This window comes from Pholcus phalangioides, unplaced genomic scaffold, assembly GCF_987345545.1.
Source record: "Pholcus phalangioides strain wild (caught in Gottingen) unplaced genomic scaffold, Ppha-v1.0 ptg000010l_1, whole genome shotgun sequence".
Taxonomy (NCBI): domain Eukaryota; kingdom Metazoa; phylum Arthropoda; class Arachnida; order Araneae; family Pholcidae; genus Pholcus; species Pholcus phalangioides.
The window spans coordinates 32776722-32920900 of NW_028301603.1; the positions used below are offsets into that span (position 1 = coordinate 32776722).

Below are 144179 nucleotides of genomic sequence, written 5' to 3' on the forward strand. Positions count from 1 at the left end.
ATTATCAAGACGCCTTTGGTCCCTCGCAATTATTTTTTGCACTGGACCCCGCCCTGTTAACTAACAACAGTACGTTTCTACAAATGATTCATCAACCAAGAAAACGTGATCTGATTTCTTGGCGCGTTTGGCGAGATTCCGACTCGGCAAGTTTATAATCCGAGTAATAAGACCTTCCCACCTGAAAGATTAGGACTGCAACCCTAAAACACGAGATATCCGAGGCTCGCGAATAGTTTGGCAACTTGTTTGGAAACAGTCAACGGCAGGATAAATCGTTCGGAATGCGTGCGACCCACAGTGAGTGAGAATGTGCACTGATTGACGCACTGGCGCACGAAATAACGCACTGTTTCTCTGGTGTTGGCAATCAATGCAGGACTGTATACACAGTAAAGAAATATCGTATAATTTGTGATACTTCATGATTCTACCGTCGCGCAGGGACGATATGCAGCGTACGGCCGTGCCTTTCTCCATAGACTCTCTGATGTCAAATCCTCACGGAGTCGCTGGTGGTGGTGGCGGCGTCGGCAGTGGCGTAGGAATCGGAGCTACGCAACTGCCATTCCTCTACAATGGTTACGTTTTCTTGCCGAGGTTCCCGACGAGGTACGCCTACCCGCACGCGGAACAGGCCACCGCCGTGAACATGGGCGCCTTCGGGATGCCTTTCGCCGCCGCAGCTGCTGCCGCTTACGCCGGTATGTTCTACCCTGGGTCCAGGTCACCGGGTTCGGACTCGACAGCTGCTGCGACGCCCCAGGCGTCCGTCAGTCCTTTGAGCCGGTCCAGCTCCGAAGACATTGGTGAGTTTAAGCCTTTTTTGTTATTGACGATTTCAAAATATTATTTAGACATTTGTCGATTCATGTTCAGCAGGTGAGGAAAGTGTTTACGGCCTCTTACCCTCATGGGAAGTCAATATTTTTGTCTTATGTGTCCAATTACTAAACGTTAGCTTTTTTTCCTTGGGTTCCCCCATACCAATTTTGAATGCATCACCCCCTTTGCAGCCCTGTGCAGCTGTAGACTAAATGTTGCACATGCAAGAATCACTCTCTTAAATTTTCTTGTAATGTCCGGCTATAGGTCTACTTGTTGCACATGCCTACACTTTTGTAAGAATAACCCCTTCTTTTTGCTGCCGCTAGCAGTTGCACATGCCTATATACGACTATGACAACGGGGGTATCTTACATTATGCACATACACACCCTTCTGCAAGAATTACCCTCGAATTTCGTAGTCATGTGCAGCTAGGTGTTTCACATGCCTGCACTTTTGCAAGAATCGTCCTCTCGAATTTTAATGTCCTCAGCAGCTATTCGTGTGACACTAAATATGGCTATGACAACGCACACTTTTGCAAGAGTTATCCCTTAGATTTTGTGTCCCCCCTTGCAACGGCCATGCCTACACTTTTGCAAGAATCATCCTCAAATTTTGCTGTCATGTGCAGCTGCGAATGATGCATGCCTAAATACAACCATGACAACAGAAGGTATTATAAATTATGCACCTACACATCTGTAAGAATGACCAATCACATTTTTGTAGCCTTACGCGAGTTGCACATGCGTAAATACTGCCATGACTCCCCACAAATTTTGCTATTCTGTGCAGCCATGCCTAAATACGACCATGATAACATGGGGCATTATACAGTGGGTTCAATTGCATCCATGGAAAAAAATCGAAAGAGTTACTATTAAATGTGCGTATTATGTGCAGAAAAGTATATTTCTTGGCTATAAATCAATGCTGAAATGATGTCACACTGCATTTCGACACATGTTCCACGACTTGATGAAGGATTCTAGTGTCTGCGATATTGGCATGTGGATTATTTTTGTAGCAGTCCGTTTTGATTATCCCCAACAACATAGTTTTCCAAATTGTTTGTTCCATCGCCCCCCAATTCAAGCCAACTCACAGAATCCTATGCTAAGCCCAAAGCTTTTACCGCCCTCTGGACTCTTTCATCGCCCCCAGGGGACGATATTGCCCACTTTGGGAAACTCTACCCAACAAAGTGCAGAGATTGTTGATCTGGAGATCTTCGTGGCCACCGAGTAACAACACTTCTGACGCCCTGAGCATAGAATACTTAAAAAAAAACCCTCCACATCTACAGCTGCGTCGAAAAACAGATTTTGACACGACACAAGAGGCGCCTAATAACCCATTAGGTGCCACTATCCCCATTTGGAATTTTACGTGCTTTAAGTTACAACTTTTTGTGCATATATATAATTTATCCGGCCAAAAATTTCAAAAAAAAAATAAATAAATTGGCAGTTAATGGGTTAAAGTTGGATTCAGTATTTCACTTCCGCAGTAATCGAGGTATCTCCAGAGTATCCAAGGTAGCTAAAAATATCCAAGATAGCCCAAAGTATCTCTTACAAGTATCCTTGACAGCTAAACATACCTACGAAAATATCTAAGATAGCTGAAAGTGTCTCTGAACGTACCCTAGAGAGTTAAAAGTATCTCTATATAGAAAGAAAGAGTATCCTCGATGTAGCTGAAAAGTATCCAAGATAGTTGAAAGTTCCTCTAGAAAGTATTAAGTATTGATAGATAAATATTATTTAAAGTGCATCTGTGAAGCTTTGCGTAGGCTACCTCGAAAAAAACCGAGATAGCTAAAAGTATATTTAACCCATTATATAATATGCCAAATTTTGCATATATACCAAATGGGACCCGACTTGAACGATAGGCTACTTTAAAATTTCGTCAGAGCAGGGCTGGCAACAATGGTTTTTGGGCCTCAACAATCACTTTCTGAACATTTACTTTGGTTACCGTGGTTCCCTAGCAATGCGTTTAAGACGTGATTTATGCCTTTACAATGGTTTGCCATTTCTTCAACGCTGTCAGTATATGTATAATATTTATGCCTTTATAATGGTTTGCCACATTTTCAATACTCCCAGTAATGAGGTTTTTTGAATGACGCCATAATCATCAGCATCACTTTGAGGGTCGGGAAAAGGATGATCCCCATAGAAATCATTGTTAAAATTGCCGATTTTAATGTAGAAATGCGGAAATTCGGTGGGGTTTTCCGCCACATCATTAATTTTAAAAATTTTATTGAATTCTCGATTTTTGAAATATTGAGTTCGTTTAGAGAAATACGAAGCCCAGGAGATTAAATACGAGGCAATTATCCGGACCTACTTTTGCGTTGGATATCCCTGCAATAACATTGATTTAAACTTTTTATTTACATCTTCTCGAGCATGAAAAATAATGTCTCCGCGTATTATCTTTTAATATTCAACTGCATAAATTCATGTAGTTTAGGATGTTTTAAAATTAATTATGGGCCCATAAAGTACATCGAAGAAATTCTACAGTTTTAACTAAGCATTTTTGGAAGCTGAAACAGGCAGATGGGTAACTTGAAGTTCAAGGGGGGGGGGGGGGAATCGAAATACTTAGCACCCTTAAAAAAGGAAAGAAAACATATTCATTTCTACGTTTATTTAAATCTAGATTTGTTTCTTTCATGAGTCGCGCTGGAAGTCGCCATATTGGTTAACTTGGACACGGTTTGCATGTCCCTCAAAGAAAGAGGGAGATATATCACGTGATCCAAAAAAAGCCTCATTGAAGAAAAGCTAGTATTCCATAAAAGGAAAGGGAAACGAAACTGTCCAGCACTATGGACGGAGGCTTTGTTTCTTCATTTCCCGTCACAGTCGAGGCACTGTATGTATATATTTTGTATACATTGTGTATTTAGACCATAGTCTCCCAAACTTTTTGTTCCATCGCCCCCTTCATCAGAAATTTTTTCCTCTCATCGCCTCCAACTCAAGTAAACCCATAAGATCCAATGTTAAATTAATAGGTTCTATCGCCCCCTTGGATCATTCCATTGCCCACCAGGGAAACTTGCCCACTTTGGGAAACACTGATTTAGACCATTCTCAAATCTCTCCCACTTCAACATAACTTCTTCTTCTTCTTCTTTCTTGCCCACAAGTCTTTTCCACACTTCTTTCGAAATCCCAGGCTGCGGTCTCCGGCCCTTATGTGCCACTGGGCGCACGTGCAATTTTTCTCCCTAGTCATTGGATTTAGTCACCCATTTTTGTCAAATGGCTTGTACGTTGCATCGAGTTGATGGCTGTCTTCATGGAGAGAACGACGCGAGTGATTCGATACTTGCGAGCACGGGAAAGCCACCACTATAAATCTTTGCTAACTTTTTCCGACACAACGGAAATTTTCTAAATTATTACATTTAAAAAATGATTTTCCATTCAAGTTCAATGATGTTATGAATTTCCAAAACGACTATCAAAAATATCATCATACATTACCATGTTTTTAACATATTTATCTACCCTCTTGATATTAAGTCAAAATCAAGAACAAGTAACCTTTTATTTACATCATTAATTAGACAATTGGTTTCCTTGTGTCACACATGGAAATGAAGTGCCACCAAATTTACACTGTTGTTGACATCTTTTTTATACTCCGATCAGAAAATGCACTCAAGGATTATAAAAAATTTATTTGTTGATTAATGAAATTTACTTTGATTTTTTATAGTGTACTTTTAGTGCGCAGAGTATAGTGTGTGTGTGTGTGTGTGTGTGTGTGCAATGGTGTGTACTGCACAGAAAGTCTCAATACTTAATTGATATTACAAAATATCAATGTTATTAAACGAATTAAGAAGGGGAAAATCTGGAGACGTTTAAATACAGTCAAACCTCGTTAATGAGTCACTCTTGGGAGAGCAAAAATATGACTTGATAAGCGGAGTGACTCGTTAAACGGAGTAAGCCATAGCTGAGCCAATTCCTGGTTCAGGATAATTGAGACTTCCAAAAAGTGATCCGGTAAGCGGAGTGACGTGTTAACCGGGTGACGCACTAACGAGGTTTGACTGTATATATTGACGTCGATTTTGAACGAGATGTAAAGAAAATATTGAGCGAATTCCAAAATGTCTTGAAAACATCGCGATAGAGAGATTTATCAGTTAAATAATATCCTTATATTGAGATGAGTTTAAGATTAGAATAAAGGCATTTCTATGCAAGATTTGAAAAAAAAAAACAACGTTATAGAGTGATTTATCTTTGTAACGAGTATAATAATTTATAACGATTTACCACTATGAATAATTTTTTCCAATCAGTATGTGTACAGATAACATTTTAAACGATAATGCTGTCTCTGAATCATGTTACTAAATTAAGGAACGTAATTCAGAGAATTATTATTCATTATAATGAACAACTTGATGAATTAATAATGAATGAATAATTTCCAATTCTAACTAATTTGTCTCCGTTACTCTCACCTTCATCGAAAAATGTACGCGCGAGCGGCCATGTTTATTTCCGTAACGCGAACATAACGAGTGGTCTCCGGTTCTCGTTAGCGAACGGTTGCCGTAGCGATGTTGATAACGAAATTCGCTAGTAACGCAGTGAAGAAAAATCAACCTTTTACGATGGCGACGTAAATCTATCCCACAATGCACCGCAAACCCCAAATACGTTTGAAACGCGAGCATAACGACATGAGCGTAATAGACCCCCCCTGGGTTGTGAGCGGTTCCATCTATCTATCAATCCTCATAAGTACCATTCGAGAGGAGTTTCTAGGAAAACAAGCGACAATATAATCGAAAGTAGTTAAGTGAAGAACTTACAGGTTCATGCAATTATGTTCACCATAATAAATTGCTTGAAGCGGGCAGCCTTAATTTTTTAACCTCTATTACTACATTTATTACATTTACCGAATAGGTGAATTGAAATGAATAAAATATATTTTTATAGCATCTATTAATATTATTTTGTCATTAAGAAATATTCGATAAAATTCAATTAATCGGTCGGTTAATCGGATAAAAATTTCTGATTAAATAGTTAAAAAATTTAATCGATTCCTAGAATACACATATATATATATATATAAACATTAGGTAGAGGGGGTTCCACATATATTTGTTAATTATTCGCTCAGGTAATTGATAGTTAGATTCTGTAATTACATATGAACATGCATATGAAAATTATGAGATTATGTAATAAAATGCAGGGAGTTTACTCAGCGTTCTTCAATTTTGGTACTTTACCTCCTGTCATGCCCGCAACTAGATACTTATTCAGCCGTCGCAAGAACGCATTTTGGCGCCCATTAGAAATTTAGAAGAAGCATTTAAAGGGTGCATTCAGCGCCTCCTTCCATCCAACGCCCGGGGCACAAACCCCGCCTGCCCCCCCCCATCCCCCAGTGTGGCCCGGCCTCCTTCGGACATAGTTTATCTCTGCAATTTCCAAATTTCTATGATAAGTAAACCACAACGTATCGAATTCATATTTTATATTTTCTAAAATGATTTCAATTGATTCGATATGACTCAAGCCTACTGATTCTTCTAAAAGAGGATATCAAGAATTATCGGCCAATCAGTCGATATCTTATCAGTAATTTATAAAATCTTCACCAAATTGCTGTTATATAGGATTGAATCGAAATTGGACGAAGCCCAACCAAAAGAACAAGCATGCTTTCGAACTGGATTTAGAACAATTAATCACATCCAAACGATCAGGGAACTCATAGAGAGACGTAAGAAATACGAATTACCATTGTGTAAGGCCTTCGTTGATTTTGAGAAAGCGTTTTACTCTGTATTCCCATCTGCTGTTGTTAAATGTCTAGATGTAATTGGGGTGGAGATGACTTACATCAGTATCATCAAGAAAATATACGACAAAGCAACTGCAACGATTCGTTTGGATAAAGGGAAAGCAAAGATTAAGCTCGGAAAAGGAGTCGGACAGGGTGATACTATCTCACCAAACCTCTTTACCGCTGTTTTAGAAAAAATATTCAGAAAACTGGATTGGGATGAGAAAGGAATTAAAATAAATGGAGAATTTCTCAACCATTTGTATTTCGCCGACGACATTGTTGTTATCAGCAGTAATCCAGATGAACTAGAAGAAATGATACAAGAACTGGAGAAGGCAAGTATTAGGGATAAAGTAGTAGGTGTAGGTCTGCAAGTATTGAGGCGGGCTTGAAAATGAATCTGCAAAAGACTAAAGTTATGTTCAACCCCTTTCCGTTGAAGAGGACAATCTTGCTCAACAATACAGAGATAGAAGAAGTAGAAAGCTATGTATACCTGGGACAAGAAAAATTACCATGGACAACGGAATCATTAATGAAATAAACAGAAGGATCAGGATTGGATGGAGCACTTTTGGCAAAAACTGTGCAATTCTGAAGAGTCACGTGCCATTACGCATGAAAAGAAAAGTTTTTAACCAGTGTGTGCTCCCAGCACTGACTCATGGAGCTGAAACATGGACACTCACAAGCAAGACGATACAAAGGCTACAGACAACACAAAGGAGCATGGGAAGATGTATGCTAGGCATCACAAGAAGAGACAGAAAACGATTCACTTGGATAAGGAACCACACAAAGGTATATGATATCATCGAAAGAATTAAACGTCTAAAATGGAAATGAGCTGGACATTGCACGAAGGCAGGACAACAGATGGACCACAAGTATTCTAGATTGGTACTCCCGTGGTGTTAAACGTCCGAGAAGGTGTCCCCACGCAAGATGGGTCGACGAGATCAGAAAAGTGGTTGTAGTCAACAGGATGACTAAAGCATCAGACAGAGCAAAATGGAAAAATTTAGAGGAGATCTTCATCCAGCAGTGGATTGAAAATGGATGATGATGATTCTCCGAGTAAAGCATAGGCTGTAAATTTTAATTCTTATCCACGTACACTCTCGTACCCAGCAATCACGTACAAACAACAATTTCTTATCTTTCTCACCCTGCTCGTACGAAGCAGCCTCGAATAGTGAAGCTTATGGGAGTCTGTAGACTCGATACGCCCTGAGAAAATGCATCTGTCATTTCAAAAAATGCATTTTTCGATTCATTTCTAATTGCTCACTGATTCATTTCTAATTACTAATTATAAATGAAAGGAAAAAAAAGCAAGCGTCCGAAAAAATAGAAAACGATAAATAATGGGTTAAAGGGTATCTACAGCTAAAAAGTATCTAAATATAGTATATAATTTTAATATATATATGCTAAACATATCTCTAAAAGTGTATAAAGTGGCTAGAAGTATCTCTAAACAGAATCCTTGATTGTCAAACGTATCTGTATCCAAGATGACTGGATAAAAATCTCCAAAAGTATCCCTGTTAGGTTAGAAGTATCTCAGAAATATCCCTAGAAAGTATTCTTGATAGCTGAAAGCTTAAATTATATTTAAAGTGTATCTGAAGCTAAACGTATCTCCAAAGTACTTAAGATAAGTATTTAAAGTGTATCGAGAGAGAGACACAGCTAAAGGTATTTAAAATTTAAAGCTATGTGTACATATTATAAGCTAAACATGTCTAAAAGTGCCTGAGGAAGCTAAAGGCCCGACTTGGAGCCCTGAACACAAAGCAGGCAATAGAGAATTCACCGACTGGGATCAACGAGGCTTGATTTTATAGAAAGCATACATTGCTTGAATTTGAGGCCCCAAAAACAGTGAGGGTAGGGCCCTGTGCAAATGCCACTCTTGTTCATGCAGAAATCGGGGCCCAGGGCTAAAAGCATCTCTCAAGAATTCTTTTAGTCCAGTTCCTTCCAAAGTGGGCGATGGAAGCTACGTGTGTAGCATAGAATCCTGTGTGTTTGCTTCAATTGGGGGGGGGGGGGGCGATCAGAGAAAATAAATTCTGAAGAAGGGGGCGATTGAACAAAAAGTTTTGGAAACTGATTCTATCTATTAGTTTACTAGGAAAATCAATATTTCGCCCCCCTGAGAGCCTGGCCCATATCAGGATCCTTAACCCCGGTCGATTCGTTTAAGCTTTGGTGTCTTTCTTTTGAAGGAACCTCTAGCTGGGTTTTATTATATACTATAGAACTACTATATCTCTTAAAACACTCAAACTCGGTTCTTTTATGAAACCTCGGTTATAACGACGCAATTTCAGTTTCTTTCGTATTGTTATAGCAGAGTTTTGAATGTAGGAGAAATTTATGATAAACATCATCGGAACCCTAGAAGTTCTTTCGTGTTTTTCGTCGGAATTGTGACTTTTATATTTGACGATCGCCTCATTTTAGTGCTGGGGGGTTTCCCAAACTTTTTTTTTTTTGCTTCGGAGAATCCTCTAAGCTTCCCAAATATTGCACCTCAACAGACAAAGCACTATTTATATCGAAATAGTTTTTGAAAATAGTTGCTTCCGAACAGTTTTAAATATTTTGAAGATGTCATGCCACTCCTTCTAGCCTTACTCCCCCAGAAAAATGTGAAATTTATGGCTTCTTGTCTCACAATTTGAATAACCACTGCTCTTTGCTAAAATATCTACCCACTCGTAGCCATTTGTAAGATCAAGAGTGAGCCCTGGACTTGAATATCGTGGCAATCGTGGAAATGAATAAATGTCAAGAAGACACTCTTATTTCAAAACACCAACTCTGGCCATATATCGCAATTTACTGCCATTAATGAGATGGAAACGAAGGAACTGTCTATCGGTGGTTGCCTCAAGCTCATTATATAGGGAAAATATCTTACTATATCCTCCCCTCGCGGAAACGAACCCAGGACCGCAACAGCGCCATTCACGGTGGTAGACGAGCATCTTACCACTCGGACGCAATCTGTCGCATTCTATCGCCCACTTTGGGAAACTGATCTAAAGTGGCAAAGTATAGAAGTATCTAAAGTAGCTGAAAGTATCTCCCCAAGTATATCGGAATAACACAGTTCCTTCTTATTACTGATTACGGTGACAGAGGTCCTTTGACTGTCTGAAGATATGATTTTTCTAGATTTGTTACATTGGGGGTAAGGTGGCTAGATGTCCCGGTTTTTCAAATTCACTGACCCGAAAAAAAGCTTTTCGGGACGCCCGTTCGTCCCGGTTTTACCATGCGGAATCAAAGATCTTATGAAATGGAACTGAATTATGAAATTTCAAACTGTAAGCGTGCTTTCTAATTCAGGGCGGTCTTGGGCAGTGTTCGCCAATACGCATCTGGATGCATGATCCCGCGCATCAAAATTCAAATTTTAATCCTCCAAATTTTGTTGAGGAATGAAAGTACTCCTTCAAAGTTTCAGATACCTACTCTTCAAAATTATATTTTCGAATAATACTGGTCTTATAGGTAAGTAATACCTGTGCTGTTTGGGACAGGGTATATACAGTCAAACCCGGTTAACGCGTCACTCCGCTTACCGGGGTCACATTTTGGAAGTCCCAATTGTCCTCAGGCAGGAATTGGCACAGCTATGTCTTACTCCGCTTACCAAGTCATATTTTTGCTCTACCAAGAGTGGCTCATTAACGAGGTTTGACTGCATACGGTGTTATCAGACCAGAATTTAAGAATTAAATCTTTTTCTAACCTGAGCAGACTAAAATTTATGCACCGTCAAACTACAGTGCTATAATATTGTTTGATGCTGTTGCCGTTGTTAGAAGTACCCGAATATAGACTAGTCCTATACCATAATCTTCTTCGTCATTGCCACTCTTATAGGAGGAGCAGTATGATCCAAAAATATACAGTAGCGTTTCGAAATTGAAATTTTGAGGTTCCGGATAATCATAGGTGCTGGAATTTTACAGAAATTCTTTTCCGAAACCTCTCTGTTTTTCCGCCAATCACGAGTCTTGTTTCATTTTGTCCTACTTTTCTCACGAATGCAAGTATTTTCAGTTGGAAGAGGTTTTGATCTGTAGGCTGGGGTCTCCGGTCCATTCTCAGGTCCCCCTCCCCGCCTTCTACAGCAAAGTTTGTGACGGGAAAAAAATAATATCGGGGCCTTTAGCTCCTATCGATTTTCTTTAACCAAGGTATACGGCGTCTTGGCAGTTGTGTAAAGAATAATTAAGCCGTTGGAATTAAGGGCAAAATATATAGGAAAAAGACCCCCCTACCCCACCTCAGAAAGCTGTTCTCTATCACTTTTCTGATAATCCGAGGTGGTTCCGGTCACCTCGAATTGTCAAGACTCCACTGTGATTGGGAAGAGTAATTTCATTCCTCTCCAAAATTCGATTTGGAGGAGTAAAATTGAATTTTTATGCCTGAATCACGGATCTATATGCGTATTGGCGAACACTGGGAGGAGGAGTTCATTTCAAAGATGGTTCAGCCACTCGTTCAGAAACATACAGCCATTAAAAATTACGTCAAGTCCCACAACGAAACATTAGACGAATTTGAATTTTAAGAGAATGAATTTTTAACATTCCTTCATATTGCCACACAGGGCCGCCATTTCAACTTTTTCTCGGGGGGGGGGGAGGGGAGAGAAGGCAAAGAACATGTACTCATATGTCATATTTGTGTGCGTATTCATGTATGTGTGTACGCGGAGGCAGATTTAACGGTGGGCGCACCGCACGCGCGCCCGGGGCCCCGTCTTCTAAAGGGTCCAGAAAAACACAAACTTCACACTTTTTTCTAATTTAGGGGGGGGGGCCCAATACTTTCTTTTGCGCCCTGGGCCCCGACCGACTTTAATCCGCCACTGTATACACACCATTTCTAGTGTATTTTTATTGATCATTTTTGTCGCGCCAAGGTCGTTTGCTGCACACGAAGGCTAATTTTAGACCGGGACCTACAATTTATTGCCGGTTCCGAACGGCAGGCTTGTTTTTTATACTCATCGAGAGGTTGGTACGCTAACCCCTCGATGGGGGACTCCCTGCGTCAGCAATTTTTTCTGTAATCAGATCGCCGTTTTTGTTGTACCTCTGTGTCAGGAAACCGGGTATCTAACTCGCGATATCCCTAAACGTATTTTTACAGATACAGAAGGGCAAGCGCCCTCCCCACTTGATTTTTCTAAATGACTGGCCCAAATAATTAATATCGTAAAATTAAAAATATGTAATATAATTCTGGAGCATTCTGTCAATTATTAAAGTATGTACGAATCACTTGATGATAATTTAAGATTCAATATACAAATTCAATTGAAAAGGTTTATTGGATTTTTTAAAACTTATATAGAAATGAGCACGTATTTACATTCACTCCTGGCACCGCAATTTACAGATGCTTTCAATAGATGGCGTCATTATACCTTTAAGGGCAGCAATTTGTTTCCCAATAAAAAAGAACAGGATCTTCCCCCCCCCCCTTTTTTTGCAAAACTCTTCTTGGTGCGGGGGGGGGGGGGTCTGAATGTTTTTTAACCTATGAATGCTCGTTTAAAAAAAGCGCTTTTTAATTTGACCATTAAGGAATCAGACATTGAGTATTGTTTCACCCGTTTTGTTAATTTGTAAATGGTAAAAGTAGCCCAAGCTCCATCCTAACGTACACCTTCAGTCCCATTTATATGGGACATCTAACAACCATGATCCCATCTCGATGTTTTACTCGTTTTGGTACTTCTGTGTAGAACGGTGATTCCCAACGTAGGGCCCACGCCCAACAAGGGAGCAATACGAATTTTAAGGAGGGCGATTTGAGTTCTCTTCGAAGGCTTGGACCTTCCAATTTTTAATTTTTGAACGATTTCACTCTCTCTCTCTCTCTCTCTCTTGATGTGACTTTTTTCTTTCGTTCGTTTTTCGCTTTCAGTGGAAGGGGTCTGACTAAGGGTTATTAATGGTTTTGCGTTGCGCGGTAAATTTGTGTCAGTAAGTCCACGGACTTCCTTCCCCGTGCCAATAAAATGAAGAAAAATAAAGGTCACGAACTCCTCAAAAGAGTAACATTCTGTATATAGCAATATATAAAAACAATGAGTTTTACTTATTTTCTCATCCAAGGTCGTGGACCCACCCCGCTGAAGTAGTCTCTTCCAGGATCCTTGATTAAGAAACCACTGCTTTTGACTAAGTAAAAGTAGACAGAAATTGGGGGGCAGAGACCCCTGGGTTTTAAAATTTAAGGAGGCAAATCAAAAAATAAAGGTTCTTACATTTGGACAAAAAAAAAAAACCACGTTGTTATGAAACTATGAAGTGTTTCACCGGAAAGGGGGGAGTGGATATCAGGATTTCAGAGATGCTTTGGTGGGGAATGGCCTAAAAAGGGCTGGGAACCTTTGGTGTAGAAGTAGTGTGAGAATATTTTCGTATTACAGTGTAAGGTTGCAATTTTTACACTGTATTGCCCCCCCCCCCCCAACCAAAATGAGGGTATCGAAAATGTTCCGGTTTTTATTAATGGATCCGATGTTTTTTCCCAATTTTTTTTAATTACGAATTCCGGGATTTTCCCGGTTTCTCAGGATCCTCATCTGGCCACGACTCAGACATGTTTTTTTCTCGGACATAAGGAATAGGATCAAGAGTAACGTAATCTTTTTCCCTTAAGGACATTTACTTGGAGTCCAAAAAAAGCTGAAATTGTGGTGTCCGATGTCTAATAGCCGGCAAAAAAAAGTGACCTATCATGCCCATGAACACAAGCATCGGAACCTGGAGGATGAGCAGTTTGAGCTCCCCATACCCCCAATAATTAATCAATATACATTGCAACGCGCCACTCCTCCTCCTGCATAGGGTCTTGGCACTAGCAACTTCAGACCTTTCAGTGTTTTCTTCATTTCGGCGTTGCTGCTAATGAAAAATGTGCCTTTTTTTTACAAAATTGGTGCCTTTTTTTTATTATTGCAGTCAAAAATTCGAAAAATTTCCGAAGATCACGCGAAGAGCATAGAAATTGATCGCCAAACATGAATATTCAGCCATAATACTAGGTCAGGGAGGTATTCAAATTTTCAGACATCTCAGGTCACATTGAAACTTCCCACGATGTCCGCCGGCCACCAACTCAGTGTTTAGAATTGAGTTAACTGAACTACTAACCAACTGAAAGTGTTTAGAATTGTAAGATGGACTCCAGATTCACAAAGGCTTAATGCAGTGCTCTTCAACCTTCATCGAGTAGCGAAAACTGCATATGACCATCATCAAACACGGAGAGCACCCTTACGGTGGCAAATTTGACGCACGTATCACTACTAAACCACACAAGCGCCTCGTCCACATTCCTCTGCGGAACTTCTGTCGATTTGGTTACATGCTGGTCCGTGTTGTGAACCTGGCGTACAGTTGTTTCTGTGTAATGCTTGTTATTTTGTGTAGGGTTTCCATCTGCCATCAATTTTCCTAACTATGAGTGAAGTGTAATGATCGGAAATTTTACCGTTGTAGAGCCTGTTGCTCTCTGTGGCGAGACTTTACAAGGGCGAGATCGGCTCGCTTCCGCGCCTTGAAAGTGGGAACCACAGAAAACAAACTTCAGTCGACTACCATTGTGGTGATGATGGGGGGTTCAACCAGCAACTCCTAGAGATAGAAGGCCTCTGCAGTGTTTGTCATAAACGTCGTTCAGACTACCTAGCAAGTTTGCCACATTTTGAAACACAACATCCTATTTCGTTTCTTCTTATTTTGGAGTAGAATCTTCCTGATTGGCTCACAAATACCGCATGGTGATTGGATGTGAGGCATAGAAATGAATGACGTTTATGGCAAACAGTGCAGGGGCCTCCTATCTCTAGGAGGTGATGTTTGAATCCGTGCACGCGATGCGAGTCCGTCACTAGACATAAGTATGAATAAAATCTATAATTGTAATCGTTTGGTGCAATATCCGCAGGGAGTTTGATTGAAGCTTTGATGAAGTACTCGCGAGCACGAAATCGGACACGAGCATAGAGCAAGCACTCTTGCTAGTTCGGGGAGAACCATGGTGCTTTCGAGCAACCGGTTGAAGACGGCTGGTTTAGTGCAATGTATAGTCATATCTTGACAGAAGAGCCAAGGTGGGAGGGGAGAGCAATTTCATTTGTCCTGAGAAATCATTTCTTTTACAGTTGAATCCCGTTATAACGAACGTCAAGAGACCGGAAGAATCACTTCGTTATAACGAAATTTCGTTATAAAGGAATTCCAGGTTACCTAGCATTGTTCTTATGCAAACTTATTTGGGGGATTAGGAAAGAGTGTTCGTTAAAACGATATTTTCGCTATAACGGTATTCGTTAAAACGGGATTCGACTAATAATAACAAAAGCCAAAATGTTTTCTTTTGCCGAATTTTGCCAAATGTTTTGAGAAATTACATTTTTTACCAATTCTGACAAAAATTTTCGATCCATCACTTCCCTTGATTATTCTGAAATTACTTTAAATGGTTACTGAAATGAAGGAAACGGATATTTTCTGCATTATATGCCGAGGCGAACGCGGAAAGAAAAGTCATCTGGTTCCCAGCGGGACTCGGACATCTACACCACTGGAGACACGACCCTGCCTTATTTATTCCACGCACTATGGCGTGAGGCGCTGACGTAGAGGCATTAGTAGCGCTTTTCTCTTAACTTCAGAAAATGGGCGCCCCCCCTCCCCCACCAAGGTGGGATGTTAGAGATAGAGATGGTCGTCTCCAGTGGTGTAGGTAGATGGTGGCATGCGCTTACCCAGAATGCAAAAAGGTCTGGGTCCGAGTCTCGGAGGAGACCAGATGACTTTTCTTTCCGAGTTCACCACAAGAAAATATTTATTTCCTTGATATATTGTGCTGGGGGAAAAAAAATAACCGTCTATCTCTGGTTCTGAAATAATTTGTTTTGGTAATTCTGAGTGTGTGTGTATGTTCTCTATACAAATCTACAATTTTAGATCAATCGTCACCATGTTTTGCATATATACCAAATGGGACCCGATTTAAACGGTAGGCTACTTTAAAATTTCATCAGAGCAGGGCAAATGCCCCAAATGAACAAAAAAACCGTAGGGCAACAATGATTTTTGGGCCTCAACAATCACTTTCCGAACGTTTACTTTGGTTACCATGGCTCCCTAGCAGTGCGTTTCAGACGTGTGTATGCGTTTACAACGGTTTGTCACTTCTTTAATTCTGTTAGTATATGTATATGTATAATAGTTTGTGCCTTTACAATGGTTTGTCACTTCTGTAATCCTGTTAGCATATGTATATAGCATGTATTTATGCATATATGTTATGTATATAGCATGTTTATGCCTTTATAATGGTTTGCCACATTTTCAATACTCCCCACTAATGAGGCTTTTTGAATAGACGTCATAATCATCAGCAGCATCGCTTTGAGGGTCAGGAAAAGGGTGATCCTCATAGAAATCAGTGTTAAAATTGCCGATTTTACTGTAGAAATGCAGAAATTTGGTGGGGTTTTCTGTCACATCAATAATTTAAAAAATTGTATTGAATTCTCGATTTTTGAAATATTGAGGTCGCTTAGAGATATACGAAGCCCATGAGATTAAATATGAAGTAATTAGCCGGACCTACTTTCGAGTTAGATATTCATGCAATAACATTGATTTCAACTTTTTATTTATATCTTCTCAAGCATGAAAATGAATGTCTCCGTAATGTCTTAATATTCAACTGCATAAATTCATATAGTTTAGGTTGTTTTAAAATTAATTATATGAGCCCATAAAGTATATCGAAGAAATTCCACAGCTTTAATTAAGCATTTTTGGAAGCTGAAACAGGCAGATGGATAACTTGGAATTCAAAAGGGGGGGGGGGGAGGGAAATCAAAATACCTTGCACACACCGCTTAGAAAAGAAAAACAAAACTATTCATTTCTACGTTTCTTTCATCTAGATTTGTTTCTTTCATAAGTCGCGCAGGAAGTCGCCATATTGGTTAACTTGGATACGGTTTGTATGTCCCTCAAAGAAAGAGGGAGATATATCACGTGATCCACAAAAAAGCCTCGTTGAAGAATCCCAGGCAACGCGCCGGGTATCATAGCTAGTCAATTAAAAAATTACTTCTTTCTCTTTAACTGATTCTCAAGTCATTTTTTTTCTTTCTATCGATGATTCTCAAGTTGTTATTATTTTCTCAAGTTTTATTAAGTTATCTTTCATTGATTCTTGAGTTATTTGTCTCTACCGGGAGAAGTTTCTCGAAGTTACGCGGTTCTGCAATCTCCAATTGTTTCTTCAAGGGTTGGCCAAGGGTGCTCAGATTGTTGCAGATTCACAGAATTGCGTCTCTGGGGCTCTTAATGGTCGGTCCTACACAAAGTATAAGAGATAACGCAATCACAATACTAGTTTTTGTCTTTGAAATCTTGAATGGTGGATCGAGGGTCCTCGCTGAGTGTAGGCTCAGCTGATACAGAGTCTTTATCATATCTATGCCGATTCGAAAACATTAGTGCGTAAGCAAATTACTTTAATATATACGTATGATAGAAAAATACAATGGATCCAGCAAAATCGAGTTAGACGGCGGGGAGGACCAGGCCCCTACCAGGGGCGCCATAGGAATTCCATTCGTCTAAGTGACAGAGATATTCGAATTTAAAAAACGGAGCTAATTCGGGAAAGAGCTGTGTTAAATGCGGGTAAATCGGTTTTCCCGCAATTAACGCTGTTTCTTCCTGTAAAACCCCTTTCTTATTCAAATGTCCCGTATTTTCAACAAAGCAAACTCTCGAATTTGGAATCACGGCCCCGCGAAAATCATCTGGCCGTAAATTGAATAACTGAGCACCTACTTCTTTTTTTGATGCTATAGTCATGTTTGAAAGTCCACGAGACATTACTAATCGAGACTAACTAAAGTGTTGTTATGCAAGAAACATGTCCTGCTGCTGCCCCCTCTCGGATGACTAAACCGCGAAATACGATGTAGGACATTGATTTTACGTGGAATTGAAATGAACCGTGAAATTAGCAAACAAGCGACGATTTCGGAGCCAAATTTAGCTTCTTCTTCTTTTTTTTTTTAATATCAGACATTCACTGTTCAGGAAACAGTCATGGATGTCACCTGTCGCCATTTTAAGGGACAGTCATAAAATCGTCATCATCAACGAAACGCATCGAGAGTGTACATTAAGACCGTCGGAATGGCTGGATCTGATGATTCAGAGATATTGGATAGTACAGTATAAGAAAAAGCATTTTTTATGCCGGGATTACACTATAAAAGTTCATTTATATAAAACTTGAAGAATTCAACCAATAAGCGCATCGGTTACATCAACCAACCGGCTCTTGTTGGTTGTTGTTGTTTTTTTTTCAAGTTCAGTATAAACGATCTTTCATCAAACTTTTATAGTGTAATCCCGGCCTGACATATACTAGCTACTTCTCGACATACGAACACGTTTTCGAAAGTCGGATGCTAGGATTTTCAGGTGACAATTTTATTCTGATGAGAACGGGGACATTTAGCCAGTTATCGCCAGTCAGTGCCTGGAGCATTTATTTGCAAATAATGTGCCGTGACACTTCAAGTTGTAGTGAAATCGGTCAGGTAATAGGTGTAATCCGTGTGTCTATTTTAGGGTGTCACTGATTGCCTCGTGGTCGGACAGGATTATCAACGAGTGCCCCGAGAAGGAACATGACCGTTGCCGAGTGCCCCAAAATGGAAAAGGAATGTCGTCCGACCTCCTTGAAATCAGACAGGATTGTTGTCGAATGCCTGAAGATCAAACAGAATTGCCGCGAATTGCCTCGGGATCGGACAGGATTGTCACCCGAGTGCTTCGAGATCAGGCAGGAATGTCGCGAAGTGCCTCGAGATCAGGCACAAAAAGTGTCTCCGAGTGGCTCGTGATCGGACAGGATTAATTGCCTTGCGATCAGACACAATTGTCTTCGAATGGCTCAGTGATCAGATAGTATTATCAGCGAGAACCCAAAGTTGGACAGGAATGCCACTCAGTGCCTCGAGGTCAGTCAGGAATGCTGCAAAGTGTTTCTAGATAAGACAGGAATGTCGCGAAGTGTCTTGAAATAGGACAGGATTGTCACGGAGTGTTTCGAGATCAGACACGAGTTGCTCGTTATCGGACAGGATTGTTTGCAAGAACCTCGAAATCAGAGAGGATTACCTACGAGAACCACAAGATTGGACAGGATTGTCACTGAGTGCCACGAGATCAGGCATGAGTGGTTCGTTATCGGACAGGATTTAGTCCGAGCACCTCGTCATTGGACCGAATTACATCCTAGAACCTCGAGATCGGCCACGATTGTGGCCAAGTACCTCGAGATTGAACAGAGTTGTTGCCGAACGCCTTGAAAATCAGAAGCAGAATTGCCACTTCTTGCCTTGAAATTAGACAGGATTGCATAACTTGCCTCAAGACGATACAAAGCTGCTGCTGAATTCCTCCTGATTAGACAAAATTGCAACCTAGTGTGGCCGTCTCAAAAAAGTCGGAGACCGCTTACTGTAACACATTTTAGGACCTTTTCGATTGTTCGAAAACGAAATTGTTGTGGGGGGGGGGGGTGATTTGCCAAGTCAAATTGACAATAATACGAATTATCGAAATTATCTTGAACTATTCAAGGGTCCGGGCATTTTTGTGGCCCTTTTCAACATTCTATACAAAATGTATTTTTTAACTATAAAAGTCTGATAAAAGATCTTTTACAAAACTTGAATGCATGAATGAATGAATCGTTATGTGTTCGTGTCTTCAACATGCAACCAGAACGTTCATTCATTCATTCAAACCAAGCACAATTCCGGTATATCGCTCTAGGCAAATTTACCACCGATCGAGTTGTGCCGGAAGTACACGACACCAGAACAGCTCCTCCATGTTGAGAAACATTGTGGCAACGAGGCGCTTCGACATAGGCGCGGATTCAGGACAATGTGTCAGGAAGTACGAACTGTGTATATTCGTGGGAGTCAACCCGTATTTGACGAGACAGTCAAATTTTCTCACACTATTCTGCTCATGGGAGGATCACCCGTCCTCTGGATCGCACCTGAGCAAAGACACACATCTTCAGCTGTGAATGGATTGGAGACAGGCATCTTCAGCAGGGAATGAACCCCGATGCAGATACCTTCAGTTCCTAATGGAGTGAAGGCAGACATTGCCAGCTTCGAATGGAGAGAAGGTTGACATATTCACTTGCGAATAGAGTGGAGGCATGCATCTTCAGCTGCGAATGGAGTGGATGTATGCGTCTTCAGCTGCGAATGGAGTGGATGTATGCGTCTTCAGCTGCGAATGGAGTGGAGGCATCCATCTTTATCTGCGAATAGAGTGGAGGCATGCATCTTCAGCTGCGAATAGAGAGGAGGCAGGCGGATCCAGAGTGATTTTTTCGGTTACTGAATAAGTAAGAAAGGGTGATGTATAGCAGAAGCGACGCGTATTATGTTAGTGGATTGGATCATCCCGTATTTTACGGGACAGGCAAATTTCCCCCCCCCCCCCACGTCATTCGGCTCTTGAGGGACAATGTTTAATCACGCTTGATTCAACACCTCTAATTTTAACACCCAAATGTTAAATAATTCACACAAAAGTAGCCAAGGTGGCCTGAGAATCTAAAAATTCACCAAAAGAAACTGCCAAAATAATTTTGTTCGTGTCGGGTTATTAAACGACTGCATTTCTTCTGTTTTTCATGGACGTATTATTGTATTCTTCTTATTGCATCGATTATTATTCTGATTGGATACCCCGTCTCTCCCAGGATCTTAATTCTTAAGCCTGATAACACACACCGAATGTGTTGTCACACATTACAGATCCATTTCGATTTTACTTCCCCCCCCCCTCATATGTATAAATCGCACGTATATCTCATTTACAGCAGCGCTTATTATGATGGGAATCGCGCGCAAACATCATGGCGTCTCGCATGGACTACCCCCAATAACCAGTGATTATGTAAATATCGTGGATATTATTCATACATCTGATTAAGTAATTTCAGTATTATACGAACCGAGAATAAGAAGGAGGGCTTAAACACTTAGGTCACGTGGTGTGATTACGCTACTGCTGCTACTATAACTACTGGAAATGATTACTTCATTAAACTCTACACACTCACTTACCCTGGCCCCGCGGAAAATGTCACGCGTCGCAAAGCGTCACATATGTCTCGGTGGTGATTTTACAAGGTGTTCCAACAAATACGTATGCCACATACCTGTGTCAATGGCTGGATATGATTTCTTAATCCTCTTCCTTTCGCGTTTTTTTTTGTGAGCTGAATAAAATGGCGTCGCTCGCGTCGTTTAATTTTGTGGCGTTTTGTCTAGATGTGAGAAAGTAGTGTATTTTTTCGGAAGGAAATGAGTGTAAATGTTTGCTTTAGGCAGTGGGGGTGGTTGGGGTGCTTGTTATATGGTAATTCATGTAATATTTAAATCATGTTCTTCTCCATGGGAAAGGATGATAGAATCCGATCGACATGCAAGGAACGGTGCATATACAGTACGTGACATCGGGTGGACGTATTTCGGGGTTTTGTCACAAGTCATTAGAACAGTTTTCGGAAAGTCAATAGATAAGAATTATAATTTCTGAAATTTGTGCGTGAGCTGGATATTTATTACATTCATGTGAAGATTATTGGGGAAAAACGGATATTATATTGAACTCGAAGAGCCCTATGAACCCCAGTGCCTCATCTCTAGATGCGGTTTCGAACCTTTCCGGAGAGTGGGCACATTTGAAATCTGTAGTCCTGAACAGGGCCGGTACTATGGGTAGGAGTGGGGAGGGGGGAACTGCCCCAGGTAGCAAAATTTAGTGGGGGAGGCGGCAGTTTTTAGGTGGAAGCAAAGAACACCAGTATAAAATTATCGAATTTTAAAGTTGTGGGTGCGGTAAAATCCTGTTTATTCCCGGGGCGGCAAAAATTCTAGTCCCGGCCCTGGTCCTGAACACAGGGGAAAACGTGGGGGTTCCACATGATTTCTCAAGGGCTGTACGAAAGAGTTTTTACGTGATTGTACAATCAAAAGGTTTTACAGAGTTGTACAGACAAGACTTTTCACGGGGTTTTATGAGAGATTTTACGAGCACGATAGTTTTATGCGAGTCTTATGGGGTTGCGCAAGTGTTTTTACGGGGTTTGTTACAAGAGTTTTTACGGGGTTTGTTACAAGAGTTTTTTTACGGAGTTGTGCTAGAGGCGTACGTGGGAGGGGGGGGGGAGGGTTCCCCCCTTCCCAAGCCAGTGACAAATTAAAAAAAAAATTAATATCTCGGCAAAAAGTTAATATACCCAAAGAAAAAATACCAAGAAAATGTATACGTTGTTTAAACCAATTTCTGTTAATTTAAGTGCTTCTGGAAGGGTTCTAAGTTAAAATTTCTGAAGAAGCAGAACTTTATGTCCCCCCCCCCAAAGGTCATTCATGCGTAGGCCCCTGGGTTATACGAAGAAAGCGTTTTACGGGGTTGTGCAAACAATAGTTTTACGGGGGTTGTGAAGACAGGAGTTTCCACGGAGTTTTACAAGAGTTTCTACGGGGTTGGTACAATTGTTTCCCCGTGTTTTTTCCATGGGGAAACAATTGTCCAGGGGTATTAAAAACCGTAGAATTCTGTAGGAAAAAAAAAGTTTGTATCGAAAATTTATCAACGGATAAACTAATAAATTGCTATAAATTTTTTTTTAATATAATATATTTGATACAAAATTAGACAAATTTTATTTCCAACAAAAAATAAGCCGCACCGTTTATTTATTTTTTGTCGAATTTGTCTTGATTTCTGGCATTTGCGAATCGCGGGAAATTATAGATAATAAAGATCGAAAAATTTATTACAAATTTCATAACAAAGCGGAAAGTGCGGCTTATCTGTTGAAAAAAAAGCCGCAACACCTTTTACTGATACATTTTCTAAGCCTCTTTTTTTGTGAAATTTATTTTTAAGTACCGGGATGTTTCAGTCACTCGGTTTTCTCCAGTCACTAACGGCCGTATTCACCACCACAGTTTAAACTACGATCACAGGTGAAAGGATTGAAGATCGAAACGGATTGGTCAAATTGAGTATTTTAACCAATCCGTGTCGACCGCTAATCCTTTAACCTGCAAATGTATTTTAAACGATGTAATTAAAATGTAGTCAAATGTAATTCAATGTAGTTAAACAGACCTTACGGCAGTATTCACCGACATGGTTTGAACTGTAGTCACAATTTTTGGATAAGAAATCAACATAGATTGGTTGAAAACCTGAATTTAACCAATATTCATGTCAGTCTCTTATCAAAAAATTGTGACTAAAGTTCAAACCATGTCGGTGAATACTGCCGTAAGAAACGTAAATATGTTCGCGTACGACATTAAATTATAATTACATTATTACACTCAGAAAATGTGATTGTTAAGAAATACAGTAGAAATACAGCGGTTCTCAACCGGTGGTCCTTGAGCACTCTCCAGGGGCTCCGCGGCCGCTCGAGGAAAAAAAAAAAATCAGTAAAATATATAAAAAAATAATTATAAATATTTTTAAATATTAAAAATAAATCAGTAACTTCGATGAATAATTAAGAAGTTGGCCCACGGGGCTCCACCATAGAATTTTTTTACTGAAAAGGGCTCCGCGAGTCAAAAAGGGTTGAGAACCGCTGCAGTAGACCATCGATTATCCGAGTACCCATCAACCGAAAGCGTCCTAGTTCGGCAAATCCACTGCCTTGAGACGGCTATGAAGTGGCTACAACAACAAAAAGAATGTGATGCTGTCCATTTACTGTCTTGAAAACGTTTGCGAGACTCAGCGGCGAAAGAAACGAGTCTCGGCTCCGAAGCGAAAGAAAAATTTTGACATCTCTCTCTCACAAAAGCTGTACAGGCCTACTTTGGCCTACAGTTTAGGAAAAGTCAGAAGTCGAGCTCAGAATGGCTATTTTGGGAACTTGTCAAAATAGTCTCTGTGTTATTTGTAAGGACGTGTGACACAAAATGCTTACAGTTTTGTGTTTATTAACATCACTGTTTCTTTGTTTCATATTGCTCCTATGACACTGGTGCAGTTTTTTTCTTACCGTAAATGATCGGTTATCAGCAAAATCAATTATCCGAACCCCTCAGTTCCCAATTGTTTTCGGATAATCGATGCTCTACTGTAACCATTAAGGATTTTTCGAAGCGCAACGGGTCTGCCATCTAGTGATTTGAACTTTGATAGAGTGTGTATGAGAACGTTATTTCACTCATGATATAATGTAGTCTACGTGGAATCTCGAATATATAATGTAAAATTTCTTGATTAAAATATCAAATTAAATTTTTAAAATCATTGGAGAGAAATTGAACAAATATTGTTATGATTTTTATTTAGGATATTTTTATATATAAATTTATGCTCAATTTATTAACTGTCTGATTGCAGCAGCTTTTGTTGCTTTATGCTTGTTGCGCCATTGGTTTCAGCGATTGCTTAGAGGCATGTTATTGAATACTCTTCTTTGGGGGAAGAGAAAGAGAGTCGTAATTTGAAAAGGCACAGAATTCATTACTACAGAAAAATATCTATAGAAAAACACAAACCCCCCTCAACAAAAATTGATGAAGATTCTTATATGATTGACGAGAATCCAAAATTAATGAAAGCCATGCATAATTACACAAGAAATGAAAATTAATCTCAGAATGATTGAGAAGTAACGTCAGAACTGATGAAAGAAACAAAAAACATTGAAAATTAATGGGATTATATAAATAACTTTATATGGGAAAAGGTGGGTAATAGTACGCACCTGGTGTACACGTCACGTCAGCACAGTGTGAACAGAACTACAGAAGACTCGTAGGTGGAATTTTACATCATACGCATTAACACGTGGTCCCACGTCCCGTCGTAGTAGTGGGCCTTTTTAGATTTTACCCAATCAACTCGTATGACGTGACGTTCACGTCCTTTCGTTACTGAGCCTTTAATTACATTGACGTGTGGACGTCACGCTACGTGGCTATAAAACTGGTATTGGCGACTAAAATTTTCTTTGTAGTTACTAAATTGCAGGCTGAGAGCAGCACAAAATATTTGGAATTTATAACAGCATATCTGCCGACATGAAAGACGCCCTACATTTCGGACCTTTTCCTTCGGGTAAAAACTTTTTTGGCGCATAAAATTTTCTTCTGGCGCCTAGAATACTTCGCGTTTTTTTCCAGCTCTGATGTAAAGTTGTACATATTCCCGTAGCTTCCAACATAGCTGACGAAGAGCACGTGAACATCACGTCACACGAGTTGATTGGGCTAAAGCATACAAAACAAAAATGCATGTAACATACTTCAGTAAATCCAGAAGTAAAGGTGCGAGAAATGGAACTTGTGTGGGGGTAACGTTCGTTATGACAAATGAGTTACGGAGATTTTCTGAAAAAGAATTGGCGAATGCGTACTCTTTCCCCGCCAGCTGGGTAAGAATGCGCAGGGTGGGCGGCTAAGAGTACGCACCCCAAGATTTAACAGTAGTCGCAAACGAATGCCCTCGTACCATGGGCGGAGATACGGGGACCCTCAGCATCAAAGGTGGAGTCGTCTGATCTAATGTATATGTGTATATATGAGAATTGACATCATCATCATCGTCATGCCCCCAGCAATAATGGCCGTGTGCCCCCCCCCTCCCAGATGTTCAAGTCTATCCCCGCCTATGGCTCGTACCTTCGTATATAACTAGAATATTTCTCACAACTCTATACATGTTCCATACAGAGGAGCGTTTATGGTTTTTCCGCCTGTGGGATGCGGGAATTTTGCCGCCCATATCCCATTCTAGTCTAATTTTCTTGACTACTTTTTCCCATAATTCGCCATCACGCACCAAATAACCCGCATGTCTCCCTCCCTGTGCAAGTACATCGGTGTCTCGAAGTCACTCTTTTGGTCACTACCATGCTCACGCGCTCTATAAATCACTGTTGTAGTCATTCACATGCTTGATTTTGATCACTCATATGCTTGCACACGGTCTAGGTCACTATTTTTATTGCACTATTTTTACACGTTCAAACATGCTCTAGGTCATTCTTTTGGTCATTCACATGCTTTTACCCTCCTTAGGTCACTCTTCTAGTCATTCACATGCTTTTACCCTCCTTAGGTCACTCTTCTAGTCATTCACATGTTCGCTCACGCTCTTAGTCACTCTTTTGGACATTCACATGTTCGCTCATGCCCCAAGTCACTCTTTTGTTCTCTCACGTGCTCGCAAACTTTTAGGCCACTCTTTTGGTTACTCACTAACCTAGTTCCTTGCTGTCTGCACAGAAGTGGATTTATTGAGATTTATACAAATTTCGCAACCCTTCTCCTATTCCGCAAACTTTCTTGGCCACCCATTCTTCAAATGTACTGCGCTTCTGAACTTGCCACCCTAGGCTAAGCCTGGCCTGCCAAGCTCCCCACTGTAAATACGCCCCACTGGTTCCATCCAGACTCCAATCTTAATCTTTGAATTGTTCACAGGCTGGGCGAGATGGACTTCTCGTTTGTCCCAAACTTCTTGAGAAAATCCGATTTTTTCATAGAGTATTGGAGGTTTTCCCCAGTGATTTCAGTTTTTTTTGTCCCATTCGCTCGAATATAACCGATACGCTTATTGGTTGCATTTTTCAAGTTTTGTAAAAGATCTTTTATCAAACTCTTATAGTGTAATCCCGGCCTTTAGAATATTTCTCACCACTCTTTACATGCTCCATACAGAGGAGCATTTATGGTTTTGTCGCCTGTGGGTTACGGGAACTGTGCCGCCCTTCTCCCATTCTAGTCTAATTTTCTTGACTACTTTTTCATACAATTTGTCACCCTGTTTTAAAAAATCCGCTTATTCCCCCCGTACAAGCAGACCAGTGTCTCTAAGTCACTCTTTTGGTCACTCCCATGCTAACACACTCCCTAAATCACTGTTTTAGTCATTCATGCGTGATGCTTAGGCCGGTATTACACTATAAGAGTTTGATAAAAGTCCTATTATAAAACTTGAAAAATGCAGCCAATAAGGTCAACTGTTGCATTTTCTAGAATGTAACCAATAATCTTATTGGTTAGATTTTTCAAGTTTTATAAAAAAAAAGATTTTATCAAACTTTTATAGTGTAATACCGGCCTTATGCGGATATCCTTACTCTCTACATTACCATTAAAGTCATCGGTTGCAATTTCTAGAATGTAACCAATATCCTTATTGATTGGATTTTTCAAGTTTTATTGAGGTTCTTTTATAAAACCTTTTTTAGTGTGAATCCTGGTCTTTTAGAAATATAATTGACTTTGATCTTTTTCAGGCCGAGATCACACTATAAAAGTTTCATAAATGTTCATTTATAAAACTTGAAAAAATTCAACCAATAACGTTATTGGTTACATTCGAGCAAATCAATCAATGCCCTTATTGGTTAAATTTTCCATGCAAGAAAACTTGGTTTTTGCGGGGTCCGCAAATTATTTCTCACATTTCCGCCGGTCCGCAGGAATTTTCCAGCTACTTTCACCGGCCGTAAAAAGGTGGAAGATCACTGGACCAGAGCATGTATATACATATAGAGAAGGTTCTTCAACCTTTTTATACAACTGCGGACTGGTGGAATTGTTGAGAAATTTCACGGATCGAAATGGGTTTTCGGACCAGCAGAAAGTAATTAAACCGGAGAAATAATTTGCGGACCGGCGAGAAGTAATTAAATATCAGAAATAATTAGCGGACAGGCAAAATATACATAAAAATAACAGAAATAATTTGAGGACCGGAGGAAATTTGAGAACTAGCAAAATGCATAAATAACAGAAATAATCGTAAATTGAAGAAAGGCAAAAATGAATAAAATAACAAATAATTAGCAGACCGGCAAAAATGCATAAACGGTTCTCGCGGATCGAAATGGATTTGCGGACCAGTAAAACCAATTAAATGGGAGAAATAATTTTCAGACCGGAAAGTAATTAATTATCATAAGTAATTATTAGTGGACCCGCAGAAATGCATAAATAACAGAAATAATTATCGCACCGGGGGAGAAATGCACAAATATCGGAAATAATTAGCGGACCGGCAAAACGTCACCGATTAATGTACGTCACATAAATATCATCGCCATGAGCCCAGTGTACATGCTGTGTTCGGATCCAGCCGAAAGAACATCAGAAAAGTTCTTTACCGATCGAGCCTTGGGCGACCACCGATAGATGGAGTTCATTTCCCACCCAACTCCACTGGTTGGAAATTGCCATATGGCGATGTATGACTGGAGTTGGTGCGCGGAAAAGTAGTATACGCGTGTGTTGACTATTATATTTTGTTTACTAAATTTACAATTTTTATGGAGCGGCTACAGAATTTGACCAAATTCTTTGCTGACCGGCCCGCGGTCGAAGAAAACTGTTACAGAAGACCTGCAAACCATTGTTTTCGCACCTCGGAAAATGCCTGGAAACGTGGTCGGACAGCAACGCTTCTGTAAAGTCAAAAAGCTTAGAATTTCGGTATCCCCGAGGCGGTATCGGCTAGGCCTTCAAACGGCACCGAGTAAAATGACATTTTTCAGGCTCTCGGTAACATTCATGGACCGACCCCAAATTCTTGGATTTATGTGTTTTAGAAATCAACTTTTACTTATTAGAGGAAAATTTATTAATATATTCCTCGGACGGAACAGCCTCTTTTGTACCGGAGACATCGCTAAACATACCCTTAGGATAATGATTGTTCTTCCAACAACCGGATCGCCTCAAGGTGCCATTGGCGAGATCGGAAAAAGGAAATGGGCAGTACGAACAAAAACCACTCTCTTGGTGCGAGTTTTTGCGACGGGCCACCACCTCATTTTTCACCGACGTTAAAAACAGAAGAACAAGAAAAAAAACGACACCCGCGTTGCGTGACGACATCAAATTAAATGGATATGAGGCCCAGATATTGGCTGGATGAGAAAGTTATGGGCGGCACGTACAATAATTTTCTGATGCTTCCATAACAAGAGTGCGCAAAAACCAAAGAAATATCATCGGGGGGTGATGATGGACTGACTGTTGGGTACTGACCAGGTGGAAGACTCTACAACCAGAGGAAAATAAAAATTTGGATTCATCACGCTATTACACACACACACACACATACAAGGGGCAGCGGAAGTGCCACTCAGCGCTTTGTTCTCTGTTGTTGGTTTAACGCCGCATTAGAAGCCATTATAAAGTGAATGGAAATTACCGTCTCTCTCTCTCTCTTCAGAAATGATAATGAGAAGGGACCGTCCGCGTCCGTCGGTGTGATTAGTCGTTAATCGTTTCGTCACGTATTGATTGGTGTCCATCAACCCGTGTCTTCTTTCGTAATGAATATCGAATCGACTTCTGTTTCCTAATCGGAGGTTCGGAAATACCGCTGAACCGCGCATGCGCACCTCGTCCATATATTCCTCTGCGGAATTTCTAACGAATTGGTACATGTTGGAAGGTGTGTGTGTGTGTCGTGGCCCCCACATCCTGAAGCAGGGCCCCTAGGCTGGGATTTTTTTACGGGCCCATCCGAGCAGACTTTGACGGGGCCCCTTTATGATGAATTTATAGCGTGAAAAAACAACAAAAAAAAAAAAGTTTAAAATCACACCGGGTCCCAGGGCTGGAGCCTTGTCAGCTCACCCCTTGTGGGGGGGGGCATGGTGTGTGTGTGTATGTGTCGTGAACCTGACGTGAAGTTTGTTTTCGTGTAAGATTGAATAGTACCAACCGCGCCCCCCCCCTCCTCCCCGCTGCAGGTTGTAGGCCTGTTGCTCTCTGCGGCGAGGCTTCTTAACGGGGAGATCGGCCCGCGTTTTCGATATACCGTACGTGCTCAATCCGTGGTCCAAGAACCAAATGTAGCCGTCGGAGTCATCTGATGTGGCCCGTATCTTCAAACTTAGATTTTTAGAAATGAACCAGTGGCATTACCAGAGGTCATTCATATGGTCCACTGTATATTTCGAGAGTACTTATGCGACTTGCGGTGCAGCTTCAGATCACTTAAGTGGCCCGCGACACGTTTTAATACCAGCGAAGTGAGCCGCGTCGCGGTTCCACATCACTTAATTGATCTGAGCCACATTTTCAGATAATTTCAATGACCCGTGGTATATTTACAGGTAACTTAAATGACTTGTGAAGCAGTTCCAGATCAATCAAGGGACTCGCGGCACAGTTCCAAAGCACTTAAGGGGCCCACTGCACATTTGCAGATCACTTGAGTGAAGTTACGTCGGAGCCATGGGTATTGTGGGAATTTGAAGAACAGGGTCCGAGCACCCGTTGATCGAGAAATTAAAATTCCCTACATGAAACTAGAGATGAGTACCCACAAGTTCAAAACACTTCCGTCGCCCCTACTTGAGTGACCAGCGACACGGCGCTGTTCCAGGTAACTTTGTGGCCCGCGACATGTTTCCATACCATTGAAGTGTCCCGCACTTTCAAAAAGATTAAGCAACCTTGAGGAAGTCCGTTAAATTTAAGAAGAAATGAATAACATGTATGTTACGGTCATGGCCCCCACATCCTGAAGCAGGGCCCCTAGGCTGGGATCTTTTTCGGGGCCTCCTTTATGATGCATTTATAGCGTGAAAAAACAGAAAAAGTGATTAAAATCCTCCCGGGGCCCCAGGGCTGGAATCTTGTCAGCCCACCCCTTGTGTGGGGGGGGGGCATGGTTACGGTCTGTGTACACGAGGTCTCGCATCTTCAGGATTGCCGAGACTTCAGACACTGTCCGGTCCGTAAAGTGAATCAACCAGTTGCTTTGCGACTTCGCGAAGACGCTACGCTTCGGATTTGGGCAGTTTTTTACGACGAAAATCGCAAATCCTAGACGCGTTGCGAGAATCTCTCGTGGGACAGTCTCTCGTACCACACGCTTGGGACTCTTTAAACTCGTCCGTAGTATTATGAGGGGGAAAAGAGGGAAAAACCTTGATTTTTTTTTCCCCCTCGCACTTTCGAACCACGGGATGTTGTGGATAATAACAAAAAAAGATCGAGAGAAAAATTAATTTAAAATTTCATTCAAAAGTTGCGGCTTTTACCTGTTGGGGAAAAATTTCTTTTTGAAAAAAAGAAATCACATCCGCTGCTAATGCATTTCCTAACGCTGTGCTTATTTAGTAATTTTTTGTGAAATTTATTTTTAAACATACGGATGTTTGGGTAAATAAAAGAGAAACGTAAATATGTGTATGTGCATCATTAAATTGTGATTATGCTGCTAGATGTCGAATTTCATTTGATAAATGCTAAATTATATTGCTAAATGCTAAATTCCATTGCTAAATGTTAAACTCCATTACTAAATGCTAAATTCTGTCGCTAAATGTTAAACTCCATTACTAAATGCTAAATTCCGTTGCTAAATGTTAAATTCCATTACTAAATGCTTAATTCCGTTGCTAAATGTTAAATTCTGTTGCTAAATGTTAAATTCTGTAGCTAAATGTTAAACTCCATTACTAAATGATAAATTATATTGCTAAATGTTAAATTCCATTGCTAAATGCTAAATGTCATTGCTAAATGCTAAATGTTAAATTCCATTGCTAAATGCTAAATTCTATTGCTAAATGCTGAATTCTATTGCTAAATGCTAAATTCCATTGCTAAATGCTAAATTCCATTACTAAATGGTAAATTATATTGCTGAATGTTAAACTCCATTGCTAAATGCTAAATGTTAAATTTCATTGCTAAATATTGAATTTTATTGCTAAATGTTAAATTCCATTGCTAAATATTGAATTCTATTGCTAAATGTTAAATTCCATTGCTAAATGTTAAATTCCATTGCTAAATGTTAAATTCCATTGCTAAATGTTAAATTCCATTGCTAAATGCTAAATTCCATTACTAAATGGTAAATTATATTGCTGAATGTTAAACTCCATTGCTAAATGCTAAATGTTAAATTTCATTGCTAAATATTGAATTCTATTGCTAAATGTTAAATTCCATTGCTAAATGTTAAATTCCATTGCTAAATGTTAAATTACAGTTAACTCCCGAGTGCTTCGGGGGATCGTTCGATCGAGAACTCTTTTTCCGAGAGTTCTCGATCGATGCTCGTGTCCCAGCACTTGATCAACGTTCCAATTTAATTTACCTTGTGCAAATTTGCGTTCTGGGATTGAAATCATCCTGATTTCATAAATTCGCATGTCGAACTTGCCGGAGAGGGTGCTCTTCTTTTGATCATGAATACAGGCAGTGCTCGCGACTAGAAAAATGTTGAAGACCTCTGATAATTGGGTCATAAAAGAAAATGTGATTGTTATTGAGAAAACGTGATGGTTTTTTAAGGAAATAATTATACAGTAAAAGCTGTCTTTTTATTACGGAACCTGTATTAAGCGGAAAGGTGTCACCAACGGGAAAAAATCGTGGTCCCGTGATTTTTTAATGCCTAAAAAACCTGGATAAAACGGAACCTGTCTTAGGGCATGAATATAATGCGTCCGTACTTTCGATTCTGGAAACCCGCTTCGTCTCCGATTGGTAAAAATCCCGAATTTCAAGCCGAAAATAATTGAAATTCGGGTTTTTTTTTTAACCAATCGGAGACGACGCTTGTTTCCAGAATCGGAAATACGGACGCACTATGTTCACTCCCCAAACGCGGGAACGGAAAGGAAAAATTGTACCCTTTAAAACAGAAAATTTCACACGAACAATGCGAGTGTTTGGCGACCAAAGGATCATACAAATGTTAAAGTGTGCCACTGAAATATTTTACTCAATCTATGCTTGGAAATGTGAGTTCTGGAAATCTTCTTGGAAGTGTGTAAATTGCATTTTTAATTGGGGGTTGCTGTATTTTAAGAATATATATGGCATCCATATTTTTATGGGCATCTTTATCTCAGCCACCTCGTTGGGCATTTTGCCTGTTGTGGCGTTGTATTTGTATTCTACATCATCCCACCCTTAGATTGGCGAAAACTTGATGCTGAAGTTCTGATAATTGTAGCACCATTTTTCGGAAAATCAGGCTTTTCCACGAAAGAAATCAGTGTGAGGGAAACGTAGGCGATAATGTACAAACTGAACCTGACACGACAGATATTGACACATCTGATTGAAATTAAAGTAATGAAAATGCCGTTATTTTAGACCAGCGGTTCTCAACCGGTGCTCCTTGGAGCCCTTGTGCACTCTCCAGGGGCTCCGCGTAGGAATTTTTTGTACGTAGGAATTTTAAACTGATCTGTCGAAACCTAAATACAGTATTTACGTAATTATAGACCAGTTACTTATTTTATTATTTAAAAATTATTTACCTTCAATTAATTTATTTCAATCACACACGGGATCGTTACATAACTTTACACGCTACAGTGGAACTTCGGTTAACGAGCTTAATTCGTTTCTCCAACGTGCTCGTTATCCGAATAGTTCGTTATTCGAACCGGACTTCCCTATAGGAAATAATGGAAACTCGGATAATTCGTTCCACAATTTATTCATTTACATTTAAATGACTAATAAAAACGGCATTCAATCGAAAATTAAACGCAATAATAATTGTACATAATGTAATAAAATATACATAATGTAAACAACGCCATAAATAAACATGCAAACATACAATACGATAACGTTTACGAATTAACTTACTCTAAACGACGAGAGAGAACTACATCGTTTAGGGCGATTTACAGACTCGCTGTTGTTTGCAAACTTAATCTTTTCGCGTGACTTAATCGCAAACTTAATCTTTTAAAAAGAACCTTATCCAATGACACGTGCTTTCGCCTCTCCTTTTTATGATTTCTGGGAAATGGTAAATTGCAGTGTTCGTTGGAGAGATTGCACATTCCTACAGCTTTATTTGGGTGGTTCTTTTCTACAGAGTTTAGCACAGATTCCCACTTTCTACGCATCTCTTTAATCTCATTTTATGTGGTGAGGGACTTCTCTTTACTTCTCTCCTCCTCCTCAGACGAGATACCGTCCATGAACTCTTGCCTGGTGCGTGCAAAAGAGACATCTACCGTCAACTTCTAGACATCTTTCAACACTATTTCTTGAATGTCATCCTCATGCACCTGCAGTCCATGGGTGTGAGTATATTGCATATTTTGTAAAAGGAAAGGGAAACAAAACTGCCCAGCACTGTGTGGACGGAGGCTTTGTTTACCCGTTTCCCGTCACAGTGGAGGCGCTGTGTATATGTATTTAGACCAGTGATTCCCATCGTGGGCGTTAACGCCCCTTTGGGGGCGATGGAAAGTTCCGGGGGGCAGTAGAAGCTAAGGGTATAACATTGGATCCTATGGGTTAGATTGTGTTGGGGGGGGAGATGGGAGAAAAATATTTCTGAAGAGGGGGGCGATGGGACAAAAAAGGTTGGGAAACTATGGTCTAGACCATGGTCTTCGACAAGTAGTAGCTCTTGTTTATGAGCTAGCCCCAGGGACGTCATTTCAACTTTTCCGAAGGGGACGACGACGAGGGGGTTAACTGAAGTTCCACTGTATATGGCAATTAAACCTTTATTAAGCGGAAACCTGTGTCCAACGGACAAAAAATCTCGGTCCCTTGCAATTCCATTGTAGACAGGTTTTACTGTATTCTCGGGAGGCCGGGATTAAAGTATAAAATTTTGATAAAAGATCTTTTATAAAACTGGAAAAATTCAACCAATAAGCGCATCGGTTACATTTGGGCAAATGCAACCGGTGATTTCACATTGGTTGAATTTTTCGAGTTTTATCAAAGAGCTTTTACAAAACTTTTATAGTGTAATTCCGATCTGAGCTTAATGGTCTCTGCAATATAGTGGTTTAATCTTTCGTGGACGTTCTATCTATGTGAACGTTATTTTACGATCGATATACAGTCGGATCCCGTTTTAACGAATACCGTTATAGCGAAAATCAACGAACACTTTTCTAATCCTCCAGATAAGTTTACATAGGAACAATGCAAAAACCTGGAATTCCGTTATAACGAAATTTCAGTATAACGAAGTGATTTCTTCGGTCTCTTGAAGTTCGTTATAACGGGATTCGACTGTAACCCAGTCTCTACGCGGAATCGAACAAGGTAAAATTTCTCGATAAAAAATATAAACTAATTCTTTGGAGCCATTGAATAGACATTGAGTAAACATTGCCAAATTAAAAATATAAAAAAATTCTGTATATAAATTCAGGCTTTTTTAAAGTCAAAAGAACGCTTTACCTCAGTGCGTTCAGTCGTGAGAATTGAAATTTACTTGCATTTTTCTCTGGTTAATGGCAAGGCCGTCCTAAAAGCATCCCCCCCCCCCGGGCCAAGTGATTCTTCTGAGGCCACACCTTAGAAATTCTCGAAAAATTTAACTACTTCTCATATCTTTCTGAAGCCCCTCTCCTCGTGAGGGCCCATGCGTTAAGACGGCACTGGTTAAGTGGTCGGGGGCTGCAGAGTTTCTGAGTCAAATTGAATCAGGGTTTCTTAACATATGGGCCACAGGAGCATCTGAGTGGCACGTACGGTTCTCGTTTCAAAAATTGATTTGAAATAAAATATATTTAAATGTAGATAAAATAAAGTAAAAAATGTGAGTTTTTTTCACTCTTTAATTCATAGGTCTTCAACCTTTTCCCTGTCGCGCGAGCACTGCCTGTACCCATCATCAAAAGAAGAGCACCCTGACATACGAATGCTTGAAATCAGGACGATTTCGATCCTTGAATGCAATGTGTACAGGGTGTTTAATTGGAATTGTTGAGTAACTGCTCGCGAGCGCGGACACAAGCTTCGAGCACTCTGAGCGGTTCAAGGAGGAGGAGGAGCACCGTGGCGCTCGCGAGCAACGGGTTGAAGATGCCTGCTGTAATTACTGAGTATTCCGATTGCCACCCCTGTATAAAACTTCACCCCCCCCCCACACTGTTAATTTAATTTGACGACATTTACGTTCATTTTACTTTCTCTAAAATTTTCAGTATGGGTGTCAGCCGCTGTGGTGGTCGAGTGGTGATAATGACGGACTCTCATCGCGAGGATCCGGGTTCGAACCCCACCGTCGCCATAGTGGTGGTCGGCTGAAGTTGGTTTCCTGTGGTTCCCAACTTCGAGGCGCAAATGCGAGCCGATCTCCCCATTAAAAAGTCTCGCCACAGAGAGCAACAGGCCTACAACGATTAGTTATTCAATCATTACACTTCACTCGTAGTTAGAAAAACAAACTGGTGACAGATGGCAGCACTACACATAACAAGCATTACACAGAAACAAACTTTACGTCAGGTTTCACTACACGTACACACATATTCCCGCATGTACCAATTCGTTAGAGGTTCCGCAGAGGAATATGAACGAGGTACATGTGTGGTTTAGTATTAGTAGTATGGGTGTCAATACCTGCCGTGTCAGGTTTAGTGTGTACATTGTCGTCTATGTTTATGTAATTCTCAGAACCAGGTCCGTAACTAGGATTATTGTGAGGGTAACACAGGCAACTGCCCCGATTATTTAATGATGGTGCTCTTGTTCCCACACATCTAAAATTTGCCCCCCCCTCCCTCAAATTTTGTTGCCCGAATAATTTTCCCCTTCACTTTCCAGCCCTGCGACCATGGGAAGCAAGCCTAGCGTGCAATTTTGGGAGTCTTGCATATCATTTGGAAATTTAACCTTTACACTGATTTCTAACGTAGAAAAATCCCGCTCTTCCGGAAAAATTCTGTCGCAGTTTCAGGAAGCTACGGCTTTATTACATGTGGCTTATCTACTTGCCAATGTGAGGGTGGGTGAAGTAGAACTCACATTGGCAAGCGAGGATTGCATAAAAAATTGCGATTGAGCACTTTAACATTTTATGCGATCCTCTCGTCTATTGGCCGCCAAACAGTTGAAGTGTTGGTGCAGAAATTTTTTGTTAATTGGGATTTTTCCGTTTAATCCAGATTTTTAATAAGTCTATTTTGGCGTTGAAATTACGGGACCAATATTTTTTTTTCCCCGTTAAAGACGGGGGCAGGGGGGTTCCGCTTAATACAGGTTCCATTAAAGACAGGCTTTACTGTATTACAGTACAATCCGACTGTTATACATAATAGCTGGTTATTATGCATAATCGCCAAGCACCTTGGTAAGTTTGGTAAATTTCCTTAAATTTATCGCATTTTCACCGGTGATTACGCATAGTACCCAAGCGTCGTTGGTAAAAGTGATAAGTATTAAAAAATTATCACTTTTACCGGCATTATTCATAATACCCAAGCGCCGCGTTGGTAAACATGATAAATCGTACTACCTCATATACTATACCTGGCAATTCATACGCGTATTGTACGATTGTATAGGAGTACGATCGTAAAATTTGTTATCGCTATATCGGGGTCAGACTACATTCATCGCACATACTAGACTCACTTGGATTTTTTTTTTTTTCATATTTATCAAACTCGCCAATCACACCAGGGTATAATGGTGGTCCAACTTACCAAGACGATTAGTAAGTGTGCATAATTACCGGTTATTACGTACGGTCATACACACCACAATACAGTCAAATCTCGATAAGTCAAACGTGATGCAGCAACTGACAAAACAATTATCGGAAATTCCGATTTCTCTCAGAGTGGGAAAATGAGAGATTCATTGAAATGGCGCACAGAGGCGCTATTTACGAATATCTTATTGGTTAAACATGTCGAAAAACTGGAAATGGGAGAGATTCAAAAAGATAACTTTTTTTAATTCAATCACATTTAATTATTGAATTACAGAATGTCGAGAAGTGAACTAGAGACGTGCATATACCGTGTATTAAGGAAACGGACGCACGCGTACACGATACTCGGAAAGAATTATAAATAAAGTGTATACAAGATTGTATTTATTGTCAAAAAATGCAGTGATTTTTGATTGTCAATTCTTTCCTGAGAAAGTCATTCACTTTTTGCAGGAGCACAAATGAAAGTGTTAATTCTATTGCCAAATGCTAAATATTTCTGTTGCTAAATGCTAAACAATTATGTTGCTAAATGCTAAACAATTATGTTGCTAAATGCTAAATAATTCTGTTGCTAAATGCTAAATAATTATGTTGCAAAATAATTATGTAGCTAAATGCTAAATAATTCTGTTGCTAAATGCTAAATAATTGTTAATGTTAATGCTCTCAAATATTTATTCTATTGCTAAATAATGAATTATATTGCTAAATAATGAATTATATTGCTAAATAATGAATTATATTGCTAAATAATGAATTATATTGCTAAATAATGAATTCTATTGCTAAATGCTAAATAATTCTATTGCTCAATGCTATATAATTCCATTGCTAAATGCTATATAATTCTATTGCTAAATGCTATATAATTCTATTGCTAAATGCTAAATAATTATGTTGCTAAATACTAAATAATTGTTAATGTTAATGCTCTCAAATATTTATTCTATTGCTAAATAATGAATTCTATTGATAATTAATGAATTCTATTGCTAAATGCTAAATAATTCTATTGCTAAATGCTAAATAATTCTATTGCTAAATGCTAAATAATTCTATTGCTAAATGCTAAATAATTCTATTGCTAAATGCTAAATAATTCTATTGCTAAATGCTAAATAATTCTATTGCTAAATGCTAAATAATTCTATTGCTGTTGCTAATAATCTGTTGCTAAATAAATCTGTTGCTAAATGTCAAATTCTATTGCTAAAAGTCAAATTCTATTGCTATTTTAAACTGTATATTAAATACCATAAACTGCCATCGCCCACCAGGGGGTGATATTGTCCACTTTTTGGAAAACACTTAAAGGAAGAAGACTTCCAGTTGATGGATAATTTCAACAGTGCCAATTAAAATACAGAAAAAAGTTCTGGGGCTGAGTGAAAAACTTCGACTTAAACAGATATTCGAGTTACCGTGAATCGACTCCGTGTATAGTTAGTTAGCCTAACCATAGACCACCTACCTACCTACCTCCTCCACGTACCCTTCCCTACATGGGCTGAAAAGAACAAATAAAGACAGGTGTTTCTTAAATCACAGGGCGTTAACACTTTTGAAGAAACACTCTCTAAATAATAATAACACTGCACATTAAAAAAAAAAATAATAATAATAATAAAATAGTGTGGTTTCATGTTTCGTGTTGAAAGTAAACACCTTCAAAGTGAACGAGCGCCATGTTTGAGAAATTAATCGCGTTTCTTATTCTTCTTAGGTGTTATTACTGTTTGTTTTGTACCTATAAGTGTAGAGAGAGAGAAGCCCTTCCTTATTTCTCGCGCCGTGACGTAGGGGGAGGGGCGCCGTTTTACCTGAGTGTTGACTCTGGATTCGTACGACAAAAGGAATCTATGACAAAAGGGCGGCTTCGGCGGCGGCTTTTATTTGATAATTTCCATCTCTCTCTCTCTTTCTTTGTGACCCCCCGCAGTGTAAACGGTTTTGTTTGCCAAAAAGAAATGGATAAAGTTTCGGCGAAATGTGTTTGTTCTATTTTTATCGCCATTTTCGAAAAAAGGCCTTGCCTTGGCGGTGCCGGTGACGTCGTGTTTAACACAAGGGGCGGGGCCTGGAGTCTGGCACGATAACGCTAAACCATTCGGGAAGTTTCTTTCTTTTTTTTTTTTGCATCCACGCAGACGCCATATTTCTTTGCTGTAAAAGAAACAATATCATAAATATCCTGTCCCGTATTTGATATCGGCCGCTTTCTTTTGTGGATTATGTATGGAGTGTGAGTTGATGATAGCAAATGAGGTAAAGACAAGAACGGTATCAACAATGGGCACTTGTAGCGGGACGCGTTTCAAGTGGCGAGGCGAGTTTCGGTAGAGCTTAAATGATTATACTGTTATTACGTCTTCAAGTGCTGACCGATAAGAGTCTGTCTAGCTCGTTGGAGACACGATGAACCAAATCGTACACGTACACTTGGAAATTCGGCCTACCTGGGACCGGGGATAGGCTCTTGAGCCGTGCGACCCGCGCATATTGCTTTCGTATATGGCCTAATGTAATATTCTAAGTTTTTGGTGTAACAACCAGGCACGGGTGGTCCAAGACGATGTATCGGGAGAAGCGAATGGCTTAAGTACGCTAAGATTGTCCCGTATTTTACGGGACAGGCAATTTTTCCCATTGCCGGCTTTGGGCGCGAGGGGGGGGGGGAAAGAAAGATCGTTCCTATCACGCACCCCTGGATACTTGTCTGAGCGAAGGAAAACATCTTCAGCTGAGGCAGACGTTAAAGCGAAGTCCATGAACATCAGCATACATATAACGCGTATTGCTTATGTGAATTAGAGCTCGACTGTACGTACTTTGGCTATAATGAGCGTTGGAAATAGTATCCCTGAATTTCTTTGCATTTGCATAAGGAAGGGTCAAATATGCTATCTTCCCTAAGACTAGCACCACAAGAATTCAAGGAGACTTTTATATAAATCAATTACTCACGCAACATGGTGCCACAGGAATTGCTCAAGCTAGGTTTCATGGAAAGTCCCCGATGTGCATTTTCTGCAACAAAGATAGTGGCACCACCCAACATCTTATATATCAATGCGAATATTGGGAAACCCAGAGAAAGAAGATAAACTTCACAAGAGCATTAACATTCCAATTACGGCACTGATTAAAAACCAAAAAACAAGAACCCTTCTTTCTGGTATAATGGACTTGGCGGTGCAAAGGTACTTAGGAACAGAGTGAAATGTTCCCGAGAGAGACAAACAGATTGGAAAGTGGTAACCGGGAGCATCGAATTCCTGCTCACGGGTTGTTAATGGTGTTGCCCGAGTTTTGTAAGGTAACCTCGGACCAATGGTGCTCCGGTGATATAGAATGTATATAATTTTAACATGTGGATTGAAAAGTGGTAATCGGGAACACCAAATTCCTGCTCGCGGGTTGTTAATGGTGTTGCCCGAGTTTTGTAAGCTGAATTGTTAATCAATGGTGCTACGGTGATATAGAATGTATATATTTTCAACATGTAATTTTTTTTTTTTTGATTGAGAAAATAAATGCTCCCTCCGGGGAACCCCCGTATGGGGGTCGGAGTAAGTAACTCATAGTTACAGGATTTAGAGAAACTCTGAAAACGAAACAAAAATCCTGAATGACAATATATTTTAGAATTGAAAGAATTCAAATTCATTTTCAAAAGTGATTTCGGGCTAATGAGAGAGAAACAATTTCAGATTTTATGAGAAATAATTTGCGAATTAGTGAAATAAATAATTTTAAGAGTAATTAATGATATTTGACGAAAAAATATTCGCAGAAGGAAAAAAATGCTCAACTAATTATAACATAACATAATTTATTTATCCCCAGTCAATTACGATAATGCTATAGAAATTTAGAGTTTACAATTAAATTACAACAATTTGTTTATTTTAATTATTAATAATAATAAATATAGAAGGGACAGAAAAAGCTGGACAAAAATAAAAATTATAAAATATAAATAGAATCGACACTCGATGCTAACTATCTACACAACCAAATCGAGTTATTGTTTCCATTTAAATTTATTTGTCGAATTACTTACTATTTGATATCAGGTTAAATTGTTTTTCCACTTCATAATATTTGTTTAAATTTCATTTATTGTCTTCCCATTCAATAAATAATTTGTTAATGTGACATTGCTATTGCAGTACTTTACTAACCACAGTTAATGAAACAGACGGAAAGTTGCTTTCACAATCAAAGGAGTTTCGGTGAAAAGTTCGTAATTGGTTGTATAATTTAGTTCAGAATAACTAGTCAAGCGAAATGAATAATTTTTGTGAAGAAGGACCGAGTGAGCACTTCACAAGGCTTGTTGATGTGGGGGAAAAGATTAAAAAGTATGGATAAAGTAGGGGTACTGATAAAAGGAATCTACGACAAAAGGGCGGCTTCGGCGGCGGCTTTTATTTGATAATTTCCATCTCTCTCTCTCTTTTGGAAGACCGAACGGAAGACCCCGACACACGAATGGAAGACCAATGCTGATTAGAAAATCCGGCATTGTGGCTTCAACAAGTTTGGTTATGGAGAACAGGTGTTGAAAAACAAAACAAAATGTATTTATTTATTTATTTATTCACGTCTCAGCAGGCAAGGATGTCCCAATTACAGAGATGGACAAGAGAAGAAAAATACAAATACGCAAATACAACAAACTACGAAAAAAAACCAAAAAAACGCGTGGAACAATAGAAATACATACGGAAAAGCATAATAACATGAATATTCAATACTCACACATAACTTCTAAGAAATTCTCTTTGGGAGAAACAGTAAATATAGCCCCCCTCCTCGTTTGACTCGGAGCCCTGTGGCCACGTTGGGCCTAACCGTTATATGACGCCACCGTGTGAGCCTAAACAACTTGTTGACCCTCAGGATTCATGGATTTTTTTTTTTTTTGGCGTGCAATGTCTGGAACATTGAAGACCCCTGCTTTATTCAGATAAAAATATGCTGGAATTGAAATTTGTTTAAAATTTATATGAAATTAATATGAAAATTTGTTTGTGTGCAAACATAACAAATGAATCGCCAGCTTCCTCCAAATAGATTCGATCCATTCGTTCCGTCAAAAACATGACACTTATATTAGTCGTTGCAACGGAATGCTAACTTTTAAAGCGATGTTATCACGAGCGCAATGCTTCGATAAACAAATCATACTTAGGGTGAGTAAACTTAAATGAGACAAAACTGGGACATCTAGCCAATGCTCGCCAAATGTCACCGATTTTCTTCATACATCACGATTGCAATATTTCGAGTTTGAAACCATTATTAGATCGACGAGATTTTAACGAAATGACACCTCTAGCGAACTACTGCTAATTACAGTGTATCCAAACATCACAATTGTAATATGCCGAGTTGGACACCATGCGTAGGATTTTCGCCAAATACTAATTATCTCTAAATATCGAGTTGTAATATGGTAGGAAGACCAGATTTAAATGAGACGAAACCGAAACATCTAAGCCAATTCTCGACAACACAATCGCCAATTTTCCCCATATACCACTATCGCAACATGTCAAGTTGAAAATCATGCGTGACTAGATTTAAATGAAACGAAGCCGGGACATCTAGTCGATTCTCGCCACCTAATACTAATATTCCCAAATTTTACGTCCAGAAACATTACGTCGTTTACATCAGGCGCGGATCCAGGACGATGTGATGGGGGGGGGGGGGGGAACCAGGGCATCTCCGGTAAAACCAAAATTTATTGATATGTCCAATGTACATGTAGTGCAAGGAAATAAAAAATATATATAATAAAAAATCGAAGAATCAAATTAATCAAGTTAAAACCAAAGTGCAACGGGCACGGATAATAAATAATCATAGAAAGTTGCAAAAAAAAAAAAAAAAATCATATAGCAAAAGGTGCAATCATAAATTTGATTGATCAAGGATTGTATGACGGAAGGGCAGAGCACCCCATTGCGCTCGGGCAGTTCAATACACTCAGTCTAATTCGCTTTTGATCACTGTTGAAGATCTTTTAAAATTTCTCCGGGACTTCATTAATTAGATTTGGGATTCATCCTGCTCCTCGCTCGCAAACAGTGCCACCAGCGCACTGTCAGGGTGAAGACGCGGTGATCTCCTTAACGGCGCTGGTACCGGAGTTACAGGAGCTGGAGGAGACGGATCCCTTATCTTCTCGGGATGGGGGGAATGAACTGCGTAAGTTCGTTTGATCGTCCCGTATTTTACGAGACAGACACATTTCCCATTTTACTGTGCTCTTGGGAGGGATGGTCCTCCCCCTCCCACACCGGAGCGAAGGCAGACATCTTCAGCAACGAATGCAGCCGAGGCAGATATCATCAATTGTGAATGGAGCGAAGGCGGGCATCTGCAGACTTGAATGTAGCGGAGGCGGAAATCTGCAGACTCGAATGTAGCGGAGGCGGAAATCTGCAGACTCGAATGTAGCGAAGGTAGAGATCTTCAGTTGTGTTGCGAATGGAGTCTAGGCCGACATCTTCAGTTGTGAATGAAGCGGATGAAGACATCTTCAGCTGCGAATGGAGTGGAGACAGGCATCTTCAGCTGCGAATGGAGCGGAAGCAGGCATCTTCAGCTGCGAATGAAGTGGAGGCAGGCATCTTCAGCTGCGAATGAAGTGGAGGCAGGCATCTTCAGCTGCGAATGAAGTGGAGGCAGGCATCTTCAGCTGCGAATGAAGTGGAGGCAGGCATCTTCAGCTGCGAATAGATATCGGTCTAGTTTGTACCAGGGCCGTCTTAAGAGCATTATGGGCCCCTGGGCCAAGTGGTTTTTCTGAGGCCCTACGAGGTAAATTCTAGAAAATTTCAACCAAATCTCACTTTGTGAGGCCCCTCTTCTTTTGGCCGCGCCCGGGTGGACCCACGCGTTAAGACGGCACTGGTATTTTTGTGCAGGTGCATCGAAACATCCCGCGACAAAATTTTTCTCATATTACTCAGCTCTTGGAAGGAGGCGATAGCCCCCATCTATATCCACGCTTGGACTACACAAGAATCAGCCGGGACACATCGACGCAGGCGCGTTTTCAAACTACAAGTAGAACGTCTATTCACAATTGAATCCAAAAACAATGTGAAAAAAGAGGCAAAAAATAAAATCTAAACAGCATTTTCTACGCCAATGATTTTTTCGGATAAAACCCCAAACATCACAACAATTTTGTAGCGATTAACAAACAACTTGTTATTCATTTGAATATAATAATCGTTTTTTTATTCAACTACCGAAAATTCATTTACGACGCGCTAAACAAATACGGCATGTAACCAAACTCAACATCTCATGGGAAAAATCTTTACGCATGGTGGCGCTGCTGCTTCGTACGTAGGTTCGAGACCGAACCAAAAAGACCATCAAACGATCATTAAAAATCACTGAGACCAATTTTTACATCCATCTTGGAAAAACAATTGCAAACCTAATCTTCAGGACTCATCTCTCAGTCACTGGTGCGTTCATGGGAGGACGAACAAACACCAGCTAGTAGTCATTGACTATAAGGTTAGTCGTTTCCACTCCCCCATCTCCATAAAAATCGAATTATATCGATTCTGAGAATTACATTTTGGTCTTTGATTATTCATAATCGATCGATTCGATTGATTTTGATCATGGTATCATACACCATTGTGTTATTCAATAACCGTAACCAGGTATGAATAAAATAAAAAAAAATGGCGAAAACACTGTTCTAGTAACTTCCTTTGGCCTTGGGGATGTGAATTGGAATCAAAGATGATAGACGATGACGATTTCGGGGCCATTTTTTTGTTTGTTTCGATCGTCATCTTTTTGATAAGGATCAGACATCGGAGGGTTCTTGACAGGTTCAATGATTGCCTAAAAGGAAGTCCTTCTTTTTTTTTGGTTGGCACTTTTTGTTTTGGGGGGATCTAAAAGACGTCAATTTACGAGAAGGGAACCAATTATGGAATTGAATCTTGATCTTGTTTTTGGTTCTCACTTATATACGCCCATTGGCGATGAATAGAATTTAATGGGGCGTTCGATTGGAGTTTTTTTTGGAGTCTTTTGATGTGGAGAAATGTTGAAAAATATAGAATTGAGATGGTCACACTTTTGTGTTTTAATGAAAATGGATGGTTTAATGAAAATTTACCTTTAATTTTTAGAATTGTTTATTTTTACCACATAATTTTTTTCATTGTTTCATATGCTTTAAACAATTATAGACAGTCGCTTTCTTATGTATGTTATTATTATATATTAATTTTGCAGAATATTTTATTAATTTTTTTCAGCATTTTATGATTGTTTAAAGCATTTTTACTATTTTTTGCATTGAATTCTTTCAATTCTAATTTTTTAATATTTCACTCTTTTTTGCTAATTCTTCAATATTTCGCTCTTTTTTGTTAATTCTTTAATATTTCATTCTTTTTTGTTGATTCTTCAATATTTCGCTCTTTTTTTGCTAATTCAATAGTTGATTTCTTTTTTGCTAATTCCTTCCTTTTTGTTGTCAACTCAATATTTCATTCCTTTTTTTTGCATTTCCCTCAATATTTATTCCTCTTATGCTGACTCAATTTTTCATTTTTTTAAAAAAAAAATTCAACATTTCATTCCTCTTTTCAGTTAAATCAATATTCCATTCTATTTTTCTTAATTGAGTATTTCATTCCCCATTTCATAATTCTTCAATATTTCATTTCTTTTTTGCTAATTTAATATTTCATTTCTTTTTTGCTAATTTAATATTTCATTTCTTTTTTGCTAATTTAATATTTCATTTAGTTTTGCTAATTCTTAAATATTCATTGTTTTGCTATTCTTTAATATTGCGTTACATTTTTGATAATTCTACAATAATCCATCCTTAATTCATTTATTCAATATTCCATTCCTTTCTTGCTAAATTTTCATTATTTTATTCCTTTCCCCACCCTCTTAAGTCTCACCCACTCTTCTACAGCCAAATATTAATAAAATTTTATTTTTAACTCTTCAATAAGAAACCGCTTTTCTTACGGTCATTCCTCTTTTACGAACAAATTTCTTTATTTACTTTTGTCCGCTAAAGAGGAGTTTCGCATTGGCAAGGCCAAAATTTAGAGTCTCTTGCAATCTTTTTGAAGGCAAATACGGCATTGCTCCGCATTAGCTATCATACCGGGAAATACGAATCACATACGTAGATTCTGAAAAATTCTTAAATATCTTATTTACAAAAATCCATCGAATTGGCTGAAGACACACTGTGATCCTTATTTAACCTCGAACGGACAAGACCACAACATTAAAAAAAATCTGGCGTTCCTTGAGTTTTGCGGCATGCCGGCTAATGCGAGGGGAACACGGGAATTTTTCTTGCACGGGCATTCCTTTCCTCAATCAATCAATGTGAATAGCTGGGGCAAATATTATTATTATTTTTTGAACTGACGAATAGCCTCACCTCAAGTTCATTCCGCTGTATATATGTCGCACATGATTAAACATGGCGATCTACGTACGGTATAACTGCATACCGTCTGTCTCGACCGGGAATTCTTTTGGTATAAAAACAGTCAAAATTGACATTTGACTTGGTCACACAACGCAAAGATTCTCTTTGATACACTTCAAAGTACAGTACAGTACGGTATTCTGTATTACATTTCCCTTCAAACCAGTTGAATTGAAATCGACTTTAGATACACCCAGTGTATTTGTATACAATTCCAAAATGGATTCTTTTCGCCCGATTCCCCTTCATGCCAATCACTTTGAGGACAGAGAAAGAGGATAATCCCACCGTAGATTGACACTTTGACGCCGGCTCCTCCACAGAAACTCAAATAGCAGAATAAAAAGCCTCCTTTCGAGATGACACGAGGGCGTGAACCTCCGTTTGTGAGTCGACAAACGGTACTGATTAGGGTGGCTCACGGTGGCTCCCTTCTCACAGTAGCTCAGCCGAGCTCTTTCAGAATAGCGCTCTATAGAGGAAGTCAGATGTTGTAAACTCGGTTGGGTGTCTATTGTGGTGTCACGGAACGGAACTTTTGTGTGTTTCAGTTGAATAGGTGATCCTTATTGGATTTTTTTTTTTTGTTGCTCAGAAAATAATCTCTGAATGTATCGGGACCGAAAAAAATTGATTTACCTTCCACAGAACAAAATGTTCATTGGCCATAGAAAGCTGAAAATCTGTTACGATGAGAATGTAGAGCAGCGTTTCTCAACCTTTCTGAACCCCAAGGACCAGTAAAATATCTGAGATGACTCGACGAACCTCTAACCTACAGCATGAGTTGTGTGACCACGTGTCCCGTATTTTTCGGGACGTTCCCGTATTTTCGTCCTTTCCGACTTTATACGATTGTTCCGTTTTTTTTCTCAACGAAGTTTATTCGAATTAGTAATCTTTACTTAAAATGGGGACTATTTCTATACTCTCATAATCAAAGTTTGTTCCGCGAACTACATTTCGAGTTACTGTGAGTTCTCCAGTTGTCCTTAATTTTCCAATCATCCATAATTTTCAGCCGTTTTCAGCAACAATTTGTGATTTTGCCAAATTGTGGATATGTTTAAGAAAACAACTGGCGATATCCCGTATTTTTCTCAATGGAATGGTTCCCAGTCATTATGAATGCTTTTCGTGAAATACATTTTAGTTAACTGTGATTTGCTGTAGTCCTTTATATTTCCCCCACTCTTCAACAATTTCTTGCAGTGATCAGCAAATTTGTCGTAAATTAAATTTTTTCCGGCTTCAATTTACTCTATATTTAGTATAGCGATAAACGGAATTTTCCTCGAGTAGAAATGGTTACCCCAAGTGTAGAAGTCGAATTTGTGCTTGAACCCATAAGAATATTACTAAAATCAAAAGAATTTATTGCTAGATTATGGCTAAAATGAATAAGAACATATTTTATTTAGTTAAAATTAAAATTAAAGTCTGCCTGCAGACCACCTGTATTATCGTCGCGGAGCATAGGTCGAGAAACGCTGATATAAAGGAAAACTGCCGAAATATATAGGATACTTTCCAATAAAGTTCATTATTTCTGAAAGTACAGCATTGTGGTAGCCGCTGTGGTGGTCGAGTGGTTATAGTGACGGACTCGCGATGCGAGGATCCGGGTTCGAACCCCACAGTGGTGGTCGGCTGAAGTTGGTTTTCTGTGGTTCCCAACTTCAAGGCGCAAATGCGAGCCGATCTCCCCGTTAAAAAGTCTCGCCACAGAGAGCAACAGTCCTACAACGATAAATCATTCAATCATAACACGTCACTCATAGTTAGAAAAACTGGTGGCAGATGGCAGCACTACACATAACTAAGCATTACAGAGAAACAACAAAAACTTCACGTCAGGTTTCGCTACAAGCACATTCCCGCATGTACCGATTCATTGGGGGTTCCGCAGGGGGGTGTGTGGGGGGGGGTTTGTAGTGTAGCAGTAGTAGGTAGGGCCTCCAAAGTAAAATGGCTCAGGGATCCACGATGTTCTTAAGTCAGCCACCTCGTTGGGCAATTTGCCTGTTGTGGCGTTGTATTTGTATAAACCCTTTAATTGGCAAGCATTGAAATATCCAGGGGAGAAAAATTCCGAAGGAGTACATATATTAAGCCTTGAATGCTATTTAGTGACAAAAAAAAAATATTGCCAATATTAAAAACAAATGTTGAATGTTGCAAATTCAGGGAAGACACTATATTTATATCACTTATAGAGATTTAAACAGCATAAAAATGCCATTTATTGTTTGCCAACTTACTTTTCTATCACCGTTTAAGAATACACAGCAATATGTCTCCTCCACGCACTGTATGTAAATGTCCCTTCAAAATGCAAGAGCCAAAAATCGATTTTGCCTGGCTTGTCAAGATACAGGAAACGTGTGTACCCTTTGAGCCACATTCCGCTGGTGATTGTAGAAACTTCACGAACAGCTCACGAGGAGTGAAAATCGAATGTTTAGGAGTTGCTTAAAAAGCATCAATGCCGAAACGAGTTTCAAAATATACAATGCTTATACATTGGAAAAGTACAAAAAACTCATGTCGTGCTTGAGAACAAACAACACTATGAAATAAATGGTTAAAGCCGAAAAAAAATAATTTCATATCACAATATAATGTGCTTTATTGACATGCAAATGCATATCTGAAATATTTATTCATGGGAACTATTGCTGATACGGTGTCCCACAATCGAGTGACGGATAGCATGGAAACGGTGACAGATATTAAAGTCATTCATGCGGAATATAAATGATCAAAGTCAGGCATTTCTGCCGGGTCATTTATGCTATACAAGGGGTTGTGTAGTTATGAAAATGAGAAATTTACATTTTATATGGACACCCTGTGCCCGAAAACCTAATTAGAAAAAATTAGAAAGTTGTTGCCCTGTCTCTTTTGATGCAAAAAGGAAATACACGTTTCCAATTGCAATATTCGCTGGGATATTTGAATTCCAAAATCGGAGGAAAGTTGGGGTAAGCGCAACAAAAACCAACGGGCGACCCTTCTTTCCTAATTTTTCTGGATTCGTGGCTTTCATTTTACTTTATTTTCACCTCTTAAATAAACTAAGGGGGTTGGTGCACGCAAAATTTTCCGAAAAACAAATTTTTCAATTTTTAAATGGTACGAAATTTTCTGCGTCTGTGTTCAAGTTTTTTTGTATTAAAAATATTTTTGAAATATTTTAATGTAAAACTGCTGGCAGTTATTACGCATGTGCTAATGTTTTTCCACTAAAATGCTTCTTTCTCAAAACTAATTTTGTTTTTTGTTAGATAAGGCACATTTTTTCGAACACCACTCATTCAAATGCAGGGACGGGCTTAAGTATTTTGCGGCCCGGTGCAAAAAAAATTTGCGGCCCCTCTGAACAGGGGTTTTCCAATAGCCCAGGGTGTCCATGGATACTCTGGTGCCCGAGAACGACTGTAAAACTCCTTCGTAGTCATAAGAAATGCCATTTGGCAATAAATATAAACAAAAGTGCCCGCTTCTCCGTGAAAAACTTGCAACTGCGCCTCAGACACTCGAAGATTTGGGGTTCTCAGGGCTAAAAAACCGATTTTATCTACCCACGCCCTCAACCTTAAAGGTTCTCTATTTTGGACTGAATTTCAAGCTATTGCTTTGCTAAGTGGTTGCAGCCAAAATGTAATCTAAACATTTTTATTCCCTTTTGCGGCCCCAAAAATTTAGCGGCCCGGTGCGGCCGCACCCTTCGCACCTGCCTAAATACGGCCCTGTTCAAATGTCTTGGAACTTTGCGTGTCGCTCAAAACTATGGTGTTACATACTTTCACACGAGCTTTTAGGATTTTAATTGTTGGCTACTGTTTTTCTTGAATTTTGACTTTAACGACATGCAACTTTTTTCAAAAATCACCAAAATTCACTCATATTTTGTGACATAAGTTTTGAAATAATTTTAGTAAAAAAATGGCCTCATGTTTAACTATGTAACACCATAGTGTTGAGAGGCACACCAAAGTGTTTCAAGACATTTGAATGAGTGGTCTTCCAAAAAATGTTCCTTATCTAACAAAAAAAGTTAGTTTCGAGAAAAACGCATTTTAGTGAAAAACATTAGGCAAAATTAAACTGCTAGCAAGCATTACACATGGCTGATGTTATAATGTAAAAATTATAACATTAGCATGTGTATAATGCCCGTCAGCAGTTTATATTAAAATATTAAAATACTTTAAAAATATTTTTAGCACAGGTAGGACAAAAACTTTAATACACACACACACACACACACACACACACACACACACACACACACACAGTTAGGCCGGTATTACAGTTTGATAAAATCCCTTTTATAAAACTTGAAAAATCTAACCAATAACGTTATTGGTTACATTCTAGAAAATGCAATCGGTGGCTTTATTGGCTGCATTTTTCAAGTTTTATAAAAGGACTTTTACCAAACTTTTATAGTGTAATACCGGCCTTAGACGCAGAAAATTTCAGAGTATTTAAAAATTGAAAGATTTCGAAATGCGTTTTTTTTTTGGAAAATTTGCGTGCACCAACTCCCCTTAACCCAGGGTCACAAGGAGGAGAGGGGGGGGGGGTTCAACATGGTGTCCAATTCAGAAACACTGTCTAAACGAGGAGACATCACCAGTCTAATGGGAAAACATCACATTTCGAGAGTGGAACTAGAAAATGGGTCAACTATTCCGCGCTGCAAATGTTATGGATAGAAATCAGGAAATGTGCTTAAAAATGCAAATAAAACAATGGAGTTTTGCAGGGAGTGGAAGTTACTGGAGTTAGTTTTTTTGGGTTTTCTATAACTTCAAGTCACGAAGGAACTGAACAGTTTCCTTTATTTTGAAGTGAATGTTATTCAATTACATTTGATGTCATGATATTTTATCATGAGCGCAATGCATTTCTTGAAAATTTGCTAAAAATCAAGTATTAGAGACAAAGTATAAAACTTTATATTGGCATAGGCTAGCTAGCACATGTGTGACCTTAAAATTAATTACTCAACCTGAAATTAATGTACTGTTACGTAATATTTTTAATGACATTTGTACAAGTAGTAGTGGGGAAGGTGGCACAAAATCGTAGTTACGACCTTGCAAGTCCAAGGGCCGTATTCACCGACATGGTTTAAACTGTGGTCACAATTTTTGGATAAGAGATCAACATAGATTGGTGAAAAACCGGAATTTAACCAATCCGTGTCGATCTCTTATCAAAAAATTGTGACTAGTTTAAAGCATAGTTTCCCAACCTTTTTTGTCCCATCGCCCCCTTCTTCAGAAATTTTTTTCTCCCATCGCAATCCAGCCCATAGGATCCTATGTTATACTCGTAGCTTCTACCACCCCCCCCCCCAGGGGGCGTTAACACCCACGTTGGGAATCACTGGTTCAAACGGTGATGTCGGTGAACACCGCCCTTCGTCAATCAACAGTTTGAGGGTATTTGAAACTTTTTAACGTTTATACTATCCAACAAATATTATTAATGCGAGAAAATTTGCCGAGGTCTGACCTCAGGGCTATTTCAATGGCGTACAGAAGTCGTGGGGCACATACTGATGTATAATAAAAACTTCTATTGTAATAATTGAATCAAACATTGATTGATGAATGAAAATCATAAGCATTGAAAATATGCAAAATTTTATTTAAAAAAATTCATATGAATTATAAAAAAATGAATTATTTTAATAATAAAGTGTGTATTGGGCATGGCCCCCACAAGGGGTGGGCTGACAAGGCTCCAGCCCTGGGTCCCGGGACGATTTTCACCTTTTTTTGCTTTTTCACGCTGTAAATTCATCATAAAGGGGGCCCGTGAAAATCTTGTCGGGGGCCCGCAAAAGATCCTGGCCTGGGGGCCCTTCTTCGGGATTTGGGGGCCATGGTATTTCAATATTCCAATGGGCCAAACGGTTTTTTGTAGGGCTTGTACAATCAATGTACATACAGCGGAACTTCGTTCATACGTCGCTCGATTATACGACTTTTACATTAGGATACTTAGCTCCGGTCCCATTTGGTCCCAATACCATGGCCTCCACATCCCGGAGAAGGGTCCCCAGGCCAGGATCTTTTGCGGGCTCCCGACAAGATTTTCACGGGCCCCCTTTATGATGAATTTACAGCGTGAAAAAACAAAAAAAAGGTGAAAATCGTCCCGGGCCCCAGGGCTGGAGCCTTGTCAGCCCACCCCTTGTGGGGGCCATGCCCAATACACACTTTATTATTAAAATAATTCATTTATTCGACGCTTTCACTGCGACTCGGACTCCAAATGTTTTTAAAGAAAGCGCCATTTCTATCTACAAATGCGTGCAATTTCTGTTATGCAAGGGTATTCAACCTTTAGGAGAGTTCGGGCCACTTCATTGACTTGGGAAATGTGTCGCGTGCCACTTAATTATGCGATCTGTAACAGTACCGCCGATCGCTTGTCATTTTTTAATGTGCCGCGGGCCACTTGCGTGGTCTGGAAATGTGCCGCGAGTCACTCAAGCGCTCTGGAACTAGACTGCGCTGATTCGTAAATATGCCGCGGGTCGCTTAAGTGCTCTAAATCTGTGTTGCGGTTATGTGTAATTGGGCCGCTGTTCACTTCCGTGATATGGAATCGCGGCGCGAAACAAACAACAAGTCCACTTGAGTGATCGGTAAATTTTCCGTAGGCCACTTAAGTGATCAGTAAACGTGCCGCTTAGTTCATTTAGGTTCGAGGTCGCAGGCCGCATCGTGTGACTCCGAGGATCACATTTGGCCCACGGACCACGGGTTGAGCATGCATGATGCAGACTGTATTTCACTTACCGTATTCCCCCGTATTAGACAGCATGCCGTAAAACTCGAGAGAACCAGACTTTTGAATGTTGGGGGGGGGGGTCTAATCCATTCGAGACATGCCGGGAAAATCGAGGTTTAATGAGGATTGCCGCATGCCAATTCAATGGATTTATAGTATAAAAATTGCCCAGAATCTGTGACTCTAATTTTCCAGCATGCTGGTCTCCCTCGATTTTTCCCGGCCTGCCGGTTATTGCGGGGGGAGAAGGGGGGAATACGGTATTAAATCTAATATTAAAAGCGGCTACATGACTTGGGTGAAATGTTTCGCTGACCGGCACCGGTCCGCGGACCATGGGTTGAGAAACTCTGAACTATTGCATTCAGCTTATTGATATATTCGTATTAACTTTCACACCCATTTATAAAGTTATAGTTATCTCTATAAGAAACCATTAGTTATATTTCAATGATAACTATCAGCCAACAAACACAAAACCAGAGAATTCAGACATGTCTGACATCCATCTCCTTCAGATGAAGAAATTATCTTTGATTTCTAAAACACGGCCGCATTATATTATTCAAGATAACCTCGTCGAGCGGGGACAAGCCCATTGCGGAAATCTCGCCTGGGCTTCGGGCCTCGCCCAGTTTTGCGAACGGGAGTTGCATTTTTACGACCCATTCCATTGATTAGCATAATTCCTCGGGTTAAACGAGTCCATATAGTTTTACTGTATTTTGTTTTTTTTGTAAACATATGGGGGAATTGAATTCAATGAAGACGGATCGTTTGAATTTGAATTAATGTACCGGAATCCTTAACCAGAGCTGTCTTAACGCATAGGCTCACCCAGGCACGGCCCGAGGGCCTCACAAGAATGAGATACAGTTAAAATTTTCGGGGAGTATGCGTGTAAATTTTCCTGGCAGGGAGAGAGAGGGCCTTAGAAAAAGTCACTTGGTCGTGGGGTTCATGATGCTCTTAAGACTGCCTTGTCGTTAACCCAAGGGCGATCAACTTTTTGGAGAGCTGCGGGCCATTTTATTGGTTTTAAAACTAGTCACGGGCCACTTGAGTTATCGGTAGATATGCGGAGGTGTCACTTAAGTGATCAAGAGAAATGTGCTGCTGGGCGTTCAAGCTAAGCCGCGGGCCACTTGAGTCATTTAAGTGATAATGCGCTACGGACTGCTCTCAAATGATGTGCAACTTGGCCGCGGGCCACTCAATTGATCTGGAACAGCGATCTGGATTGATCTGGATTCATTGCGACCCACCCTTTAAGCCATATACGGTAAACCCTTGACCCGCGGACCAAATGTGGCCCTGAAGGTTATGTGAAGTGGCTTGCCTCCCTCAAACCTAATTTTGTAAAAATGAACTAAGCGGCACATTTACAAATCGCTTAAATGACCCGTGGCACAATTCCAGAGCATTTAAGTGGCCCGTGGCACATTTTCAGATCACTGAGGTGGGCCTCAAAGATCACTTTCACATTCGAGGATCACTCGAGTAACTCGCGACGCCATTACAGAACACTTAACGATCCGTGGCGCATTTAGAGATCCCTTGAGTGACATGGTTTTAGAGCACTTAAGCGGTCCCCCAGTGCGGTTCTACATATCACTCAAGTTACCCGCGGAACATACCCAGATTACTTAATTGATCCGTGGCATAATTACGGATCACTTGAGTGATGTGTGGCACAGTTCCAGAGCACTTAAGCGGCCCGGAAGCATTTACAGAGCACTTGGAGGACCCGTGAAACATTTAGAGATCATTAAATTGGCTCTGTATACCCTACAGTGTAGGGGACTTATCAATAGGTAGAATGCTAGTTCAGGTGCCCAATAACTATCGAAAGGTTTTTCCGTTTGTGGCGCTTCGAATAAGATGCCATTAAGAATATTTCATAAAGTATCTTCATAAAGGGTGGTTGATGACGTAAGCATCATCCAAACGCCCCCCTCCTTGTCATCAAAAGTCAGCAAATCGGAACCCCCCCCCCCCCCATCGATGCTGACGTAATACTTGAATGACCCCCTTTGTCCGGATCGATTCATTATTACTAGGGCTTGGATTTTCATGACCAAAAAACTAACATTATATGCTCCTTAAAAATGCATTTACGCCCTAAAAAAACAAAATATGTCGTAAAAACACCTGAAAATATGATTGACCATATTTCCTGGAGAAAATTACAGGAAATCGGCAATCATTGCCCGAAATTATGTCAAAGCCACTCAAACAAAATTGCTGATTGTTGCTAATATCGCGGAAAAATTGCCAATCTTTCCCGAAAAGGATGTCAAATGTAAGTGGAACAATCAATTACGTATTAGAAATACTGTCAAAAAATTGAGGAAAATCAAGCGAATTTTGTGATGGGCTCAAAAATGCTTTATCGCGTTGAATCCGCGGTAATGTATTAGCTGTAGCTATGATATATCGCGGGCAACTCGCTATAACGTATTTATGAACTGATTTTTTAACGCCTCAGCTGTAAATCAACGTGTAAAAAACTATCTGAAACATTCAAAATATGCTAAATTTTCATTTAAAAAATGAATTTCCATGAAATGAATTTGTGAGAAATGATAATACTAATGAGCTTTGTTATATCGTCTCTATAAATAAGCTTCAGGGCTTAACTGAAGATAGGGGAGGTACACGGTATTTTAATCCAATTATACGGCCGGGTGCGACTGAACCGGGCCGTAAACCCGTGTTTCAGGTGGTCGTCGTATCTCGAAACACCTCCGAGATACGAGACAAATGTCAACGTCGAGAGAAAAAAAAAAAGGCGTGCGGAATCGCAATTTTTCACGCCAACGCTCGAAATCAATTAGGTATCCGGGGATGGATGTCAACAGAACCGTAATCGAAAGTCAACACGTGGACCACCATGTTCGCCGCCGCCCTTCGTCTCACGCCCACTTACATTGGTACGTGCACAGTGCATTTAGTCAGTTCCCTCCGCCGCACTTTTTTTTTTTTTTTTGCCGTGTAGGGTTGGGGGTTGACAACACAAAAAGTCAATTTGCAAAACGTGACTCGTGTCCAGCTGAGTATACACGCGCGTTTCCTCCAAACCTGGTGTTTGCTCTGGTTAATCCGAACGTGTCATGTTTGCATGAAGGTAACGGACTGATCCGATTATTCGGTTTGTTTTCTTCCTGACGTTCACCTGTTGTAGTTGTTTATTTTTATTTATTTCTTGGATGGAAACTATTCACTGGTTAATCAGTTTCTGGCAACTAGAGTCCGGATAACATGGAAACGCATAAGTGCATATGCAGTTGCATATTTTAGCACTTTTTTACGTTTACCGCACGTAAATGGTACCTAAAAAAATCACAGAAATTTTTCAGAATGAGTGCATGTCTTTAGCATTTTTTTTCTTCTATTAATTGCATTGTACCAACGTTTTTTCAGGAATTATTTTTAGCTTTTCATTCTTCAAATTTTGTCAAATTCCTTCAACTTTTTTCAAGAAAATATTTCACCATTGAGTAATTATTGCTCTTTTTAGGTGATATTTTTTAGGTATTAAGTGCATGTTTCTGCCCTTGTAACTTAATTGACCGGTGGCACAGTTTCAGAGCATTTAAGCGGCTCTCGATGCAATTCCAAATCACTTATGTTACCCGTGGGACAGTTCCAGAACCCTTAAGTGGCCCGCCACACCTTCCCAGATCACTTAAGTGACCCATGTGACACGTTTTCAAACCAATGAAATTGTCTGCGACACGTTTTCAAACCAATCAAATTGTCTGCGACACGTTTTCAAACCAATCAAATTGTCTGCGACACGTTTTCAAACCAATCAAATTGTCTGCGACACGTTTTCAAACCAATCAAATTGTCTGCGACACGTTTTCAAACCAATCAAATGGTCTGCCACATGTTGGTCTGCGACACGTTTTCAAACCAATCAAATGGTCTGCCACATGTTGGTCTGCGACACGTTTTCAAACCAATCAAATGGTCTGCCACACGTTGGTCTGCGACACGTTTTCAAACCAATCAAATGGTCTGCCACACGTTGGTCTGCGACACGTTTTCAAACCAATCAAATGGTCTGCGACACGTTTTCAAACCAATCAAATTGTCTGCGACACGTCTTCAAACCAATGAAGTATCCAGCATTCTTCTAAAGGTTGAGCACCCTTGCTTTGGAACAGTGAATCCCAACGTGGGCGTTAACGCCCTCTTGGAGGCGATGGAAAGATCCAGAGTGCGGTAGAAGCTACAAAGCTACAGGTTTCTAACCCATAGTATCCTATGGGTTAGATTTCGTTGGGGGGGGGGGCAATGGGAGAAAAAATGCCTGAAGAAGGGGGCGATGTGACGAAAAAAAGGTTGGGAAACTGTGCTTTAGACCTTCCTACCGCAGCCGAAGTGTGTGTGTGTGTGGTGGTGGTGGTGTGGGGGGGGGGGCGTAATTGGTTCTTTCTGGGGTGTACGGATGGTGTACTCTTGTTATTACTTGAATGTTATCTCAACGAATTTTTACATGGATATCTGATATCTCTTTCCAGGTTCCACTCTGTACAGACCAGACCGGGAGATGTCTTGCAGCCCGGACGTCACAACCCTAGACGAGGACGACGACGACAGCGAGAACTCGTCGTCCCCTTCATCGGACAACATCGGTCACAGCAGGGATCCGAACAACGACCGGAGTCGAGACGGCAAGGGCCGGAGACGCAGGACAGCCTTCACGAGCGAACAACTGCTCGAGCTCGAGAAGGAGTTCCACGCCAAGAAGTACCTGTCGCTGACGGAACGCTCGCAGATAGCCCACGCGCTCAAGCTCAGCGAAGTCCAGGTCAAGATTTGGTTCCAGAACCGACGTGCCAAATGGAAACGAGTCAAGGCAGGTCTGGCGTCCGGCAGAGTCGGCACCGGATCCAGCTCGAGCGGCGGAAGTAGCGGCGGCGGCACGAAGATCGTCGTGCCCATACCAGTCCACGTCAACAGGATGGCCATCCGCAGCCAACATCAACAGATGGAAAAGTCACTGGCGAGGTGAAAAATACGGGACGGAGTCCCGGAAAATTTCGAGCTTTCCTTTTTCTCCTTAGGAGAATCTTGGGTGGACAATGTCCCTTCCAAGTAATGATTATATGGACAAGAGAAATATAAAAGGTGGTAAGAGCTTAAATTAATTAGACGATCCATAATTAGACTTCGTGTCTTCTCAAAGGAACTTGGACGGACACTCGTGTACATATTGGAAGGGACGCCGGTGCCATGCGGGGGTCAAAAGCGGCAATTGTCTTCATCCCTCCCGTCCTTACTTTCCTAAAAGGGGGAAGCAAAGGAAGCCTTTACTCTTGTGGTTTCGATTTTACCTGATAAGAAGAGCCCGGATTATATGCACTAAAAAGTGGCAAAATATGCTCTAAAAATATGCAAATATGCTCTAAAAATATGCAAATATGCATTTAAAAATGAAAAAAAAATGTACTTATGAATGCAAAAATATGTACTTATGAATGCAAAAATTTTACTTATAAATGCAAAAATATTTACTTATAAATGACACGAACAATAAACACTAAAAATACCAAAATGTGCACTTGAAATACCAAAATACTGAAAATCCCAAAATACTGAAAATCCCAAAATATGCATTAAACACCCCAGAATATAAGTCAAAAATTCCGAAATACGCACAAAAATGAAAAAACATGCATTAAAAAAATCAAGATGCAAAAAAAAACAAAAAACAAATGCGTTTTTAAAATGCATCTTTTCTTATTGCATACGTATTCATTCACACACACACACACAAAACAACAAAACCTCATATACAGTCAAACCTCGTTAATGAGTCACTCTTGGAAGAGCAAAAATATGACTTAGTAGGCGGAGTGACTCGTTGAACGGAGTAAGCCATAGCTGTGTCAATTCCTGCCTGAGGACAATTGGACACTTCCAAAAAGTGACCCGGTAAGCGGAGTGACGTGTTAACCGGGTGACGCACTGACGAGGTTTGACTGTATATATATATATATATATAATATACCGCATATGCAAATAACTTCTACATATTCTTTAATTTTCAGTTTGTCGTAGCTGCTCAATAACGAAAGTAGCATCAACAAAAGAGTTTCGACACTATTTCTAAAAAGACAAAATTTACCCTTAGACATGTCTTTAGGAATAGCCTTACAATAAAAGGGTTAATATTCGTAAAATACTTTATAAACACGTATTAATTTACTAAATTTCACATGCGGGGAAAAAATCGATGTTATGAAAATGTTGTGAACAATATTTATTTGAGAAATTATTTAAAAAAATTGAGCTTAAATAAACCTTCAAAAATATGCACTTATATACAGAAAATTCTTTGATTTTTATGCATTCATTAATGCTAAAAAAGGCCAAAATATGCAAATGAATATAATCCGGGCTCTACTGATCCGTGCCGTCTTGGGATATCTTTCATGTGCATGTCCATGTTTTCAGGACTTGGCCAATATATAATTACTTGATAATATGTTGAAGTCTCTCATTCCAATAAAATGTCATTTACTTTAGTTTTCGCTTCGTCTTTTTGAAATATTTCTTTCCTTCTTGTGCTATTTCTTGAATTTCTTCCCAACGCCTTGACTTTTCTGGATTTCTGCCCTGACGTTTCTGAATTTTTCTCCCCGAAATTTTCTATTCTTCTCCCTGACCTTTCTGAATTTCTGATCAGAACCCTTTAAATTTCTGCCCTGACCTTTCTGAAGTTCTGCACTATTTCCGAATTTCTGCTCTGACCTTTTGAATTTTTCTCCCTGACCTTTTGGATGTTTTTTTCCTCACTGTTGTGAATTTCTGCCCAACTCGTTAGCCTTTCTATATTTCTGCCCAACCCGTTAGCCTTTCTATATTTCTGCCAAGATCTTTATGAATTTCTGCCCAACCCGTTAGCCTTTCTATATTTCTCCCCAACTCGTTAGCCTCTCTGTGTTTCTGCCCAGATCTTTCTGAATTTTTGCCCAGATCTTCGGAATTTCTGCCCAGATCTTTCTAAATTTCTTCCCGGACTTCTCTGAATTTTTCTGCCTGATCTCGGTCATTATCTGCCTCTTTTTAAAGTTTTCTCAACTCGTTTTTGAATTTTCGCACAACTCTTCTTGAAATTTCTAAATTTCTGTTCACCTCCCTCATTTTTCCGAATCTGTCCCTCTTTCCTGAATTTCTGCCCATCTTGACCTTTTATTAAATTTATGGCTTCCTTTGCAGAGGGTTCTGAGTTTCTGCTCAAATCCTTCACCTTCGAAAATTTTTGTTTCCCTCTTCCGAGTTTCTGCCCTCCTCCTTGCCCTTTTTTGAATTTCTGCCCATTCCCTTGACTCGAATTCACTGACCCCCCCCCCTCTTCTTTCCTGCACATCTTGCCCTGTAATTGGATTTCTGCCCCCCCCCCCCCAACCCTACTTGCCGTTTCTCGGGTTTTTTGCCAAACTCCCTTGACATTTCTGAATTTCTGCCCAACTTTCTTGAATTTCTCTCTATCTCCTTGTTCTTTTTTTATTTAACTCCTCCTCTTTCTTAGCAATTTTTGGCTTCCGGCGTCCCATTACAGCAGGGATGCACAACCTCCGGCCCGAGAAAGGTATTCCGGTAGAAAAGTATCGATATACAAATCGCTGTAAATACCTAGACTGACCATATTGCATTCACAAACATACGGGAAGTCGGGATCCATACGGGGTATCGCCAATTATCACCGAAAAGATTGTCGAAGGCAAGTAAAGTTGCCAATTACAGCCATAAACAATTTTCAAATGCATAAAGTGGCCAATTACAGCCATAAACAATTTTCAAATGCATAAAGTAGCCAATTACAGCCAGAAAAAAAAATTGTCGAAGGCAAGTGAATTTGCCAATTACAGCCAAGAAATTGGTGGAGGCAGGTAAAGTTGACAGTTGCGGCATAAAAAAAATTGTCAAAGGCTAGTAAAGTTGCCAACTATCGCTAAAATTGCTGAGAAATCACCAATGAGAGGAAAATGATGGCTGCTCCAAAATGCAGCTAAAATACAGTTCATATGGTCACCCTATACAGTAGGTACAAGTTTCTGGCCCGCGAGCGGCAAAATACCGCGTATCTGGCCCGCGGATCGAAACGGTTGTGCACCCCTGCCGTACAGTATATTGGTGTGTTGTGCCTTCACATACGACCGACGCGACGGCTGAAAAAAGCATAATAATGTGATACCCCCTTGAAATGGCCTCGCAATAACCTCGAATGCGCAAATATAAACGAGTTATTGCCGCATATCTAGACTCTGATAAGATTGGAAATGACCGTCGTATTTTATGTTTGTGTAAAGGAATGCGCTTCCAAATATTTTTGTGTTTTCAGTGGTTGTGTACAAAACACCGCCCTCCCTTTGATAATGATAGAAAGTGCTGAAAAAATGTCGAATAAACATTTATTTAAGGAGAAATCGTGTTGCATTGTCTTTATTTACCCGTGGGAAATCACTAGGGGCCCATACCGTCCCCTTACGGTCCTGGAATATTCCATGGGGGGGGGGCATGGATGTTGGGGGAAACTATGACACACAGGTCGTTAAGTGAAGAATGGTGATGAAAAAGTGTGACTTCTTTCATAATTCCAGCTCTATGAAACCAGAGCCGTATTAACGCATAGGGGAGAGGGGGGGGGGCTTACTGGTGTGGCCCAGGACCTAAATGCAGGGCTGCCTTTACCAGACGTAGGGCCAGGTGTGTCTCAATAATTTCTTCGGGGCAAGTTTGGGACTCCCTCTTGCTCCGATTTCATATACTTGGGGGGGGGGGAGAGAAATCGCTATCCATTACTTCAGAATATACAGAAATGCTGAGAAATATGTATATTCATACAAAAAATTTTAAGAACTCAATTAAATATAAATTAATACAGAAATTGATGAAAATCCGGCACTGAGGGTAATTTTAAACTGGTGAGAGTAACAAAAGTCCCGAAATTAATGAAAATTTCAGAATTGACGAGTTGAAAGAAATAATTTCAGAATTAATGAAAATTAAGAATTAATGAAACTGACAATTCCGCAATTCATGTAAACTAAGAATTAACGTTATAAAAAAATTCCTGAATTGATGAAAATTCATAACTACTGCCAGAAATAATTTACGAATTGATGAAAATTCATAATTACTGCCAGAAATAATTTACGAATTGATGAAAATTCATAATTACTGCCAGAAATAATTTACGAATTGATGAAAATTCATAATTACTGCCAGAAATAATTTACGAATTGATGAAAATTCATAACTACTGCCAGAAATAATTTACGAATTGATGAAAATTCATAACTACTGCAAGAAATAATTTACGAATTGATGAAAATTCATAATTACTGCCAGAAATAATTTACGAATTGATGAAAATTCATAATTACTGCAAGAAATAATTTACGAATTGATGAAAATTCATAATTACTGCCAGAAATAATTTACGAATTGATGAAAATTCATAATTACTGCCAGAAATAATTTACGAATTGATGAAAATTCATAATTACTGCAAGAAATAATTTACGAATTGATGAAAATTCATAATTACTGCCAGAAATAATTTACGAATTGATGAAAATTCATAATTACTGCAAGAAATAATTTACGAATTGATGAAAATTCATAATTACTGCAAGAAATAATTTACGAATTGATGAAAATTCATAATTACTGCAAGAAATAATTTACGAATTGCTGAAAACCTCCGTAATTGACCATGAGAGCGGGACCCGGTGCGACCGCATCGGTCACACATCCCCCTAAAGGGCGGCATTTCACAGAAAAAGGCTCAAAACTTCACTCCTAATAATTATCATACACAGTCGAATCCCGTTTTTACGCGAATACCGTTATAGCGAAAATCTCATTTAAACGAACACTTTCCTAATCCTCCCTGATTATTTTACTGATTGGCGCCTGCTTATGTAAACTAATCAGTTTTAAACTGATTAGTTTACATAGGCAGAATCCAAATACCTTTAACTCCATTATAACGAAAGTTCGTTATAACGAAGGGATTTCTCCGGTCTCTTGGAGTTCGTTATAACGGGATTCGAGACTGTAATAATAACAATTCTCAGAGCGTTCAATAGTTCTCAGAATGCTCATTTTTAATTAATAATGCCTAAGAATTTAGAGAGCATTTCCTCATCAACTTATCCGTCACGACACAACCATTTGAATAATCGCCATGAACTGGTGAACCAATCACAACCCGTTCCGCTCTGCTGAACAACCCAATTCGGTCAGAGTCGGTATTTGGGGATTTTGATTGGCTCATTTGGAGACACGCGATATTTTAGTCTTTCTTTCACATTATGTATTAGGAAATAAATCGTGACTCTGATATCTTTTAATTCTTAAGCCATGTTTCGTGTCACACCAACAACGTGTTAATGTTTTCCCATGACATGGTGGCATGTCATGGGATATTCCTTACGTTACGTATTGTAAGAGTATTATAAGGAAATTAATCCGGATATAACGTTATTACAGAAGATTTCTCAGCCACCTCTCGTTGGGCATTTTGCCTGTTGTGGCGTTGTATTTGTATAAGAAGGCTTTTAAAAGGCTTTCGAAGACACATTAATATTTATGTTTCACGCAATGCATATAATCGTATTACCAGACATTTATGGGAGAGAATTTGAGCTTTCAGCTGAAAAACACTGCAGTTGAATGTTGGTCCCCCCTTGAGCGAGGCCGTCTTAAAAGCATCATGGGCCATCTACCTGGATAGAAATGCTTGCCTACAAATTTGGGGCCGTTCAAGTATTACGCAAGCAAATATTTAGCCATTTTAGACCCCCTCCCTTCCCTTGCCAGCAAAATTTCATCATCACTGCCCCCCCCCACCTCCTAACGCATATTAGTGGGATCAGAAACGTACGCGGGGGGGGGGTGGCATAGGGAAGCTCGTGCGCCCTTCCCCCCCAGACGAAAAAAAAATTATTTTTTAATGCAAATTTTTTTTTTTTAAATGAAATTTCGAAAGAAAATACTTTTACATGTTATTATAATCGATTTCTGTTAATTTCAATGCTATTTAAAGGGTAAGAACTCAAAATTTCTCTTTGAGAAATTCATTGCCACCCACCCTTCAAACCATAAACGGTAAACCCTTGCCCCACGAACCAAATGTGGCCCTGAAGTTTATCTGATGTGGCTTGTCCCCCTCAAACCTAATTTTGTAAAAATGAACTAAGCGGCACATTTACAAATCGCTTAAGTGGCCCGTGACACAATTCTAGAGCATTTAAGTGGCCCATGGCACATTTTCAGATCACTGAAGTAGACCTCAAAGATCACTTTCACCTTCAAAGATCACCTAAGTAACCAGCGACACAGTTACAGAACACTTAAACGATCCGTGGCACATTAAGAGATCCCTTGAGTGACATATGGCGCAGTTTTAGAGCAATTAAGCGCCCCCCCCCCCCAGTGCAGTTCTACAATATTCAAGTTACCCGCGGAACATTCCCAGATTACTTAAGTGATCCGTGACATAATTACGGATAGCTTGAGTGATGCGTGGCACAGTTCCAGACAACTTAAGCGACCCGGAAACATTTCCAGAGCACTTGAAGGATCCGTGAAACATTTAGAGATCACTAAAGTGACTCTGTAGGGGACTTATCAATAGGAAGAATGTTAGTTCAGGTGCCCAATAACTATCGGAAGGTTTTTTTCCCCGTTTTTGGCGCACCGAATATATATAAGATGCCATTAACAATATTTCATATCTTTATAAAGGGTGGTTGATGACGTAAGCATCATCCAAACCCCCTGCCCCTCTTCATCAAAAGTAATCAAATCGGAAACCCCCTCCCCTCACATCGATGCTGACGTATTACTTGAATGACCCCTAACATATTATTTTGATTAACATATATTTTAGATATAATCTAATCAATTCCTATTAATTTCAATGACATGACATTTGAACGCTAAGAACTCAAAATTTCTTTTCAAGAAATTCATAGCAACACATGGCACGCGGGCCTAATGTGGCCCTAGGAGTCATCTCATGTGGCCCGGCACCTCAAACCTAATTTTGTAAAAATGAAGTAAGCGAAACATTTACAAATCGTTTAAGTGAACCATGGCACCATTCCAGAACATTTAAGTGGCCCGTGGCACATTTTAAGATCACTCAAGTAGGCCCGTGGCACATTCACTGATCACTTAAGTGACCCGTTGCATAGTTCCAGAACACTTAAGGGGTCCGTGACACATTTGGAGATCACTTAAGTGACATGTAGCACAGTTTTAGAGCACTGAAGAGGTCCACAGTGCAGTTCTACATTACTCAAGTTACCTGCGGCACATTACTAGATTGCCTGAGTGATCCGCGGAATAATTACGCATCACTTGAGTGACGCGTGGCACAGTTCAAGAGCACTTAAGCGGACTGTGGCGCATATCTTAAGCACTTAAGAGGTGCGCAACGCATTCCTAGAGCACTTAAGAGGTGCGCAACGCATTCCTAGAGCACTTAAGAGGTGCGCAACGCATTCCTAGAGCACTTAAGAGGTGCGCAACGCATTCCTAGAGCACTTGAGCGGCCCGGACACATTTCTAGATCACTTGAAGGATCCGCGGAACATTTAGAGAGATCACTAAAGAGGCTCTATAGGGGGGTGGGGGACTTATCAATAGGGAGAATGTTAGTTCAGGTGCCCAAACTAGGGGAAGGTTTTTCTCGTTTTTGGCACACAGAATGAGATTCCATTAAGAATATTTCATATCTTCATAAAGGGTGGTTGATGACGTAAGCATCATCCAAACCCCCCTCCCCTTGTCATCAAAAGTCAGCAAATCGGAACCCCCCCCCCCATCGATGCTGACGCAATACTTGAATGACCATTTCCCATGGTTATTATGTAAAGTTTTGACCAGAACTTAGGTTCATGAGGGTCCCGAGTCGTGCTTTGACACGGCACTGTTTTAGCGGTATTAGATAGGCTGAGTAGGGCCCCCCCCCACCCACATATCCTGAAGCTACTACCAAATCACTGTCCTTCCTCCAGCGGCCCATACCTGAAGACAGCCACGAAACGCTAACTTTCTGAATTACCGTCGCATTCGAGTTTTCTACTGCCAGGAGAAGGGGACTTATATATTTGCCGTTGCTAGTTGATGCGAAGTACCGAGCACTAAGCTCTCGTCTTCTTCGTCTTGGTTTCTCTACTTAGGTAGAGATATCGATCAGTCAATGGCAAAATGGTTGCTTTAAAACAACCACCAGTACATTTTTTTTTTAAATTATATATAACCGTTTATATATAAAATATTCTCACTAATACAAAACAATATCAATATACTGTTAACAGTTTTCAAGGGATTCTTCTATCCCATCAGATTACACTTACTTTCAAAATAAATCTCGTCGACTACAAATATTCTCACAATATGTACAATATTAAACAAATCAGTTTTTCACAAAGTGATTAACACAACATAAGTTTACAGCATATTTTGCAATATATTTCCATTTAGACAAAAAACTGATATGTGTATATACATGAAAAACTCCAACAATGTCACCAAAACCATTCAATATGATTTCTAAACATTTGACAAACATATTTAAAAAATATATAATTATAAAATAGAAAAATAGAGTATAAGGTTACAAATGGTCATTAGAATTTACAGAACATCAATACACTCCTCAGAATCATATTACGTAACTCTTGAACATTTGACAGTTATATTAGATTAAAAAAATCTATGCTGATTAGGTCACATAACGTTCATATCATATACCTTTCGATTAATATTTAATTTTATGAATGACTGTATTTACATAAACTGTTCTCACTCCACCAACGTTAAAAATGGAATTGACCGGTAGTGATTAACATTTCCAGCATTTCACAAAATTTTGATGAAATTTATTTATAGTAATATTTATCTATACTATGCTGTGGTACATTATTAATAAAAATACAAGGTCTTTTTCAATCATAACTTCAGTATGATTAACCATTATTGCTTGTTCTACGACAATTAAAATTCCTTTCTAAAATTTGTAACCAAGATATTCTTTGGTCTTAGCTGTGATAATTTCTGTTCAGCTGGGTAGTTGGATGCTGAACTGATAATATCCACTTCTGAAGCCTCTTGCTTCTCAAAGTACGTTTTGGCTAGTTTCTTTATATATTTGTAGATGGATGGAATTTGAAGATCAGCGTGCAGGTCGGTTAGTCTGAAGTATTTTGGAGCACCTGTGAATCTCCTGAGAATATAATTTTGATGTTTCTGGAGGTTGTAAATATTGCTTTTCTGAGCGAAAGCCCAAGCCGGTGCACCATATGTAAGAACAGGTCTGATAATTTGTTCATACATAATTTTCTTATTCTTTAGTGATACATGTGACTTTGGTTAGCAAAAACGGGGAAGACTTTCCATTGCAATTTGGGATTTTTTTTATCACTTGCTCGACATGATATTTGAAATTTAGGCGAGTGTCTATGTATACTCCTAAGTACTTAGTCAAAATGCTTGGGTCAATCGCTTGATGTTCAACAAACAAGTAAGAATTTTGTGGAATCTCTTTATTTGTCAGCCACATAAAAACATACTTTGAAACATTTAATTTGGCCCTATTTACTAAATTCCAGTATTCCACTTCCTCCATCAGCTCCTGGAGGTTGCTAAGAGCCTTAAAAGCTATCCTATCTGTGCATATGATGAGGACATCGTCAGCATATAAAGATAAATTTCCTTTAGGCACCTGCGGATAATCATCCATAAAAATATTGTGTAATATGGGTCCTAAGTTTGATCCTTGATTGATTCCCGCCACCTTAATGCACTTTTTGGAAGAACGCGCTTCTCCTATTTTGACCTGAAATGTTCTGAAAAGTATGATCGCAAAAATTTTATGATTATCGAGGGATAACGTCTGTTGATCATCTTCAGTAGGAGCTTCGCGTGCCAAATGCAATCGAATGCCTTGTTATAATCTAAAAAAGCTCCTACTGCATAGTCTTTGTAGTTTTTTAGCTTCTTGAAGACATTCCACAACCCTCACGAGTTGATTTGTTGTGCCGTGACCTCTTTCAAAAAAACAAAACTGCTCGGCTCTGGCTAGATTGTGATCTTCTATAAATTTAATCAATCTTGCTGCAAATACCCTTACGAATAGTGTAGACAGGAGAAGGGGACTTATATATTTAAAATTGAAAATAATTTATTTATGAAAAAAATTACTTAATTGAAAAAATTTTAAATTCAATTTTTTTTCCAAAATTTAAAAATTAACTTACTTTAATTATTTTTGGAATATAAGTTACAAATGGTGATTAAAAAGCGATTTTTTTTTGGCAGAAATAGATGTCGTATCATGAATTTCTAAAATAGACCAACGGATGACGCCACAATCTGATAGAAATGGAAATTACGTATGTCTCTCCATTTTGACATACTTTACAAGGTTTCACACTGAATGCACAGTTTCAACAGGGGACCCAATTTGTATTTTCAACAGTCGGGAAAAACATTGCAGTTGGGTGTTGGCCCTTGTGCGAGGCCGTTTTAAAAGCATCATGCCCCCCTCCCCACCTGGATAGAAGTACAGTCCGAATACGCGCTTATAACATAGACCGTTATAAGCCCAATAATATAACGATTAATAATAGAACTGTTAATCATTATATTATAATAATAAATAACAAAAATAATAATATATTTATTATTATAATATGATGATTAATCACTATATAATTATAATTATAAAATTAATTATAATTAATAAAATAATAATATGATAATTATTATTATTATGTAACCGTTAATCTCATGTCTATGGCTATAACATACGGTTTTGTAATCCCTCATTTTTGGCCCATTCATTTCCATATATGTTTACCTCTGTTATTACTAGAGTCCAGAAATTTAGGCACTAGAGATGGTCGAAATAGTCAGCAAAAAAGCACTAAAAATGCCTAAAATAGGCACTAAAAAATGGTATTTGTGTAATTTTTGGAAGGAAGGAAGAAAAAAATAACTAAACGCAAAGGTATTAAAGCTCCAAAAACTAGCTGAAAAATTGGGGTTGCATTTAAGCCGTCTATTGCTTTAATTATAGTTAAAAATAGCTGCAGTATTATCCCAATTCAAATTGAGATTTAAAGCCCAAAATATTAAATGTTAGTAGACCCTCAGGATTAGACCCATTCCAGGACCACCATTACCAGACGCAGAGCCGGTAGAGAAAATGATCTGTGGGGGGGGGGGGGCTCCTTCTAGTTGCGAATAATTTTCGTTCATTTGTTGTATTATTTGGAATAATCATTATCATGGTTGAAATATGGCCTTTGTTCTATTTTTGTACAAAAAAATCCCCCTTTTTTAAATATTACCACGTATTTGGGAGCCTATCAAGCGTGGGGGCCCTGTGTGGCCTCTCTCTCACACACACACACACGCGCACGCACACACAGGGCGACTCTGGTCAATTTAATGGAATACTAAATATGCATATTTAACAAATAGCCATAGTTATTTGCAGTGCATTTACGGTGCAAAAAGTAAAATCAAACAACATGGGGCGGGGGGGGGGGCATCCAGTGCCCTGTCTACTCCAACTTGCGTTGTGTGAGCCATGACGTCAGTTCATGACCTCTTGGGACGGTCATCGGTCAGCTATACACAATCAACGCAGTCCAATGGTTGAGCGAGAGAGACATTATGTGAAGCATGTTGGAAAAAAATAAAAATTTCTAGTTTTTGTTTTGCTTTTTCTAAGATGGGCCGCATTCATCTGAAACAAAATCATTCACGTCTAGCTTCATCCGGTTCACAGCAAAGTTAATGCCTGGCACCACCAATCTCCCAGGTCACTTATTTGCGTCTAAATGGGGCTGGAAGGGGACGGGAGGGGGAGCGATTTCTGATGATGATTAACACTGGAAGTTGGAAAATTTTAAAAAGAGCAATTCTTTTGAAGCTCTCCCAATGCTCAAAGTATCCAAGTTTTACAGATTATGACGTCTTAAATTATTAACCAACCAAACTCAAAACTATGTTATAAAACAGGCATTTATGGCAACGGAAATTTCAAAAAAGTCATTTTTACCACAAAAGTTTGAAAATAAGCAAAAAAAGGCATTTATGGCATTTTGCCTGAACTTCCGGGCTGTAATTACATACCACGCTTAAAACATTCACTGTTGATATAACATACTAAACAAAACAGTCATACACGCAAAACAGTCTCCCTAACCAGGGCCGTCTTAAGGTGGCCGAGTGGTTATAGTGCCGGACTCGTGATGCGAGTATCCGGGTTCGAACCCCACAGTGGTGGTCGGCTGAAGTTGGTTTTCTGTGGTTCCCAACTTCAAGGCGCAAATGCGAGCCGATCTCCCCGTTAAAAAGTCTCGCCACAGAGAGCAACAGTCCTACAACGGTAAATCATTCAACCATAACACTTCACTCATAGTTAGAAAAACTGGGGGCAGATGACAGTACTACACATAACAAGCATTGCACAGGAACAAACTTTACGTCAGGTTGCACTACACGTACACACACATTCTCGCATGTACCGATTCGTTGGGGGGTTCCGCGGGGGGGGGGGTGCATGTGTGGTGTAGCAGTAGTAGGTAGGGCCTCCAAAAAATGGCTCGGGGATCCATGATGTTCTTAAGTCAGCCACCTCGTTGGGCAATTTGCCTGTTGTGGCGTTGTATTTGTATATAAGAGCATCATAAGCCCTCGGGCCAAGTGATTTTCCTGAGGCCTTAACTGGTAAAATCTGGAAAATTTTAGCCAGATCTTATTTTTTTTTTGTGAGCCCCCCCCCCCTCTCTGGAGGCCCCTCCGGTCCCATGTGTTAAGACGGAACTGCCCTAACCTAGAAAATAATTCGGATATAACAAACTGCAAACAAAATCCTGGAAAAATTAAGCCCAAAACTATTTTGTGCCACGTGTATTTTCGATGTTTTCTTCACAGAAAGTAATGTTGGGAATATTTTGATGATAACGAGAAATTGACTGTCGAAAAATAGTTATGTTAATATTAAACTAAATAATTACGTTAGCTCTGTAATTGTCTACAGTCAAAAAATGCCACCTGTTAGTAAAAATATTTTTATTAAAAGAGATTATATATACTGTATATACACTGCTCAAAACAATTACGGGAGCACATGGTTTTAACAAAATTACGCAAAGATGTATACCGATAAGTAACATAAAATGAATCATCCATAATTTAAAGCCTAGCAGGCAGGGCCGGACTTAGGAATTTTGTGGCCCGGGGCAAAAAAAAAAAAAATTGCGGCCCCCCTCTAAAAAAATGTATGTAATTACTCCCCGATTTACGAACTTCCCAAGTTGAGAACCGAAATATTTTTGTAGTCTTGGTTTTACAGCGTGCAACGAAAATTTTGCAGGCAGTGTGATGGAGATCAAAATCAGAATGTGCGTTGAAGGGAAAGTAATGTCAACACGTCTTTTTTATTACTATTATATTCAGTGGCGGATTAAAGATCTTATCTGTGGGTGTGTTGGTCGCGGTCCCGGGAGCAAAAAAAAAAAAAAAAAAAAAAAATAATGGGCCCCTTAAATTAGAAAAAAGTGTTAAATTTAGGTTTTTCGGGGCCCTTTAGTCGGGGGCAACGAGCGTGTGTCCAGTGCGCCTGTCGATAAAAGAATATAATCCACCTCTGATTATATTCTTATTTATTGTATACTGGAAACCGGGCCGCAGCACCGGTTGAGAACCGCTGCTGCACGTTATTTGGTACTTTGCTTTACACTGGAATTATACCTCTAGGATCAACGGTTCACCAATAAAATGCCATACGTCTTGTTACCTATACACCGTGTATATATAGGTGGTGTTGGCCGAAAATCCATACCCTTCTTCCAAACCCGGCGTAACCCAGGTTTATCGCCACGGGCAATTTGCTACCTGGTGAGTTGTGCCTAGCAGTCTGAGTGCGTATATGGTGTTGTGCTTGAGTTAGTACTGCCATCTTCTTTCCGAAGTACGAGCGCAGTATAATGATTGAATATTTGTACTGTTTGTAGGCTTGTTGCTCTATTTTATTTTAACAGGGAGATAGGCTAGCATTCGCGACTCGAAGTTGGGAACCACAGAAAACCAACTTTGGCCGAATCGGTACCATAATCGACCGAGAACAATCCAGGCTACACCATCTATCGGCGGAGTCCTATGCACTTCAATTATTTTTAGGATTACAAATCACAAATTGTGATCAAAGTGAGATTAATTAATCAAAGATTAAGAAAGAAATCTTATTTTGTCGAGTTTCTGAAACTGGACAGTAGAGAGCGCCACAATCTGACTGAGATGAGAAACGTGCTTGTGTCTGCACATTTAGACGTATAATTTACCGAAATAAGTCACTCAGATGGGTTATAAAATCCAGACCCAGGGCAGTCTTGGTGAGTAGTAGATTGTAGATTAGCAGAGAGTAGTAGTATTTTTTTTACCAATCATGTAGCTTGGCGCAGAAACAATCTTGGGGGGGCCTCTTTTAAGACTTCTACAAAAAATAAAAATAACGTTGTGAAGGTGAAATATATAGGACGTAGGACATCCGCTATGGTGGTCGAGTGGTCATAGTGACGGACTCGCATCGCGAGGCCCCGGGTTCGAACCCCCACCGTCACCATAGTGGTGGGGTCGGCTGAAGTTGGTTTTCCCGTGGTTCCCAACTTCGAGGCACGAATGCGAGTCGATCTCCCCGTTAAAAAGTCTCGCCGCAGAGAGCAACAGGCCAGTAAACCGCACAAATATTCAATCATATCACTTTACTCATAGTTAGTTCCAACCCGGAAAAATGAACACAATATCCGATCTGAAAACGGGGCCCCCTCCAGATATAATTCGTCCGGGGCCCATGTGTGTATAAGGGATAACGGACCTGAAGTGTATAAGGGACACAAGAGGATTGATTTTCGGGAGTAGGCTAAATATAGAATTCTGTTGACAGGAATTTTGAGCTTTGAAAGTGGTCCTCAAGATAACAGCATCTTGGGCCTCCCAGATGAGTTTTAAGACCAGTTGAGCTTTGGAAAAGGCCCTCAAGATAACAGCTTCTTGGACACCCAGATGAACTTTTAAACCCCTCTAACTATCGAACCAGGTTGAACATCAATATCATTTTGACGTCAAGTCGAAAACTAAAGAAGCGTGTGATCACAGATTCACTCCCAACCCGGAAAAATTTTCACAATATCCGCTCTGAAAACAGGACCCTCAAGACACAATTCACCTAGGGGCCCATGAAACTATTAAGACCTCCCTAACTATCGAACCAGGTTGAACATCAATTTTTTCGTCATCAAGTCCAAAACTAAAAAACGTGTTATCACAGATTCACTCCCAACCCAAAAAAATAGTCACAATGCCCCCTCCCGCTTAAAACGGGGGCCCTCAAGACAAAGCTCATCTAGGGACCCATGATGCTGTTAATGCCACCCTAACTATCGAATCAGATTCAATATCAATTATCCCGACGTCAAGTCGAAAACTAAAAAGCGTGTGATCACAGACTCACTCCCAACCCGGAAAAACGGACACAGTTTTCCCCTCCGAAAAAGGGGGGGGGGGGGCCCTCCCCCCACCCTGCCCCAAAATCTCCTCCCACAGCTTGTCAACTGTCAGACAGAAGCCATAATCAAATCGGCATTATATTTGACGGTCGACTTATACGCGTGGGAAACGAGATTTCCATACAAACACTGTATTTTCTGTTCAACCGCGTGGCGGGGATTGATGTTGCAGCTTCCGTAATTACAGGGTATTATAACAGCCCTGGGCAACCCCTCCCTCTTTCCCCGCTTCGACTCCAATTCCCCCGTGAATAACACCACACGCAGATTATCCGAGATTATTTGCAACATTCTTCCCCCCCCCCCAAAAAAAAAGTTCGAATTATCCAACCGTTGCTGATTTGGTATTGTACGAGGGCGTTAATCGGCATTACACAGGGGTATTGGAGAGGGGCGCCTTTTTTTGTGTTCCTTGTTAAACGGAAGCCTTTATTCGATTATGGGACTGCCGGGGAAAAAGCAAATGGATTATGGGAACGAATACTGACATGATAATGAGAGGTTTTTATACGCCATTTTTTTTTTCTTCTCATTTGTTATATTGAATGAATTAATACGCAATTATTATTCTCGAATCGATCGGAGATGTGCAATTATTATGTGGGTCCTTGTTGGAACCCTTCAATTTATCGGTAAATTGACATTAATGTGGCCTGTACATGGCAATTATTTCGTTTTTCTGGTAATAATGCAAGAGGTTTTCGTCAATTTGATGGAACCTTCAATTAAGCAGGAAGATTTTTGCATTTTATAAAAATTTGAAAAATGCGGTATTGATTGTATTCAGTGTTCATCAAGTTTTTTGGTCTTGGGGAACCCTTGAAATAATATCTGTATGCAAAGGGTGGTTCTCTAGAGTGGAGTGCACGATCTTTTCGGTCCGTGGGAGACCATATGACCCACATTTTACTGAAAATCCCTGTGTCTGGCTTGAAAAAGCAGTAAGGGCTTAATCTCGCGCTGGATTCCTCACCTGGGAGCCCAACACCCAAGGATCCATTGGCTGGCCTCGGGGCCTGCCGGCAACAATTGAAAAGCAGCAAGGGCTCAACTGGAGCCTACAGGCGAAACCAGTCATCAGAAAATTGTGAAATTTTGTGGAGGACTTCAAGAAGTGATGGGAATTTGTTTCAGGGGAAAAAAATTAGTTGCACATGTCGTCACTAGAGGGCGTTTCACTTTGAATACCTGTAGTAAACATGCAAATTTATGTGATGTCACGCAGCAACTGTTATAAAACCTAGACACATTCGCGGAGATCTTGTTTCTCAATGTGTTTGCTGCTCACACAGCCACGATTTTACGAGATCGCGCTTTCTTGGTTATATTGTTTTACCAAAACCGCAGTAAAGCCAGGTTTCTACAGTGCGTGTAGCGTGAAAACGCTGATTGGTTAAAGAAAAAAAACCTGAATTTCAGGTTTTTAATCAATCAGCGTTTTCACGATGCAGAAATTCTACTCCTAGGAAAATCCGGTTTAACTGCTCTACGGAACTATCGGACTTGTACGAGAATTCGAAAAGATTCAATGAATGTTAAAAACCTTCGGACTAAAGTGACCAAAGCCGCTTGTAAGTTAAGCGTACCCACTCAATGTTAAAGAAAGGCCGCGGAATTGATGGCAGCGCCATCTGAAGTTTGATGGGTCAAACTTGCCGATTGATCACGTGGCTCCCACGCTTCTCTTCCCCCTTCCCTTGATCGCGTTATTCCGATTTCAACTTTGATTTATTTTTCAGTCTATTGCTACGGAACCTAAAAATCTTAATTCCCACTAAAGCGGACATTTTTTACTTCTTTATAGGAGACGTACTTGTGCATAAAAATATAAATCACTCAGTAACAATAACAATGTTATCGACACTTCAACAGCTAAATCTATACTTGTGAACACCCGTCTTCGTGTTCATTTTACACCCGTCTAATGCGCGCGGACTTATTCAATAAATATAATTTTAGTTGGCCCTCAGAAGGCCCGTTTTTATAATTTTAAAGATGAACAATTTGCCAAAATAACCACGAGCAATAGCTAACCAACCTAACCGAGAGTCTTCACATGAGTAAGTAAACAAAATGGCGCCGTGATGGGGAAATGCATTATGGGAAATGACTTTCCTACCCGATGCTAGCAGCCCATCACAGGCCAGCAGGTACCCATCTAAACAGAGAGGGCGCTGATGCCGTTTGGCTACCAGTTTAACGATAGGACTGTTTACGCTTACTCTTAATGCAGCTTTGAAAGTGACGGAATATATGGTGTGGACTTACCGCGTTACGTTCTACAGGTCCAGTGACATGTTCGATCACCGGGAAGCGATATGCATTGCAGTTACAGGACGAAATTGTTCCGACTCTGCAAGCACGTCACGCCCTTGCAGACACAATCTTTATGCAAGACGGAGCTCCGCCACACATTGCAGTTTATGTTAAGAATGTTCTTAAAACACATTCTAGAGAAGAATGTGTCATCAGCCGGCACTTCCCTAATCTATGGCCACCCCGATCCCCGGACCTTAATTCATGCGATTTTTTGGCCATTTGAAACGTCTGGTAAGTCGTGACAATCCAAGAACTTTACCTGACCTTGAAGGCAGCATTTCACGCCCCGCGTACTGAACATTTCCCCGCACTCACTTCGGTCAGTTGTGAAACATGCAATCTTGCGATTTCACATGGTATCTGAAAATGATGGCCATCATGTGAAACATGTATTGTTGGAGTAACAATTGTAAAAGTGTTTAACAATTACTAAAATTGCAAATGTTTGCCTAAATATGTCAACGGCCTCCGATATAAAATAGATGTTCATGTAAATTTACAAATTAAGAATGCATTTCACTATTTACAAACTGCAACTGTGCTCAATATGTATCAATATTTATCGTACAACCTGAGAACATTCAATCCTGCTCACTCGGTCATGGTGAGAGGTTTCTCAAAAGTTTTTGTCATTAAGATTTTGGGAACCTCAAGATTTTAAAGATTAAAATGTGTACATAGAGGAGGTAGTGCTATAAGACCCGCATTTTACGTTCCCGTAATTTTAGTCGAGAAAAGCTTGTCCCGTATTTTCCAATGACGGTTGCTTTCGAATTTTTATTCTTCTCTGAAATATATAGGTCATTAGAAAAGAATATTTTAATGATTTATAGATTATATGTGTGTTATAGATAATATGATAATTATGACCATATATATATATATATATATATATATGTAATTCATATATATATATATATATATATATGACTATATTATTAATTATGATATATATATAAATATCATATAAATATATATTATATCAGATACAGATGTTTTGTAGGTGAATTACATTTAATACAAATTACGACTTGCAGTAACCCTCTATTTCCCGTAATTGGCGATTTTTTCAATAATTTTAGCGATAGTTGGCAAACTTCACAAACTTTTAAAAATTTTATTTGGTATATTTAACGAATTTACTTTGACTTTGACAATTTTTTCGGCCGTGATCGGCGTGCCTTGACAACTTTTCTTGGTGATATCTCGTATGTTTATGAAAATCATATGGGTCAGCCCTTGATATTTACCGTATTGTGTGTATTGATACTTTTGTATCGGAACAACTTTCGCGGGCTAGATGGAACCCTTTGACGTGTCGCATTCTATTCGCAGGGTTTACATGCGGACAGATCCCAGTAGATATTCAGCTTGCTTACGAGGTTAAAATCGTTAATCTACGACTTAACGAAGATATTCAACCAGAAGAAAAGTTCTCGCAAATAGATATCATAGAAAACCAAATCACGGGATGGACAGATCACCCGGCAGAAGATATTGTACCAGTACAAATACTTTTCCAGAATATTCCGGAAACACGTGGAAGAATAATATACACGGATGGGTCCAAAACAACGGAAGGAGTGGGAGCAGCTTACAGCATATTCAGCGACAACGAAGAGATAGATTACTGGATCGCAAAACTTCACGATCGGAATACAGCATTCCAAGCTGAAATGCTGGCCATCAAGAAAGCTGTAGAAGTGGCAACAATATTTCCGGATAATACCATAATAAAAACAGACAGCCTGTCCTCTTTGAAAGCTCTCAAAGACCCACTCACAACAAATCCCATGGCCCGTGAAGTCCGTAAGCTACTTATTCAAAACAACAAAATACATTTGTGCTGGATTAAAGCTCATAACAAAGATCCAGGAAATGAAAGAGCGGATTTCCTCGCAAAGCTGGCCACCAAGGAAGGAACCCACTATACCCTACCAATCTCTCAATCAGTATACAAAAGAAAGTGGTTGCAAGAATCATTACGTCACTGGCAAGAAAGATGGGACACTGAATGTACAGGGCGTAAGATTCATGAAATTCTACCCAAAATCAGTATACACCACTTGCCATGGCCCAGAAACATCACCATCTTTTTCACCGAACACGGGCCGTTCCCGGCCTATCTGGCAAGATTCAAAATAGTAGCCTCTGCCTCTGCGATAAAGAGGGAAACAATTTCCATTTCATCTCAGAATGCCCCAAGACCAAAGAGTTCCATTTTAAATTACCAGACCGGGACAAGCTGACACTCTGGAAACGACGCATCATCAGAAGTCCGATGAATGCAAATCGCATAATAAAACTTGTGAAACATCTTGAAACATGCAAAACTGAATTCAGACGTCCAATTAACCGGACTGACGATTCCGGCGACTCCGAATGTACTGTCTCAGAACCAAGACGAAAAATTCCTAGCCAGTATCCCATGATCACAAGACTCAGGAGTAAAGAAAGATCAATCCAGGCAGTCCTTCCTCCCTCGGAGATGCCCTCTACATCCCAATTACAGCATCCAGATGTGAATGTGCATGATCGATCAGTGTAAATTAGCGTGTGCTTAATCTTTTTTCTCTGGTATACAGTCAAACCTCGTTAGAGCGTCACCCGGTTAACACGTCACTCCGCTTACCGGATCACTTTTTGGAAGTCCCTGTTATCTTCAGGCAGGAAATGGCACAGCTATGGCTAACTCCGTTTAATGAGTCACTCCGCATATCAAGTCCTATTTTCGCTCTCCCAAAAGTGACTCATTAACGAGGTTTGACTGTATATGTTTTATTTTTTTTTTTTAATTTTTCTCTTTTGTTAATCCTGATTGTATGTATCCTCAATGTCTTCTGATGGATTGTTTCCATAGAATGTATATAATTTTTTCATTTGTTGAATGAATAGAAGATGCTCGTCTCCGACACGACCCAGCCTCCTAGGAGGTAAAGAGAGGAAGTTGTCTTGCACAACAGCTCTGGGCGTGAGCGGTCATCAATCAATCAATCTATTCGCAGGGTGGAAATCGTGCAGCTATTTGTTCTAGGGAAAACCTTTCAAACGACATACATATATAATTTTTTTGTGGAACTCTTGACTGCATGTATCCATGTTTTATAAAACCTCTGTATACGTGGAAGGGAGTAGGTTGCATACATGTTATGGGAATCAACTGAGAAACTTCCATGACTTTGAAAACAATTCAAATAATATCCATGCTATATGGAACCTTTTAATTAACATCCATGCAAAAAGAACCATTCAATTGATATCCATGTTATTTGGAACTATCAATCAATATCAATATATGTTATATGGAACCTTTTAATTGACATCCATGCAAAAAAGAACCTTTCAATTGATATCCATGTAATATGGAACCTTTCAATTGATATCCATGTTATATAGAACCTTCCAATCAATATACATGTTATATGGAACCTTCCAATTAACATCCATGTAAAAAAGAACCTTTCATTCAATATCCATATTATATAACACAAATACAACGCCACAACAGGCAAAATGCCCAACGAGGTGGCTGAGAAAAGATGCCGATAACAAATATGGATCGCGTATATTTCTGAAATGCAGCAACTCAATTAAAAATGCAATTATAAAATCTAAAAACAATATATGTGATAAAATATTATACAATGCCCAAAAAATATCTATGGTTGTCTTATTCTAAGTATGGAAAAGGAAGACCTCTATCGGGACATCTCGTTTGCCGGACGAGTGCTGTCACCACGAAACTGCAGAGGAGGTAAGTTGGAGCCTTTCAATTAATACCTGCGTTATATGAAGTTTGGGAAATCCGTTTTGAGAAACGTTGTATAGTGCAGATACACGGTTCCCGAATACTTTCAGTCATGAACCCCCAGAAATCTTCGTGTCTGCCATGGACCCCTCCATTTATTAACAGCCATCAAACAGACAGAAGTTCTCGACTAATGGAGATCATTCTGTTCAGTATTTACTAGTGAATGTGATACGATAACAATGCCATCTAATGGACGGGAAAAGAACTAAAACAACTTTCCGCACTTTTATCGAGAGATGTCCCCATAAGTATAATTTTTTCAAATCCTAACAATATTACTACTGCAGTCTATCGACGTTGCAACGGTGCTTTTGTGCGTCAATTTAATCAAAACTCTCTCTTTTTAAGCAATTTATTTAAATTGTTTATTCATTTTTCAACTTGGCATGCATTTTTTTTTCATAATTCTACAATTGGCCATGGCCCCTGGAGGTCCAATCATCCCAATGGGAAACCACACCACTTTATCCTCCTAGCCAGATCATGGTCCACCATTCTGGGCCATGCTTGGAAATGTGCGTGTATGTGTTACGAGCCCCTCCCACGATGTTTGTTGCTTTTTAATGCTTGTTATAATGCTGCCATGTTCTATCAATATTTCAAACTACAAGGGAATGGCAATAATTGAATAATTGTATGGTTGCAGGCCCGTTGCTCTCTGTCGCGAGGCACTTTCAGTCTCGCATTCGCATCTCAAACTTGGGAACCACATTAAACATTGAAGGACCGGACACACCCCGCTTCCCTTCTCAAGGAGATATCGAAGCATTCCCGAAAGATGGGTGCATCCGGAATTTTATTAAATATGTATATATATCTATATAAAAATTTGTATAACAGAATAACAAGTCTAACTACAGGAGTATATAAATCAACAGAATAATTATGATAAATCATGATCTAAGAATCGAAATCTAAATTGATATTATAGCGTCCTTGGCACGTTCGGACTCGATAATCAAATTCCGTTGGTGGCGGTCCGTCCGCGTTCGTTGGATGTCGCTAGTCGTGTAGGCCGTACAACGACGAATCGATGTCATGTTTGCGTCACATGTCCTGGTCCAAGTGTCCAAGTCAGCCAATGTTCGGACATCCAGATGTTTTAGCTCATTCTAGGCACACATTCCTGTTCCATAAGCATTCTACGTCTTAATTCTCCTGGGCAATTAGGAGATTTTCATCATTCCCGAAGCTCCATCGGCTGGCTAGCTGGATTATGGGTGGCATTGATTCACCACGTTAACATGTTAAGTGTTTAAAGTTTCTCTAATAATGTTCGCCGTTCAACGACGTATCAGTTTCGTGAATTTCCAGTACCCTTACGTGGCCGCAGAACCACAGGGGGAGCTTTTTGGGAACCACAGAAAACAAATTTCAGCCGATGGGCAACCACTGGTGCTGATTACTTAAAGACTGTCTTTGCGGTAGAAACAAAACTGAAAAAAGGTCAGGAAGATATTTGAATATTGAAACACCATCTAGCGGCATTTATTGTAATATTTAAGTTTTGTGACTATTTTTCAATAAATATCAGCAATTTAATTTCAATAACTTGATATATAAATTTCAATAACTTGTTGGATTAAAATAAATAAAATAAAGACAATAAAAGATGATATTATACTGTTTAATATAAATTAAAAATAGTTTATTATCTATATATCTCAGTATCAAAATTCAAACATTCTAGAATCTTTGTATGACAGCTAGGTACATTTTTTTTTAAAAATACGCATCCGATGTATTCTGAATGCGTTAATCCTGCGAGGAACCGTATGTTCCATAATAATCTTCTCCGTCCACCATCCAGATCTGCGGTGTTTTTGTCGTGCGCGGGCCAGAAACTCATGGGCCAAACTTTAAGGGAAGATGAAATACGCGTAATGTGAAATATTTTTTGTGTATAGGGTTGGAAATTAAAAGTGTTTTCGGAGAAACTCTGATGCAAAAAAGCTTTCAGTCGCTACTGCAGCTGGCATGTTCAAAAGGGTACGGCAATCACTTTCCGGACGCTGCCAAGCCTGTATCGATGTTGGTGGTGGCACACACACTTACTGTTATTATTAATGTAGAAGGAAAAATTTTTTCTTCACAGCATTTTCTCAGCATTTCGTGTTTTCCCGCCAACACTTTCCATTTCCCACCGCCCACCGTGTGCAAAAAAAATGCTTCTTTATATGTACTTTACATTGCCTTGAAGTTCCGCCCATAAGTTCAGGGTATACCCTGTATATAAGTGACCATAAGACCTGCATTTTGCGGTATAAATTTGAATATGGTATAATGAATACCCTAATATTGGGTATTCAAAGCAAGGGACTCCGCGTATACGCATCTGTCACACACCCCCAAAGGGTGACTCTGGCCAATTTAATCGAATACTAAATAATTATGTAAAATAAATAGGAGCTATTGCTTGTTTACATAGCATTTATGATGTAAATTAAAAAAAAAAATGGGGCTCCAGAGAGCCCTGTGTCTGCTCCTACCCCCGCTTTGTGCGAGCCATGACGTCAACTGATGACCTCTTGGGACAGTCATCAGCCAGGTATACGGTAACAATGCAGTTTAATGCTTGAGCGAGACATACTGTGTGAAGCGTGTAAAGAAGCAAATTTCTAATTTTTCTCTGCTTTTGGCTCCAAAGTTGGCAACATCAAACTCCCCCTGTCTCTCAGATCACATATTCGCGTTTAAATGGGCCTGAAAGTTGAGGGGGAGGGGGGTTGTTTTCTGACGATAATCCATACTGAGAGTTGGAAAGTTTTAAAAAGAGCAATTCTTTTATTCTCAATACTCAAAATATCCGAGTTTTGCAGATCATGGCTTCTGAAATTCACTAGTAAGCTTAAAACTACATTAATATAGGCATTTATGGCCGAAAAAGTTAAAAAAAACATTTTTTTTTACAAAAAAAGGGTTGAAAATAGGCAAAAAAAGAGAGGCATATATGGCATTTTGCCTGAATTTCCTGCTGTAATAATCACCGATAAAGGCTTTTGATTACAGGTGTTTATCAAATTTACCAATGACACTTGTGCATTATGCATAATCTCCGGCAAAAGTGGTACCCAGACGATTGGTAAGTATGGATAATAACCGTTTCTTGTGTATAATTACCGATCTATCACATTTACCGTAACATATATAAGTTGAGTTTCAGAAATGCAGCTGGCTCCCGGACTGAAAATTTTGTGCACCTCCCCTCTGCCAGACATTTCACAGGCCTCTCTATAGTTGACTTGCCGCGTGAAAAAACAAAAGACGATGAGAATCGTCCCGGGCCCAAGGGCTGTAGCCCTACAACCCCCAACCTTGTAGGAGAGGGGGGACATGGAGACAACAAAACAACCACATCATGTGTCTTTTCACCTTCACGCCCCACCATTGTAGAAAGACAACCATCTGGAGAGGACACATCAATCATCGAACACCCAAATATATTCGGAAATCACAAACCGAAAATCGTTTCCATGCCCATCATGACGTTCAAAATAGATGCAAATACATGCGGATGACTTTTGTTTGGATAATACCCCCCGACAAATATCGACAAATGATATATCGATTTATTTTTGGTTGACGCATCGTCCCCCCCCCTCCCTACGAACAATCCCTAAATCGACGTAACAGCCCAAGAAAGTCTTTGAAGATAAGACGGCTGTTCAATTCCTGTAATAGCAGTGAATGATATACTATAACTAGCAGGGGGGGGGGGGGAGAAAAGAAAAATGGCGGAAAAAAAGGTGTCTTCACACCTGGTTTTATCAGATTCGACATCATTTAGATTTCAACACGTCTTCGCCATCATCTTCCGACCCTTCCTAAGAAGAAGAAAATAATCGACATCGCGAGATAATTCGATTCGCCCCGGGGCGAATCGAATCGAATAATAATGGGAATATAAATACACATCATCATATTCTGGGTCAGGGCGTTGAAAAAGAGGAAAAAACGACTGGTGGTTGGCATATTAACAAAGAAGAAAGATGGTCGCAAATTACCAGGCTACGCACGCGCCACCTATGTCTCGGATACGACGATAATCTCGACCCGTGATGATTACGCGTATAACGGGGAAGATTATCTTGTTTTCTCTTTTATGTTGCCTATATTTTGTAATTTCCTGTTATTAAGTTAGCTGTTTTTTTTCCGAGGTTTTATATAAAATTGGTCCTTGGGAAAATTTACTATTTCTCTCTTATTCACTGTATGCCGCCATTTTGGAAAACGGGAGGGGGGTTGATGAAGACTAATACTTGAGATTTAAAGATCGTCGTAACGAGCAACCAGATGGGCGTCATGGTCTGTGTCTGAATATTAGGAGTCCAGCTGAGAACTTTGGTGGGGTCTGGTGTGGAGTGGGCCCCCCATCCGAAAATTGGGGCGACGTTAATTTAATACGTGTCCAGATGTCTATAGGTTTCTTAATCGATCTTTAACATACACGAACCTTAAGTCTTATGGATGTTTTATTAAGGTAACGGAATCTTTGGTGGCAGGTCACCGTGGCGCCTTAAGACCAGAGTTTCTTTGGGTCTAATGATATGCTTGCCGATAACACTGATTTTCCCGGAATTATTGAACAGCACTCCGAGTTCCTCTGAGTACCGTCTCTCCACCTTTTCTATACGGCACTCTGCTAACATTGGTCTGATTCTTTCCCTCCACGCTGGGTTTCTCTCCTTCTCCATGAAATTGTACACAGAAATTCCTTTCAGTTCTGGCTGGGTTCAGGGGAACACTGGCAGGCCCGACAAAACCCAACTGAGGAGGGGGGGGGGTCTCTTTGATGGAAGAAAAAACCAACCAAGTCCAATTGGCTGCCCTTAGGGACGGCCGGCAAGCCTGGCAGGACGTGAAGACGTAAGCGAAGGCTAAACCGTACAATTAGGGACCCTCTTACGAAAGAACCAAGTACTCAATCACAAAGAACTCACTCATCTTCTAGGAGTGTCAGTGGCCAGAATTCTCGCAAAAAGAATTCGTGCTTGTATTCACGAAAAAACGCTCACATTTTGAACGTACACCTTCTACAGCAGAAAGCTTCCGCGCGAAGCTCGTGACGTCACTGAAGTCGTCCATTTTACCTACAGTTATTGAATATACTGCAAAAAAAAGGGAAAGATTTTTCGCATACGTCGGTCTGCTATATCCAATGGCTACAGGTGAAATGGACGACTTCAGTGACGTCACGAGCTTATAAGGAATATGAAATTTTTTTTTGGCACAAGGAGAGACAGGGCAACAACTGTTTAATTGAGTTTTTTGGGCATACGGGTACTGTATAAAAAAGTTATTTTAATAACCATACAATCCCTTGCAACATGAGTGACGTGTCTCAGTACTAGCGCCTGAGTGGCGCAGTGGTAAGATGCTCGTCTTCCACTATAAAGGTTTCCATCAAGATCCATGGATTTGAATACGGGCATAGAACTTCAGAAGGAAGTTCTTTACCTGCCGAACCTGGGGCGACCCCACCGATGTGGATGGAGCCTTCATTTCCCACCCAACTCCACTGGTTGGAAATTGCCGTATGGCGATATATGGCCGGAGTTGGTGCGCGGTAAAGTAGATATCTCAGTACTGCAAGTTATATGTTTGCAGAAATGTCTTCTCCACCTGATAATGCAAGATTTCTCGAAGACTGGTTATATTTTTGGTGATGATGATGATGATAACGAGGAAGAAAATTCACTTCTGCCCCTTCATAGGACACCAGATCGCCTCATTAGTTGATTGCTGTCGCCGTCCATGTGTACGGAGCTTTTCAACATATATATATATCAGTCAAACCTCGTTAATGAGTCACTCTTGGGAGAGAAAAAATATGACTTAGTAAGCGGAGTGACTCGTTAAACGGAGTAAGCCATAGCTGTGCCAATTCCTGCCTGAGAACAATTGGGACTTCCAAAACGTGACCCGTTAAGTGGAATGACGTGTTAACCGGGTGACGCATTAACGAGGTTTGACTGTATATATATATATATATATATATATGTATGTATGTATGTATGTATGTATATATACATGTATATATATTTATATGTTGCGCGAAGCTTGTGACGTCACTGAAGTCGTCCATTTCACCTGCAGCCAATTTATTTTTTCTGTGTGTGTGTGTGTGTATGTTCTCAATACGAATCTACAATTTTAGATCGATCGTCATCAAATTTTGCATATATACCAAATGGAACCCGATTTGAACGATAGGCTACTTTAAAAGTTCTTCAAAGCAGGCAAATGATGCCCGAAATGGGCAAAAAAACTGTCGGGCAACAATGGCTTTTGGGCCTCAACAATCGCTTTCGGAACGTTTACTTTGGTTACCGTGGTTCCCTAGCAATGCGTTTCAGACGTGTATATGCCTTTACAATGGTTTGTCACTTCTCTAATCCTGTTACCACATTCATAATAGTTTATGCCTTTATAATGGTTTGCCACTTATTCAATACTCCCAGTAATGAGACTTTTTTGAATGGGGTCCCTATCATGTGATCTAAATGACCCCTAATCATGTATGTGCATTCATATTGACCATAAACATTCAATGTAAATTAATTAACAGTGCACATCGCATTCACAGTAATCATAGAGAGATAGTCATTGGGTGCAGGACCGTAACTAGCCATTCTAGTGCCCTTTGCAAGAATTTGAATTTAGGCCCCCCCTTCTAGTCCATTCTGGGTCTTCCTTGCAAGTGGGCCCTGTGCGGGTGCACATCTTGCACCTGCCTAGTTATTGCTCCGATTGGGTGAATGGAAAAGGAGAGAAACATCCATCTCTCTATACAAGTTCAATTTTTCATACGATCTCTAATTTTACCGACGCCTTCTACAGACATTTAAAAAAATACGAGTCACGTGATCGACGATAATGATATTTTTACTGGGTTTTAAATTTTTTGCAGTACATGTGCGTATATATAAGAATAAAATTTATCAAAAATTATATTTCAAGATGATTTTTGATACTTCAATTAATTGTTGATTTTACATAAACGTTACGGCGCATATATTACAAAATTTCACAAATGTTTGTTGACACTTGTTGCTGCGTTAATCTAAGTTTGTATTAGAATCAGTTCCATGTGCTTACAGAGGATCGGAGCTGACAATAATTTGACTTTCGTGGTTTGCTTCCACTCGGGTGTAGGTAAAGTACTACCATGCTTATGCGATTTTAACTCATTGTTTCTCAGGGCGTGGTCAATGCTGGAGAAAATAGTAATTGGGCAGCCCATCAAGATTGAGACGAGAGCAACGAGTGGTCCGCGGTGCTGTTGATTAAGACACTAAGGCAGGCATCATCAGAGAGCTGAAAGAACGTCCGAAGAGTGCCAAGAACGATCGTGGGACCCGGAAAGGCAAGTCGTTGTGAACCTGGAAATGCAACGAAAAAGGACCACCTATGGAGCGTTTGCTCAGTCGCAGCTACCGGTACAGAAGATACGCCATGCCGAGTGTACCGCGTCGCCCAGTTGAACGGAGGAGGCCACGGACTCCACGTAAGAGGCCAGGTTGATGGACTGCCGTGTAGGATGGTCATCGACACCAAAGCCAACGTGAGAATCGTCAGGACGTACCTGGCTCGGAAATTACGTACCACCATCGCTGACGTTGCAGATAGTCACAGGACAGAAAATGAATGTATGAGGAAAATTGAAAGTCTCACTGAAGTTCCCAGCGACCATCTTCCAACACACCGTCTTTGTGGCAGACATAACGGATCCGTGCATGGTCGGAGTGGACTTCTTGAGGAAACACGGATTTTCCGTGGACATGACGAGTGACCAATTGCACACGCCGAAGGAACGTATCGCCCTACTCGGATGTGGTCGTAACGAAGTACCTCTAAGGAGAGTGATGGACATTCCAGAAGCAAAAAAGAGTGCATCCCCGATGCAGAGAAGACCAACGGCAGGACCGGGACTGTTCTCTCACGAGGGTCAGATGGCATCAAGGGGACGATCCAGCCTCGTAAAGAAACAGCGCATGGAAATGCCAACACCCTGACGAGAGGACCGGGTCCACAGAACCGTCGTCGTTGCCTCAAGGCGTATGAGCCGGCGAACCCTGTAGTGAGACGAATAACATCACAAGTCTCAAGTGACGATCCTTGGAGCGACGAGAACACCAGGAAGGCCCAGCTAGAAGATCCCGACATACGACCGATCATCGACTTGAAGGAATCCACCGGGAATAAACCAACATGGCAGGACGTCGCTTCTTCCAGTCCGACGCCGAAGAGATACCGGGAACTATGGGACTCTCTTGGGATGAGAGATGGCGTGCAGTATCGCAAATGGGAGTCGGAGGACGGAAAAATTTTCAGATGGCAACTCATTCTACCAAGAGGCCGTATGAAAGAGGTTTTGAAAGAGCTGCACAGAAGCCCGACCGGTGGACATTTCGGCATAATCAAGACTCTCCAGAAGGTCCGCGAACGGTTCTACTGCGACAAGTCCAGGACCGGTGTGAAGAAGTGGTGCAGGAAATGCGAACCGAGACGTACCCGGGACCGCCATAACCGCCACAACGTCGAAGCGCCGTTGGAGAGATTCTGGCATGACGGAGGCGATGTATTGATTACAGTACAAGTACAATTTGATGAAACCACATTGTATGATACTTGTATGATACGTGGTAATCAGCTCAGCTGAATAAAGGCATTCTTTAGTTCTAACACTCACCACTCCTGCCCCCCCCCCCACCTCCAGTTCAGTGACGGAGGGTCGCGAACCACTGTTTGAGAGCACCACTGCTCTATAGAACCATTTTAGTGACGTCTGAATGTTCCGCGGATTCTTTAAATGATCTGGAAATGTGTCACGGACCACTTAAGTGCTCTGGAACTGTGTCGCGCGTCATTCAAATGATCCGTAAATATGCCGTGGATCACCTAATAATCTGGAAATATACCACGGGTAACTTGAGTGTGTGTGATGCGGAACTGCACTGCGGGCCGCTAAAACGCTCTAAAACTGTGACACATTTCACAGTTAAGGAAATCTCTAAATGCCACGAGTAGCTCAAGTGCTCTGAAACTGTGCCCCGGGGTCACTTGGATGATCTGTAGATGTGCCACTCGCCTACACGTGTGTGTGTGATCTGAAAATGTGCTAGTTCATTTTCTACAAAATAGTTTTGAGGTGGTGGGCCACGTTGGATAAACCCGAGGGCCATGGGTTTAGCATATCGACCTTCCCAACACATCAACCGTTGCTCTGGTAGCCCTCCATATTCCATACTTAGCTGGAAGTAACAGCTTATACATGAAAATCATAGTACCAGATCCCATTAGTGTAGTCCCATCCCTCTTTCTGTTCAGTGCTTGCATGTGCCATCTATGTATGTTTTGTTTCAGGTGGCAAAGGAGCTGAAGCGAGTGATTGGCAACTGAGATCCCACGGGTCCATCTGCGGATGGATTGGTGGAGACGGAGTGCGTTGGTGGCATGGACGGGTGCGGGCTGCCGGAGGGGGGGGGACGTTTGGTTCTGTTCTGTTGCTCCTTTGGGCGATGAATGGCGGACGGGGGTGTTCTTTCGTGGACTAGTGGAGTCGAGGGCCGGCGGAATGTTTTTGCTGGGTCGGAGACCTGGCGTGCGGTCCACCTGTGCTCCTTCTTGACCATCGGAGGTTTCCGGAGGCTTCTCGGAGTGTGGCTGCTTGGGATGGAGTGGCGGGACGGACCCGGTGGCTTGCGAGTCAGGGGATGTTCGCCGGGCCTGGATGTGTGTCAGGAGAGTTCTTCCAGCATGTCCCAGCCGCAAGGTAACTTCTGCGTCCGACTGGATCTCTGTGTAAACGCATCTTGTTTTCAGTCTGACTTGATTCCCGCCCACAACAAAAAAAGTGCAATGCCGTGCAATATGCGACTAGCTCAATGCGCAGTGCAGTGCAATGCGCTATTGAAACCAGTACGCAATAAAGTTCAGTAAGAAAGGGCGATGCTAAAAACTTGATATGCAATGCAGTGCAATCTGCGACGAGCTCAACTCGTCATGCAGTGGAATATGCGATGAGCTCAGTACGCAATGCAGTGTAATACGCTATGCACCCAATACGCAATGAAACGCAATACGCTATGCACCCAATACGCAATGAAACGCAATACGCTATGCACCCAATACGCAATGAAACGCAATACGCTATGCACCCAATACGCAATGAAACGCAATACGCTATGCACCCAATACGCAATGAAACGCAATACGCTATGCACCCAATACGCAATGCAGTGCGATGTGCGACGAGCTCAATACGCATCCATATGGGATGAGCTCAGTACTCAACGTGGTCCAGATTTTTACAGATTAGGCCTACGCAAGCGGCCAGCAGTGAAGTTCTACAATCTTGCGGCTCATTTCCAGATCACTTGAGTGGCCTGCGAAACTTCAACAGTACGCTGAAGTGTCACGCGGCATATTTTAAGATTAGTTAAGTCACCCGTGGTATATTTACAGCTAATCGCGGCACAGCTCCACATCACCTTTGTGACCCTACGGCCCATCTACAGGCTCATGTATCGTGTAGCACCTACCTAGTTCATTTGAGGGATTTGCGGCACATTTCCAGATCACTCGTTCCCAGTTCACTTAGGGGAACCTGCGGCACATTTCCAGATCATTTTAAGGGTGTGCGGTGTATTTGCAGGTCACTTAAGTGCCCCGTGTCACAATTCCAGATCATTTAAGCGTCCCAAGTGTTTCGAAGCGCATTCTCAGATTGCTCGAGTGACCTGAGACTAACTGTTCTAGATTACTCAAGCGGCCCGTGACACATCCACAGTTCACTTAAGAAACCTGCGATGCTGCAATACATTTTCGAATCATTGAAGTGGCCCGCACTCTCCTAAAGGTTCACCCTTTAGGAGCGTGGGGGGGGGGGGGTTCAGTTAATGCAGTATATATCTATTCTATAATATAAAATCACAAACAAACTCGAAAAGGGCCTGTTGCTAATCAACCGAGTGACGGAAGTGGGTGAAATTTTTGAGTGACGGAAACTCTGTTACGGAAGTGGGTTCGATTGATATATCGATATTCACATTCATATATCGATATGATATCATATATCATATATCGATATTGGGTCGATATTCACATATCGGGATCCATTTGACCCATCGGGACCATGTTATGTGCATGTACCAAGAGGCTCCTACATCCTACAGCAGAGCCCTTAGGCTGGAATTTAGATTTCGAGCCCCCAAACCAGCTTTTCAGGGGCCCCCCTGTGATTAATTTATAGTGTGAAAAATCAAAAAGTGAAAAGAATCGTTGTGGCCCCTGTCAGCCCTTCCTTTGTGGGGGGGGGGAGGTCCATGCCGAGAGCTATATATATGTGTAATATACACACGCAACAGCAGTGCTCCCAACACAGGGTCGGGGTACCCGGGGAAGATTTCACGTATAAGTAAAAAGTTTTCATTTCCAGGGGCCCTTGATGGATCTCATTGTTTTCTTGCTGCTTTAACGTTGAAAAATTTCGATAGCGGAAGCAAAAGATATATCCAGTCTTCGGCCCCACCAAAAGTATGCGAATTGGTGTCCCGGGTAATTGGTTGGGGGGTCCTGGATTTTATTCGTTGGTAAAACGAATACAAATGAAAATTTTTCATGGTACTCGCTCCGTGGGATGGCCGACAAGCTTCCAAGTCGGGGGCCCCATGTTTACAGGTTTCATTTTGGGGGCCCTGGATTTTATTCGTTGGTAAAACGAATACAAATGAAAATTTTTCATGGCACTCGCTCCGGGGGATGACCGACAAGCTTCCAAGTCGGGGGCCCTATGTTTACAGGTTTCATTTTGGGGGCCCTGGATGAATCTCATTCTTTTCTGTTGTGGAATTAGCAACCGCGGAAGCCCGAGATAAAGCCAGTCTGGGGCCCCACCAAAAGTTGCGAATTGGTGTCCCGGGTAATTGGTTGGGGGCCCTGGATTTTATTCGTTGGTAAAACGAATACAAATGGAAATTTTTCATGGCACTCGCTCCGGGGGATGACCGACAAGCTTCCAAGTCGGGGGCCCCATGTTTACAGGTTTCATTTTGGGGGCCCTGGATTTTATTCGTTGGTAAAACGAATACAAATGAAAATTTTTCATGGCACTCACTCCGGGGGATGACCGACAAGCTTCCAAGTCGGGGGGCCCTATGTTTACAGGTTTCATTTTGGGGGCCCTGGATGAATCTCATTCTTTTCTGTTGTGGAATTAGCAACAGCGGAAGCCCGAGATAAAGCCAGTCTGGGGCCCCACCAAAAGTATGCGAATTGGTGTCCCGGGTAATTGGTTGGGGGCCCTGGATTTTATTCGTTGGTAAAACGAATACAAATGGAAATTTTTCATGGCACTCGCTCCGGGGGATGACCGACAAGCTTCCAAGTCGGGGGCCCTATGTTTACAGGTTTCGTTTTGGGGGCCCTGGATGAATCTCATTCTTTTCTGTTGTAGAATTTGCAACAGCCGAAGCCCGAGATAAAGCCAGTCTGGGGCCCCACCAAAAGTATGCGAATTGGTGTCCCGGGTAATTGGTTGGGGGCCCTGGATTTTATTCGTTGGTAAAACGAATACAAATGGAAATTTTTCACGGCACTCGCTCCGGGGGATGACCGACAAGCTTCCAAGTCGGGGGCCCCATGTTTACAGGTTTCATTTTGGGGCCCTGTACGAATCTCATTCTTTTCTGTAGTAGAATTCGCAACAGCGGAAGCCCGAGATAAAGCCAGTCTGGGGCCCCACCAAAAGTATGCGAATTGGTGTCCCGGGTAATTGGTTGGGGGCCCTGGATTTTATTCGTTGGTAAAACGAATACAAATGGAAATTTTTCATGGCACTCACTCCGGGGGATGACCGACAAGCTTCCAAGTCGGGGGCCCTATGTTTACAGGTTTCATTTTGGGGGCCCTGGATGAATCTCATTCTTTTCTGTTGTGGAATTAGCAACAGCGGAAGCCCGAGATAAAGCCAGTCTGGGGCCCCACCAAAAGTATGCGAATTGGTGTCCCGGGTAATTGGTTGGGGGCCCTGGATTTTATTCGTTGGTAAAACGAATACAAATGGAAATTTTTCATGGCACTCGCTCCTGGGGATGACCGACAAGCTTCCAAGTCGGGGGCCCTATGTTTACAGGTTTCGTTTTGGGGGCCCTGGATGAATCTCATTCTTTTCTGTTGTAGAATTTGCAACAGCCGAAGCCCGAGATAAAGCCAGTCTGGGGCCCCACCAAAAGTATGCGAATTGGTGTCCCGGGTAATTGGTTGGGGGCCCTGGATTTTATTCGTTGGTAAAACGAATACAAATGGAAATTTTTCACGGCACTCGCTCCGGGGGATGACCGACAAGCTTCCAAGTCGGGGGCCCCATGTTTACAGGTTTCATTTTGGGGCCCTGAACGAATCTCATTCTTTTCTGTAGTAGAATTCGCAACAGCGGAAGACCGAGATAAAGCCAGTCTGGGGCCCCACCAAAAGTATGCGAATTGGTGTCCCGGGTAATTGGTTGGGGGCCCTGGATTTTATTCGTTGGTAAAACGAATACAAATGGAAATTTTTCATGGCACTCGCTCCGGGGGATGACCGACAAGCTTCCAAGTCGGGGGCCCCATGTTTACAGGTTTCATTTTGGGGGCCCTGGATGAATCTCATTCTTTTCTGTTGTAGAATTTGCAACAGCCGAAGCCCGAGATAAAGCCAGTCTGGGGCCCCACCAAAAGTATGCGAATTGGTGTCCCGGGTAATTTGTTGGGGGCCCTGGATTTTATTCGTTGGTAAAACGAATACAAATGAAAATTTTTCATGGCACTCGCTCCGGGGGATGCCCGACAAGCTTCCAAGTCGGGGGCCCCATGTTTACAGGTTTCATTTTGGGGGCCCTGTATTTTATTCGTTGGTAAAACGAATACAAATGACAATTTTTCATGGCACTCGCTCCGGGGGATGACCGACAAGCTTCCAAGTCGGGGGCCCTATGTTTACAGGTTTCGTTTTGGGGGCCCTGGATGAATCTCATTCTTTTCTGTTGTAGAATTTGCAACAGCCGACGCCCGAGATAAAGCCAGTCTGGGGCCCCACCAAAAGTATGCGAATTGGTGTCCCGGGTAATTGGTTGGGGGCCCTGGATTTTATTCGTTGGTAAAACGAATACAAATGGAATTTTTCATGGCACTCGCTCCGGGGGATGACCGACAAGCTTCCAAGTCGGGGGCCCTATGTTTACAGGTTTCATTTTGGGGGCCCTGGATGAATCTCATTCTTTTCTGTTGTAGAATTTGCAACAGCCGAAGCCCGAGATAAAGCCAGTCTGGGGCCCCACCAAAAGTATACGAATTGGTGTCCCGGGTAATTTGTTGGGGGCCCTGGATTTTATTCGTTGGTAAAACGAATACAAATGGAATTTTTCATGGCACTCGCTCCGGGGGATGATCGACAAGCTTCCAAGTCGGGGGCCCTATGTTTACAGGTTTCATTTTGGGGGCCCTGGATGAATCTCATTCTTTTCTGTTGTAGAATTTGCAACAGCGGAAGCCCGAGATAAAGCCAGTCTGGGGCCCCACCAAAAGTATGCGAATTGGTGTCCCGGGTAATTGGTTGGGGGCCCTGGATTTTATTCGTTGGTAAAACGAATACAAATGGAATTTTTCATGGCACTCGCTCCGGGGGATGACCGACAAGCTTCCAAGTCGGGGGCCCTATGTTTACAGGTTTCATTTTGGGGGCCCTGGATGAATCTCATTCTTTTCTGTTGTAGAATTTGCAACAGCCGAAGCCCGAGATAAAGCCAGTCTGGGGCCCCACCAAAAGTATGCGAATTGGTGTCCCGGGTAATTGGTTGGGGGCCCTGGATTTTATTCGTTGGTAAAACGAATACAAATGAAAATTTTTCATGGCACTCGCTCCGGGGGATGACCGACAAGCTTCCAAGTCGGGGCCCATGTTTACAGGTTTCATTTTGGGGGCCCTGGATGAATCTCATTCTTTTCTGTTGTAGAATTTGCAACAGCGGAAGCCCGAGATAAAGCCAGTCTGGGGCCCCACCAAAAGTATGCGAATTGGTGTTCCGGGTAATTGTTTGGGGGCCCTGGATTTTATTCGTTCGTAAAACGAATACAAATGAAAATTTTTCATGGCACTCGCACCGGGGGATGACCGACAAGCTTCCAAGTCGGGGGGCCCCATGTTTACAGGTTTGATTTTGGGGGCCCTGGATGAATCTCATTCTTTTCTGTTGTAGAATTTGCCACAGCCGAAACCCGAGATATAGCCAGTCTGGGGCCCCACTAAAAATCTGCGTATTGTGTCCCCGCTACTGTATGTGGGGCCCTGGATTTTATTCGTTGTAAAATTGATAAAAATGAAAAATTCTCACAGGGGGGTGTCCGACAAGCTTGCAGGTTAGGGCTTCATGGAAATGTTGGCAGGTTGTAATTCGGTGCCCCTGAATGTATCTCATTGATTTTTGTGGTTTAACATTGTAAAATTTGCAACACATCGGTAGCCCAAGATATATCCAGTGTGGGGCCCCACTGAAATTCAGCGAATTGAATCTGGGGACCCCCATGGGGAAGTTTTCTGGGGATACTTGATGAATCTCATTTGTTTTTTGTTGCTTTATTATTATTTTCATTAAAATTCGCTTCTTCAGTAGGCTGGTGCTTTCACACGTCCCTTTCCCCTTTTCCATAGCACGCTGATGAAGTGGGACGAAATAAACAAGATATGTCCGGGAGAGAAGTGGGGGGGGGGGGGGTTGGCCGCCAAAGGCGGCAGGGGGGCAGAGCCCCCCTAGTATACATATATATATGTATGCAGTCGAATCCCGTTATAACGAACGCCAAGAGATCGGAGGAATCATTCCGTTATAAAGGAAATTCTAGGTTACCTAGCATTGTTCCTATGTAAACTTATTTGGGGGATTAAAAAAGTGTTCGTTAAAACGACATTTTCGCTATAACGGTATTCGTTAAAACGGGATTCGACTGTATATATATATATATAATTTTTTTTTTTGGCATTCATTTCTGGCGTGGCGGGCAAACCCCAAATAGATCCCGGGGGGAAGCATGTGTGCTGTCGCGTACTCAACACCTTTTTCGAGAAGATGCGAGACTGACATCGTGTCAATGTGATGTTCGTGTGCGTCACATTTCGGCACTCCCTCGAGCGTGTATACATGTTGCAGGAGAGTAATTCTCGCGCGTTAAAATGTGGTTTTTGTGGATTTCTGGGTGTGCCGTCATCGGTGTTTCGGGTTCACGTGACTGACAAACGGGACCGACTAAAGGCGTGTATCATTTCCCAATGGTAACAAAACGTTTCGTGTGTGTTTTTTAGTCTCGCGTGTAATTGCGAGATTCTAGGAGAAGAGAGGCCCCTCGTTAAAGAGATACAAAAATGAGGCGCGGGGGGTGGGGGGGAAACCCCGCCAAAAATTCGGTGTTACATCGCGTGTCGTTTCTTGAAATCGACCCCGGAACGTCTGTAATTGCGTACAAAAATGGCGATGGGTATCCATACACACACACACAAGGTATCACGCGACGGAACGTGATAACTCGTTTGCTTTTTTTGGCTTCATGACGATTCTTTCCGTGACTGAATACTATAATTTGATTGGGGGGTGGGGCGTGATTGGAAGGGGTTATGCGCCAATATCCAAGATGCAATAAAACTTAAACCTAAAACTTAAAACCCTCTTAACAGTTGCCCCCCGCTTTATAGCCAAATATAAATATCCCGGCTAAAAGCCTATTTAAATAATGTATTTCGAATCCCTGTTTAACGGTCACCCTCGGATACGGTGACGGACACCATTCTCATCTCATTTCGGACTTGAACCTCTCTGAACGGACACCAATAATTACAATTTTGGTTCAAGTTATGCTCGCTAGATGGAAGCACAAGTTCCAATATTTCACCCACTTTTTGTGTGTGGCTACTTTTCAATGCAATTTTTGCTCGAAGTTTTTGTTAATGTTTGTCAACTTTGGCAGTTTTTGTTAGATACTAAATTAGTCAGAAAGGTTGAGAAACACTAGTTTATAGGAAGATTTGATGAACTTTTTGCAATAATAATCCCGAAATCACCCGCAAATATACGGGAAATACGAAGCTCCTTTTTCCTTATTCGTGGGTGATTTCTGAGGATTGGCTCATTTCAGCAAAAAAAACAAAACAAAACCAGAATTCACCGGTTTCTGACCCGATTATATAACAAAAAACTAGAGAAGCTGAAGAAGCGCTCGAATTCACCAACTTCAAAGCTTTAAAAGCTTGGTTTGGAGGGTTTTCGTGTGCGTTAAGAAATCGCATTTAAGAAATTGCAATGTGAATCTGCTGATGTCAATGATGAAGTGTGGAAGAGTAAGAAATTGCCAAAAATTATCGAAGAATATTCAGGCAACGTTATATATATACCAGGGGTGGCCAACAGCTGGTCCGCGTGGACCGGATGCGGCCAGTGTTTGAGAAGGAGTTTGAATAAAAGATGTAAATTGAGTGTGCGTTAATTGCACTCTATTTCTTTTGTAATTTTAATTGCGTATCTGTGCAATAACTATGTACTTTCATGACTTTAAATGCCTCTTGTATTGTGAGAATTTCGCTCATTTGCAAACAAAGAACTATTTCAGTTATTATTAATGCTGTATTTTACAGTTTTAACAGGGCCCCCCTTCCCCTCTTATGCGGTCACCCATGTTTTACGGACGATTTTTTTTTTGTCCCGTGAGTGTCGGCAAAAGAGAGTTTTTACTGTACATGTCATCGAGTCAGTGGAGAATCTGCAATTTAAATGCCGTTAAAACATTATACAGTAAAACCTCTTAACGGACAACCCCGTCAGATGCGGTTGCCCCTCTTTTACGGCCAAGTTATAATTTCCCCGCATAATAAAAGTATGCATCTGAAATCGCTGATTTACGGTCACCCCCTCTTTTACGGACAATTTTTTTTTGTCCCACCGGTGCCCGTAAAAAATAGGTTTTCAATGCACAGGGTGTCCCGTAATAGCTAATGCGGCCTTTATCTCTTCAACCGTCCGTCGTAGAGGCGTGATTTCCGATTTAAAAGATGCTCGAAAGCCGTTCAAAAATTACCCTGTACTAGTTTTGAGAGTTTTTGAGTACAGTGTGTTGCAAAATAAAAAATTATTAATTTTTACACGGTCACCCTTGTCCTCTAACTTCCAGTTAGAAAGTTATTGCCCTGCCTCTCCTGAGGCCAACAGGAGAAAAAAAAATCCATGTTTCCAAGTACAATATTTGTTAAGATATTTGAGTTGAAAAATTCGGAGTGAAGTTGTAAGAGAACAACAAAAACGAACGGACAGAGCTTCTTTCCCTCATTTATACAGCCCTTTCCCAACTTTTTTCAAATTTTTGAATTCGAATTTCTCAGCGGATATTGCACTTAGAAACGTGGATTTTTTTTTGGGTTGGCCTCAGGAGAGACAGGGTAACAACTTTCCAATTGTAAGTTAAAGGTTAGGGGGACCGTATAAAAATTTATATTTTTAATTTTGTTACACATCGTATTTTTACTCTCAAAACTGGTACAGGGTAATTTTTGAGCCACTTTCGAGCATTTCTTAAACTGAAACTACAGCTCTACGGAAAACGGTTGGTGGGATAAAGGCCGCATTAGCACTTACAGGAGACCCGGTATAGCTCGCGTACGGCATGTGGTCGAAATATCTACATGCCCCCGGCATGTCGGGTAAAAGATTTTTCCAGCCCTGCCCGCAACATATTTTCAAATCATTAACCCTTTCTTGTTGCTTGTGCACTCTTTTGGTCACTCACAAGCTTGTGCACTCTTTTGGTCACTCACATGCTTGTGCACTCTTTCGGTCACTCACAAGCTTGAGCACTCTTTTTGTCACTCACATGCTTGTGCACTCTTTTTGTCACTCACATGCTTGTGCACTCTTTTGGTCACTCACATGCTTGTGTACTCTTTTTGTCACTCACAAGCTTGTCCAATCTTTTGGTCACTCACAAGCTTGAGCACTCTTTTTGACACTCACATGCTTGTGCACTCTTTTTGTCACTCACATGCTTGTGCACTCTTTTGGTCACTCACAAGCTTGAGCACTCTTTTTGTCACTCACAAGCTTGTCCAATCTTTTGGTCACTCACAAGCTTGAGCACTCTTTTTGACACTCACATGCTTGTGCACTCTTTTTGTCACTCACATGCTTGTGCACTCTTTTGGTCACTCACAAGCTTGAGCACTCTTTTTGTCACTCACATGCTTAGGGCATCAGGAGAAAAGGCGGTACCACAAAAAATGATCGAATACTACTTTTGTTTTCAAATTGTTTTCCCAATATCAATCATCTGATAGAAAATCCTAAAATTTTAAGAGCACTTGATTGTACATTTGAAGATCTTTATTGAGAGTTTGACCGGGGCTGCAACTAAGGGATGGTGGGGTCTGGTGCCCCGGGCACTGGACCCGGAAGAGTGGTGCGTCCACTCTTTTTTTCCGTCAAAAATTTATGGGGAAGAGGACGCGAAAATTGGTACAGATCCCCAAGTGACAGAGTAAATTTCCGTTTTTCGTTGTGGCCCTGAGGGTGACACAAAAGCAGAGAAACTAAGGTGATTGCGAACAAGAACTTACGTTGATGGATTGAGATATTTCGCTCTATTTCCACAAAGTATGCACTGAGCCGTCTCAATAGCATCATATGCCCCCGGGTAAAACAAATTTTTCTGAGGACCCCTCCCCCCACCTAGATATAAATACCTGCCTACCAATTTGATTACTAACTCTCTCCAAAATTTTAACCAGATGAAATTGTCATGAGGCCTGCCTCCCTGGCACGTGAGGCTCCCGAGTCCCGAGCCGTGGCATCATAGGCGTCGGGTGGAATGATTTTTCTGAACCCTACACCCGAATTGAAAATACCTGCTTACCAATTTACGTTCTTATTCTCGAAAATTACTAACAGCTCTAATTGCCATGAGGCCCCAGGCCATGCGTTAAGGTTAAAATTAAAAAGAACGGGGTTTTTGGGGGACACCAAAATCAATTTAGTGCTTAGGGCCTTCATATGGGTTAATCCGGCAAGGTTACCATATTTATCATTCATTCGTCAAATAGAGATCATCCGAATTTCTCGCCAATACCATTTAAGCGCAGGACGCTAATGTATATGTTACTGGCAGAGCACGAAGTTGACTGCTTCGTGAACTGGCCGGCACGGCTGACTTGGTCAATATCCGAAAGTCGGACTTTTGCAGTGCTTTGGCCGGCCCTTATATATCGATCCCTATATAACCCTAAAAATCGATTCCTCTGATTCGGGGTCATTGCCACATTGGCATTTTTTTGTGTGTGGTAATTATGACCATTTATAATTAGCCGTAATTATTATGATTATTAATTTTTAGTGTCATAGCTAATATAATAATTTACCCTAATTATTATGATTAACTATGACAATTCCAGCTACGAAAGGAATGTGAATATTGATATCTTTATAGGGATCGACATATATAAAGGCCGGCCAAATCCCAGCGAAAACACGAAATTCGGACATTGGCCGGATCAACTGGGCCGGCCAGTTCGCAAAGCGGCCAACTTCAGGCTTTGGCCGTAACATATACATAATGTAAATGTTTGTTATGTATTGTACGTTTTAAAATTTATTGCAGAAAAAGGAAGTCCAAGAACATATAAATATTGTCATAAAAATTATGTGTAAATAGTTCTTATTTGCCATTTGTTATGCCATTTCTCTCCTTTAAATAGTCATTAGGGGCCTTTCAAGTATTACGTAAGCAGATTATCAGCCATTTTTGACCCCCCCCCCCTTGTCAGCAAAAGTCAGCAAAACACTGAACCCCCTCCCCCCTGTCAGCAAAATTTCGTCAGCAGCTTAGAATATTTCATATCTTCAAAAAAGGGTAGTTGATGACGTAAGCAACCTTCAAACCCTCCCCCCTCGTCATCAAAAGTCAGCAAATCCGAAACCCCCCCCTCGATGCTGACGTAATACTTGAACGACCCCTTATCTTATGTAAAAATGAAAATCATCGCATTTCTCTGTAAACATCACCAATCTGACAACAAACTTAGCGAAGTTTGGCGATGATTTTGTGACGTCAAGGCGCCAAGAGACTAGGCCGGAAGCCGGATAGTCGAGATTCTACTGTGTAAAGGAAAACCTTTTACTTGAACCCATATGGGCATTACTAATATCAATTACGACGGGTCAATAATTTTATCAAGTCTGCCAGCGGAACATAACTTGAAGACCCCCTTCATTGATGTCTTTACCTGGTGTGCATATCATGTGGCATTACAAATGTAAGAAATTTGTAGCAATTGCCAAGACCAGGTACTCTCGTAATGATCTATTGCAGACAAAGCTTCACATTGTACAACAAAGGAGATAACAATAGCACGATTCATTCAAGTTAATGGCTTGGCCCAAGGAAAAGGAAGTTAATCGTCCTCTTAAACGACTCCAAGGAGAGAGACATCTATTGCTTCGAATCTAATCCCAGCCAAACGTCTTGTTAAAAGACCACGATCCTTGAAAAATCTGAGCACGCATTTTCTCTCTTGTCAGGCATCTTTACGACGTCCCTCCAAAACATATGCGTGACCATATCTAAATGGGAATCATGAGGGTATAAAAAAAGAAGAGGCGATTGGTTAATCTCGGAACCACTGGGGCAGAGCCCGTGAAATTCGGGCCCTTCCCCCTGTGACTAACGAGCCCAGACGAATGCTGAGTGACTGTCACCAGACCATGACTAAATAGCACAAGCGATGGCCATAAAAAAAAAAGGGACAAGCAACAATCGTTGGCAACCGCGGTGTTTCGTGTCGAAACAAGGAGGACGATGGGGGAAGGAGGACCTGCTGCTGAATCTTGTTACGAGGACACACTGTAATTTTCGACAGATTAGTGATCTAATGGTGAGTAGTAAATGAAAGGGTGTACTATATACACCCTGAGTCGATCCTTGTCGAGGAAATCGCCTCGAATCTTCACCGATGATATGCATGAGCGAGACGGAAACCGAATTCGATTATGGTTTCCGTCATCTTTTTCCGACAAACTGAAAATAAAACTTCTGGAATTACTTTTTGTGGTCGCTTTTTCCTACGAGGTCCTTGAGAACAAAAATAAGAAGGTAAATATGTACAGGCGAGTCACATTGAAGCGGGGGGGTTCTTAACCTCTTTTAGTCGTGACCCGAAATGACCAGCAAGATCAGCTTTGCGACCCGTGGAACTCTTTGTTTTGTTTTTTTTTGCGAAATTAGAGAAACCAGTGACGCAATAAGTTCATTTATTGCGTCAACAGGGTAAGGGAATTTGAACGACCCATCTTGGAGGCCCCTACGAATTAAGTTTGGGTTGTGACCCACAGTTCGATAAACCTTGGCTGTTAAGTGATTTTGAACGACCCATCTCAGAAGCTCCTGCGAATCAAGCTCGGGTTGTGACCCATAGCTCAAGAATCCCTAGATGTAAGAGGATTTGTACGACCCTTCTTGGAAGCCCTTGCGAATCAAGTTTGGTCGGAATCCATAGCTCAATATCCCCTGGCTGTTGATTGGTTTTGAACGACTCATCTCAGAAACTCCTTCGAATCAAGGTCGGGTTGTGTGACCCATAGCTCAAGAATCCCCAGCTGTAAGAGGATTTGCACGACCCTTTTCGGAAGCCCTTGCGAATTTTTTGTCGGAATCCACTGGCTGTTGATTGATTTTGAATGACCCATCTCAGAAGCTCCTCCGAATCAAGCTCGGATTGTGACCCATAGCTCAAGTTAATCCCTAGTTGTAAGAGGATTTGTACGACCCATCTCGGAAGCCCTTGCGAATCAAACTTTGGTTGTGACCCACCGCTTGATGAACCCTGACCGCCGTAACTGTATTTTTACGATCCTTTTCGGAAGCCCCTGTGAATCAAGTGTTGGTCGGGACTCATAGCTCAAGAGGCTCCTGACTGTTAGTGGATTTGAACGACCCATCTCTTACGCCTTTGCGAATTAACTTTAGTCGAGATCCGTAGCTCAAGAGCCCTAGGCTGTTAATTGGTTTGGACGACCCATCTCTGAAGTCCTGTGACCCACGTTCGATTCATAGGTTAAGAACCCCCTGCATTAAAATGAGCACCTGCTAAACGGCCCTGTGTTGAAAAATCTTTACATTGATACGAGTAAGGAGGTGATTTAGAATCTCTCTCATTTTTTGAATAAACGTTGAAAGCAATGCGTAGTTGCTTGTGGAAGCTCAAGGCGAAGTTTAACCCTTTGCGGCCGGTCCTAAGTCGAGGTGGAATCGACATCAGGATCTCTCGTTTTCATAATGGCTCCTTACGATACAACAAAGGCCCTGCAAATTCAGTTTCTTAGCAGGACTCATAAACTACAGTAGATTCTGGACCAGTGATTCTTAACCAGGGGTGCGGGAAAGAATTTTTGGGGGGTGAGGTGTGAAAAAATTACAACATGTTGACTGATTATTCAGGAAAAATTGAAATGATGACGAAAATTGAATTTTTCAATTCTTCAAAAAAAGTATAATTCCTAGCAATATTTCGGCGCCTCATTTCTCTTGGCTTTTGCTTCCGGAACGTGAAATTGGCGTCGTAAAAGTTTCTATTTTTGATTTGGCGATCGTTACGTTGAGAAAAGATACTAGTATTTAACCTAAACTATTTCGCGGTATTTTTACATTGGTACCTCGTGTACAATTAGCATGTGGTTCTTAGATTTGATACTGCCGTCAACATGACTCGGGAAAAACGGTCCAAGCGCTATCGGCTTTAGCCATTGCCCCTGTGGAAGAGCCAGAGAAAATTTATTAAACACAATCGTATTACATAAAATTTCATATATACAAAGCCCAGGGTAGGTAAACAAGTCCGTAGAAACTTTAAAAATTCATAAAAACCGGAAAAATAACCGAAATAAAAACGGTTTGCATCCCTAGGTCACGGGAATTTTTTTATGGCGGGAAAAAACCCCCCTCAAAATAGCCGATAGGTGGCGCTGACGTACATAAGTCAAAGGAAAGATACGCAAATAACGAACAGAACGCCTCCAAATCGTTTATTACAGCAGTATGTGTTCCACATGACCACCACCACAGGGGATAACACATCGAAGGCGAGTCACGAATCCAGCAACGACAGAGTGCAGCAGGTCCACATACACGGTTCACGACAAAGCCGCTTGAAAGATGCCGCACTCTCAAACGACAAAGCCACTCTTAATGCAGCTTTGGTTCACGACGGTGAACTGATTGTGTATTGAACTGTGGTTCGACGGTGAACTGTGGATTAGGAGAGCAAGTTCTTATAACTGTCTCATTTGCATATTTCCACCGAAGTCGCTCGTCCCAGTGCCACCTATCGGCTGCTTTTAAGTTTTTTCCCCCTGTCTAAAAAAATTCCAGTGACCTAGCGATGCTAACTCTGCAAACCGTTTTTTATTTCGATTATTTTTTACGGTTTTCATTCATTTTTAAAGTTTCTACGGACTTCTTGCCCACCCTATATTACAGCCCAAAACTAAAACAAACAACAACAATGAATAAATACAAAAACAGTACAAGAATACAAAAACAATGAAATGCGAAAATGAAATAATAAAAAACCCTGGACTATCCAGCCTAATGTGGTGGAAGGGCAAGCCGGATAACAGAAACGCCAGATAGACCGGAAATCTACAAATGCTCACTTCCTACCCTAACCATTCATAAAACAAAAACCTTTTTTATACCGATATACCCTCTCTTATTCATATTTTCTGACCTCCAAATACAGACATAACTGGCCAGAGAGACCATCTACAGATGCAAGATATACAGAAAAATATTTTGTAGAGGTACCTGATCTTTTGGAAAAAATTTCATCTCGGCCGCGACCCGAACCCCTCGAATGCCGATCGAATGCTCTACGAACTAAGCTGTAGTGACAAATAGAATATTCAACCAATGCAGCGAATATATACAGGGTGTCCCTTCGAGACCACCCAAACTCTGCACAGCCACTCTTAGAATACATAAAAAATGCCTGAAGAAATGTACCAGCATGGCCCATAGTTTTCGAGAAAAATGCGAAAGAAAAGTATGACGCCATATCCGGTGCAAGGAAAAAAAGAAACTTTATTGGAAACATGAACATCGGTATTTTTGCATATGTTTACATAGCAAGATGTTCGAAATGTCCACCGCGCATATCGAAGCATGAAAATACCGATGTTCATATACAAATACAAATACCACGCCACAACAGGCAATTTGCCCAACGAGGTGGCTGACTTAAGAACATGATGGATCCCCGAGCCATTTTTTGGAGGCCCTACCTACTACTGCTACACCACACATGCACCCCGCCCACACCCCCCCCAACGAATCGGTACATGCGGGAATGTGCGTGTACGTGTAGTGAAACCTGACGTGAAGTTATTTTGTTTCTCTGTAATGCTTGTTATGTGTAGTGCTGCCATCTGCCACCAGTTTTTCTAACTATGAGTGAAGTGTTATGATTGAATGATTTATCGTTGTAGGACTGTTGCTCTCTGTGGCGAGACTTTTTAACGGGGAGATCGGCTCGCATTTGCGCCTTGAAGTTGGGAACCACAGAAAACCAACTTCAGCCGACCACCACTGTGGGGTTAGAACCCGGATCCTCGCATCGCGAGTCCGTCACTATAACCACTCGACCATCACTATAACCACACATATTTCCAATAGTTTTTTTTTCCCCTTGCACCGGATATGACGTCATACTTTCCTTTCGCATTTTTCTCGAAAACTATGGGTAGTACAGTTCTTTGGGCATTTTTTACCTATTCCAAGCGAATAATCTGGCAGTGCAGAGTTTTGGCGGTCTTGATGGGACAGACTGTGAATGGTGCCGTGCAATGGCCGGTGACAGCAATCAGCTAGTAATGGCTCGTAAATCAGGCCACCAGACGGTGACATATATTTAGAGAAAGATGTATATTCTCCACTTATGGGAACCATCTGGGGATGGTTTGCGTTCTTTCGTAAGGGATGGGCGGTCTCGTGGAGCTTGATGATGACAGACTCGACTAATCGAATTAGAACCCCGCTAGAACTAAGCAGCGCCGTATAACACGCTACAACACTATACACACGAGCGCGAAAAAGTCAAGGCGCAGATCACTGCCCCCCCCCCCCCCATGGGTGCTTGCCATATTTTCGGCTTCCTTTCTTCGCCGTAGTCTTGTGTAATATCTCACTCGACGTGGTTCGGCGTCGTAGTGCTCGACCTCTGAATACAGACGAGTATTTAGTAAACGCTTGTTATGTACTGAACTGTACGTTTTAAAAATTTATTACACTTGAGAACCCGGGTTCAAACCCCACCACCGCCACAGTGGTGGTCGGCTGGAGCTGGTTTTCTGTGGTTCTCAAATTCGAGACGCGAATACGAGCCGATCTCTTCGTTAAAAAAATGTGCAACAGGCCTACAAAAAGGTTCCAATATCCAATCATCCAATCATTATACTTCATTCAATTCATTTCTGAAATATAGATGGTAGCACTGAAAAATCTGATACAACACTAGATACGTGCTCAGACTGTTAACGAATGGAGCGAAGGCAGACATCGTGAGTTGCGTATGGAGTGGAGGTAGACATCTTCAGCTGTGAATGGAGTGAAGGCGTACATCTTCAGCTGTGATGGAGTAGATGCAAACATCTTCAGCTGTGATGGAGTAGATGCAAACATCTTCAGTTGCATATGAATCGAGACGTACATACATCTTCAGTTGCATATGAATCGAGACGTACATACATCTTCAGTTGCATATGAATCGAGACGTACATACGTCTTCAGCTGCGAATGGATCGAAGCCATACATCTACAGCTTCGAATGGAGTGGAAGCAGGCATCCTCAGCTGTGAATGGAGTGAAGGCGTACATCTTCAGCTGTGATGGAGTAGATGCGAACATCTTCAGTTGCATATGATTCGAGACGTACATACATCTTCAGCTGCGAATGGAGCGAAGGCAGACATCGTGAGTTGCGTATGGAGTGGAGTTAGACATCTTCAGCTGTGAATGGAGTGGAGGCAGACATCCTCAGCTGTGAATGGAGTGAAGGCGTACATCTTCAGCTGTGATGGAGTAGATGCAAACATCTTCAGTTGCATATGAATCGAGACGTACATACATCTTCAGCTGCGAATGGATCGAAGCCATACATCTACAGCTTCGAATGGAGTAGATGCAAACATTTTCAGCTGTGATGGAGTAGATGCAAACATCTTCAGTTGCATATGAATCGAGACGTACATACGTCTTCAGCTGCGAATGGATCGAAGCCATACATCTACAGCTTCGAATGGAGTGGAAGCAGGCATATTCAGCTGTGAATGGAGTGAATGGAGTGAAGGCATACATCTTCAGCTGTGATGGAGTAGATGCAAACATCTTCAGTTGCATATGAATTGAGGCGTACATACATCTTCAGCTGCGAATGGATCGAAGCCATACATCTACAGCTTCGAATGGAGTAGATGCAAACATCTTCAGCTGTGATGGAATAGATGCAAACATCTTCAGCTGTGATGGAATAGATGCAAACATCTTCAGCTGTGATGGAGTAGATGCAAACATCTACAGTTGCATATAAATCGAGACGTACATACATCTTCAGCTGCGAATGGATCGAAGTCATACATCTACAGCTGTGAATGGAGTGGAGGCATACATATTCAGTTGCATATGTATCGAGACGTACATACATCTTCAGCTGCAAATGGATCGAAGCCATACATCTACAGCTTCGAATGGAGTGGAGGCAGGCATCTTCATCTGTGAATGGAGCAAAGACAATTGGATGGTGCACGATGTGTCGGAGAAGTGACTTATTGAGCGCATGGGATCATCCCATATTTTACAGGACAGACAAGTTCAACCTACATTATTCGTGCTCTTGGGTGGGGCGATCGCCCTCCTATGGATTCGCATTTGCCTAGTTCATCCTCAGCAAAGCCAGCTACTAGCGTTATGGGAAACGTGAGCTCGGGAGTCACGTAATTCAAGTGTCTGATGCGTTCCTTTAAAAGAGAGAAAAAAATTAATTAAGCATGTTATGAATCGCAAGCTGCTAGATGGTGCTGAATCCCATACAGACCTCCTCATCATCAGGCTATCTCTGAGCACCATCAATTATAATCCGAGCTCCCCGTACTGTAATTAAGCAATAAATCGAGTAATAATTACCCGCGCGCGCGCGCAACATGAATAGAAACTCGTATTTATACAAAGTCTCAATGGTCGTTACAATGTAAAAAAAGCCTAAATTTATGTGGCGCATGTGAATCCAGGGATCGAAATTTATGTCACACATGGAATACATGAATTACATTAAAACGATGATTTTGTAGGTATAAGGGCCGTGAGATAATTTTTTAATTACGCATACGAATTATCACGTGGAAGGTAATGAAAGGATCATTGCACCAAATTGTCATTGGAGAATTCATCGCGACATGCCCGAATCGGAATTCCCTCCGCACGTACGCGCTTTTCCTATGAAAGACAACTTTTTTGACATCGAAAAATGTCTGTATGATTTATTCCTATCCGAATCTCGAGGTGGCTTTTCGTCCCGCCCAGTTGACCCTTCTAACCTGTGACATGCCATGTTATTTGACAGTTCGGGAGCGGCAAAAGTGTCATTACACATGGCGTTGGTTCTCTGCGCGCTTTTTTTTTCTTCACCTTCCAGTAGTCCTCTTCCTCAACATGCGAGTGTCTTCTCGCTTCTAGTGAACACGACAACACATGGCCGGGTAGTACGTAATGTGTTTGTACACGGCTCTGTAATTATAACGTTTTTGCCGCGATGACGTTCAAACGTGTTGAAAAGCGTCCTGAGTTATAGCACTACGTGACGTGTGTTCGAAGTTTTTTGTTAGCGTCGTTATTGGGAAGGGCTAGAGTATTTTACCATTAACTCTTTTATGCATTCATGCTTTAGCATATGATGACCATATAACCCTTATTTTATGGGACATTCCCATTTTTTTTTCAGGAGTTTTGGCTGCCCCGACATTTTTTTTTTTTTGTGGAAATGTCCCGTTTTCTGATCCATGCTTGATGGAAATTAAATTTTTTTTACTGAAATCTAGATAAGGATAATGTTCCGAAATTTATTGATTATAATACGACCATATATCCCTCATTTTACGGAGCATTCCAATTTTTCCCCGTATTTTCGCTCGTCCCGACTTTGTGGAAATGTCCCGTATTTTCATTCACGTTCAACAAAAAATTGTAATATTTATTCAGATCGTGGATGAAAATAATTTTCAGAAATTTATAAATTGTATTGTAATAATTATAACCATATTTCCCTCCACCGGACATTCCCTTTTTTTTTTCCAGTATTTTTGTCCGTCCCGATCATTTTTGTGAAAAACGTACCGTTTTCTCATCCATTCATACTGTAAATTGTAATATTCACTGATATCATGGATGAAGATAATTTTCAGAAATTTATAAGTTACATTATGATAATTATGACCACCATATTATTCTCATTTTACGGGACACTAACAGTTTTTCTTCCGTATTTTTGGCGGTCCTGACTTTACTGTGGAAAAAAATGTCCCGTTTTCCCGTCCATGCTCACTGGATGCTACAATATTTATTATAGTCCGATATTAAATCGGACATAAAGTTAATTTTCAGAAATTCATAATCTATATTTGATAATCGTGACCATATAACTCTTACTTTACGGGACATTCTATTTTTTTTCCCGTATTTTAGCTTCCCTGTCTTTTTGTAGAAATGTCTCGAAAAACTTAAAATATGCCATAAAAACCTAAAAATACGCCTTTATAAATAAGCTGACCATACTTCCTCGAGGAAATCACGACAAATCGTCAATCATTGTCAAAGACGATGCCAAATGCAAGTAAAATTCTCAATTATTGCTAATGTCATCGATAAATTGCCGCGACAGAATTAATTATTGCACATCCCCCCCCCCCCCCCAAACAGTGAATTTATGTACAGAGCATAGGCACCGGAACCTAGGGACTGCGGCCATTTGAGCCCCCGCAGTAAATTGTCCCTAGACGATTTACCGGGGGCTATTGTCGGCGAATTGAATTGAATTGAATTGAATTGGCCATTTGAGCCCCTCCCCAATAGTTTCTGAAAAAATGCAATACGCCTTGCCTCTCATGCGCACGTGCTCGAGTCCCGTATATACGGGACGACCAGCAAGTTTCAGACCCCTCAATGTTTCCTTCATATCGGCACCTCTGGTGCAGAGTGCGACATAAGTTTATTAATACAGCGCTTTAAAAATTTATTGGAAAGAAGCGGCGAGTTACGATTCCCGCACAATAGGCAGTAAGGCAATATATACCTTATACATAAGCTGACCATATTTCCTCGGAAGAAATACGGGAAATTGGGATTCCAAATACGGGGCATCGCTAATTATCGCCAAAAATGACGCCAAAAGTAAACAAAGTTGACAAATATTGGAGAAATCACTAAAAAAAAAATCAAAATGGCGGGAAATAAAGCATTACTGCAAATTGCAGTGGATTTAAATGAATTCCACGAAATAAAACGTTCACCAAGACAAATGTGAGAGATTAATATTCTTATTTATAATTGTAATTATCATAATATAATTTATGAGTGGGAAAATAATTTCATTAAAGAATAAAAATTCAAGTAGGCTTCGTGTAGAAAACGAGAAAAAAAGGGACTCTTTCGTTAAAAAATCGGGACGCACAAAAAAAAAAAACACAGAAAAAACCGGGACTGTCCCGGTAAATACGGGACGTATGGTCACCCTAGTTATACATATGCATATAGTATGGCAGGTGGTGCACTACCTTTTCAATCTGCGGGCCAGATATACGGTATTTCTAACTCTCACGGGCCAGAAACTTGCATATATGGGGTGACCATATGACCTGTATTTTACGGGACATTCCCGTAGCTTTGGTCATCCCAACCTTTTCATAGAATGTCCCGTTTTTTTTTCCTTTATTTTTTCAAAGAGGCTTACTATAATTTTTTTTTTATAAAATCAAGAATTACGATTTTTTTCACGGATTACAAATTAAGTAATTTTACAATTATAAAATTTTTATAATCATTAAATAATTATCTTTTGACAATTTTTTAGCCGTAATTGGCAAATATGAGTTGTTGTTTTTTCCTTCACTCGAAATTCTCATTTCGGCTGAACTTGACATCTTTACTTGCCTTTGATGATTTTTTGGCTGAAATTGGCTCCTTTAATGGACTTTTATTCAATTTTTTTTGGCTTAAAAATTAGCACAACGTCACTTTCCTTTGACACAATTTCTTTTGCGATAAATGGCGATATCTCGGATGGATCCTGATTCCCCGCATTTTTATGAACGAAATATAGTCAGCCTAGGAATTTATCGTGTTGCGTATGTATTGATGCTTTTCCTGCCGGAACACTTTTCGCGAGCCAAATGGAACAATAAAGAACTATAAAGTAAACAGTTATAGAATTTTAAAGTGTTAAATTTAATTTTTAACTTATCATCAATTTTAAAATAACCCTTTATAGGGCAAGGGATTTCAATCCCTTTTTTTTTGCCTTGTTGTACGACAGAAGGTATATAAGTTCACACTACTGTAGAAATTTTATGAATATCCTCGATATATTATGCAAATTATGGAGAGGGAAATTATTATCCCCCACCGCCCGTTCAGTGCAACATTGCTACATCGAGTGAGCTGTGGGAAATACTTTATATCTATGTGGAAAAAAAATCAAGGGAATGAAGCAAAACTTCATTCAAAATTGAAGTGATGTATAAAATTGCCTTATTTTCGGCTTCGGTGTAAAGCAGTGTTTCCCCAAAGTGGGCATTATCGCTCCCCTGGTGGGCGATGGAATGGTCCAGGGAAGCGATAGAAGCTACAGATTTAACATAGGATCCTATGGGCAGGGCCGTCTTAAGAGTATCATGGGCCCCCGGGCCAATTGATTTTTCTGAGGCCCTACCAAACAACTTCTCGAAAATTTCAACCAGATCTCATTTTTATGATGCCCCTCTTCGCTTGAGGCCCCCGGGCCATGCCCGGGTGGGCCCATGCCTTAAGACGGCACTGCCTATGGGTTCAGTGGATCCTATGGGCCAGCCAATGTGCTGGGCACGGGGGAGCGAACTTCTGATACTACGGCTACTGCTGCAAAATGTGTTTATCATTCCATATGCTAAAATGGAACGGAACTGTGGAAGAGTTATGGGTTTCTAATGGTTATGGGCTATAAATGCGCTAGTTTTCTGTTAGACCTTCTCTTTACAGAGTCTAATTTCCCTATTACTTGTAGGCAGATGCCTTTCGAAGAGCTAGAATCTGTCCATGCAATGATAAATTACTTCCTATAACATCTTTGCCATGACATTTGAACAAAATAATTATAAGGGATACGCATTGAATAATTCGAAAACAACAAAAGTACTCATAAATTACGACACATTACTGACAAAAAAGAAAAATTAAGAATGCATAATTAAATGCCATGGGCGGAGGAGATACGGGGGGGGGGCGTCAAAGGTGGAGTCGACTGATCTAATGTATGTATGTATATATGAATTGACATCATCATCATCGTGCCCCTCCCCCCAGCAATAATGAAAGTGCCCACCCCCCAGACTTCCAAGTCTATCTCCGCCTATCAAACTTTCATTGTTATTTTATAAAGCACTCCCGTGAGTAAGGTTTATGACGTCATCGAGAAATTTCTAGTACCACATCATACATTGAATTACAAAGGAAATTGGCTACGTAACTCTTTCACAACTTCGTACAACTTCAGAAGGTAAAATAATAATAAATTTCAATAATTATTTTAATTTTCAATGGTGGGAAATTATCCTTGAGCATCATTTCTCGCATTCGCCAACCCCCGCTTAGTCTCCCGCCTCTAAATATGTCTGTGTGTCTCTCTAAGGGCCGTATTCACCGACATGTTTTAAACTGCAGTCACAATTTTTGGACAAGAGATCAACACATATTGGTTAAAAACCTGAATTTAACCAATCCGTGTGGATCTCTTATCAAAAAACTGTGACTAGTTTAAACCATGTCGGTGAATACCGCCCTAAGTCTTTCTTTTGGTCACTCACACGCTTGCGAACTCTTTTGGTAACTCTCTAGCAGTGGCGGGTTAAAGTCTGTCGAGGGCCCGGGCACAAAAGAAAATATTGGGGCCCTTTTAATTAGAAAATAATGTGAAGTTTGGGTTTTTTCGGGGCTCCGTGCTTGCGCACGGTGCGTCCTCCGTTAAATCCGCCTCTGTCGCTAGATCACCCACGTGGTTGCACACTATTTCGATCATTCACATGCTTGCGCACGGTCTAGGTCAGTGATTCCCAACGTAGGCGTTAGCGCCCCCTGGGGGCGATGGAATATTCCAGGGGGGCGGTAGAAGCTACGGGTATGACATAGCGCTACGGAAAAATCCAAATTTTTATTGATCTCCTCCAAAAACTCCATATCGCTCCGAATGAATGGTTCACTAATAAAGAGAACCAAGGTATATACTTAAATACCTTGGCGTACACATTGATGGAGAGATGTCGTTTGTGGACCACATTCAGCAACAAGGAGACAAGGCCAACACAGAATTCTCCCCACTCTACTCAGCTGTGCGGGCAGCAACTGGGGAATAAACAGCAGAATGCGGCGAATATTATACATCACAGTCATCCAAAGAATCCTAACAAACGCGGCACCAGTCTGGGGGAAAAAACTGTCCCAACAAGCTAAAAAAAAGCTGGATTCTACACAAAGGAGCTTCTTGCTCTACATTACGAAAGCATATTCCACGACACCCACGAACGCCCTTCAGACGATCACGGGTCTCCTTCCCCTAAGTCTCTGGACAGAGTATGAAGCCAAGGTGGGACTGCTGACCAGGCTTAAAAGACGCGGCAGGCCGGAGAGAAGCAGCGAGATAATCACGACCTCACAAATAGAGCAAAACGCAACAGGATGGTCGGCCCACCCAGCCACCAGCACCAAGCAGGGGCAAATATCTCTGAAACGGGGGCAACCAACAGCACAGACAGAGATTTACACAGACGGGTCTGAAATGGATGAGGGCAGCTCTCGTCATCATCGAAAAACAGAAAATTACACACAAATGGGCCCATAAACTAAATAACGGGACCTCGGTCTTCCAAGCAGAGACATATGCTATTCTGGAGGCAGTCAAAAAGGCCCAAGTGATGAATCGACCAGTCAGAATAATAACGGACTCTCTCTCTCATCACTCCATTCGATTGATGACCCGCTATCCAAAACGGAAGCAGCCAGAATCATCAGAGGAATCCTTATTAATAGCCCAAACATCTCGCTGTCCTGGGTCAAGGCGCACGAAGGCAACTGGGGAAACGAGGAGGCAGACACATTGGCTAAACAGGCCACCAAGAAGGAAACCGTGGATCACCACCTCCCGTTCCCCAGAGCATGGGTAAAAAACAAGTTTTAGCGAACAATGCTTCGAAAATGGCAACAACAGTGGGAATCCAACACCTCAACAGGAAGAAAGATCTATCAGATCCTTCCGAAAGGTCAAGATTAGTGACAACGGCTGGTCTAGTGGAATGACTCTGTACCTTACAGAGCATGGGCCCTTTCCCGCCGATCTCAAGAGATTTCACATTCGATCAACTGACAGCTGCATGTGCGGGGAAAGAGGTACCCCCATTCACTACTCAACAAAATGCCCCCTCACGAAGGAGTTACATTTCGGTGTGCCTTCAGAAGAGAACATACCTTTATGGATACGAAAGTTAACGCCAAGTACCGACAACATCATCTGCCCCCCGAAGTGGCACAATGTCGCGGGGCAGGAGATGAACTGCACACAGGAAAAACTGCGCCCCGAGGAGGCGAATGCTCGCGAAGCAGTTTTTGACATTTCCGTATATAATTGTTAAAAATGAAATTTGATGATGAATAAATTCTGGAGAGGTAGGGCTTCGCTGTGTGGTGCTAACGCGCAGCATCGAAGGTCACAGCTTGGTAAAGAGCCAGATGGCAGAATTACATCAAATCAGGTCGGAACGAGCAGCCTACAGGGGCACCGCACCACTAATGCTAAGCTGCTTGATGGGGGAGGGGACTCGATGCTGACCTCATTATGAATAAACAGAGGAAAGAGGGTTGGATGTGCCGGACCGGGTGGCCATCGAATGTATCTCGAGGGCTTCCTGGTTAGACACCTTCAGCACCCTCCAGCACGGACCAACTCAGCCGAGTAAATGGCTAGTATCCCTAGCGGGACAGAGATAGGTCCCTGCCTGGTACTTTTGGGTATAACATAGGATCCTAATGCATTAGGGGGCGCTGGGACAAAAAAAGGTTGGGAAACTATGGTCTAGGTCAATATTTTCTTTTGCTCACTCACGTGCTTGCACGTTTTTTTACTCACACGCTTGCCACTCTTGGTCACTCACTGACCGTGTCTATAAAATTTTACCGCTCTTCTCCCATTATATACCAATTTTCTCAACCACTCATTCCTATAATTTGCCGCCGCTCAGAACTTACCACCCTGGGCTATAGCCCGTAAGCCCCCACGTAAATACGCCACTGCAAGCACCACTATACGCCATTCCATCCAATTTATCGACAACCCTATTTATACGAATCCGCTCTTCAAATATTGTAGTTTAGCGCTATCTATCGTGAAACTTTTCAAATACAATCTGTACGAATCTGCTTTGAATATAACATTTTCCTGCCATCTGTCGGTAATTTTTATAACTGGTTTTTTTCCAATATATCTTCGTATATTGAATTTTTATCGTCGCACATTTCTTTTGAAATTAATAAATATGGACTTTTGACGAATGTGGCCAGCTGCTGCCATCTATCTCGTGAAAATGAAAAACCGTTATTCTAATTTGTAGGATCCTCACAAAAAAATCGATTTGCCAGGTTTAGCCCCCTCCCCCCCTCTCGAATCTTGAAAAATTGCCCTGGGTACTCGCTCGCATACAAATTTTCGTTGGAAAATCAGAAAAAAAACTCAAAAAGCAGTTAATAGGTGGCGCTAGTACGAGCGACTTCGGTGGAAATATGCAAATAATATAAGAACTTGCGCTCTTAACCCAGAACCAGTTCGCCATCGTATACCGTGTTCGTGGACCTGCTACACTCTGCCGTTGCTGGATTTGTGACTCGCCTGCAATATGTTATTCCCTGTGGTGGTGGTGTGGAACACGATAAACGATTCTGTTCGTTATTTGCGTATCTTTTCTTTGAGTTGTGTACGTCAGCGTCACCTATCGGCTGTTTCTGAGTTTCCTTTTTACTGTCATGAAAAAATTCCCGTGACATAGCGATGAACCCTACAAACCATTTTTATTTCGGTTATTTTTCCGGTTTTTATGGAAAAGTGGGGCGTCGATCACAAGTGCTCGAGAGCACACGAAATTAGACACAAGCTTTGCGCACTCTTGGTGCTTTAGAGAGCACCAGGAGTTGAAAATGTATGGCATATGTCCTTTCTTGAGAGAACATCAGACTGACATTTCCCATATTATTCGGCTCTTGGGAGCAGAGCTGCAACTGAGACGGGGGGGGGGGGGGAGGGATCAACCAGGTCTGGTGCCCCGGAGTGCTCGGCTAGAAAAGGCGCTGAACACTTTCAGTAACCACTTCTTCAACATTACATTGGGCACCAAAACTCGAGTTTGCCCCCGCCGGTCCACAAGAACAGTAAAATCTAAGCTGAACACGAACGTTTCCCTTAAAATCTGTCCAAGTTGGAGAGATAGAGGTGTCTAAGATATAGAGATAAAGATATCTATATCTCTAGAGATCTAAGATATCTATATCTCTAGAGATCTAAGATATCTATATCTCTAGAGATCTAAGATATATATATCTCTAGAGATCTAAGATATCTACAGATGGAGATATGGAGTAGGCCTACAGTGTTGTAGAAATTCTGTGTTATAGAATTATGGCTGGTCCATTTAAAACTGTCTAATGCATAAGCACCGGAATCTAAGCACTGAGGCCATTTGAACCCATCCCCCAATAAATTCTCTCCTGCGTATGCTCTTGGGTCCAGTATATACGGGACGAACAACAACTCTTTCATCCCCTCCAATGTTTTCTTCATGTCGGTGCCTCTTGTCCAATGTAGTAAGGTCATGCCCAGAATATATAGGAAAGGCCGTAACTAGGATTTTTGCCGCCCTCACAACTTTAAAATTCGATAGTTATATAACAGTGTTCTTTGTTCCCACCTAAAACTGCCACCCCCCCACCCCTAAATTTTGAAACCCGGGGCAGTTTCGGCCCTGTGTAGAGGTGTCCAGACTGACAGGTTTCACTGTATCTAGTTGCAGACCTTCCCGGATCCGCGCCTATGTAGATAAGATTGGGTAAGAAATAAACTATATATAAAAATCGATATTATAAACGCGATAAAAATCGCAGATGGCGGCGCGATCCGCGTCTTCATACCCCGAAGGTGTCGAAAAATGCCGATTGGGAAAAGGACATCGTGACGTGGGTTCAACGCTCATGTCGAATTATTTTAGGCGTCCAATTTTGTTTTTTCTTTCTCTCCCCCCATCGTTATTACCAATCACCTGCAAATCGGTGCGATGATTGATGCCATTTTGCCACTACGAACTGTTAACAAGGATGGACATCTGCACATGTCGCCGCCGCCTTGTCTTTTGACAACTCGAAAGCGCCAGAACCCATTAGATCGGCGTCATTTTTCATGCCCTTTTCCACAGTTTGTCCAAGCCTCTTATTACTCATTTATTTATGATCATTATATTTTATTTTCTCTTCGCTGTGCCACGACAATTTTCGTTCTCATACAGGTGGTGGTGGTGGCAACGGCGGCCCCATCGCCCTCCTCCCATCCCATCCTTGAAGCCCATTTGATGTATTCTAGAGATATGTTTGTATAAGAGTCTGTAATTACCGGAATATCGTCTTCTAACCGCCTTCGAATTGGTGTGGAGACAAAAAAAGAAAAATGGCGGCCAGAGATTCGAGGTGTCCCTACATTGTTATTGGATCGGGGCGCGTCACGTGACGAGAATCACACTGCATGATTCGAGCGCTTGTTGAATACTTATTCCGTTTATAAGTCGTTCGTTCGGAAGACACTCTGTTGCACACCTGCCTGATTTATTTGCCTTAGGTGCAATTTCCGCTAATATTCGCTGTCATCATCTTCCTCCCTAATTCCGGTGCGTGATTATGATGAGAACCCCGTGACATTCCCCCCTCCATCTACACGTTTTCCATCAATTTCCTTTTCTTTCATTATATATATATCAGGGTGCTCAAGCCTTTAGGAGAGTGCGGACCACATTTCATTGGTTCGAAAACTTGTGTGTGTCGCTAGTCACTTAAGTAACCTGGTGCCGCGAGTCACCTAAGTGCTCTGTAAATGTGCCATGAGCCATTTGAGTGATCTGGAGTGGCGTCCCGGGCTACTCATATAATCTGTGATTATGCCGTGGGTCACTTAATTGATCTGTTAATATGCCGGGAGGCACTTAAATGATGTGAAATTACACCGCGGATCACTTAATCAGGGCCGTCTTAAGAGCGTCATGGGCCCCCGTGCTTTTTCTGAGGCCCTACCTGACAAATTATCGAAATATTCAACAATTTCTCGTTTTTCTCTTGAGGGCCACGGACCGTGCCCGGGTGGTCCCATGTTAAGACGGCACTGCACTGAAGTGATCTGAAAATTTGCCACTGGTCGCTTCGGTGATGTGAAACGCCACCGCGGGTCACTTAAGTGATCTGCAAATGTGTTGCGGTTCCGTGAAGTGAACCTGAAATATGGGGCAGCTGAAAAACCGAACACGACCAAGCTCTTCCACCTAACAAGCGATATAAGCCCAGAGCTTCAGGGAGCGTGGTCACGGCGAATAAAATTTCAACCGGTGATCCGTCCTGGCGTGCTTCTTTCCGTGGTACATGCCCGCGGTGCGTGCCCGTTAAGCAGCCCGAACTACTTTTCAACCGGAGCTACGAAGCCCCAATTCCCCGGCACCCCCAACTTCACTTACGTGAAGTCCTACTAAACCAGACATGCACCTTGTCAATATTCCTCTGCGGCACTTCTAACGAATTGGTACACGTTGGGATATATATATGTGTGTTGTGCGTGTAGTGAAACTTCCGTGAACTTTGTTTCTGTGTAATGTTTGTTATGCGTAGTGCTGCCATCTGCCATCGATTTTTCTAACTGTGAGTGAAGTGTAAAGTTTGAATAGTATACCGTTGTAGGCCTGTTGCTCTCTGCGGCGAGATTTTTCAAAGGGAAGATCGGCTCACATTTGTGACTCGAAGTTGGGAACCACGGAAAATCAACTTCAGCCGACCACCACTGTGGTGTTCGAACCCTGGTCCGCCATCGTGACCACTCGATCACTACAGCGGCTGCACGCGGAGCCCTTTCTTTCTTTCAAACCGAGCACAACTCAGGTCTATCACACTCTATGGGCGATTCACTACCTAGTGAGCTGTGCCGGAAGTGTAGCTGTGTGTGTGTGTGTGTGTATACCTAACAGTCTGAGTGCGTACGTAGTGTTGTGTTTGATTTTTCAGTGCCGCCATCTATATTTCAGAAGGGAAGTGAGTGATGTGTTATGATTGAATTACACTTGTACTGTTTATAGGTCTGTTGCTCTCTGCGGCGAGTCTTTTCAAAGGGGAGATCGGCTCGCATTCGCGCCTTGAAATTTCCGGATCCCATTTCTAGCCAGGTAGGGGTCGTCGGGAAAAAGGTCCACCTTATACTGAATGCCACTTGATGAAGGATGGGAATTTGTTTCGAGGGAAAAAAATTCAGTTGCATATGTCGCCACCAGAGGGCGTTTTATTAAGAAACGGCGCATTTAGGCAAACGTTTACAATACAAGATTCATTGAGAGACTGGTTATTTGTGGAGATGAGGATTACAAGGAAGAAAATTCATCACTGCACCCACGGGGACTCGAACAACACCTTCTAGAGCAAGAAGGTGCTTCCTTCTGCTTTAGAAGGTATTGACTCGATCTCGCTGGTTCTCGATTCAAATATTGTACCTGCTTCCATAGCTTAGATGGTAGAGCACTCGTCCGGCAAGCGAGAGACCGGGGTTCGAGTCCCCGTGGGGGCAGTGATGAATTTTCTTCCTTGTAAACTTCATCTCCACAAATAACCAGTCTCTCAATGAATCCTGTATTGACAAGTGGAAAGGACATTTCTATATGCAAACGTTAACAATTGTTAAACACGTTTACAATAGTCACTGCAACAAAACATGTTCCACATGATAACCATCATTTTCACCTACCATGTGAAATCGCAAGATGGCGTGTTCCACAACTGACGGAAGTGTGTGCGGGGAAATGTTCAGCTTCAGCACGTGGCGTGAAATGCTGCCTTTAAGGTCAGGTGAAGTTCTTGGATTGCCACGACCTACCAGACGTTTCAAATGCCCCCAAAAGCCAAAAATCGCATATACACTGCTGGCCACCCAAATTGCAACACCAAGAAAGACAAGAGATATCGCAACAATATTTATTTTGTGGATAACATGTTGACCAAGCATCAAATGATTAAATTTATAGACTTCTGTGAAGTGTGGTTCCTGCCAAAATCAGTAGCCAGAGTAGCCGCCATTGTTGGAGATCACCGCTGCCACACGCCTCGGCATTGATTCAAAGAGACTTTGGATGTGTTCTTGGGGTACAGCAGACCAAGCAGCTTCCACGCGTTGCCAAAGTTGATCTGGTGTGGCAGCTGGGGATGTAATCTGGGTCAATCGTTGAGCAACCATGGACCACATGTTTTCTATCGGCGAAAGATCCGGAGAGCGAGCTGGCCAGGGAAGCAATTCAATCTGGCGATTGACGAAGAACCTTTGGACAATGCGTGCCACGTGTGGTCGCGCATTATCCTGTTGAAATATGGCTGTGGGCAAGCCCTGAAGGTAAGGAAGGGCAACTGGCTCCAACACCTCGGAGATGTAGCGCTGGCTTTTTAAAGTACCGGCAATGCGTACTAGAGGAGTGCGAGAGTGATATCCAATACCGCCCCATACCATAATACCCGGTGCAGGACGAGTGTGGCGGTGCATAACGCAGCTGTTCAGCATCCTCTCTCCACGGTGTCTCCAGACTCGAATCCGACCATCGTGGTGTTGCAGACAGAAGCGTGACTCATCAGTAAAGACAATTTCATTCCATTGTGCCGTCCACATCCTTCTTTCATCGCACCATTGGCGACGGAGACGTCTGTGGTTCTGCGTCAAGGGTAGACGAAGCAATGGATGTCTTGCGGACAGACCACTCTGCTGTAAACGGCGTCGAATGGTACGTGCAGACACTGGATGATGCGGTACAGACTGAATGTGCTGTGCTATGGTTCGTGATGTGGCTGAGCGATCCGTCACTGCCATACGCACAATACGGCTGTCATCACGTGAAGTGGTGCACTGAGGTGGATGCGATCGAACACGTCGGTCCGTCGTACCCTCCTGCATCCAACGATCACTTATCCGCATTACAGTTGTTTGGTTTTGTCCAACACGACTACCGATTTCCCTGAAAGATAATCCACAATCTCGGTAGGCCACTATCCTTCCTCTGTCGAACTCGGATACTTGATCAAAAGATGATCGCTGTTTTCTACGAGGCATAATTGATCGTTCTTTTGAAAAAACCACAAGGAAAACACAATTGCCGTACTTCAAATCGTCGAAATCTCCAAGCCTTAAATAGCGCTTTGAAGTGGCGCCACAGGCGCGCGTGATGTGCGTCTGCGCTGAAATTCTAATCATTTGCATATCTCACCTCCGCTAATGCATGTTGTAAATTTCATATTATTTGCATGCTTCCTTCAGGGTGTTGCATTTACGGTGGCCAGCAGTGTATTAAGGATCGGGGAGGCCATAGATTGAGGAAGTGCCGGCTGATGACACGTTCTTCTGTAAAATGTGTTTTAAGAATTGCAATGTATAGAGGAACTCCATCTTGCATAAAGATTGTGTCTGCAAGCAGGGCCGGTCTTAGACCTAGTTGCGTCCGGTGCAAAAACAGTAGTCAGCGCCCCCCCAGGTGTGGATCCAGAGTGATGTGTCGGAGGAGGCAATTTTTGCTAGTCATTACTGTCCCGTAAAATACGGGACATATTCATTCTCCCATATTATCAGACTCGGTGTGTGGTGATCGTCCCCATCGCCCCTCCCCTCTTGGTTGGATATTAAGGGACGAAGAAGTCTGAAAAGCTTTCTTCCTAAAATGGGGTTACCACCATTTAACTTGTAAACAAGCATAAAAACCCAACTTGTTTGATTTAAAAACATTAAAAAACGTCACACATTTGTGCAGGGTACTCATCACAAAGGATCTATCTTCTTCATACTTATTTTAATTGAATTTTATGGTAAAATAAGTATAGTTTCACGCGTAAGGGTTAAACTGATAATAAAAGTGGTTAAATGAAAATGATATTTTCGTATGATTACTTTCATATTTATAAAACTCATGTGCACTTCATTTAAAATTATCCCTTTCAGACCCAGTACTAAGAAACGGAAGGGGCAGGCAAACACCAGATATAGCACCGGGCTCTGCAATTTGGGCAGGCCTGTAACTATTCCGAAGCAACTTGGACGGTGACCTGAGCGGAATGGGAGGGGGGCACTTGTAACTCCTTTTTCTCAGCATAACCATTTCAAGAAAAGTCTGTCCCCGAGAAAGCACGCTACGGAGCTGGGGAAGGGGCAGGGCCATCTTAAGAGCATCATGGGCTCCCAAGCCAAGTGGTTTTTCTGAGGCCCTGCCTAGTAAATTCTAGATAATTTTAACTAGAGCTCATTTTCGTGAGGGGGCCCCCCTCTACTTTTGAGTCCATGCGTTAAAACGGCACTGAGAAGGGGTTATTTTTCTCTCTAGATTTTTTTGTTAACCTCAGGGACTTCGGCTTTAATCTCAATGATAACGCGCAATTCTCTTCCACCTAGTACAAGTACAAGTACAACACCACAACAGGCAAATTGCCCAACGAGGTGGCTGACTTAAGAACCTCATAGATCCCCGAGCCATTCCCCCCCCCCCCGGAACCCCCAATGAATCGGTACATGCGGGAATGTGCGTGTACGTGTAGTGCAACCTGACGTGAAGTTTTGTTTCTGTGTAATGCCATTTTTCCCCGAGCCATTTTCCCCGGAACCCCCAATGAATCGGTACATGCGGGAATGGGCGTGTACGTGTAGTGCAACCTGACGTGTAGTACCTTACCAAGGTGTCAAACAATGCCGTGAAGCATATTTTAGGGACAACGATCCCAATGGAATAAAGCAGCGGTTCTCAACCTCTTTTGACTCGCGGAGCCCTTTCAAGTAAAAAAATTCTGTGGCGGAGCCCCGTAAGACAATTTTTTAATTATTAATCAAAGTTACTGATTTATTTTGTTACTATTTAAAAATATTTATAATTTTTTTTATTGTTTTGTTATTTTTCTCGAGCGGCCGCGGAGCCCCTGGAGAGTGCACAAGGAGCCCCAAGGACTCCGCGGAGCACCGGTTGAGAACCGCTGGAATAAAGCAATACATATTTTGCACCTCACTTGTTTTTAGTTTAAAAAACAGAATGGGGGGGGGGGTCCATGAGTGTAGAATCTGGTTTACAAAGCTGTTTAAAAATTTCAAATTGAACTTCCAACATATGGTACGTTCCTCATTAGTTTCTTGAAAGTAAAATGATGTCCTTTCAAAGTCCCATTGTGGTCACACCTTACCAGAGATACATAGGTAGGCTAGGAGCCTCATAGGAAGCTTTGCCGTTACTCACCGGGTATCTGGAACAAGATCCATGAAACTCCGAAAAGATGTTCAGTTGTGTATGTACGGTTTGTTACAATTTTCAAGTCCACACACACGTTGCACTTAGGGGCGGTTCGAGACAAAATTTCTACCCGAGTGGGACCTTTTTATGTCCCTGACTTCCCTAATTTAAAAAACTTTTGTTTCAATGGAACAGCGATATTTCATGTCATAACATATCATGTCGAATTTTTTTCTGCTCTTTTACCTTGGATTCGGCGCTCCTCCTAGAGCGGGTAGAAATCATTTTCCCATTTTTCGCCCTTCTCATGTTTCGGCGCCCCTTCTCATTTAGCGCCCGGTGCAATTGCACCGGTTGCACTGCCCTAAGACCGCCCCAATTTCGTTCTGTAACAACAATGCATGTAGCTTCCCAGTGATCGAACATGTCACTGGACCTGTAGAACGTAACTCCTACTAGAAGTAGGGACCGAGAATAAATGATGCAGTATATCCACACCATACAGTCACTTTTGGTGAATGCAACGGAACCTCTAAGATAGCTTTCGGATTTTCTGTTTCCCAAACTTGGGAGTTGTGAGTATTGACTGCACCATCCAAGTAAAAATGCGCTCCGTCTGTCCAGAGGATATTCCAAGGCCATTCTGAATCGACCTCAACGCAACCTAGAAACTGCAGTGAGAACCGGAGTCGAGCGTCATAATCATGTGGAAGCAACCGCTGCACAAGTGAAAGTTTATACGGATGATATTGGAGGATATTCCGCATGATTTTATGTACAGTTGAACGTGGCCTATCCAACGCCTGTGCTGCACTACTCACACTAGTGCTACCACGATAATTTGAAGCTCTGTCCTCTTCCACCTGAAGCGAAACCATGTACTGCGTCTATAGAAACGGGGTTTCTTCTTCCAGGACGAACAGCCAACGATCACGTGGTTTCAAATTTCGTTATCATATTCCGAAGGTTTTAACATTCATTGGACCATTTTGAATCCTCTTCCAAGTCCGATATTTCTGTAGAGCAGTTATCGTGGAATTGCTCTTTTGGTAAAACAATTTGACCAAGGAAGCGCGATCTCGTAAACTTATCGTCATTGTGAGCAGCAAACACATTGAAGAACAAGATCTCCGCGAATGTTTTTTTAGGTTTTATAACAGCTGCTGCGTGACATCGAATAAATTTGCATGTTTACAAAAGGTATTAAAAGTTAACCGCCCTCTGGTGGCAACATGTGCAACTAACACCCCCCCACCCCCGAAACAAATTACCATCACTTCACGAAGTCCTCCACAAAATATCGCACTTTTCTGATGACTGGTTTCGCCTGTAGGCTACTTTAAAATAGGGTATTTAAATTATGGACGCCCTGTATGTAGCACCATAGTGTTGAGGGACACACAAAGTTTCAAGATACCGGATGAGGATGTTCCAAAAAATGTCCTTATCTAAGAAAAAAGTAAGTTTTTTGGAGATAAACGCATTTCAGTGAAAAACATTAGCATGTGTAATGCCTGCTAGTAGTTTATATTAAAATATTAAAAAAATAGTATTAGGGTGCAGGTAGAACTAAAACTCTAACAGTTACACGCAAAACGTTTCATAGTATTGAAAATTTGAAAAAGGGTTTTTTTTGGAAAATTTGCTTGCACCAACCCCCTTATAAAAGCCCTGCTCCCTACCCCCTTCTTTGTTGCAATAGTTACCAGATCATACAGTGCTTCCATCTCTTGTCCGACCAGTCAAATTATCTAGTTTGAGCCGGTTCTGTGTATGCTCCATTTCAACAAGACCCACAGCAACGGACACATTCGGTAAGGTCACCGTTAGGCGAACTGCATCCCCATACTAAGGCCAAATCCCATCGAACCATTTTGAACTCTTCGAAAACCTACCGTAAATGCTTTTACGAGACTCGAAGAAGAATAAATGTATATCAGTAATAAAATCATTGCATCACTCACATAAGAAGCTGCGTTCACATGTTCCACATGGCGGAACTGTTGACTCTTCTAAGCATGTAAGTTACCCCCAACACGCAACCCATTACTTTTTGTAGAGTACGTAATACGTAAGAGATTAACGATCGGATCGTTTCTCGATGACAGCCATTACAGTGGTAGAAATCGCCATCATCATCATCATCATTAGCATCATCATCATCATCATAATCATCGTCATAGAGACAATGTGTGAGAAGATCTCGGAGGAGAAGTACAAAAAAGGTCCCGCATTATTGTATTAGATTTACCGGAGGAGAGTAATGATGAGACCGAAGAGCACGACATGTTGCACCATAATCACAGGGTGGGCAATGCAACGAACTGGCAGCACATGTCGGCTATTTGTTTTTGCACGAGAAGGTGGGAAAATGGCACGTCGTCGTCCCCAATCGTGCCCAAACCATTCCCAACAAATCATGCCGCTCGAGAGCCAAAATAAATAAATAAATAAATATGGCGTTGCCTCACAACTACTACCTTGAAGAGGAGAGAAGAAAGAAACCAAAAGAGAAAACCAGTGCCATTTTGGACCTCTGTGGCAACGAGACCCTTTCCTTATTGGATAAACGTGGTTTGGAAAAAGGAACGAGACCTTAAACAAAGAAGCTGCTAAGATTGGACGTTTTAGTGACACGTGACAGTCTTAAATGTTTGGAGATATTACGCATAATCTTTGACGTTGATTCTAGGCGTCGAAGTTGAAAAGACTCTTGAAGTCAAGCGCGAATCAAGGGAATGCGTCACAAATTAACCAGAGGGATTTTTACGAGGTGCATGTGTGTGGTTAAGTTGTAGTAATTCTATGTAACAACGGAGCATTTCCTTGCTCAAAAAACAATGGTCTAATGAACAAGTGTGGTTCTAAAGCCACACCTTACAATGACTTTACGTGATTTTAAATGGATTTCCCCTAAAACCAAATTAGATAAATTTGGTTGTTGACAATCCCAATCGATTGAATATTTGGCTCCTACGGGAACACATTTCAAACACGTACGCAAAGGCCACCACAGACAAATCGGTCAACGAAGTGGCTGGAAAAAGATTCCCTTTTCAGTGAATGATGACAGTACACCAGTTCATACTCCAGTTTTATACTCCTCAAATGCCTTTTTCGCTTCCAGATTATGCTCTTTTTTCCCGCGAACAAGAGGGTATGACACCATACAAAACAGAGGATAGTATTGCCCTAAATTCTTCCCACTGAATTCCGTGACACGGACTGATTGCTGAGGATGCTCCCGCCAACCTTTCTCTCAAAAGGTCAAACAGTTGGTTCTTCGAAAACAAGAACCCATTTTTCTATTATCAGCTTTACCCGAAGAAAAGTTACAGAGAAAACTAACGACACGCGATGAGGAAACTCGTCCCACCCACATCAAAACATGTTCAAGGTTCGACAACATTTCGACACTTGTCCTCAAGACTGGTGGGAATAATTCCACTAGTGAACACCCAATGGTGTCACGTCACACTCATAAACTGAAAATCAGATTATCTGACTGGAAAGGAAATTATCAATTAAAAAATTACACGCCATGAATTTCAGTTGGTCCCTTCAACGCATAGACACAAGACTGGATTGGACCTTGGGATTATTGGTGCAAAGACCAGTAAAGACAAAATGCGCCAAAACAAATGACAAATTAATACTAAGATGAATAATATCACGTCCACAAAGTAAAACTACAGTTGCATCCTCCGGACAAGTTTCCTAACCCAGGCCTGTCCAATGATGAGTTACTGCCTGCTACCCCCGGGGGGGGGGGGGTTGAAGCGTAAAAAGGCTTCCATCACACTCCGGAGCCTCAGACACTTGCATGGGCAACGCCCCTCCAAGCATCTGATTCCCCAGCCCATTCCATCAAGGTGACCCAAGTGGGTCTCTGCTCACCTCTCGGCTGGGCCACGGTCTCCCAGGACTGTTTAGTGAATTCAAAATCGGTACATGCAAAAGTGGGCATCCGCTGCGGGGGATGTGGGAACAGCACATCGCAGGCCCTAGGCACCTGCAATATATATATACACCTGTACAAGAATCATCGAAAGACTGGTTATTTGTGGAGATGAAGATTACAAGGAAGAAAATTCATAGCTGCCCCCACGGGGACTCGAACCCCGGTCTCTCGCTTGCCGGACGAGTGCTCTACCATCTAAGCTATAGAAGCAGATAGAATATTTCAACCTTGGAGCGTATATATATGTTGAAAGGCACCGTACATGGACAACCGTACATGCCTTTCAACATATATATATACTCTCCAAGGTTGAAATATTCTATCTGCTTCTATAGATCAGATAGTAGAGCACTCGTCCGGCAAGCGGTCGTAAAATAATGACGATGATGTGAGCAAGTAAAAGCATGAGCGATGGTCAATGGACTTTGTGCAAGGATGAAGTCACTCTCCGCTACCATACAAAGGTTTCGCAACAGCCAGTTGTTAAAATCTTAGTATGGTAGCGGAGAGTGACGTCATCCTTTTATAAGTCGTCATCTGGTGGCATCGTCAGCAGTTGTGAGCTTGGCCTGAGTCTCGTTCGGCCGTCCATGTACTGTCCCTTTCAGTGCACACGAGTTCCAAGGAAAGATTGAGATATTCGGTGTCTCTAGTGGTCTGGGGCGTTCAGCAGGAAAGTGAAAGGACGTGGGTTCGATTCCCCGCAGTTGAATTTTTTCCTCTCTTTCCAAAATATATCTTCGCAACAGCCGGTTGTTAAAACCCGCTCATTTAACAGAACTGCGATGTTTGTCATGTTCTTTCCTGACAATTTCCACTTGATGTTAAGCACTTGCTGTCATTTCTGTTCAGTGCTTCCATGTGCCAATATATGCATGTTTTCTTTCAGGTGGCAAAGGAGCTGAAGCGAGTGATTGGCGACCGAGATCCCACGGGTCCATCTGCAGATGGATTGGTGGGGATGGAGTGCGGTGTTGGCATGGACGGGCGCGGGCTGCCGGAGGGGGACGGACGTTTGGTTCCGTTCTGTTGCTCCTTTGAGCGATGAGTGGCGGACGGGGGTGTTCTCTCGTGGACTGGGGGAGCCGAGTGCCTCGGAATGTTTTTGCTGGGTCGGAGATCTGGCGGGCGGTCCACCTGTACTCCTTCTTGACCATCGGAGGTTTCCGGGAGCTTCCCGGAGTGTGGCTGCTTGGAATGGAGTGGGGTCCCGGCGGGACGGACCCGGTGGCTTGCGAGTCGGGGGATGTTCGCCGGGCCCGGATGTCAGGAGAGTTCTTCCAGCATGGCCCAGCCGCAAGGTAATCCGCTTATATCCCGCAAGGGACAGAGCGGGGGCCATGTTTGGTGTTATGGTAGGGTTGTTAAAACCTTCCAATGGACTTTGGCAATGTGGACACCCGGTTGACTCTGTCGTAATAAAAGGTAAGAATGCGTGAGGCGACCATAGACATGAGATTAACGTAGATTATTGTATCTAAAATATATGTTAAAAATCAAAATAATATGTTAGGGGTCATCAAAGTATTACGTCAGCGGGGGTTTCCTATTTGCTGACTTTTGATGACGAAGTGGGAGGGGGGGTGTGGATGATGCTTACGTCATCAATCACCCTTTATGGAAATATGAAATATTCTTAATGGCATCTTACACTCGAAGCGCCAAAAACGAGAAAAAGCCTTTCGCTAGTTTGTGGGCACCTGAAGTAATATTCTCCCTATTGAGAAATTCCCCTACAGAGCCACTTTGGTGATCTCTAAAGGTTTCCAAGTGATCTGAAAATGAGTCCGGGCCGCTTAAGTGCTCTGGAACCGTGGTCACGCATCACTCAAGTGATCCGTAATTATGCCGCGGGTCATTTAAGTAATCTGAGAATGTGCCGCGGGTAACTTGAGTGATGTAGAACCGCACTGAGTGCCGCTTAAGTGCTCTAAATCTGTGTCACATGCCACTCAAGGGATCTCTAAATGTGCCACGGATCGCATAAGTGTTCTGAATTTGTGTCACGGGTCACTTTAGTGATCTGGGACTGTGCCACGTGCTTACTTGAGTGATCTGAAAATATGGCATGGGCCGCTTAAATGCTCTGGAATTGTGTCACGGGTCGCTTAAGCGATCTGTCAATGTGCCGCTTAGTTCATTTTTGCAAAATTAGATTTCAGGGGCGCAGGCCACATCAGATAACACCCAGGGTCACGTTTGGTCCGCAGACCAAGAGTTTATCACAGTGATTCCCAACGCGGGTTTTAATGCCCCCTTCCCCTGAGGGCGATAGAAGCTACCGGTATAACAGGATTCTACGGGTTAGATTGCGTTGGGGGGCGAGGGAGAAAAAAATGTCTTTAGAAGGGGGCGAGATGGGACAAAAAAAGTTGGGAAACTATGGTTTATCATAAATGGCTTAGAGCAGGGGTTCTGCAAACTTTTTTCCACCCGCGGCGCCCCATTTCCCCTAATCAATGCTTACCTGCGAGCCCCGCCGGCTCCCCGGAGAGCTGTTTAACAAAGAATCTCTCCGGAAAAACCTTTGTCAGGGTCACCGTTCCGCGGCGCAGAGTTTTGGGACCCCTTGGTTTAGAGCAGTGATTCCCAACGTGGGCGTTAACGCCCCCTGGGGGGGGGCGATGAAATGTTCCAGGTTGCGGTAGAAGTTACGGGTATAACATAGTATCCTATGGGTTAGATTGCGTTGGGGGGCGGTGAGAGAAAAAAAATTTCTGAAGAAGGGGGCGAGATGGGACAAAAAAGGTTGGGAAACTGGTTTATAGAGGATGGATCGTAGGTATAACATATAAAGGTATTTTTCTTCCGAAATTTCAATGAAAAAAAATATACATTGCCCCACCCACCCCCTCCTCCTGCGTACGTCTCTGATTCCACCAATATGCGTTTCAGGAGGCAAGGGAAATTTTGCTGACAAGGGAGGAGGGGGGGGGGGTCAGAGTTTTTATGACTTTTGCTGACAACGGGGGGGGGGGGGTAGTTAGTCAAAAATAGCTAAAAATTTGCTGACATAATGATTGAACGGCCCCTGTGAGAATCGGTTATATCATCGTTTCCCAGCCTTTTTTTGTCTCATCGCTCCCTTTCTTCAGAAATTGTTTTCTCCCCCCAGCGCCCCCCAACGCAATCTAGCCCATAGGATCCTATGTTACACACGTAGCTTCTACCGCCCCCACGGAACATTCCAGCGCCCCCGAGTGGGCGTTAACCCCCCACGTTGGGAATATCACTGGGTTATAACTTGAAACAACAATCAATTCTGAGCACATCAGAATCGTTAGCGCCATCTTTTGATGAAATTTGTAAGCGAAACAAAACGTAATTCAAAGTTAATTATTTTTCTTAAAAATTCATAGCGTCCCATTTGATATAATTTTTGGAAATTTTTGTGTACTTTTCTTTGTTTTTAAGTTGATTCTATTCCATACAAAAATATCTGTTGACGGTTATGATTTCCGCTGTTTTATAAAATGTTTCAACGTGCAACGTTTTGAGCATATCAGAAGATTTGTTGGAGCCCCTTGGTTTGTTCGCGGAATAAACATCAGACAAGACTTGGACATACCTCACATATTCACATACATTAAGAAATTAAACAATGATCAATTCGAGCGAATGTTTAGTTCCCAATTCGAACATCTGAGGGAAATTGTTGACTATGATGCTGACTGCTTAAGGAAATATAGGAGGCCCAAACAAATTGGGCGCCTTACATGGGAGAATTTGTAAAGATGCTTTCTTCTACAAATCTCATTGTATACATACTATTTTAATACATAAATTCTCTCATTCAATTGTATATACTCACATTACTTGCATACTATGTATCTATCCACTTTTGACATTTATTCGCATCTATTCGATTTGTACCTTCTCATTATTGAATTTTGTATATACATATATATTTCCCAATTGAACTTGCATATTGAACTTTGACCGGCATATGATGTACATATGAAAAAGGTGTAAAAAAAAAAAAAGAGCGAGAAGACTCTTTTTGAATTTTGGATTGTTTTGCTACATAAAATTTGTCAATAGTAAATCCCCATTAATTTCTGATGCACTGAGTTGAAACAGAACTTTATTACCTGTATTGCATTTTTGATGTTACAGCTGGGGTTTTTGCGTCACGACTCCCATGTGATGTTTTTTCCCCCATTCCACTTCGAATATATGTTGCAAGCTGCAGATTGTGTGACCTGCTTCTGTGAACTGTGATGACATTTGCCTGCTTCTGTGAACTGTGATGACATTTGCCTGCTTCTGTGAACTGTAATGACATTTGCCTGCTTCTGTGAACTGTGATGACATTTGCCTGCTTATAGCCAGATCATGACTTTTCACCAATTTGACCAGTTCTTTTTACATACACTACACATTCATGCAAACACATATCTATCTACAAACATGTACACATTTTCTTCTTCACAGGCCTTCTTGGCCAGTTTTTATGCCGGCAGTTGGCCCTCGCGGGCTGGGAATCGGCTTAAAGTTCAATTCTGGTCTGGTCTGGTTTTGAGCATATCAAATTTCTAGGAAATTGGGTATTATTCGAACCCACTCTACTATTAACGTGAGTGGCGTCTATCACAGGAGTTCCCTCCGTGAAAATTTGACTCTTTCTCAGCAAAATTCATAGGTTTTACAAAAAAATACAAGATATAGCTGGCATCGACCGGGAGCTTAGGCACTAAAAAGGGGGTCATTCAAGTAATACGCCAGTATCGAGGGGGGGGGGGAGGGTTTGGATGATGCTTACGTCATTGAAAACCCTTTATGAAGATATGAAATATTCTTAATGGCGTCTTATTTGGTGCGTTGTAAACGGGAAAACCTTTCGATAGTTATTGGGCACCTGAACTAACATTATCCCCATTGATAAGTCCCCCCCCCCTACAGAGCCACTTTAGTGATCGCTAAATGTTCATCCTTCAAGTGCTCTGGAAATGTGTCCGGACCATTTGACCATTTTTGTCGCACCACGGTCATTTTCATTCAGCACACGAGGGCTAATTAGGACGGGACCTACAATTTATTGCCGATTCCGAACGGCAGGCTTGTATTTTTATACTCGTCGAGAGGTTGGTGCGCTAACCCCCCTGCGGTAGCAATTTTTTGCTGCGGTCAAGTCGCCGTTTTTTGTTGTACCCCTGTGTCAGGAAAGTTTTCTGACAAGGACGAACCGGGTATTGAACTCGCGACACCTCTAAACACCCTTTGGTACTTTAGGCGAGCATCGTATCAACCGGGTTACCGCGCCCCAATTTGTCCGGACCGCTTACCTGCTCTGGAAATGTGTCCGGACCGCTTACGTGCTCTGGAACTGTGCCACGCCTCACTCAAGCCATCCGTAATTATGCCACGGATCACTTAAGTAATCTGACGAAATTTTGCTGACAAGAGGGGGGGGGGGTCAAAAATGGCTAAAACTTTGCTGACATAATACTTGGACGGCCCCCAAAATGTGAAGGCTAAAAAGGTAAAAATAGGCAGTGAGGAAAGATATTTATAATTAATTGGACGAAAGAAGAATAACTAAAAACACAGATGATAATGGTCCGAAATTTGACTTGTAAAAATTGGCTGCCATTACACAGTCTAGTGTTCTTTATAAGTTTTACAGTACAGTGAAACCTCCCTTTTGCGGACACCGATGGGACAAAAAAAAATCGTCCGTAAAAGAGATGGTGCCCATCATTGGCGTACGCAAAGGGATAGCGAGCCAAGATTACACAGTGTTATTTTGCAGGAAAAAACTTAACCCCCCCCCCCCCCCCCCAGACAAGGCCGTCATTTCAACTTTTTCCAGGGGGGGGGGGGGCAAAGCACATGTACTCAATGTATGCATCATTTTTAGTGTATTTTCAAAAGCCGTGGGGGGGGGGTGGGGAACAGCCCTCTCCCTGCCCCCCTAAATGACGGGCCTGTCCTCAGAAGGATAAAAAATCTGAAACACCCCCCCCCCCCGAGCAAATTCTGCGTACGCCTACGGTGCCCATTCATCTCAGGGGGATTTAAAATAAATACTTTTATTATTCATGGGAGAATATTATTATTTAGCCTCAAAAAAAGGGCGAAGGCGACCGCGAATCTGGGAATGGAGGTTAAGAGGGTTTATCCTTTAAGAGGGGGCTCATCCGTTAAGAGGGTTTTTACTGTATCCATATTATTAGTCAAGCTAAGTTGATTCTATCATGCTTAAAAAAGTGTGATCCTTCAAGCTTAGATCGAGGTGATTCGATCTAATACTAAATACAGTAGGCGCTCACTATTCCGGCGCGTATCAGACCAGGGTGCGCCGGATTATCGAAATCACCGAATTACTGTGGAAGTAAGTTGAAAAAAAAAACAACATTTTTTTGTGAATAATACAATAGACGCCGCTTATTATAATCACTGCTGATGTTATCATTCGGGTATTGTTATGGCTTTAGTAAAGTACAGAACGGGACCGGCGTGCGGAAGGCCCAGGTCGATAAGACACTCGCGTAGAGTACCAAAGGATGTTTAGAGGTGTCGCGAGTTCGATACCCGGTTCGTCCTTGTCAGAAAACTTTCCTCACACAGGGGTACAACAGAAACGGCGACAAGACCGCAGCAAAAAATTGCTACTGCAGGGAGTCCCTCATCGAGGGGTTAGCGCACCAACCTCTCGACGAGTATAAAAAAACAAGCCTACCGTTCGGAATCGGCAATAAATTGTAGGTTCCGGTCTGAAATTAGCCCTCGTGTGCAGGGAATGACCGAAAAGGGAGAATGCAGTCAAACCTCATTAATGAGTCACTCTCGGGAGAGCAAAAATATGACTTAGTAAGCGGAGTGACTCGTTAAACGGAGTAAGTCATAGCTGTGCTAGTTACTGCCTGAGGACAATTGGGAGTTCCAAAAACCGACCCGGTAAGCGGAGTGACGTGTTAGTCAGGTGACGCACTAATGAGGTTTGACTGTATTCAACTGCCCTTGTGTGCGGGGAATCGAACCCACATCCTCTCACTTGCTGAATGAGGCCACTAAAGTACAAAAGCAACGATTCCTCATCTTTCCTCAGAGCTCGTGTGCACTAAACAGTGCCGTACATGGACGGCCGGACCTAACTCACAGGCCAAACCTGAAAATTGTTACCGATTGTTCCGTTATGTTCTATTCTGCCTGTACCGCAGTTCCAGATAACTTGAAAAGTGGCGCGCGGTACAGGCGCAGTGTTTCCAAAAATTGGCAGCTATAGCACCTTTTTAAGAGGTGGGGGTTGGATGATACCAGTTGGCATAGCAGAATCTATAGATACACGATATAAGATCGTGAATCACAGGATAGCTGAGAATATTTCCTGTATAAAGACCCTAATACAGTGATTCCCAACGTGGGCGTTAACGCCCCCCTGGGGGCGGTAGAAGCTACGGGTATAACACGGTATCCTATGAGTTAGATTGCGTCGGGGGGCGATGGGGACAAACAAAAGGTTGGGAAACTATGCCCTAATATATATTTCATTAACATTTCCCACATGTACAGTGTGTACTTTGTGGCTCCTTCATCCCCCCCTCCCCCCAGACCCTGATTTATAGATCTCCCGCATGGGCAGCACATGACTCCACCTTGTAGCTCTCGCACATGGGATTCAACATCATCCGTGCCTAATTTTACACTACCACAATAATCCGCGTGGGAGAGACTTTTAATCCAGATCACATCACAAACACGCACACCGCACGCAATTACGGCTCTCGTGTAACTTGTTAAAACTAATGAACTCGTGCACAAAAAAGAAAGAGAAACAACATGTGGATTTATGGCATCAGGATCATGTATTTAGAATGGCCACCTTGTAATCTGTGTGTATCAAAAAAAGATTACCTTCATTATTATATATCAAGAGGAAAAAGAAATCCCCCCAGCGCGATCCTGTTTCAGAAATTCATGTTCAGACACATTCGCAGATAGATCATACTTAAATCCTTGACATGCGACGAATAATTCATAACTCGTGTGTAAGTGGAACAACAAACGTTTGCTCGAGCATCATGGGGTGGAGGCGGTGCTCACGACTCTTGAGCAAAGTTGTTAATCCGTGAGAGAAACGCCAATAAACTAGGATTGCATTTCTTTTTTGTTCTCAACCTCATGTTTTCGCGTGAAATTTCACCCCTCGTCCAACATGAGAGAGAGAGCGGAAAGAGAAAAAAAGCAAAACATGGTGGAAAAGGCCTTTGGCCCGACATTAAACTATCGGTAATTACATGGGTGTAACCGGCTGGTTGGTCTGTTTCTTTTTCTTGAAGGGTTTTTTTTTTGGTAAACCATGCCGAATGTCGTGGCGATACCCTGAACTTTGACCTGGTTTGCTTGCCGATAGGCGGCGTTGCGCACGTCCATCTTTCTTATTGGTTGGGCGGCCCTCGCCCTGTCAAAAAAAAAGGAAGATTCCTATTTTATTCCTTGGATGTTTTCAAACAAATATTTCAAGAAAACCCGCGGATATTGTCATCATTATTATAGGATGTTTGTATGGAGTTTTGTATCGGGGCTGCATATGGTTTTAAATGGAGGGCTAGGCATGTTAATCGCCTAGATCAGGGGGGTCTCTCAAACACATGGTCCGCGGGTCACGTGTGACCTTCCAAGCTTTTTTGTAGTGGTCCGGCCGACGAAAGGTTTTACACAGTTAAAGAATTTATGGAAATACCGAAAAAAAAGAACCTCGATGAAAAATTGGATTCTCTTGAGTTGGTGGAACGAGTAATTTCGAAATTACTTTTTTTGAAGACATTTCAGAACCAATGAGAGAAATAATTTCAGAGAATTGAGGAAAAATAATTTCAGAATTGAGGAGAAATAATCTTAAAATGAATGAGAAATAATTTCAGAAATTGATGAGAAATAATTTCAGAAATTCGTGAGAAATAATTTTAGAATTTGTGGGGAAAAAAGTGTTTGTGTGTACACGGAAGTACGCGGAAAGACATATATATACAAACTTATAGAATTTATAGAAATGCTGTAAAATTGTACTTCTCGGAAGCAGGGCCGTCGTAAGAGCTTCATGGGCACCCGGACCAAGAGGTTTTTCCTGAAGCCCTACCTGGTAAATTCTAGAAAATGTTTACCAAATCTTATTTTTGTGAGGCCGGATGAGCCCATGCATTAAGACGGCACTGTTCAGAAGTATTTTCAAAATTACTGCACTTTCAGAAAACAGTTCAGAACCAATGTGAAATTGTGTTCCGGAATTGGTCGTAAAATTTTTTTATCGCAATTCACTAGAATTCAGAATTAATGGAAAATTTTTCAGAACTAATGAAAAATATTTTTTAGAATCAATGAAAAATATTTTTCAGAATTGACTAAGGTTTATTCATATTTTATGAAAAATACACTGCTCAAAACAATTAGGGGAGCACATAGTTTTAACAAAATTACGCAAAGATGTATACCGATAAGTAACATAAAATGAATCATCCATAATTTAAAGCCTAGCAGGAAACGGAAGAAGAAAACTTCATATGCAAATCAAAGTTCATGGCGTCAAAAATCATAAAAAGGAGATAAGGGCAGAAATCGGGATGTTGCAGAAACGTCTGTTTTACTGCCGTAACTGTGAAATTCGATTGCGCAGTATTTTTTTTTTTTTGAGACAAGGTGACTTGAGGATGTCTCAACAACGTGATTTACCGGAATCCATGGCATGGCGTGTTATAGGCAGACTGGAATCCGGGCAAACACAACGTAGTGTCGCGGACGCTGTTGGAGTCGCCAGAAGTGTTGTTGCAAGGCTGTGGAATCGATTAAAAGAAACAGGAAATGTTAGACGTCGACCAGGGCAAGGTCGGCCACTCGCCACTACAGCAACTGATGACCGGTATATACGGTTAACAGCCCGTCGAAACAGAACAGAGAATGCTACGCAGCTGCAAAGACGGTTGCTCTTGGCAACAGGACGAAGGGTGTCCAGCCAAACAGTACGTAATCGGCTTCATGAGGGAGGGCTCTATGCACGTAGGCTAATGGTCTGCACTCCGTTGACCCCACGCCACCGTGCGGCCCGAAGAAGATGGAGTGCTGAACATCGAGATTGGGAGCAACATGATTGGAGCCAAGTGCTGTTTACAGACGAGTCCCGATTCAGTCTGGAGTGTGACACCCGACGTGTTCTGGTATGGTGGGGCAGGGGCACTCGAAATAGCCCCGCATTCGTTCGTGAAAGGTCACAATACAGACGAGCTAGTTGGATGGTATGGGGTGGAATCAGCATAGGCGGACGTACGGACCTGCATATCATTCGGAATGGCACTATGACGGCCCGAAGGTATGCAGACGAGATACTGCGACCTCATGTCATTCTTTACGCTGGAGCCATTGGAGATTCCTTTGTTTTCCAGGATGATAATGCCCGACCGCATAGAGCTCGTCTGGTGGAGAACATGCTTGAAGCTGAAACAATACAGCGTATGGAATGGCCAGCGTGCTCTCCTGACCTGAATCGGACGACGCATTGCTGCGCGACCAAGGCCGCCTATTACTGTCCGAGACTTGCAGATTGCACTTCTTGAGGAGTGGAACAGTATTCCCCAAAGTCTGATCGATAACCTCATCGCATCCATGGCAAACAGGTGTGCAGCAGTCTTAGCTGTTCGAGGAGACCACACGCCCTATTAAAACTCATGCATCATGTCTAAACAGTACTTTTTTTTATCGTTTACATGTAACCAAATTGTTGCCCTAAATCATCTTTTCATGTTTTTTCCATATTTTCAAAGAATTAAAGCTTAATTCCAAATTTTTTTACGTCTTTTTTCTGTATTGCGCATTGATACGCGTGTACTATCCATTGTATGCCAATACGTGGCTGTCTCGCACGGTTTTCTTCACTTTTTTGCTTGCTCCCCCTATTTGTTTTGAGCAGTGTATTTAAAAATAAAATTCATATTCAATGAAGTAATAATTTCAGAGATTATGAAAATTCGTACTGAAAGATAATCTCAAAATAAGTAAAAATTTTCAAATAATATAGGGCCCTCTATTTTACTTAGAGTCTTGGCCCCCGTTGGGCCCACCGATTTAGACATCACTATGTAAATTTAGATACTTCGGTATGGGGGGGGGGCATTATTAGGCCTTTGTGGCTTTCGTATCTTTTGCCCGCTCTGGCTAAAATGTTGAAGCGACAACCCCTAAAGATACTGTATCTCTGTAAAAAAAAAAATAGCATCGAGATAAGCTCGTCGTCATTATTTTTATTCATGCATCTTGATTACAGCTTTATAAGCGGTTTATAAAGATGTATTTATGAGCTTGTTATACAGATTATACGGGAAAAAATATCTTGATGAGAAAAGGTCACACATACCATTAAACATTACTTCTTTAGTGGGTGAGTTCGTATCGATGATTCATGTTTATGGACAGTAACTCTCTGCGTTCGATCCAACATACTAAAGCGGCGTTGATAACCAGAATTTCCGTGTTCGCGTTTGGTTCAATAGACTAAATTTGCATTGATGAACATCAATTCCGCGTTCAATCCAGCAAACAACAATCCGGGTTAACAACAACAATTTCACGTCCCCGTTCAATCCAGCAGACTAAAGCCACGGTTATGGACACCAACTCTGCCGTTTGATCCAACAGACCAAAGCTGCGTTTATGGCCAGCCATTCCACGTTTATCCAACCGACTGAATCCGCATGTTCAATCCGTCAGAATAAAGCAGCATTGATGTTTGTTCCTGCCGACTAAGGCTGACCAGCAATTCTACATCTGTGTCCGATCAAGCAGACTAGAGCTGTGTCGATAGTCAGCAATTCCGTTTCCACGTTTGATCCGATAGACTCAATCTACATTGATGAACATCAATTCCGCGTACAATCCAGCAGACAAAGCCACGTTAACGACCAAAATTCGACGTCCACCAGCAGACTAAAGCCGCGTTTATGGACACCAACTCTTCCTTTCGATCCAACCAACACCTCCTAGAGAAAGAAGGCCTCTGCACTGTTTGCCATAAACGTCATTCAAACTACCTAGCAAGTTTGCCACATTTTGAAACACAGCATCCTATTTCGTTTCTTCTTATTTTGGCGTAAAATCTTCCTGATTGGCTCACAAATACCGCATAGTGATTGGATGTGGGGCATAGAAATCGCCAATTCTAAGCCCGATCATTTATTTTCCTCACAACGATGATGCTGGCACGAGCAGGGAATTTTTTCCCCTGAATATTCTGAGGGAAAACGGACTACTTACTGGCGTCACAAGCAGACTGCAGAGGCCTTCTATCTCTGGGAGGTGCTAATCCAACAGACTAAAGCTGCGCTGATAGCCAGCAATTCCCCGTCCATGTTCAGTCTAGCCGATTAAAGCTGCATGTTCAATCCATCAGACAAAAGTTGTATTGATGTTTGATCCCACCGACTAAGAGTGGATTAACATCTACAGAAACTCGACAAAGTCAGACACGACAAACGTTCTTTAATATAAAAATATCTGTCTGCGCCTGCGCAGCCACGATACAATAGATATGAATTCCGTTCATTGGTTTTATGTTAAAGAATGTTCGCCGTGCCTGACCAACACCTTCTGCGGCAGAAAGCCTCCGCGCGAAGCTCGTGACGTCACGTGAAGTCGTCCATTTCACCTATAGTCATTGGATATATTGCAAAAAAAAAAAAAATGTAAAGATTTCGCATAGCTATATCTAATATGGCTACAAGTGAAATGGACGACTTCAGTGACGTCAAAGCTTCGCGCGGAGGCTTTATTTTTAAGAAACGTGATCACCACGTATATATTCCAAAGAGATCTGCCCAGAGAATTTGTTAGCGTTAGTAAACATCCATGCCCGAAACGGGATTCGAACCCAGACTTGCACAGTCAGACGCTAGCTCCCTAACCACTCGACTGCCAGGTGGATATAGGCGGTGTTGGCCTGACACGACACTATGAGTGTCAGTAAATGTGAATCCACCCTTGGGGGAGGGGGGGCTGCATCTATGATCACGTCCATGTTCGATCCAGCAGATTAAAGCTACACTGATGACGAGCAGTTTTACATGTCCATCTACCATTTACTAAGATGTAGAAAACGAGTAAAATTTTTGTAACGGTGGTGGACATTAAACAGTCTCAGTGCTGACAAATTTGGAGTTGATAAATTCCCAGCTTCCAGATTTCCCAAACTTTGTCAAAAATCATCATCATCATCATCACAAACAGTCCAATGAGCGACGTTTTTTCCCCCATCAAGGAAACAAAACATTTCTCCGGTACAAAACTTAACCCACTTATTAAAATTCCCGCAGAATCTCAAATTACCTTTACAGGCATGAAAGTAAAAACAAAAAGAGCACCGAGATAAGCTCGTCATCATTATTTTTATTCCCCCACCTTGATTACAGCTTAACAAGCGGCTTATAAAGATGTATTTATGAGCATGTAATACAGATTATACAGAGGAGAGAGAGAAAAAATCTCTTGATGAAGATCACACCAATCATTAAACATTACTTCTTCTTCAGGGGGTGAGTTTTGTACACACACATGTATAATATATTTCTTTTCTCACCTGTTAAGTACAGGTAGAAGAGGCCTGGCCTAGTCTCCTTAGGCCTTTATTTTATTTTTTTTCCTAATGATCATTCAGAGGCTTCTTGGGCAGCAGGAACCGGTGTGGTAAAGAAAATATATGTGTGTGTATGTATATATAAATTACGGAACGTGGTTCTCTGGAGATCGTGATGGCCGCGGGCCGTATAAGAAGAAGAATCATTTATAAATTCATAAAGCGGCGAAAGAAATGGCGCCGAAAGGTAAGAAAAAGAAGTGAGATATTCGACACCCCGAGATGTTGGGCGGGTATGGATATAACGCACATATTTCAGAGAATAAATGACGTCTCCTAGAGAGAGAGAGGGATCATGCTCTCATGTAATTCTGCAATGGTAGCAGGTCGCCGTATGTACGTATATGATGTGTTTCTTGTTCGATGTGGGCTTCGAAAATCGGGATCTAACGGTTGGTAGTCATCATGACCCCCCTACATTCTGCAGCTTTGCTCCTAGGCTGGGAACTTTGTTTGGTACCTGTATAGTGAATATGGAATAGTGTGTGTGGGAAAAAAAAATAATAAGAATCGTTCCAATCCCCAGGGCTAGAGCCCAGCCAGTCCGACCCTTGTGAGGGCCGTGGAAGTCATTCTATAAAATTCTTCTCCGTGTGCGGGAAGTTCAACAAGCCAACAATTTACCCCACATTCCCCGACAATTATTCAGAGAAAGGTAAATTCACCGACAACAATTCACAGAAAAGAAATTCACCGTTTGGAAAATTCATCGCTCGGAAAAAACATGACAAACACTTCACCAAAAGGAAAATTCGCCTCTGGGAAAATTCACCGAAACACAATTCACAGCTAGGAAAATTCACGACAAACTATCATCGAAAGGAAAATTCCCCCCCCCCCCCGCAATTCCCTGATATAATTCACCTGTACGAAAGCTCACCGACAAACAATTACCGAAAAAAGTAAGATTCACCGCGACGAAATTCACCGACATGACAATTCAAGGCAAGGAAAGTTCACCGACAAACAATTCATTGACAAAGTAATAGAGTGAGTGGGTGAATGAGCAGATGAGTAATCCAGGGAGCAAGTGAGCGATTGATCGAGTGAGTCAGGGAGTTAATGAGCGAAATGATTATTTGCCTGAAAATGGTCGGTGGATCACACTGTGAAAAACTCCGAGGGCCACAACATTTGGCCCACAGGTTATACGGAATGACCTCTGTAGCCACTGAGTTGCCACTGTCCCACGTACTCCATTATACTGGTATAAAAGAGACTGTTCGAAAAACAGCTCTAGTGCAGGGGGTTCTCAACTTTTTTGGTCCTGTAGGGCCACTCTGGCGATAAAATGAATAACAACGGGGTCCTTTAACAGAATAATATACAATATTTGATAATGAAGAGGGGAACAATAAGCTGTTTACCAATTCAAGCTCGGGGTCCACGAAGTCATTTCTGAACCCTGCTCTAGAAGAAGAAAACCCACAACATCCATCTTGAGAATACCATTAGTTATTTAGCAATACCCAATGCCTTGCAATGGAAAGAGATTACCCAGGGCCATCTCAAGATCATCAGGAAGCCCCCGGGAAAGTAATTTTCTGGGGTGGGGGGGGGGGTCCCAACTACTTGACTGGGAATACTAATCTACACTTTAGATCATTAGTTTAGCAAAATTTTCTCCCCCATCGCCCCCCCCCCACCCAAACTCAAGCGAACCCATAGGATCCTATGTTATACTCGTAGCTTCTATCGCCCCCCTCCGGAACATTCCATCGCCCACCAGGGGGCGATATTGACCACTTTGGGAAACACTGCTTTAGACACTTTTCAGTGTCATAGCACTGAATCTCATTATCATGGAGTCTCCATGGGTGAAACAACTCTGGATGACCGATTGCTTAATAAAACCCTCTCCAAAAGCAAAATCTATTGCGTACAACTGTTTTGAATGAGCAACTGTTGCTGCACTTTGTGCCACTCGGCGTTCTGCAAAAAAGTGTCCGCCTGCAGAGGTGACCACCGAATAGAGGTTGTATGACAGGAAAAGCGCATTTCAGAGAGAGGGAGTGTCCAAATATCGGTTTTCAATGTCACAAAAAAATCTTACGCTCAATTAACTTACAATGTACACAAAACAGATACATATACAGTGAAATCTCGCTACAACGATACTCGATAAATCCCTCTACAACACATTATTTTTCAAATATTGTTTGGAACAGTCTGTAATGTTAAACTTCTCTCGATACAACGGTATCCTTTACTGCGATAAACCTCTCTATAACAATGTTTTTAGGAGGATTTTGAAAAACCGCTACAACTTTTATTATTTTTCGCTCAAAATATCCTTCAGTATATATATTTTTAAACTCTCATGTCACATGTTTCAGTTCTTCCGAGGAAGTCTGATA

The 144179-nt window shown here is 41.5% G+C and overlaps 1 protein-coding gene and 2 non-coding genes across 3 annotated transcripts; 2 read left to right on the plus strand and 1 right to left on the minus strand.

Moving 5' to 3' along the window:
- The first annotated feature begins 242 nt into the window (after window positions 1–242).
- Window positions 243–62075, plus strand: LOC149081311 (uncharacterized). The gene is made up of 2 exons (XM_089238150.1): window positions 243–809; window positions 58161–62075. Exons 1-2 carry the CDS (start codon window positions 425–427, stop codon window positions 58652–58654), a joined length of 879 nt encoding a protein of 292 aa, XP_089094276.1. The 5' UTR covers window positions 243–424; the 3' UTR covers window positions 58655–62075.
- Window positions 62076–120498: 58423 nt separating this feature from the next.
- On the plus strand, window positions 120499–120570 carry TRNAA-GGC (transfer RNA alanine (anticodon GGC)). The gene has a single exon. It is a non-coding gene; the product is annotated as a tRNA-Ala (tRNA).
- A 7772-nt stretch (window positions 120571–128342) lies between these two features.
- TRNAA-GGC (transfer RNA alanine (anticodon GGC)) lies at window positions 128343–128414 on the minus strand. Its single transcript has one exon. It is a non-coding gene; the product is annotated as a tRNA-Ala (tRNA).
- Window positions 128415–144179: the final 15765 nt, after the last annotated feature.

Coding starts and splice junctions, on each gene's coding strand:
- LOC149081311 (XM_089238150.1), top strand. CDS start 425: ATGATTCTACCGTCGCGCAGGGACGATATGCAGCGTACGGCCGTGCCT. Junction 810..58,160: donor GTCCAGCTCCGAAGACATTG/GTGAGTTTAAGC, acceptor ATCTCTTTCCAG/GTTCCACTCTGTACAGACCA.